We start from the raw sequence: 139,783 nt of genomic DNA, 5'->3' as shown, positions 1-139,783 counted from the left end.
ATGCACCCTGGAGGTCAGAGGTCAGAGGTCAGGCGCAGGAGTGTGGGTCTAGAGGTCCTGGGAGGTGAGTTAATTGGGAGAGGTATATGTTTTTGTTTTTTTTTTTCTTTCTACCCTGAAGGGAAAACTCAGTAAACCAAGGGATCCTAGTATGTGGCCTCCTTTCCTGCAGTGGGATGAGGTGGGACTTTGTAAAGGTTCTGAGTGAGGTGGGGCGTGTTCAAGAGGGGAGGCCACACCTCTGGAGCCAGGCTCCTTTATCCCATCATTCTCCAGTGCCTGTTTTGACTTTGTGGTGTCAGAGAAAACACCAGACCCAGGGGTTTGTGAAGATGGAATGGGAAGCCAGCCAGGAGAGGAGGCGGAGGCTGGACCCAGCTTCTTGGTGGCTGTTGAGATGAGAAGCTCAGGGTCTGTGGCTGAGAAACAGAAGGCGACAGGGTAGGCCCAGTGTAGGAGCCTTGGACTCGGGCCTTGTGCTGTTTAGCTTTTTGTCAGTTTGATGCAAGCTAGGGTCGTCTGAGAAGAAAGAGTCTCAACCAGGGAATTACCTCCATCAGACTGGCCTGTTGGCAAATCGGGGTGGGGGCATTTTCTGGATTGATTTAGAAGGGCCGGCCCACTGTGATCAGGGCCATCCCTAGACCGGTGGTCCCAGGGTATATAAGAAAGTAGTGGCACAGGCCAGAAGGAGCAAGCCCGCAAGTAGCATTCTTCCCTGGCCTTTGCTTCGTTCCTGCCTCCAGGTTCCTGTTTGAACTCCTGCCCTGACTTTCCTTCACGATGCACTGCAAGCTCCAGGTGGAAATAAACCCTCTCCTCTCTGTTGTGGTCACTGTTCTGTTGCTGTGAAGAGACACCATGACCAAGGCAACTATTTTAAGAGAAAATATTTAATTGGGAGTTTGCTTACAGTCTACTGTCATCATGGTAAGGAATGTAGAGGCAGGCAGGCAGGTGCTGGAGCAGTAGCTGAGAGCTACATCCTGATCTAAGCAAAGAGAGAGAGAGACTCTGGGCTTGATGTCCAAAAGCCCACTCCCAGTGAAGTACTTCCTCCAGCAAGGCCACATCTCCTGATCCTTCTAATCCTTTCAAACAGTGCCACTCCCCGGTGAGTAAGCATTCAAATATGAGCCTGTGGGGGTCGTTCTTATTCAAACCAGCACACTCCCCAAGTTGCTTTTGGTCATGGTATATATCACAGCAATAGGAAGCAAATTAAGACAGGCCCCTTAGGCAGGAGTTGGCCTTAGGCGATGCCTAGACAGTGTGTGCAGAGTAGCACAACCTGCTTAGGATGCAGATACCTTACTGAGGCTTCCCTGGGCATCTGAAGTTGCACTTGGATTGCTGGCCTCTTGGTTTAGCTCTTGGGGCCTAAGTGTCCAGTCTGATGGGACAGGGAGATTTATTACTCTTGGAGTTCCCAAAGTGCCTGGGCTGGTTCTGAACTTGGAGAAGAGGTCTAGTTAAATCTGTGAGTGAAAGAAAACTTGGGAGACATATTAGAGGTGTTAGAATAACAAGTCATACATGCAGAAGCAGAGGCCCTGAGGGCCCCTGGAAAGCCACACTAGGGTCTCAGGACTGGGCCCATCTGTTGTCCTAGGTTGTGGATTTCCAGCTTTCCCCCCACCCCTCATATCTTGACTGGGCACTTAAAATAATCCAGGATCCCAGCTTTTGGACTCCCGAGAAGGTAGAGTGGGCTCCAGCATAAGGCGGAGATGTGTAGAACTCAAAAAAAAAAAAAAAAGGGGGGGGATTGGGAAGAAAACAGAGAAGAGAGACAGTAGGTCCCCTTCCACACACAGAGTATGGCAGTGTGAGGTGTCCTCTTTTCCATTCAGGTATGTTGTGTAGCTACAGTCTTTTATTGGACTTGATCACTGTTGTGGTCCTGATGCAAGGTCTTTCTGAGATCGGACCCACTCACATCCCCTTATTCAGGGAGTGGGGAGACCCGGGGTGTACTGCTGCTGACAGTGTTCACAAGCCTTCAGGGGATCCTCACAGGTCCCTCCCCACTGGAAGGTTAACTGGGGGAGGGGGTGCTCTTTGGTGGGGTAGCTGCCATCCGACGTCCTGCCGCCGCCGCCGCCGCCGCCGCCGCCGCCCATTGAGACTGTCCCGTGGTGCATCTTTTTGCGAGTTGTCCGTTTGGCAGGTGTGACTCTTGGCAGGTATCATTGCCAGGAGGACTTCTCACTGGTGCACCTGAGTCATGCACGATCTCGTAAGTGACCATAGTGATTGCATTGGTTCACCAAGCTGGATGGCGTGGAGTCCTTTGGCACCTTCTCTCTGTGGGGAGAATAGATGTCTCTTTACATTTCTCCAGGGAAAGTCATGTGACGAAGCATGGTGGCATTCAGATTGTGAAAAACTAAACACTTTTGAACTGTACAACTTGGTGGCATTTAGTGCATTCACAGTGGCGTGCATCTACCCTCTTTCCCGGTCAGGACACTCTACTCCTCAAAAGGGGAACCCCATGCCCATTGGCAGTCCCCATTCTCCTCCAGCCCCTTGGCAACAGTGAGTGGGCTTTGTGTTTCCATAGTCACCTATTCTGGACATTTTCTGTAAACAGAATCCCATAATGTGTGACCTTTCGTCTGGCTTTCTCGTCACTCAGCATCATGTTCTTAGCGCCCGCCAGGTTGTACATATGTCAGCGCCTTACTCCTTTTTTCCGGTAATCGAATGCACACAGTGTAAAATCCATCACTTAGACCATTTTAAGTGTAGTTTAAAGCCTTAAGTACACTCAGGTGGCTGTGCGGCCATCCCCACCATCCATCCACAGGACTCCTTCATCTTCCCATGCTGGAACATTTCTCCTCCCTCCTCCTCAGCCCCTGGTAACCATGCTTCTACTTCCTGCTTTTATGGATTTGATTTCTGTACGGATGTCATATTGATGGCATCATACCTCACTTTGGGACTGGCCTTTTTCACTTGGTGTCATGGCCTCAGGGTCACTTAGAATATGTGCCAGAATTGTCTGCCTTTTTAGGGGTGGACAACATTGTATAGATAGGCCACATTTTGTTTGGTTGTTTCTGGGTCAGGGAGGTTTTGGCTTTGTTTTACTTCTAGTTAAAAAATGATACTGGAGCCGGGCGGTGGTGGCGCACGCCTTTAATCCCAGCACTCGGGAGGCAGAGCCAGGCGGATCTCTGTGAGTTCGAGGCCAGCCTGGGCTACCAAGTGAGTCCCAGGAAAGGCACAAAGCTACACAGAGAAACCCTGTCTCAAAAAACCCCCAAAAAAAAAAAAATGATACTGGACCAGCCAGCTGAGAGCCAGAGGTGGGGTGGCCTTTGATAATCACACCTCCCTGTGCCTTGGCTTCTGTCTCCACCTCTGGGGATGCTGGGCAGGCGATGGTCTGTGAGGGTGGCTTTGTACATGCACAATCCTGGTTGGGTGTGTACTGTATTTTCATGTTACAGGTATGAATGTTGGTAGGTCTCAGTCTCGCTATCAGGGCATTCTGGAGGGGCTCACCTGTGACTTGGACCTGTGAAGGCTCCTTCCCTTATGAAAACCTGGAGCAGGTGCAGAAATAGGCAGGTGTCCTGGACTTCAGTGGCCTGAGTTCTCATTTATTGCCACCAGATACTGGTAGGGAACAGAGGGGGCACATAGCCGCTGGGTTACTGTCCTTGGGTACTCCAGGAAAGGTAGCCAAGAGAATGACATGACATCACCAGCCTCCAGGGTAGCTCAGTGAGAACAGGAAGTAAGTCTGGAATTCACAAAGTCACACTTGCTTTCATTACCCTAATTAACTTTCCATATGCCTGAGGAGCAAGTGACTTGGGGAGTCCATTATCAGTGGCCAGTGAGGCCAGTTGTGTTTCCCATTCGTGATTAAGGATATGTAATGATTAACTCAGACCACGAAGAATGGCTGGTTGTATTCACCATGCTCTACTGGAGAATTTTAAGGCTGTTTATAGTTTTATATACACAGTCATGCTAGGAATCCATGTTAGAGACTGCAGAGAAGAGGAGAGGGAGGGAGGGAGGTTCTGTCCAAGGTCACACGGATGGAGTTGTGGGTTGAGACTGAGGGAGGAGGTGTCCAAGAGAGGAGAGCAAGTGGCCTTTCTTTAGTCCTAGGCTACATTTTTATCTATTTTCCTAGTTTTAAAAGCTTCTATGGCTGGAGAGATGGCTTAGTGGTTAAGAGCATCAATTATCAGCATCCACATCAGGCACAACTGCCTGTAAGTCCAGCCGCAGCAGGAGGACCTGCCATCTCTGGCCTCCTGCGCACCTACACTTACATGCATATACCCACCCACAGAGGACACACAATTAAAATAAATCCAAGTAGTATATGTTCCTGGTAAATTAGCAAAGACTATTTAAAAGTCAGATAGTTTTACCAAGTCTGTCACTAGATGAAACGTGTGTATTCACAGAGTGGACATGTGATATAGGAGAGCACAGATTAATCTTGAGGTCATTATGCTAAGTGAAGCAAGTGAGCCGCACGAAGTACTGCATGATTCCAGCAAGGCAAGGTACTGAGAGGCCAGGCTGGGAGAACCAGAGTGGGATGGTGGATGCAGGTGGGGGGCTGGATAGAGGCTGGAGTTTGGGGTCATAACAAGCAGAAGGCTTTGATGACATGGAACCTGAGGTCTGTAACATATCACACATGTGAAAATCAAGGGGGACAGAGCCCGTGTGAAGTAGTCTCCCTCTGAGAATTTTTTCCAATCACTTAAAACAGGCTTTAATTGGGCTGGAGAGAGGACTCAGCAGTAAGAGCACTGGCTGCTCTTCCAGAGGACCCAGGTTCGGTTCCCAGCACCCACGTGGTGGCTCACAGCCACCTGTAACTCCAGCCGCAGGGGGTCTGATGCCCTCTTCTGGCCTCTTAGTGCACCAGGCATGTACATAGTGCAGGCATACATTTAGGCAAAACACTCATACACATGAGGTATAATTAAAGCTTAATAAACAAAATGGCTTTAAATAACCAATGAGCTTTAGAATACATAAGTGGAAAGTGGTATTCCCTGGTTATGAACATTAAAAAAACCCAGAACTTTCCTTCCCCACAGTGCTGAGGATGGGGAAGGGCACCTATCATGCTAGGCCAGCACTGGACTGCTGAGCCTTATGGCCCCGTTTGTTTTTCAGTGACCCCCAAAGCTGTTTGTTGGCTTGCTGGTGCGTTCCTGCCACTTGCAAAGGTTCTCCGCTCTTCCCAGGCCTCTCTGGCCTCTGGAGTCTCCTGTGTGTGTGAAGTGCTGGCTGACACCACACAGACAGATGCTTCATGGGGAATATCTGCTCACTGAGGTGTCCAGGCTAGCCCACTATCACAACATACCCGCTTTCAGTCCCGCCGAGCACGGTACCATGTGCTTTTTGTGGCGTTTGCTCTACGCTACGTCCTCACTTTACCACACAGCTGCCATTTGAAGTCAGCCTATTGTAGGGAAGAGAATGTGGAGGCCAAGGAACAGGCAGTGTCCTCGAGTTCAGTGCCTGCTGATCTCAGATGCTGGCCACCTGGCGCTGAGCTCGGCCCTGACCTACTGCTTTGGACAGCTTACCACCTCATGCACCCATTTTGGGGCTGGACAGATCCGGAGTTACTTACTAAGTAGCCTGCTGGGCTTCCTCGGTGGGATCTGATCTGAGCACTGTGTGAGCTGTGTCGGGTGGGAAGCCCGTCAGGGTGTCGCTGGGGAGAGAGTGTGTTCCTTGTCAAGGCTGAGAGGAGCTCTTCAGCTGGCCTGCAGGGAAGGGGAGTGTGCCTGCCCCAGAGCAGGAATGCTGGTGACTGCAGGCCTTCTGGGGCCACCCACACAGAGCCCGTTAGCTCAGGACCTGGCCTGGGCTGCTTTCCTGGACCAGCTGCGTGTGCTGTCACCCTTCTAATGGCCCAGGGGCCTCTCTCGTTGAGATCTTGGTCCCCAAGCCTTTCAGAGTCCCACGCAGCTGGAACTGGACGGACAGGGCTTTCATCAGGTAGAGGTTCTATTTTTAGCCCCTCTGCCTGTGCCACTGTCACTATGGAGATAGCAGCTCATGGCCCACGAGGATGCATGCCTCCACTAGCAGTGAGGAAAGGGGTCCTGCTTCCTTCCGGGGGCTTCTCAGTTAGCATGACTTGGTCAGCATGAGCATCCTCCCCCCGCCCCCCCCCCCCCCCCCCGTCTCTGTCTGTCTGTCTGTCTGGCTCGCGCTCGCTCTCTCTCTCTCTCTCTCTCTCTCTCTCGCACTTGCACACCACAGAGGCAGGCACAGGGTGATAGAGAAATAGCAGCAGGGCTGTCTCTGGGGTGTGGCCCTGTGTGGAGACAGTGCCCACAGCTTTCTCTTTTATTGGCTGGACTGGTCCTGAAGAGTGGGGACCCCATTTGAAGGGTACTGTCTGAATTTGGGGGTTGCTTTACCTCTTTAGACCTTCATGCATTCACAATAAGGATCCATACACTACCTGCTTGGATCTGGTGACGTGATTGGGAAAACTGAGTTTATGGTGAGAGATGAGCGTCATGTGGCTCTGTGTATGTGTGTGTGTGTGTGTGTGTGTACGTGTGTGTGAGCATGTGTGTATGTGTGAGCATGTATGTGAGCATGTGTGTGTGAGCATGTGTGTGTACATATGTGTGAGCATGTGTGTGAGCATGTGTATGTGTACAATGTGTGAGCATGTGTGTGAGCATGTGTGTATACAGTGTGTGAGCATGTGTGTGAGCATGTGTGTGTACGTGCGTGTGAGCATGTGTGTATGTGTGAGCATGTATGTGAGCGTGTGTGAGCATGTGTGTGAGCATGTGTGTGTGTACAATGTGTGAGCATGTGTGTGAGCGTGTGTGTGCAATGTGTGAGCGTGTGTGTACAGTGTGTGAGCATGTGTGTGAGCATGTGTGTGTATGTACAATGTGTGAGCATGTATGTGTGTACATATGTGTGAGCATGTGTGTGAGCATGTGTGTGTGTGTTGCTAAGGTTGTCCTCGGGAGAACATCTAGATTCCCCTACTCCTTGTTTTTCTTTTCTTTTGTTTTCTCCATTTGAAGGCAGAGAAGAAAAGGTTGAAGAGAAAATATTCTAGTCCTTTTCATGCTTATCGTAAAAGGTAATGCAGGAAGGAGGGAACAGCCCCATCCTATAGACTTTGTGACAAGACTCAAGAGTCAGTCACAGCCCTGCTCCAGGGGGATGTGACACTTGCCACAGCTCCTTTCCCACAGTGGGAATAACTGAAGCTCAGAGACGTTAAAATATTGTCCAGAGTCACACAGCCAGTGAGCACTAAAGCAGGAACCTGAGATGAATCCTCCTGACTACACCAACATTGTCCTGTGCTGAGTGGTTACCGGTCTAAAGTGGATACCTGGCCACCGTGGGCCATGGAGCCACATCCTGTGGGTTGTATCTGTGCAGAGTCTTGGGCTTGTCTATGACCTTAAACCTTTAAAACTAAAGTAAAACAAGTGTTAGAGAGGATGTGGAGGAGGTGGTGGGATGTGAAATGCTGCAGCAGCTGTGGAGAGCAGTCCAGCAGCCCCTCAGATAGTTATCTGCAGAGTTACCACATGACCAGTGGGTCCACGGCATAGGCTGTCCTCGAGAGGAGTGAAAGCGGAGGCCGCAGCAGGTTTCTCTGGTGTTCCCAGCAGGACCGTAGGTCACAGCCGAAAGGTAGAACAGCTCGGACTTCCAGCACCAGATAAACAGAACGTGATCTGTGCAGACAGTGGAGCATTTAGCCATAAAAAGGAATGAAGCGTTAACACACCACACAGGGATGAAGCTTTGAAAGGCTTTGCTAAGAAGACAGCCACACGAGGTCAATACCGTGTGACGCCATTCACCATCAGCCCCCAGACTAGCGATGGAAAGGAGAATGGTTAGCAGGGGTCGGTGTGGAGGGAAGCTGGGAACTGTTGTTCAGTGGGATGATGGGATGTTCTGGAACAGCAGCCGGGGCTGCACAACTCTGCTGGCACGAAAGGCCGATGGACTGTAAACTTGATGAAACGGTGAAAGAGAGGAGGAAAACAAATAGAAATCTGAAGCTTGTGGGCTTGGCACAGATAGTCTTCGAATCTCCGCTGCTTGTAGGGCTAGATGGCGCCTCAGTGTGTCTATGGAGGCATGGGGACAGTGTTCACATCTGTGGCCTGCCTGAGACCTCCTGCACAGCAGGGCCCCAGGTCCTTCTGCAAGGGCAGTCCTGGCAGTTAACAGCCTCATGCACGTGTGAACAACATCTGTCTCTGTGGAGCACTTCTGCACCTGACATTGGGCATGTCCTTTTATGGCTCTCCTTTGCTCTCTGCAAGTGGAAAGATAAATACCTTTTCAAAGAGCAGATGCCAGCTGCCCACGGTCCCTGCCTGGGTCCCCAGCTGCAGAGTGGGTGGGAGATAGCACTGCTGGGGGCACAGGATGCTGGCTAGGACACTGGATGTGGGTGATGTAGACAGCTTGAGGAAACTTGCTGCAGACCTTCTGGGGGACCTTGCTGCAGACCTTCTGGGGGACCTTGCTGCAGACCTTCTGGGGGACCTTGCTGCAGACCTTCTAGGGGACCTTGCTGCAGACCTTCTGGGGGACCTTGCTGCAGACCTTCTGGGGAACCTTGCTGCAGACCTTCTGGGGGACCTTGAGTGGGTCTTGTGTTCCGTCAGAACCCTTGTGTTCTCTCCTGCCTCTGGCTGGGCCTAAGGCTTCAAGGAGCAAGTGTGGGAGTACTCAGGTGGGCCTAGCCAGGCCACCACCTTTCTGTGAGTGATCACAGTCGACTGAGTCTTCTTTTCTCATCAGGACCTCAAGTACAGGGAAGACAAGACTAGCAGCAGGGAGAGGGGTCCCCACTATCTGTGGAACCAGACTCTCTGTCCCTTAGAGCCCCTAAAGGGCAAACTACAGAGGGTAATCTCTCTTGTGTCTTTTTGTTAGCATCTCAGAATATCATAACTAAGTACGAAGAGTTGGGTGACTTCCAACACCCAGAGTCTATTCCACACAGTCCAAATGCTGGTTGAGCTGTGCCCTTCTTGAAGCTGCTGGGAGGATCAGCCCCAGGCCTCCTCCTAGCTGCCGCTGATGGCTGATGGCTGATGGCCCTTGCAGGCTCGTGGCTACACTGTGTCTTGTCATCACATGGCTTGTTTCCTTCATGCCATTCTTCTTTCATCGTTTTGAGCTTTATTTATTTATTGTCCATACATGTGTGCATATGCATGCATCTTCCACGGCACACAAGTGGAGGTCAGATAACAACTTATGGGGGTTATGGGGGTTGCTTCTTCTCGTCCTGGGGATCAAGCCCAGGTCATCAATTTTGGTGCAAGTCCCTTTCCTGCTAAGCCATCTTGCCAGCTCAAAAGCTAGTTTCCTTTTTCACTTTTTGGCAGTACTGGGGTTGGACCTAGGACTCGTGCATGTTAGGCATTGTTCTACAAGTAGGGTAAGACCGAGCCCTGGGACTGTTTTCTTATGGGGACTAAATCCAGTCACATTTGATTAGGACCCGCCCTACTTCACTGTGACCCTGCCTTAGCTAATTATATCTTCAAAGACCCTGTGTCCAAAGCAGTGTTTCTGAGAAGTACATGAACTCGGGGGTAACACTACTCAACTCTGTAGTTGTTAGGTGAACGACCAAGTGAGCGTGAACAGACATCCTTGCCCAGCTGTTTATGTGTGCTTAAGCAGGGCCATCTCTCCTGACCTAGGTGTAAGGTGGGGTGGTTCCAAGATCTCCCCTTTTCTCTCTTCCCCTCTGCTCTGAACCTAGAATAATGACCACCTTCAGACTCAGCCCCTTTTCTAAGGAGGAGCCCCGGTACTCATCTCAGGGTTCATGACTTGTGGGGTGTTCTTTTCCTTTCTGCTCATGACCTCCAAGCCTTACTGGTTTCTTTTCCCTTCCCCTTGGAGCAGAGAGGGAGATCGAAATGGCTCTGGACAGCTCAGCTCCCTCTTGGAACCTCAGCATCAGCCTACAAATGGAGTCTGACTGGCTGCTGCCCACCCTCTCCTCCTGTTTGTAATTATTTCCAGTTTTCCAGCTGAGAAAACTGTAGACAAGAAGTATGCCTTGGGGCCTGTGAGACTGGACTCCAATCCAGAGGCTGTCATTCTTGCCTCTTTGCCCAATTCTTGGTGCCACCTCCTGCAGGAAACCCTCTGTGACTAGCTTGATATGTGTGTAGGGTCCTCACTGTGCCCTGTGTGTGGTACATCGCCTCACAAGGGCGGGCTGGCTGTCCCCCTGGTGTGCAGGCATGTGCACGCTTGTGTGCCTGCCTGCTGTGATCCCCTGCCCTGCGTTCTGCTCGCTCTCTGACACAGGCAGGAGCTCTGCCTCTCTTCCCATGTCTCCATGTTCCCCGAGTAGAGAGTCCAGCCCGGGACTGGTTACAGCCTCGTAAACGTAAAAGATGATTAAACACTAGGTGACCTGTGAAAAATAAGGGGAGCCGGGTACCAAAACCACAAAGGTGATTTGGGTAAGGCATTTGATGAAGTTTATGTTTTTTATTCTGAAAGACAGAAACTGAGGGGCAGATGAAGCCTTCTAAGTGATAACATCAACCGTCAGTGCTCACTCAACCTTATGAACTAGCCAGACACTCTGGTGCAGATTCCAAAGCAGGCCCGAGGAGCCCGCCGCTCCTGGGCATTGCAGCAAGACAGGCAGGGTCCCAGGACCAAGTGCAGCTAGATGTCTGTGAATGTCATTTCAAGGCCAACGTCCTTCTCTTTGTTATTTCAGGGCAGACACTCTTCTCTCTTTAGTCACTAGTCTAGATTCAAGCAATACAGTGGTCTGGAACAGAGAAGTACACATAACCCTGAGAAAGGCGGTTTTAAAAATTAATTAAAAATTAATGTTTTGAGTTTTCTAAAGTAGATGAACTGGAAAACGACCAGCAGTACAGTAGCCAGACAATATGGCGGCCAGTCAGAAGATAAGTAAACAACTGTCATCATCTTCCAATGTGTCAGCGGAAACTGGTTGGTGGACTTGGTGGGGAAGAGTCCTCTGACACCTGCTTGCTTGGGTGTCAGGTGATGGGGGCCCCATTTTCCAGTTCATAAGCGTGACACTCAGGCAGTTCAGGCAGCTGCCTCCCTGGGACCCAGCATCTCAGGCACAGAGGGGCAGTGATGTGCAGGGTAGGTATATTGCAGAGTGCTCCAGATCGCCCCATGGAGTTGTTCTGATGAGTCTCCCAGAAAGTTCCGGAACATATTTGTGCACCATTAAGTCATTACAGAAGCCAGATGTCCATTATCTCAGTCCCGGATGATGAATGCAATTCTGGGAAAGATAAACCATGCTGTATCCCAGAGTGGGTCTCAGAATGTCCCACTGGCTTTGAGGTCCCTGCCTTGGCATCCTAATGTTACTCTGTAGACGCAAAGTTGTACTGCATCTCCAGGAGAGCCAGGTGAGAGGGGCAGGTAAATTACTACCTCCTGCCAGGAAGCAGAGCTCAGCTGCTGCCCCGGCACCGTCGGCATGAGAGCACCTTGCCAGGCGGCCCATCACGTTTCTTAACTATTTTCCTTATCTTTCTCAAAAGCATTTCTTGCCCGTCTTTTAATACGTAGGGACCACTGGAGGTAGTTCAGTCGATGGCCGAATCATGTGACTGAAGGAAGCTATGGGATGATAGCTAATGTTCCCTCGTCACAGGCTAGGCTGACTCTGAGCACAGATGAGTGATGAGTGTATGTCCTCCAGGGCTCTCAGGTTGCTGCCCTTGGGACCCCATACTTCCTTTCTCAATGGCCTTGCCTCCTCCCTAGTTCTTTTCTTTGGTTTTATGATTTCTCACTTCTACTTTATTTCATCAGAGGAGGCTTGTTGCCACCCCAGGGCACTAGTATGATTGCCTTAAGACTGAGGTCTTGTGTCATAGCTTTTCTCCAGATCCTTATGGTGACTAGCTAGTCAGCCTCGGCCTAGGAGAGGCTGCTGCCATCCTGCATGGCCAGCCTGTGAGTAGGACAGAGTTGGAGGTGACCATGCAGGAGTTCTCCAACTAGGCATTCAGTCATCCCCGGAGAGTCCAGAATTGAGTCAGCTCATGGGGCAGTTTGGTGGTTGTCTTAGTTCGATTTTTTGAGTCTTTTGGATCATTGAATGAGGTTCGCAGAATTAGTTCACAGTTGTTCCAAAAATGTATTTTAAAGTTATTTGAACCACTCATTATTTTCTGTGCGTGTTGCCCCTGCCCCATTCCCTCACCTTCCCTGCCTTCCTCCTCCTCCTTTCCTCCTCCCAGATGGGAGGTGGGGCTTGAGACAGGGTTTCCTGTAGCTCAGGCTGGCCTTAAACTTGTTATGTAGCCTAGCCTGGTCTTCAGCTCTTGATCTTCCTGCCTCCACCTTCCAACTGGGATTGCATGTGTGTGCCACCACAGCCAGATGTGTTCTGCTGTTTCAAAACAATCATCAGACCCTGTAAAGGTCGATTCACTGCACCTTCGGTGGTATGCATCACCTTTAATATCCTGAATCTTATTCGAGCCTCAGAATCACCCAGTTTTGTAACCTTCTCTAACAACTCAGGATTTAAAGAGTCTTCTACTTGGCGCACACCTTTAATCCCAGCACTCGGGAGGCAGAGACAGGTGGATCTCTGTGAGTTCAAGGCCAGCCTGGGCTACAGAGTGAGTTCCAGGAAAGACGCAAAACTACACAGAGAAACCCTGTATTGAAAAACCAAAAAAAAAAAAAAAAGTTTTCTACTATCTGAAGAACACGATTTCTCCAATGTTTTTCTTTGCTGTTCATTAATCATTTACTCCCTGATTCATTTTCAAAAAACATATGGCAAAACATTGAAAAAATGGTGCATGGCACATGACTAAAGATAAATTTGATTATGTCTGTGATTTATGGAATGAAAACATACTCTGTAGAAACAATAAAATAGTCAGGAAGGCCTGATGTGTTTTTTTTTTCTAAAATTCCTTGGATAAACAATGTGTTTTATACTTGACAGCAACTTGAGTCTGCATGCAAATGCCAGACTTCCTGCCACTCTTGTCTCCAAATGTCTTAGTTTTCCTCTCCAGGGACAATGATAGGTCTGTGTGTGTGTGTGTGTGTGTGTGTGTGTGTGTGTGTGTGTAAAACTGTGTATGTTTTTTGTGTATGTTTATGTGTATATGTGTGTGTCTATGTTTATTTATTTATTTATTTATTTATTTATTTATTTATTTATTTGTTTTTCGAGACAGGGTTTTTCTGTGTAGCTTTGCGCCTTTCCTGGATCTCGCTCTGTAGACCAGGCTGGCCTCGAACTCACAAAGATCCGCCTGGCTCTGCCTCCCGAGTGCTGGGATTAAAGGTGTGCGCCACCACCTCCCGGCTTTGTTTTTTTTTTTTTTTTTTTTTTTTTTTTGGTGTGTCTGTGTTTATGAGTGGGTGTATGTGTGTGTGTTGATGTGTTTGTATATATGTATGTGTGTTTGTGAGTACTTATCGTGTGTGTATGTGTATGTATGAATGCTTATATGGGTATATCTGTGTTTGTATGTTTGACTGTGTTTACACGTTGTGTGTGTGTGTATGTATATCTGTATGTTCATGTGTGAATATGTATGTGTGTTCTTTCCACGACATTCTCTGCATGTATCAGTATATGTTGTTTTGAAGAACAGAAACAGCTGGCCACTGTTCCTCACTGCATTTTGAACTTACTGCAGTGTAAGGTGCCGAGGGACTCCTGTTGGTAGACTTAGCATTGCCAGATTCCTCAAATGACCGGCTTTGTGTTCTGCAGATGGGCCCTGCTGGGGATGGGTGTTGGTGGAGTTCAGGGTGGTGCCAGAAGGCGGGAAGCAAGGGTCCTGCACTAGGGTGCTGGCTCTCACCCTGTCAGCTGTGGGACGCAGTTCCAGAGGCTGCATGGCCGAATCAGTGGGGTGTTTGCCTTCTGCTGGGGACCATTGTGGCTGGATTGCTCCCACAAAAGCAGTGTAAATCAGCAACGCAGCATATGGCATGTGAATATGAGGGGTTGGTTTGTAACCTCAAAACCCCCAGGCGAGGGAAATGAAGACCTGGGACAAGTCTTGGCTGAAAGGCTTGTCCCACCTCAGAAGGCAGGCTGTAGTCAGCAGGCAAAAACTGCCCTGTCTGTTAGGACCATGTGCACAACAGAGAAGACTTCGATGCTCAGGAGTCTTGTCTTCAGACCAGCCTGGAAGCTTCCTTCCCAATAGGAGGAGGGAGGGGCTTCCTTGGCCTTGCTTCTCTTCTGTCAGTTTGTCCGTCACAGGGTATCTAAGGAACATAACTGAAGCTCTCTGGGTCCCCAGTGGTCTGGCCTGATAGAAGTTTTCTTTCAGGAAAACATGTTTACATGTTTAGGGGGAGTCCATATGTACCCATAAGCTTGGCTTGCACAGACCTGTAAAACATGGTAAAGGCTGCAGTTCACAGAAGGGGTTGGGGCCAGGGTGGATGGTTTGTGAGGTTCAATGAGGACAGAGTTCGGGTTGGAGGATGAAGACACTCCCGAGTGGAGGCTGGTGGCACAATGCGATGTTGCACAACATGATAGATAAACTTAGTGTCACTGCACTGTGTGCTCGCAAATGGCCAATGCACTGAACGTCCCATCTGTGTAAACCACACGCGAGAGCCCTGGCTCACCAGCCTGCCTCTTGGAGCGAAGGACAGGAAGAAATAGAAAAGGCGAGTCTAAAGAGGAGGCACAGAGAGCCGTCTCAGCTTGGCCCACCTTGATGGGTGAGAGCTTGGCCAGCCCTGGAGCTCACTCACTCCCTGGGGTCTGGTTTGGGAGCTACAGAGGAGTCAGTGATACCAGAGCCAAGGAAGGAGCCCCAGAAAGAGGGTAGTTGGGCCAGCTGGCCCTCGGTGGCTTGAAGTCCTGTGCCCTAACAGGGAAGTAAGCTGCCTAATTCTACAGTATCTGCAGGTGTGGCTCCAGTGTGGCACAGTGAAGCTCCTAGTGACCTGGGTATAGTCCTCCTCATGATTTTCCTGTTTTCTGAGGGGCTCGGATAACATTTGTAAAGAGAACATTTGCCTGGCTCTTCGGGATGCAGCTGGGCAGAGCAGGTGTCTGTTTGGAACCTCACTGTGGCTTAGAGCAGCTGCTCATGGGTAGTCCCTTCCGCTGGGCTCAAGGTTCCAAGCTGCGGGAGAAGCTTCTTGGAGATACGTTGGCCCAGCTCTGCTGAGGTGTCAGGTGTTCAGTGACAGTCCTTATCCACACTGTACTTGTTCTCAGGGGACAGTGCCACTCAGCCTCAGTGCTGTGCCATAGTCAGCTGTTACTCATTCAGGATGGACAGGAACTGTCCCAGATGTGAACAGGACTCTACACCTCTGGCAAGGGCTCTGACTTCGGTCATGGTCCTCTGTCCACAGGGGAGGTTTGTGGGCCCCATCCACTGCAAAGAGAAAAGCATAGGGAAGACCAATGACCTTCCCTGGGGTGTTTGGACACAGAGAGACCCCTGGCCTGAGTTAGCTCATCCCAGCACCCAGGAAGTAGTTAGAACAATATGGTCATTTTATAGCCAAAACAGATTCCAGGAAGCTGGTACCACCCAACCTGTACAGCCCACCCCTGGGGTGGGAGGGCGGTCAGAGCTGTGAGACCACAGTACGTTTATTTTCTGGTCTCACAACACTCCTGTCGGGAATGTTTGTTCCTTTATTTTTTTTTTTATTTTTTTATTTTTTTTTTTGGTTTTTCGAGACAGGGTTTCTCTGTGTAGCTTTGTGCCTTTCCTGGAACTCACTTGGTAGCCCAGGCTGGCCTCGAACTCACAGAGATCCGCCTGGCTCTGCCTCCCGAGTGCTAGGATTAAAGGCGTCGCCACCACCGCCCGGCTTGTTCCTTTATTTTTGAGACAGGATCTTGTTCTATTCCAGGCTAGCCTGGAACTTGAGATCTTCTTGCCTCAGCCTCTGGAGTGCTGGGAATACAAGCCTGAGCCACCGTGCCTGGGGCTTATTTTATGATATTCTATGGAGACTATTATTATTGTGGATGTTCTGAAATGAGTAAGCTTTCCATGTTTCGAGAATGACTTAAAGACTCTGCCCACTGTTTCCTGGCTGCCCTGAAGAACAGAACCAGCTCTAGAGAAGACCTCTCCCTTCAAACAGCAATTTCCTTCAGCCTCTTTGTTTGGTTCTGTTTGAGACGGTGCCTCACTACAGAGCTTAGGTGGCTGTCGGAGCTCACTGTGCAGTCCTGGCTTTGACTCCGTTCTGTCTCAGCCTCCCAAGTGCTGGGACTGCGGTGGGATACCATCACATCCAGCTTCGTGGGGGTCACTTGAGGTTGTAGGTAGACCACGTTCTGCTTTGGGCTCTGATGTGAAGAAGCACGGCCAGGCCTTCCCTGCTAGAATACCCCAGGGAAGCCCATGCCAGTAACTGAGGTAAACCCCGGCTGGCCGCGTGGGGCATGGACAGGCAGCTCCCCTTGACTCACCAGCTGTCAGGGAGATAACATGACTTGCCACATTCCCGGGGCAATGTGATCAGCACTGACAGCCTCCTCATGTGGGTGGCAAGCATGTGCTTCTCATTAAGAAAATTGCTACTTTAGAACAGGCTCGGAAAAGAACTTTTTTGCCTTTACTAAAATTAAGAAAATAATAATAAAACAACCCACCCAACACCCTAAACTTAAAAAGAAAAAAGAAAAAAAAAAAAACTTGACGTCAACCCAGAAAAACAAAAAATCTCTACAGGTCCAGTATGGAGTTGGAACTCGGCAGAGACATGGACAGAGCGAAGAAGAAATTCTCACTGGGCAAGGCTAACGCCACCACCCTCCACTTGCTATAAAGCCTGAGCCATGTTGGAGAGTGACAGAAACTGCTTTCAGATAGACAACTGAGTTGATTTGCCTGAGACTTCCCAGCCGTGCCCTGCAGTCATTTGTGGCTGGCCACATGAGGCCTGGTTCGGAACACTTGACTACCGAAGAGACCCCCAACTAGAACTTGACTGTCGTGAATGCTGAGCTCAGTCACGTCAGGGGTGGAAGCCACCTTCCTGGGGCCCTGCTCCCAAGCCACAGGTGACTGAGGTTGGCTGTGTGCGTGAGCCACAGAGACATAAGTAGGAGATGGCCTCTCTGGTTCTCGGTGGAAGAGAGAGCAGTGGGCTGCCATTTCAGTCTGACAATACTTTACACATCCAGTAGCCAGATGGTCCACACAACCCGTCAGTGGTGTGGTATGTAAATATTTCCCATCATTACCACAGTGCCGCCGTGTTGACACTAGCGAGGACGAAGAATAACGTTGAGAAGCTCCTGGCAGCCAGGCAGACCCCAGGCAGGCCTGCAAAGCCACCTCTGACACCATGCAGGCGTCAGGCTATTCCTCCCCAGGTCCTCAGGCCCCAAGAGGCACCCTGTCCCCTCAGCTCTTCACCAGCACAGGGTTCCAGCTTGCAAGAACTCCATTGCTCCAGCTCTTTCTTCTTCATTTTTGTGTTTACCAAGAAGCACAGAGCTTTCCCCTTCATTCACTGGTTACAGATTGCCCTCATCTGGGATTCTTGGTGTAGATGCTTGTTTCTGTCTCATGTGGTAAACACAAGCTATAAGGGTTTTGGAACCAGGTAGTAGTGAATATCATGGATAAAGCTCCTATCATGTGCTTATAGTATGATTACCACATGTCCAGTTGTTCTGTGTCAGATCTCCCTGGATTATCAACATAGATATTATCAACAATCAACCTCCTAGGCTTATTTGCTTTTCAGAATAAAGGTTCATGTGGGGAGTGGAGGGTGGGATGGGCGGCTCACTATGTAGCTTATACTGGTTTCAAGTTTGCCGTTCCCTTACTTCACTCTCTCAGCTAGCATTCCAGGCCTCCATCCCCATGCCCAGCTTTATCATCATTTCTGTTTATCATTGAATTGGATGCTGGTTTCCATGCAGCGAATTAAGGACCTGTGATTCTCTCACATTGTTTTGCCATCCCCGGGGCTCCGTTGGTGTCCTCTGGAGCTGTCTGTCAGTCAGCTGGCTGGTTAGTTGGGGCTGGAAAGGGAGACTGTGCAGTACTGTGCACGCTCTGATCCCATGGTCTCACCTGGAGTCGGCTTGGGGCTTGGTCCTGCATCCACACTCCCTTCCGTTAGAACTGTGGACTGTGGGATGTTGGGGCTGTGTGGGGATGCTTTTTAGAGAGCATTTAGGTCACAGTCACACTGAGAAGAAGATGAAACTGAGTCTCAGACAGTAGAGCTGACTGACACACAATCTCCAGCTGCCACTCTGGTCTCAGCCCCACACAGGATCACCTGTTATATATAGGAAGTCCCACCAGTGTTACTCTCCAACTGTGTTCAAGTCCCAGCTCTGGACCATGCAATACATGACAAGGAAGAGCTGGAGCTAGTGGATGGCGTGGCTGCTCCACCGGGTCCTTAGAGAAGCTCTCAGCTTCAGCACAGCTACAGGACCTCAGCACCCACCCCACCGGGATGCCGAGAGTGGAAAGTCATTCTCTTCCCAAGCCTCACTGAGACACTGGCTGCTCTTAGTGACTCATGTGTTTGAAGAGGACAAGAGGCCCTCCCTAGTCTCCCGTTAGGAGCAGCAGTTTCTGCAAACGCCTCAGCTACACCACAGTTGTCTGTTGCTGCTGCCTAATAGTGGCCCCAGACTCTCGTGGGTTAGCCTCTCACGGGTTTGCTTCTGAGGTGGTGACCTGGGCAGGACCTGGTGACAGCAACACCGCTGTTCACAGCGTCAGCTGCAACAGCTTGACTTGGGCTGGAGGCCCCACTTCCAAGCCAGCCCAGCGCCAGTGACGGAGACCATGTTAGTGCTTGCCAGCACCAGCAGGGCCTCCCTGCATGTGTCCACTTACCATGCCTCGGCCAGGCTGCTCCCAGCTGGGTGACCTCCGGGGAGCTGGTTTCCCCAGAGCACACACTCTGGGCTGCCTCTTCTAGACCCTTCTTCTTTTCTTACTTTTTCCATTGTGGTAGTATATACGAAACATGCAATTGAGCATTTAACTATTCTAAAATGTGTAGAGCTGGCGCGTGCCTTCAATCCCAGCACTCAGGAGGCAGAGGCAGGCAGATCTCTGTGAGTTTGAGCCTAGCCTGGCCTACAGAGCTAGTTCCAGAGCAGCTAGGGCTGTTACACAGGGAAACCCTATTTCAAAAAACCAGAACGAAACAACAACAACTGTTCTAAAGTGTGCAAATGTGTGGCATTGAAGTATATCGTTATTATTGGGCACCCATTCACCCATGGAACGGTCTCACGTGAAACTGAAACTCAGTGATCACATCTGTCTGTCTGTCTGTCTCCTCCTTTTAGCCTCTAGACCCCCATTCTGCTCTCCCTCTCTCTCTGTCTGACCACTAGCTGTCTCTTACAATGGATGACGTTTAGTCTCTTGTGACCAGCTTAATTCACTTGGCAGAACGTTTACAGGGATTGTGGACCGTATCTGAGTTCCCTCCTTTTCTACAGCGGATGTGCACTGTCCTGATGACCACGTTGTGCTTATCTGGACCTCCCTCCTTGGATACTGGGGCTCCTCCCACCTTCTGGCTGTTGAACAGAGTGCTGCCGTGAATCTGGGTAGACACACACTTGTTTGCATACCTGCCTTCAGTTCTTAGCCAGGCTGCCCAAGATGGAGGTTCAAACCTGGCACAGCGTCACTTCCAACCTACTCCGTTGGTTACACCAGGTCAAAGGACCCTTCAAAGGAAGGGGACACCACACGGCCCTGGCTTCCTGAAGGCCATAAAAGTTGCAGCCTGTCATTACCGCTCTGGGGAAGGTCTTTGCAGACCTATTCCCGAGCCGGCCCCTCTGGCTGACGCCTCTGGAGCACAGATTCCCCTAGGCAGGCTCTCGGAGACAGGGTCCTGGTGGATCGGGTCAGGCCATCCCCAGTGGTTCCTCTTGGAGAAGGCCGCAGTCTCCCACTGCCACTGTTTGGTGTTGCTGAAGGCTGTGCCTCTCATTACATAATCTGTTATTCTGTGCTGCACCAGGCCCTGGTTACTTGTCAGAAGTTTCTAAAAGCCAGCTGAATCAGCTCCAGGCAACTGGGGTGCTGCCTCTCCCTCATAGTATTAGTCACTCTGTGCTTAGCTAAATTTAACTTTTTATCATCCAAATGATATTTTTGTGGGCTTGGGATTTTACATAATGCTACCAACTGCTGCAGGCTAAGAATTTCTCTTTTTCTGCTGTGTGTTCGTGTGTGTGTGTGTGTGTGTGTGTGTGTGTGTACACTGAGTTTTTCCCCCCATGAACTCTTGCACTCTCAAGGAAACATTGCTGGGCCCTGTCTCCTGGGCTCTGCTTTCCCGGCTCCTGGGATCATGCTTCAGCTCTGCGCTCGCCATCCACCAGTTGGGAGGAGGGGAGCTCCTCATGGCGTCGTCCCAGTGGCCCCACTCATGCACTTGAGGGCTCTCCACTCTGAAAGTCTGGAGAGTCCCCGCTGTCTGCAGCACGCCGGGCCTGAGAAAGAGCAGCTCCACTCGGGAGCGGTGTGGTGGGTGAGCACATACAGAAGCTGAAGCTGCCGGGGCCAAGGCAGTGAGATGTTCAGCCAACCTGCCCAGACATGGGGTCCCAGAGGCGCTCTCTTCCTGGTCTCCGGTGGGGACACAGTGAAAGGCCAGGAACTAGTCTCCGGAAGAACACAGAGACTCAGCTCTCAAAAGAGAGCTGTGGCATGGTGGCACCCACCTTTAATCCCAGCACTCAGGAGGTAGAAGCAGGATGATCTCTGTGAGTTCATGGCTAGCCTCAGCTACATAATGAGTTCGAAGCCAGCCAGAGTTACATAGTGAGACCCTTATCTCAAGGGTGGGGAAGAAAAGCAGAGCTGGAATGGGATGTGGGGAACTGGGCATACAGCTCAGCCCCTGACTGTCTGAGTCCCCATGCCCAGATGTGGCTGTGTGGTGGGCCCTCACCTCAGGGTCTGGTGTATGCCCATGTGTCTATGAAGTAGTGAAGGCGGCAGTGGTCTGGGCCCAGGACAGGGCTAAGTGGTTGCTCTCAGACTCGTTCTCATAGATGTGCCAAGTCTGTACTGGTGTCCATTCTCTCAGATAAGAAAACCGAGTCCCAGAGAGTCTCAGTGGCTCACTAGGCCTCAGAGTCTGTGTCGAGCCTGACTTCAGAGCCCATCTGTCCGCAGTCCGCCCCCAGAGAGCATCGTGGTCCCATTGCTGCTTCTAGGCTGAGTCCCCACGTGGGTCTCATACTTAGTCCTGTGGACAGACTATCCCTGGCCTGATTTGGTCACACAGTTCCTCCCAGACACTCTGGGTAGAGGAAGGAGGTTCTGGCTGCAGGACCAAGAGAGGAACTCGTCTCACTCAGTACCCAGGCTGTCTGTTGAGTTTTGATAGTTGTCAAAATGCAGATGTATTTTTCCCTGGTGTACGTGAAGTGGCTGACATTGACCTGGGGATGTAGCCCAGTGGTGAGCATTTGCCTAGCATGCATGAGGCCCTCGGTCTACTACCCAGGGCAGCAACAAACAAGCAAACTAAATTATATATTTTATTTAAAGACTGAGGAAGATCGAAAACATGTCCCCATAAAAACTCGTCCATAAGCATTCCCAGCAGCTTCTTCATAACTGTCAGCACTGTCCAGATGTCAAATGCCAGATGAACAGAAGCAAAACTGCGTTCTTTCCATTCAGCAGAATGTTGCTCAGTTATAAGAAGGAATGAAGTAAGCTGGGAATATGGTTCAGAGGCAGAGAGCTTGCCTGGCATTTGTGAGACTTGGAGTTCAGTCACCGGCACTGCAAAAAAAAATTACATTAAAAATTAAGACATTAAAAACAGGAATAGCATACTGCCACTTACTGTGATTGCTGAAAACACAACCCTAGGCAGAGAAGCCAGACGTGAAAGGGCCGTGCACTGTATGACTGCACTGATGCGAAATGTCGAAAATAGGCAAATCTACAGAGACAGAAAGCAAATTAGTGGTCCCCAGGGGCTGCAAAGGAAGAGAGACTGAGAAGCGACTGTCATGAGTGCTGGGTTTCTTTGAAGAGTGAAAAAAATGTTATAGACTAAGACAGCGTGATGGCTGCACACCCTTGTAAGTGGACCAATAAGCACTAACGATAATAACTGTGCTTTTAAAGGGTGAGCTTCATGGCATTGTAGGGTATATGTAAATTTTGAAAAATTGGTGACCTTGCTTCTCCACGGCCCTGGACAGTTTGCTTTGGAGCCACCTGCCTCAGTCTCCATGTCAACGGGGGTGGAGACAGCGGGGCTGGTGGCTTCAGTCTCACTACCCACCCGTACTTGTTTCCAGCCGGGGCCGCCGGCTTGAGGCATGCGGACGTCTGGGCAAGGGAGTGCCTTGGCGCCCCACCAATCCGGTATGCTTTAAGTGTTTGTTTGACATTTATTTAGTGGGGATGAGGAGAGACTGATATTCTATTAATGGAAACCATGTAGAGAAGCAGATCCGCGTACCGGTTCACTTCCACCAACTGAAACAGCACCAGGGATCTGAAAACTTTTCAGGAAAGTGATTCCAGCTCTTGCTGCTCTTGTCTCTCGAGCGGGTTTGGTGTGGTTTCCTTTTTCTCTCTCCTGCAATTCTCAACATCTTTGAGGGGCATTCTGGAGGTTCAAGTTTAGCACAAGGTAGCAAAGTATTTTCTTCTTGCTCCTAGGAATAGCAGCACACGCTGTATTATCTAAGTGTAGACCCCAGCTCCTGGGGTCATGGCTAACGACATGGAGCAGGCTTGCAACAGATTTCAGCAAGGGGGATGCTTCACTTCTCCCTGTGTGTGTTCCAGGTCGTTGAAGGGAACTTGGGTTGACCAGTGATGTATTTTTGTTTCATTCTAACAGGCTTTGTGCACCTGTCCTGAGCTCTGAGACCTGCTGCTACTTAACCTGGTGCTGCATGCATCTCAGATCTGAGGCGGGTTTGGTCTGGGGCATAAGTCCCCACAGCTCCCTCTTTGCTTTTTTTTTTTTTTTTGTCCCGGAGTCTTCCTTCCCCTAGCCTCTGCAGACGTGATTCCGCTGGGTGTGAGTCACCGTTGACCTTTTTCACCCATGGGGAGGCTCGTCCTGCAGAATGGAGAGGCTTGCCTGACAAAACTGGCTCTAACCACTAACCAAGGTGTTACCATGGCAAACCCTCTTCCCTCCTCAGTTTCCCTTACCTCGAATGTGGGGACACTAAATGATGACCTCATAGCTGTTGAGAAGTGTGGCAGGCAGAGAAAGCTAAGAATCAGGATGGTCCAGTTGTGTGGAGCTGGGGGAGCTGCAGCACCAGGTGTGTGTACAGTGAACTGGGCAGCCTGAGCAGCTGCCACTACCGGGCTGTGGGGAACCTGGGACGCGGCGCTGGCTCCGGGGTCAGGGAAGTAGAAGGATGTGTGCATGAGCGCAAGAGGCAGAGGCAGGACCGCCGAGGAGCCTGGGTCTGAAGGCCAGCCCCCAGAAGTTGCTTGCTCCCTCACCACGGTGTTCCCTGGGGTGTAGGATGGGCAGTGTGGGTGGTGTGTGAAGAGCCGCCGTTCCCTGCAGCCACACCTCCCACTGCTGTGCATCACTAGCTCTCTGCACATCCCCATTCCCTCTTCCTCTCCTCTGCCTTGGCTGGCTGTGTGGCTTACCGGCAGTTGATCACTTTGTCATCCTGGTCCTCCATTGAGCGTCCCTTGGGTTTCACGCTTACCTCTGTCAAGACTGCTTTGATGGGACCCGTGGCTTACTGGCTCTGGTGCCTGACATCAGCCTTTGAACTAGGACTGTCCTGGACTTGGTCATTGGTCCCTGAAATATTCTCGTGTCTGTAACCTGCCTGGAACTGGAGGGAAGGTCATTGGAGGGCCTCTTGGACAGCTGCCTGTTCGTAGATAGGTACAGGCGCAGGGAAGAGGGACTCCTAAATGTGTGACTGATGAGGACTGGTGTTGAGCTGTGGACCTGGGCATTCTCAGGCTCCTGTGGCAGCCTTGGCCTGAGCGGTGGCTTCCTTGGGGCTTGGGGGTAGTCTGTTGTCTGTAAGACCAGCTGGACCTGGGACTCTCTAAAATCCAGTTCTCTCTCTGTCAGCCCGCTCTGTGAGCTTGCTCTGGCCTCTGGGTACTCAGTAGAGATGGGCATCTGTTCCTAATGTGTCTTAGGGTCTTAGAGGCTTACTGCAAGGCTGGAGGCCACCTGCATCTTCCAACCAAGTGTCCAGCCAAGTGTCTCCCGACTCCTTCCTGCTTTGCCTAGTTTTCCAGCTGTCCCTTCCCCACCCCCACCCTGTGGCCTGATGACCCAATCCTAACAGGGTCCTGAGTAAAACCCTGAGGCTGGAAGCCAAGAGTTCTGGTCGTCTGTGAGACGGCAGCTGTGTGCTGACGCACCAGTCCTCACTCCCTGTGCAGTTTTCCTAACTGGACAGTGTGGAGGTAGAGCCATCACTGGTTCTGAGCTAGGCCTTCCTCCCCGAATGCATTCATCAGGATTTGTAAAATGGATACCTCCCTGTCATACACAGCCCTTTGGCGCTCTTGCTCCACCAAGGCTTTGGGCCTGATGTTGCTCAGGCTGAGGCTGGCTCTGCAACTTTCCCTGTTGATCGGTATAGAGTAATGAGGAGCTCAGGTGACTCATGTCTTCTACCTTTGGGTTTCTCCCTGCAGGATGCTGGCACATGTCCTGGTCCCGACTCCCTTCTGTGGACAAACTGATCGTTCCTCCTGTGTGGAGACATCGACAGAGCTGCTCAGATCCACAGGTAAAGACTGACTACCTGCACAGTGGCCCCGCCTTCCTGCCCAGCCTTGAAAGTTGGAGGGCTGTTGGAGCCTTTGCCGCCGTAGGCAGGAGTTTTGACTTGAAGGTGACTTCTTCCTTGGGGACCCCAGGGGCCCTCTGACCTCTTCAAAGAGCCAAGGCTGGGTTGCTTGCTCACCCTGTTGCCCACAAGCTGCAGCAGTGACCCAGAAACTGGCCTCCATGTGTTTTCTTAGGGTTTGTGCCTTGGAACCCGCTCTGCTTCTTGTGCATGTTGTCTCCACGTCTCCTCTGGCCTGCTGTTTTACGTGGAGGCTTCTATGGATAGAATAGGTGGCAAAGCGACTTTCCCTTTCCTCCCTAAATTCCCTCGGACTCTGCTTTCTGGACGCTTCTCAGCTTTCCAGATGCGGTGTCTGGGCCTTTGGGTTCTGCCCTGACTTGCTCTTGGTCCCTTCCCTCAGGGCTCCTTCCTCACTAGGAAGCTCCGGGGCACAGGGCTGCCTGGGCTGCCTCTGGCTTCTGCTTGCAGGCTGGCACCAAGAGCTGTTCTTTTCTCTAATTGCTCATTTTCTTCACTTGCCAAGAAAAGGCCTCCAAGTGCTAAGGAGAGAGCTGCTGTGTTATGGGTTTTTGTTGTTTTTTGTTTTGTTTTACTTCACGTTCCAAGGTGTCTCTGCACAGGAGGGTATGGAAATAGCGACATCAGCATGCTCAGCCCCAGCTCACGGCTTCTGTGGGGGGTCAGGTCTGCGCCCCATGATTGGACATGTGCTCCAACATTAGTCAGGGTCCCCAGAGAACCCTCCCCTGCAGGGCCTGAACATTGTTGTCACCTCTTGGTGCTCAGAGGGACCCTGCCCCTGCTTTGGCTTGGGGCCTCCACTTCCTGTTTCCTTTCTCACAGGAAGGGGCTCTTTCCTGCTTAGCAGCTGCCATCAGTGAGCTTGCAGAGGTGATGGCCTCACAGCCCGCCTACCCAAGGTTCTCAGTGACTTCCCTGCGTCACTCCCGTATCCTGCAAACATTTATCAAATGCTCGGTAGACATTAGGTGTGGTGTGCGTGTTGTGCCTGCCTGTAAACGCCGAAGAGGGGGTACTATTCCGGGGGCCAGGGGTGCAGCGTGAACAAAGCAGACAGAGGCCCCCATGTGAGCAGTTATATCCTGGTGCGTTCTGTGTGTGCCAGTGTCCTGAAGTCCCCTCTCCCCACTCTGCTCGCCAGCTTCCCCTCTTCCCTCCCGAGCCCATTCAAGTCCTTCCGTGTAAGCCCCCAACCATACTGACCCATCCTTCCTTTTCATACTGTCCCGGCTCACCGCCGTACCTCTGATAAGGTTATTGTCACTGTGTGTGCCTGTGTGCTGTCAGTCTGAGGGCCCTTTGATGGGTGAGACTTTGTACCTCTCTTGGTGCCTCAGCTTGTCCTGCAAACAACAGGCCGAATGGCACAATCGTGTTTGCTCGCTGCGGGCCTCTGAGCTGCCCTGGAAGTTCGTAGTAACATGATGGGCACAGAGCTCTGAGCAGAAGGCAAGTCTCTGAGTGGCGAGCAGCGCTGTCGGGGTGACTGAGAACAGGAATGCTCCCCTGCCCTCCTCTGCCAGGGTGAGGAAGGAAAGGGCCCAAGAGTTTATTTTTAGAGAAGTTTCTTTCTCCAAAGGAACACCAAGCTCTTTTCTTCCAGAAGGGTGGTGGGCTCCAGGGCGCGGCAGGAGGACTGGCTTGTTTCCAGGCAACCTGGCATCTTCTTCCTTTGCCTGGCCCAGAGGCAGGGGCATCAGAGAGTCTGCCCCAAAGAGGGTCCCAGCCGGGGAGAGCATTTACCCTCAGCAAGCTGAACACACTTCATTCTGAGTGACGTCCTAGGGCTCTCAGCCTTGCCTGCACCTCCGCGTCCTTGAGGCTGGAGTGCAGGCCTTCTTGGCTTCCTTCCGACTTCCTGGGGTCGGCTCAGGGAGGGGGACTTCCTGCCATTGTCTGTGTGACAGGCCTCTGGAAGGTCACTGTCTCCTCCAGAGGAAGAGGGCCTGTGTAGGGTCTCAGAGCACAGGAGTAATGGACATCGACTCTGGGTGTCTGCCCACCTCCCTTACCTTTTCCCGACCTGAGCTGAAGCCAGGACCTAGGTGGCTGTGTCACCTGGGCAGCTGAGCCTCTGAGCCACAGTTTCTTATCTCTCTTTGTGATCAGCCTTGTCCCCATGTGAAAAAGTTGGCCAGTTTATTCCCTTGGGTCCAGGCCACATCACAGCCCGGACCAGGAAAGGACAAAATGGGAAGGGCCTAATGACATGACATGGGGTACAGGCAGCACCCCGAGGTCCCTGAGAGGCAAACGCTTGTGCTCAGCTCTCTGCTTTGCCCACAGTGCTGGTGGGAGAGCCGGGTGAGATCCGGTGGTCGGGCCAGGCTGGAGCCATCTCTGCACTTGGTGCCTGCTGCCTTGTCCTGTCTGTATTCTTGTGGCCTGATGGACCGCTTTGACTCACGTCCACCAGTACACAGGACTCGGACTTTGCCACAAACCTCCAAGGACTCACTGTCTGCCTGCAGGCCTCCCCTCCCCTGGCATGCAGTCCCCTGAGGACAGTCTTTCCATCCGGGCAGCGAGTCTGACTGGCGTTCTCTCCGCTGCTCAGGATCACCTGATGAAGCATGCTTTGTGTGAGCCAGCTACTGTTACTGAGGTAATCCAGCTATCACGAGAAAAGGTTTGGGCTGACTGATGATTTTAGAGGCTCTGGTCCCTGACTGGTTGTTCCTGTTGCTTTTAGGCCTATGCTAGGTCTTACATCATGGCGCTGTACGTGGCAAAGCAGAGCTCTTCCCTCAAGACCGGGAATGAAAGTCAGGAGAAGAGCAATGGGGTGGGGTCTTTTTTTTTTTTTTTTTTTTTCCCAGAGCTGAGGACCGAACCCAGGGCCTTGCACTTGCTAGGCAAGCACTCTACCACTGAGCTAAATCCCCAGCCCCGGGGTGGGGTCTTTTTTCCCCTTTGAAGGCAAGTTCCCAGTGTTCTCAGACCTCCCAGTAGACCCTACCTCTCAAACATATCTAACGTCTCTCAATTGTAATACAATAGTACAGTCATTCAGGATGTTCAACAAACTGGACAGTAAGGCCTGAGAATACAGCTTAGTGGTAGAGCTTTTGTGCCTGGCATTGCCTGGTGTGCGTGAGGCCTTGTACTGTCAGAGGTGGGGAGAGGGAAGGAGGGGAGAGGGGGACTCTGAGAGAGAATGTCTGGGACTGACTGGGAAATGGTGGGGGAGGGAAGAGGTCACAGAGGGAAGAGGGCGTGGCCTTATAGGTTGGTGTTAAGGCCTTGACCTTGACTTTGATGTGAAGCCGTGAAAGCGTTTGGACAGTTGAGGACCAGGATCAGTGGCTGCTGTGTTGTGAACCGGCTGGAGGGGGAGGGAAGAAGCAGGAAGAGCATGAGGATGCTGCGGTGATGGGAGGTGTGGGTGCTTGGACCTAGGAGTGGCTGGTGAACTCCAGGTCTGTCTTCAAGTAGACCTGGAAGGACTCTTGGAGGCTTTAATCCACATTTAAAAGAGGGTTCTTGTAGCCTTGGAGGACCCAGGAGACCTTCTGACCTGACTTTTGATGTAACCTGTGGGGAAACTGAAGCCCAGTAAAGGAAGTTTCATGTCCAAAGTCAAGCTGGTTAGTGACAGAGCCAAGAGTTGGGAGTTTGGAATCTACGTCCAGTCGTTTGCAGCTGAGCTGGGTGGTTCCCTGGAGAAGGCCTGTGCGGCCATATGAGCCACAGGCGAAAGGGCCGGCCCCACACTGCTACAGCTGAGCAGTGGGGTCTGGTAGTGCCGGCCTCACCGTGGGTGGCGGGCGTCCTCTGCTATGGACAGGGCCCGAGGCTTTACACGCTGAAGGCTCTTGGCACTCCAGGCCTTCGGCAGCTCTCTCTGGGCTGTTGCCCAAGATTCTGGCTCTAGCTGAATTGCACTGCCTGTGATAGCTGAGGCCCTGGGCAAATCAAAGCCAAAGCTCACGGTGTTCTTCATTCAGCTTTTACTGAGCTGCTGCTGAGGGAAGGGCAGAGGCCAGGGAGAGACCTTCCTACCCTCCAGGAGCTGACGGGTCAGCCAAAGTGTGTGTGGTAGAGGTGGGGCAAAATGTTCACGTTTGAGGCAAGTTCAAGACTGGCCAAAGTCAGGGGATCCTTGATCTAAGGAATGAAACAGCCTCCCTATCCCCCAAACACACCAGTGTGCACTGCCAGAGCTCACGTCTGCCATGGTCTCCTCTTCAGTCTTTGCCTTCACCTGTTGTAATAATCGAGAATGGTTACTACCTGCTGTGTCACCGAGAATGGACATCACTTACAGCCAGGAGGACCTGCTGTACTCCTGACACCATTACTCTTCTGTGTCTCCTTGCTGTTTCTTTGGAAGGGGCTGTGGCTGGTCACTGTGTTTCTAATGACAACCTTTACAATGCTCTCTAGCTGGTGGATAGAAGAGGTCTGTGCTATGCCCTGGGTCCAAAAAATAGGACCTGGGTGTCCTAGACCTGAGCAGGGGGCCACCTGGAGAAGATAGAGGAGGTCTTGTTTCTGTTCTCTTGAGGAGGTGTGAGTCTGTAGGCCAGAGTGGAAGCAGGCATGCAGTTTGATTTTCCTTTGTAGTGTTTAACTCAGCCTGTTCCGTTCGCCGTGCACAGACAGTTGAGGAGCAGCAGCATGGAGATTGCTGCCCTTGGCTGCTTTACAGACTGCCTCTGGCACCTGCCCTTTGCTCTGGTGAGGAGCCTGGCAGTCACAGGACATGGCTAAGAACATGGCACCACAGGCAGAGCAACAGGGCCAGGTTCCTGGTGTCGGGGGGGGGCGGCCAGACTCCAGGCATCTGTGTACAGAAGCTTCTGGAGAGCTTGCTGGCACCTCTCAAGGATGGAGGGTGAGGGCAGAAAAGCAACCAGAGACACTTCGTGCCCTGAAAACGTAGCCAAGAGGCTGAGCAGAGTGGCCTGGTAACTGCACTCAGGAGGCTGAACTGAGAGGATTTCAAGTTCAGTGCCAACATGTCCAAGCAAAGCAAAATAAAACTCCAGCAAACAAAACCAAAGGACCGTGGGACTGTGAAGACACACCTCTAGCTCCCTCTGCATCCTCCTCTAGGCTGCAGCCCCCCCCCCCCCCCTACAGCCTCCTCCTGTGCTGGCCTGCAGCATCTGACTTGCTCAGCCTAGAGGCCCTCTGCCGTTTCTGCTGGGACTCTCCAGTGTAGACTGGTGCTCTAGGCCCCCTGTGCCTGGGACCCAAGGCTGGGTGCTGTTCCCCACATTGTGAGAGCTGCAGGACTTACCCTTCTCTTGGCTGTTGTCTGCCTATGAAAAGCGGGTTGCCGATTTACCCCTGGGTTGAGGAGTGGCCTCAGTAGGGCAGTCGTTAGGCCAGCACGAATTAAATGTGCCCCATGCAGAGAAGCCAGGGCTGTGTTGTGTGGGGCTCAGGGGGAGCCATCCTCTCCTCTGTCCGGAGAATGCTTCCCGCAGGGTCTGAGCTCCCCTAGATCCTGTTCTCCTTCCTAAACACTGCTCTCTCCACTTGTCATTCTGAGGACAGATGACCTGGGGAGATGGGTCACTGCAGAGGAGTTCATTAAAGCACGAGTCAGAGAGTGCACTGGGGACCTGCTGCGTCACCAGCCACCCAGGACTGGCCTATCAGATGTCCCCTCAAGGCACATCTGATGTCACAGGTGTCCTTTTAAAAACTTTCATTTTTTAGTAGCTTACAAAGGAATGGCTTTCAATAGGTACTTCATTTGGTTGATTCTCCCTTTCCCTGACTCCCCCTTCAGCTCCCTACCCTTCCTTCTCATCTGCCCTTTGACCCCAGCATTCTTCCCTTCCACTGGAAATAATAGACTTGAAGGGGGGTCAACGGGGGGGGGGGACACGATGGATGAGGTGGGGGGGACACGATGGATGAGGTGGGGGGGACACGATGGATGAGGTGGGGGGGGACACGATGGATGAGGTGGGGGGACACGATGGATGAGGTGGGGGGGACACGATGGATGAGGTGGGGGGCACAGGTGCAGATTTGAACAGCTAGGAAGGACCCCCGTGGACAGTTCAGACTCGAGAAGGATGACAGCATAGGGAGCAAGAACACTGGCCCGGAGCCAGCGCGGTCAGGCCTTCGGCAAGCGCACGGCTAAGAGCCTTCCTTCACGTGTGCAAACTGCCTGAAACACCTTGGGCAGGTCCCCTCAGGTCTCTGTGCCTCACTTTCCCCATCAGTGAGAAGAGGCAGTATCAGGGCTTATGTAAGTCTCTGTGAGGGTTGAGCAGGTAAGCGTCTGTGGAGTCCTGGGACCAAACTGCACATGTCAGCTGCTGTGATTGTTCCAGGCCCTGCCTGCTGGTGCTCTTTACAGAGCTGGCCTTTTAGGAGTGGCCTTTTCCCCTCTCCTTTCTTCCTTCCTTCCTTCCTTCCTTCCTTCCTTCCTTCCTTCCTTCCTTCCTTCCTTCCTCTGTCTGTCCCTCCCTCCCTCCCTTCCTTCCTTCCTTTTGGCAAGGTCTCACCATGTAGCTCTGACTGGACTGGAATTCTTTATGTAGATCAGGCTGGCCTTGAACTCACAGAGATCTTCCTGCCTCTGCCTTCCATATAGAAAGTTTTTCAAGACAGGGTTTCTCTGTGTAGCTTTGGAGCCTGTCCTGGAACTTGCTCTGTAGATCAAGCTGGACTTGAACTCACAGAGATCCGCCTGCCTCTGCCTCCTGAGTGCTGGGATCAAAGGTGTGCGCCACCACTGCCTGGCTTATATTTCTTTAAAGGAAAAAAGAAAATAAGAAAAACAAAGAAAGAAAGAAAAAAGCCTCCTGGGAAGCCCCAGCACTATAGGTATGGCCGCCAGCCTATTAGCAGGAAGGTGGGTCTCCTCCCTTGCTGCTGGCTCTGTTGACATGTCCCAGCAGAGCAGCAGCTTCCCAACCTAGCAGTGAGCAGGCTGGCAAGGCATTGAGAGATCACCCAGATCTGCCTCTGTCCTGGGCACCACCCTGGTGTGTTGTTGTTGTTGTATAATGACAGCTGTAGGTGAACATCAGGATTGGAATTAGTTCATGCTCTCATCTGGCCGGGCAGTGGGACCCAATGAGGTGGAAGAATAGTCCTTCTGGGCTGGAGGGACAGATGTAGACTAGAGCTTGTGATTCATGGCTGGAGAGGCCAGTAGTGCAGCTGGAGCAGAAAGAAGACAGCAGTTAGCTGCCTAACGGGGAAGATCTCCTAGAAGAGGGAACAAGTCAGCTGGGTTTTGAAGAGTGCAGACGAGTTTCCTGGGAGAGAAGGAAAACGCAGACAGAATAGCACAAATCACTGCCTTTAGTCCTCAAAGTTCTTGTTGTGCTTGGAGTTTCAGGAAATGCCAGGTTGCTAAGTATAAGCTTAGAGGGTGCAGGACCAAGGCTGGGCACCCAACGCAGGGTGCAGGACCGAGGCTGGGCACCCAATGCAGGGTGCAGGACCGAGGCTGGGCCCCCAGCGCAGGGTGCAGGACCAAGGCTGGGCCCCCAGCGCAGGGTGCAGGACAGAGGCTGGGCACCCAGCGCAGGTGTCAGTAGAGACTTTGACACCATGGGATTCAAGGAACTCACTGTCCTTGTGGCATCTCTGTGGCCCTTGTGTACTTGCTACCAGAAGGAAGGAGTCTCACTCCTCCATCCACATGTTTCTGACCTTACCCTGGCTCTCCGCTGTGATGGAGCCCTGCTGACCCCGTGCCCTGCCTGTACTTCAGCCCCTGGTTATGGTTCCAGCATACCCCTGAAGCTCCTCTTGGCCTGTTCCAGGCCTCTCTAGCACCCAGAGCCCAGTTTCTCAGAGAGCACGGTAGACCAGCCCTCTCTCCCCAGGGAAGGACAGCATTTGTATGGGACCCCAGAGTATTACTTTTCTGGAAGAGCCCAGAATACAGTGCCATTAGGCCTTCAAAATGCTGAGCCTTACCCACCATGCCATTGGTGATGGAGCAGGGCCTTGTCTCCAAACTGAAGGTTCAGTCCTTTGGACACTTTATTTCCAACTGGGAGGGCCTTGGCTCGACACTGAGGTTCGAGAAGAGGAGCAGGGGTCCTTAGTGCTCTGGCTAGCAGGACTGTCCGTGCATCTTCTTTCCACTCTAGGTTAAAAGGTGTTGGGTATATAAGAAGCAGGTCTCATCCCCCCCCCTCCCCCAGGCACATGCAGGTTGGATTTGAGGGTCAAGCAGGAGGGCTGTTCCCCGGGGTGGCAATGACCTGCTTTCCGTGAGCCCGGACCCGCTGCCTTAGTTCTCCTCTCCTTTCTGAGCTGGAAGGTCTGCTCCGATTAGCACGCTGACGTCAAGAAAGCGTGTCACCTTCGCTCTCCCCTCAGCCTGGCAGCTGTGATGTATCAGTTCGGACGTGTCCCCTGCCTCACTACAGAGGGCTAAGGCCAGCAGGGGAAGAGGGATTATGTTGTTCCCATCTGTCTGTAACTGTCTGCCCGGCCCCATCCAGCTGTTCCCCATCCCCTACTGCCAAGAGGCAGATGTTGGGGTGAGGTCAGCCTGGGATCTGGGGACCTGCCCATCAGCTTCACGTGAATGTCTTCAAGGCTATTTCTGGCCTTGCCATTATCCCAACGGCTTCAAGTGATAAATATAGACACAGATTGAAAAGCCCCAGTGGCAGGCAGGCAGGCAGGCAGGCAGCATTGGGGGAGCGTGTGGACGGGGGCTCAGCTCTAAATAAGTCTGCTGGAACACCTCCCCAACCATGCCACCACTGCTGCTGCCAGGCCAGCAGGCTTGCATGTTGTGCACTCAGAGAGATCCACTCCCTCCCCAGCTCCCTGCCTGAGCACACTTGTTCCTGTGGGGTACAGGAGGGAGGTTCTGCTAAGGAGAGGGAAGGAAAAGCGTGCTGTATGTTGGGGGCTGCAGACAGCAGGGGGACTGCTAAGGTCTTCTTCAGCACTAAGTGACCATTGTAGAGGGAAAGGGCAAGTGATCCGGCAGGAGGGTCCTGGGGACGGCTGCATGGCTGGGAAATAGGTTATGCTAAGGCTGGTGGCCGGTCCTGCAGCCTGCAGTTCTGTCAGTTTCTCGTGGTGTAGCAGAGCTGGAAAGGAAGAGGCCGGCCTGGAGGATCGCAGGGCCCTGGGCAGTGCTCCTGCTGGAGGCTCTGCGTACCTCATCTGGTGTTTTTCTTCTCATTTTACCCTTCCCTGATCCACCCTCTTAGTGAGAGCGCCGCTTTGTTTATCTCGGCCCACCCCCACTCCCATGTTCTCACTGCCAGACCCCAGGCCAGCTCACCAGGTGGCCCTCATTTGGACGGAGCTCACACAGGCAGGAATTCCAGCTGTTCCCCGACCTGTGGCTATGCCCTCCCCGCCCCAGCCCCCCATGCCTGTCTCCATCTTCCTGCCTTTCTTGGCATCCAGTGGTTCCTCTCCTTGTGCCTTCCCTTCCCTGTCTTTCCTCCTCCGCCGCCTCCTCTCAGCCAGAAGCAATTACCTGGGGCTGCTGGATGGGGAGTTGTGCCGCACTCAGGGATGCTTCACTTCTTGTGGAAAAGATAAAAGTCGGTAAGCTGACAAGGACCCTGGGAACTCACCATGAAGAAAGTACCATGGCCATGCAGTCCCCAGTCATGGGAAGTGGCACCCTGGGAGCCCCCTCTGTGGCCTCATTTAACAAGGGCTGAGCATTGGAGCATGCAGGCTGGGCCTGGCGAGAAGTGGCATGTATTAGTACTGTATAAATAAATGATGCCCTGGGTGTCCTTACAGATTGCAGGTGAAGAGTAGGCTGTCTTGTCTGAGAGTGGCTTGGAGGGAAGCCCTGTGCTGTAGGGCTTCAGGGGACAAAGGACAGCCCAGGACCGCTCTGGCCCGTTGAGTGGGTAGCACGTGCATGGACTCGCTGCTTAGTCCTAAGTGTGCGCCCTGCGCGCTCAGTCTTCCTGCCAGGATGAACCAGCCTGGCTCTTGGTTTCAAGGCACTCTTGAGCCACAGGAGGGGACAGTTATATGCTTTTATGATGCCCAGGCGAATGACAGCACACTCTGTGGGAGCTGGGGCTTCTGCTCCTGTGCTGACATCTGAAGTGGGCCACAGAGAAGGCTGTTTGCTGAACACAGATGTGGGGTTGGGTATGCAAGGGAAGGCCTCCTCGGTGGAGGGGATGGCTGAGGGAGGCACTGGGGGGGGGAGCGTGTCTGTCATAGACAGCCTGGAATTCTGGCTGTGACGCCTGATCAGGACTGTGCTGGGGGAAGCTGGACGGAGGGCAAAACCGAGTGGAGCCTTGTGCATGGTGAAGTTTAGATGTCACCTGAGAATGCAGGAGAACATTAGGGGCTTTTACTAGAGGAATGCCAGGGCCTGGTGGTGTTAGAAGTTTCATTTGACTTGGTGTGAGTGACAGGTTGGAGGTGGGGGGGGTCAGACTGGTGACATTACAGTGTCTTACTTTGTTGAGTACCTGGAAGGTTTTTCTTTCCTCTTCCTTGTTTCTTTTCATGGGGGGCTGTAAAATTGGGGTGTGTGCTCATGGGTGCATGCCCGAGAGACAGTTGTTTGTACAGATGGCAGTGCTGAGCCGCCATGAGCTGAAGCATTCAGGGGCTGTGACAAGCATAGAGCCGTCGGTTCTAATTGGCTTAGTTGTCCTCTTCAGGGGTGACTTTGTCCAGCAAGGCTGGCCCAGGCCAGCAGCCGGGCCTACAGCAGAGATAACCAGTCCCCCAGGGACTGGCCTGTGGCTCCCTTGACAAGCTCCCGATCTCAGAGTTGCACAGACTGCTCCTAACACAGCCTTTGAAGTCCTGCCTGCCTACTGGATCCATTCACCCCTGTGGTGATGCAGAACCCAGAACTTCAGCCTCCAAAGAAAAGTGAATGAAGAAAGCATGCTATGTGAGGAACAGATAAACACATCTTCTCAGGGACCACAGAGCCCTGAGTGCAGACCAGACCACAGTCTCATGATGTAAATACTGTCGTGTGTGTGGTTTTGCCAGTGTGGACTGCTAAATAGGGCGATGAGAGGAGACTGGGGTTGGCCATAGTCGGAGGCTGAGGACAGAGGCGGGGTTTGTGAAGGGCTGGTGGATGAGGAATCAGCAGCTTTGCTCTTCCTACGCAGACCCACTATCCAGCCCTTCTGGACTCTTCTCAGATGGGGAAGCTCATCCCAGGACGGGGAGGGCCACACACCAGGCGCCCACAGGGAACCTAGGCCGCCCTGGCACCTGTGACCTGTTCTCTCCCTGAGCAGGGAGGTGGGAAGCTCACGAAGTTGCTGGGGTGTGGAGGAACCCCAGAGGCTTTCTGGAGTCCTCTCTGTCTTGCTCCATCTTCTTCCTAGCCAGCGGTCAGGTCATGCAGTCCATGCTACAGCTCACTGTACAGTCCTGGCTTCCTTATCAAGCTGGCTCTTTCTACTTGTGCCTCTGGCTGAGCTGTGGGCTGCATGTAAATGTTTGCTGGAGGTCCTGAGTTTCAGTCTGAGAGAAGGCCACTCTGTGCCCTTGGGCAGTCTGGCACTGTCCCTCTTAAGCTTCCGCTGGTCGTCCTGTAAAATGGGAATCCTAAAATATCACCCACCTGGTGTGAGTGCAGGAAGGCTGTGACTGGTCCCTGCCTGGCTAGGTCTCTTTCCCTGGGCTATGGTAGAACAGCTAAGAAGAATGGGAACAGGTCTGGGCAGAGGTCAGGATCCAGCCAGTCGACCTCGAGCAGGCCACTCCAGGCAGTTTCCTGGTTGGCACCAGTGCCTGAGCACACCGCACACAGTCCGAGCCACCTTCTGAGTGGATGGCCGCTGCTCCATTCCTCCCTCACTGGGCACCCAGGGTCAGCATGGTGCTGGCACCATAAGGTTGGGGAGACTGCAAAACCTTCCTTCTGTTTCTTTTTCCTGTCCTTCCTTTAGCCTGACCCCCTGCCGGCCCAGTTTTAAGGCTAGAGCTGGGGGGAACTTGTTCTAGGCTGGAACAGTTCTGGATGAAGTGGGGACACATCTCCTGCAGGCTGCCATCCTCCTCCTCAGCCGTCTAGAAGCTGGCTGGCCTGTGGACTCCAGGGCCCTGGCCTGGGCTTTGACAGAGTTCTTCTGTCTGGCCAGTGCAGATGGAGGGTGGTGATTTACAGTGCTGTGAGGGGGAAGAACTCTTTCAATTATCAGCTTCCACAATTCCTTGCTTTATGGCCAGAGTTGAAGGCAGCTGTTTGGATAATGTCTCCAGAGCACTTAAGCTGGGTTTCCTGGGCCAGAGAAGACAATCGAGACCTTAGTGTCCTGACATGTCAGTCAGACGCACCAGATCTCAAGCTTTGGGGGCAAACACAGGCCTTGGCCAGCTGCCCTTCAGGCATACCTAAGGACACAGGGCCCCAGACTGGGGCCAGTCAGGGTTGCCTCCCCTGGGAAACTTCCTCTGAGCTTTCTGAGCCCAGGTCACCACCTCGAAGTCTGGTTACCCCAGGATGGATGGGCTTCAAACCAGACAAGTTCTTCTGGAAAGCACTGCCTAGTTCTCCTGGCCAGGCTGGCAGTCCACAACAGAAGGCTGGGGACCCCAGGATGTGGTAGAAATGGCTCTATAGCCCCCCTCCTTTCCACACTGGGCCAGCCCAGTAGTCTCTTGCTCAAATGACTGGAGAAGAGGGCCTTTGTCTCTGAGTTGAGAGGCTGGTCACAGGAAAGCAGGTAGGACTGACGGCCTCTGGCCAGAGCATTCAGGCAGTGTCAGCTCAGTCTAGGCCTGCTGGCTCTGTGTCATCTTGCACTCTGTCTCCCACTGGCCCTGCCTCCCCAGCTGCTAAAACTCTCGGGTGTCCTGTGCTGGTCGTAAGTGGGGACAGGAGATAGCTGTGTCTGACGAGCACTGATAAATAACTGTCCGAGTCATGTCTCTGCTCGGTTGGTTGTTTGTCCTTGCTGCTTCTTCGCAGAGACAAGAGTCAGCCCTGTCCATTGGCAATCCAGCTGTATGCAGGCTAGGAGAGATCAAATATATGGGGGCGGGGCGGCTGTCACACTTCTGTGGACCACATTCTGTCTGCTGGGTCTCTGGGCTCCATCTGGATCATTCCACAAAACTGACATCTCGGTGTTCTCCAGCCCAGCCCCAGCCCCAGGTGGGTGCTTCTGCGAGGGTGATGTGAGCTGCTTCACCAAGGGCAAGAGGAGAGAAGGTATGTGGGAGTGGAGGGTCTCTACCCAGAGTCACCTTCAGTGGTTGCCCTGAACTCGTAGACGGTTGTCTAGGGTTAGTTTGTTAATTCCTAAGTTTAAAAATAAGCATTCTAAATTAAATATTTATTTAAAATAAATATTTAAAAATATTGAGATACAGTCACATACCATTCAATCTATCCATTTACAGTGCTGATCCAGGTATTGTTTAAAATGTTCTGAATTGTGTAACTATCATCACAGTCAACTTAAAAACATTTCCATCACCTCACAAATCCCCCATTTCTCTTCAGACCCTCTTCCCCGGGCAACTGCTGATCTGTGTCTGTCTCCCTCGGCTTGCCGGTCCTGGATGTTGCATTGAGATAGAATCCTGTCGTCTTGACCTCTTTCTCTGGCGTCTGTCACTGAACATGATGCTTTCATGTTTATCCTTGTAGCATGGATCAGTACATCATTGCTTATTTATGGCTGAGTCATATTCCATCGTATGATCAAACTGCATTTGGTGGCCAGTGAGTCTTTTAAAGGATGACATCTTAATACAGTTCTGAGTTAGTGAGGGAACAGGGGTAGGGGGTGGAGTGATAAGGGGGTGGGGAGAGGGGGTGGGGTGGGGACACTGGTGAGGAATGTGACAGAAGCAGCTTCCCAGAGGCCCTCGGGGATCAAATTAGAGGCTGAGCCTGGACACTATGTCCGACATCCTTTCTTACACAGCTGGTTGTCAGGGAACACTGATGAGGCCTGTAAGGATGTGGTCTCTCAGGTTGCCTGGAGGGTCTCATTTTCTCTTCCAAGACACAGGGAGATCATGCTGGTAGTGAGGACAGGCCTTATCCAAGGCAGACACACCTAGCTGTGCCTGAGGAGGCCACAGCAGGAGGTGGGAGCCCTGGAGCCCCTTCAGTTTCTCCTTGGTGGAGGCCCTGCTCTGAGGAGCAGATCGGAGGCCTGGAGGAGCCTTGCAGGCAGATCCGGAAATTGAACCAAGATTAGAACCAGTGTGATTGATAACAGCCTAGGGATTAGAGGAAGGGCAGGTAAATATTTGTTTAATCTTGCTCTGATTGTCTGTCTTTTCAAACAGTGACTGCTAACCATGTTTACTCCCTGTAGCAGTGCTTTCTGGAGAGTGGGGTCCTTTTTATTCAAAGGAAGAGCCCCCTTCCTGCTAGTTCTGAGGTCCAGAGGTACCGTAGGGGTCTCAGACATAGCCCTCACCTTCAAGGAGTGACCTAGCCGTATCACCCGCCATACAAGCTGAGTGCTGTCAAGGGGGCTACTCCCCCTTCCCCGGAACCCCTCAGCCTCCAAAGCAGAGTGAAAGAACAAGGAAGTCAGAGGAATGCCTCAAGGATGGCTCTCCCAGGCTTGTGCCTCACGGAGCTGTCACTTGCAACATTGAGTTCCCCTTGCAATCCATCCCCTCACAAGATGAGTGAGAGAAGAGGACACTGCTGTGTACATGGCCTCACAGGCTGTAGGTGGACAGCATAGCTTAACTCTCCAAGGTCGTGGAGCAGCCCAAATGGTGGCTTGTCTTCTGTGAGAAACTTCAGGCCCAGTAGCCAGGCTCCTGTGGCCTGGGGACAATAGGAAGGTGCATTCCTGCATGAGTCAGCATGGCCCACCTAGTGCTTGCTTTGCATGAGGCATGTCTGTGTTCCAGTCTCAAGAGCTTGAGCTGGCTCCCTGGGTGAACGGCGGCGTGCCAACTTCGGTCTCATCGACCTCAGCCGACTCTCACCACGCAAGGGAAGAGTTACTTGTACCCCGAACCATTGAGCTCTGGATGGAGGAGTTAGATGTATAGATCCGGCTGCTTCTTTCTTCCCGTAAGTGGTTAAGGACAAAGTGGGGAGAATGGAGAAGCCCTCGCTGCACTCTCCTGTGAGACCAGGCGGCTCTGGCAGCTGGCAGGGCCAATGCATCTGTCACCTGGGTACTGTCCCTCGGAGCAGCTGTAAATTGCACACCCCATGAGGTGGCACCTACTGCCGCAGGTCACTCAGGCACCTCAAGCAGGTGGCCTCCTAATGAAGTGGCTCAGGACAGGGACCCTGCTGTGAAGCCAGGCACCTCTGCAGGGGGTGGGGTGGTCGGATAGAGAGGGGAGATGCTCCTGGCTGTTTCTGTAAGGCCACCCGCAGCTGGGCAGCCAGGCCATGGCAGCAGGGGGATGACTATGAGTGAGCCAAGCCCTGGCTGCTTCTCAGCCACCTGTGTGCTATATGCTTATGGCCATCTCACCACCTAGCTCACTGCTAAGTCTGCCCAAGGAAGCTGGGCAGGGTCCAACAGGAGTCTTTGACAGTCATGGAGGATGGGGGTAAATTAAGACACTTAGTTGCTGATTCTTTTAAAAAATATTTATTGTATGCTTGTATGTGTGTGTGTGGGGGGGAGTACACAGTCCATGGCACATGTATGGAGTCAGTTCTCTCCTATCATATGGACCAAGGGATCACACTCAGGCCTTCAGGCTTAGTGGCAAGCGCCTTAACTACTGAGCCATCTTGTTGGCCCTGAACTGCTGGTTCTTGAGGAGCAGTCCTGTAACATGGCTGTATTGCTGGCCAGGCCTCCGGCTCCCTTTGGAGACTAAGTTGCCCAGAGGATTGTCATTGGGAACTAGCCCGCAGGACCAGACATTGCTGGCCTTTAATGGCCAGTGGGACTCAGGCCGTTACCTTCTCTGAGCTCCGTGTCTGTGTCTGTAAATAGAGATAAAATGCCTGCCTTCAAGGGCTGCCTGGAAGATGAAAGGAGACAGGTAGAATCAAAGGTTGGAGCATGGTGTGGCCATGCAGGTGGCCTCCAGGATCCTGCCTCCTGCCTCCATGGTCATACCCGTATGTTGTCCCCTCCTACATCGAGGGGCTGACCTGTGTGTCCAGTAGGGTGTTGCAAGTGATACAATGTCACTTTCAAGACAAAGTTATAAAAGACAGAGTCGCCTCTACTGTTCTTTCTCTTGCATCATTGATTGGTTCCTGGAAAGCTGTTGCCTTGTGGGGACTTCTGGGAAGCTCTCTGGAAAGTTCTGGAATTACGGTGAGATGCAGAGGTAGACCTCTGGTCATCAGCCTGCACCTAATGTCAGTCACATGAGTGGGTTCTTCAGAAGGGGCTCTTGTGGGCAAGCTTTCAGATGACCATAGCCCCTGCCCTGGTCAACTTTTGATTGTGACTGCCTGAGTGACCCAGAGCACAGCCACCAGCCAAGCCACTCTGGGTTTCTTAACAGAAGGAGTGTAAGGTAGTGAATGGCTATTGTCTGAACCATCATTTGGGCGTGGGTGCTGTTTCACACAGCCATAAGACCTTGTACTGGTACCGTGCCTACCAGCTCCCTTTCTCCTGGGCTGAGGTATCTTTGTTTCCAGGACAAAACTCTTTTATCTACTGACGCAAAGGTGCCTCTTGGCGGCTCTGATGTGAATCTACAGGTCTTGATGGCCATAGCAGAGCCATAAAGAGCCATGTTTTGCTATATCCATGGTCTGGAAGGTCCCAGCTATGCCCCTGCCTCATGGAACCAGCAGCTTTTGGTGTGTACCCGAGGGCTGATGAGGCCGTGAAGGACTCAGCCTAGTCCTAGAGCAGTGATGACAGGGACGTCTCGGGCTTGTCTGAAGAGTGGCTGTAATCGGGGGTGAAGCAGGGATGTCTGGACCTTTGTGAATGTGGAGGGGAAGATCTGTCCTCTCCGCTCCTGCGTTCTTCTCCCTCTTCCTCAGCTTGGCCTATAGGCTGCTTGAGATGCTTCCTTTTCTCTCACTTGGTTCTCCAGCCCCCAGCAGGAGGAAGAAGGACTTCAAATCGAGCTTCATAAAGAAGTAGACAGCTAGATAGATGTGCCCTTCTAGGTGCCCCTCAGCCTCGCTGGGGAGGAGGCGTGACTTCTGTTGGTCACCTTCTTGCTCACAGGAGGAGCCTGAGAAAGACAAACTCGTGTTCTCAGCTTCCCCAAGGCCCTGCCACCCGCACTCACTGCACGTGTTTGAGGGTGGCTTAGACCCAGCCAGCCGAGGCACTGTGGCCCATGTGCCCACAGCAGCAGCTCGCGAAGGCTTCTCTTATGTGTTGACTGCCTCGAGGCTTTCATATATGCTGTACATTTTCCTAACCATGTCTGAATACCTGCTGTGTTTTCAGACATCAGGGATACCAGGATAAAGGAGATGGAATTCCTGTTTTGTTTTTTAATTAGCCAGAAATGGACATATAAACAATTCGTCCAACAGTGGCTGACATTTGTGGAATCCTCACTTTGTGCTTTAGTGATCACGGTGATGGAAAGTGTTGGGCGAGGGAGACGAAGTGGGAGAAGACAGGCCGGATGGAGAGGGACATTTCTGGAGAAGGCAACCTTGTCACAGAAGAGACACTGCTTACGAGTCCTTGGGGGACCCAAGTTCTCACTGCTGTGCTTCACGCCTGTCCTACTTTAGGGCTTGCTCCAAGGGCATCTTGTTTATGAAGTGTGCCTGTTCCTGTCCTCTTCAGCACTGAGTAACCGTTCCCCTGAGTTTTCAGAGGTTTGTTAGAATCACTGGTAAAACTTCTCAGGCTTGGTGCCTTTTTGAGGGTGATGGTGGCGGGGAAATCTTAGCTTATCATGTAAATTCTTTGGCGTGTGCTTATTGAAGCTCTGTATTTCTCTTTCCCCAGAAGCACCTGCCACTCCCACCTTCACCCTACTTCAGTCCACCTCCTAAAGCCACCAGCCAACCTTTTAGATGCTCCTGGTGTGTTAGGTGTATTTTGAGCACTGGGGATTGATCAGGAAGCCGCATGAAATCCCTCCCTAAAATACACTTTAATCATTATGGTGGTTTGAATGACAAAGGCCCCCGTGGGCTCAAATATCTGAATATTTGGTCCCTAGTTGGTAGAACTATTTTTGGAAGGATTAGAAGGTGTGGACTTGTTGGAGGGGGATGTGTCACTGCAGGTGCCAGGCTCAGTGTCTCTGTCTGTCTCTGTCTCTCTGTCTCCAACTTGTGGATAAGATGTAAGCTCTCAGCTACTGCTCCAGCACCACTCGGGCCTGCTTACTGCCATCGTCCCGCCGTGCTCATCCCCACCGTGCTCATCATGGACTCACCTCTGAAACTATAAGCGAGCCCCAGTTCAGTGCTTCCTGCTAGAGGTTGCCTTGGTCGCGGTGTCCCTTCACAGCAATAGAACAGTGACTGAGACACCGGTGTAAATGCAGGAGGAAAGCCAGGAAAGGAAGGAAGCAGAGAGGGGTTTTAGACGGGGTGGTTGGAAAGGGCATCTCGGGAAGAAAGTTGTGTGATCGTCAGAAATCAGCAGCAGCAGGGGCAATGGTCCTGGGGAAGAAGTATGCTTAGCAAGTTTGAGAAACATTGAGACTGGAACAGAGCAAGAGAGGAAAGGCTATAGGAAGTGAAGAGAGAGGCAGAGTGCCATCCTGGGGGACTCAGGTCATGGTGAAGACTTGGGATGTGATTCTAGGTGTGAAGGGAGTCCTGGGAGGCTTTTGAGACAGTGGCATCATTTCCTATATATCTACATCTTAACTTGCTCACCGTGGGCCCCTAGAGCAAGAGGGTTAGCAGGACCCACTTAGAAGTTCTGTTTGTAGCAGCCTGTGAGTCACTAGCTGGGAGTTTTCTAGGTGTTTCTAGGGGCTTGCTTGGAGGGTAACCTAGCACCATCCCACCAAGTTGGAAGCAGCTTCCCTTCTGCTGTGCACATAGAATCTTCTACCTGTGTTGAAGACCCCCATGTCTCTGGGTCGCCGGGGTCTTTGAAGACCTCATAAGCCAGAGGTGTGGAGATCTTCCCTCAGCACCTAATCCTGGCTCTGAGGGAGTCAACTGTATTCTATGTTAACCTAAGCAGCTAGCCTAGGGGAATGCAGTATGGAGCTCTCAGTCCTGACCCTGGGGAGACTCAAGATGCACCAGGCCTGTCCCGCCATCCTGTGGGGTTCCCAGGAGACGTGCACTGAGACCTCTCCCTAAGGCTTCCTGAGGTCCATGCAATCCCCATGTCAGAGCTGGGGAAGCAGTTGGGTTCAGCCTCTGCCTGCTCCAGGCTCCCCTGTACCTGCTCCCTGCCTTGCTTCTCTTGACATACACTATGGAACAACGTTGACCAGCTTGAGCCTGGAGGAGTGGAGCAGAGTTTGAATCCAGCTTCATCACCTGTGTGACCTGGGGACAAATTACTAACCTCTGTGGTATTTGGTTTCCCCACATGTAAAATGTAGAGCAAGGATCAAATCAGTTCATCTGCGTGTTGTGAGCCTTAGTCGTATGGCCCAGGGTGGTCCCTGCCCATGGCCAGCCTTGAGTGATTAGTGTTACATGGTGGCCTTCTTGAGCTTTCTGGGATGGCTGCCCTGATCCTCTTAAGAAGAACATTCCTGCATGATGGGGAGATTATGGTCATAATCCATTTGTCTTTACCATTTATGACTTGACTAGGGCCCTGCCATATGCTAAACACTATTTGTGCGTCATTTATGTAGTCTGTGAAAAAGCCTAGGAGCTATGCACTATGAACTCCCCAACAGTACAGAAGAAAACCCAAGCCTCAGAGGGATGAGGGAACTTGCCAAGGCCCTCTAGCTGGTTAAGTATGGTGCCAGCCCTTGGCAGTCAGCTCTGAACGGCTTCCCTCCAGCCAGGAAGAGCCACGGGGCTGGGTGCTTGTCATGGGCAGGCTGGGTTCTCTGGGACTCCTTGCTCATGGTGCCCCCTCCCTGGCCCCAGTGGCCTTCCCTGCCTCTCTCCGACTGTAGATGGTCAGAGAGGAGCTCTCTGTAAAAACACAAATAAACAAAAGAAGCAAATTATGTAACATCTGGGGCAGTGCGTTCCAGAGAGAGGAGATGGCCAGTGCAAAGGCCCCTTGGTCCCTCCCTGAGAAGATGTCCCCTGGGCCTTCATAGCCCCTGCCTGCCCTCTGGCATTTGGCATGTCATAAGCTCTCAGAGAAACAGGAAACCTTGGCCCGGTGACACTGGGCACCACAAGGAGCCCAGTAAGCGAGGGTCCTGCAGCAGTCACCATGGAGTAGCTGGCCACTCTGTGTTTCCAAATGGCATGGAGAAGTTGCCTTCTGCTGTCTTGTGTTTTCACAAGACATTTTTACACATATTGTAAACTTTTCCATGCTAGCCATTTGTAAACACATACGTCAGGCGCACGGACTGCATTCACTATGCTGTGTGGCATTACTCTGCCTATTTTCAGAATATTTCTATCTTTCCAGCAGATACTCTACCCATTACTAAATGCTGTACCTTCCCATACTGTACTGTCTGTGGATGTCCCTCTGCTGGACAAGCCGCGTGAGTGGCTCATAGGACATGTAGCCTTTTGAGTTTGGCACCAGGTCTTCTGGGCCCATCCACGTTGTTGGAGTCGACACTTTAAGATGGGCAGGGTGTGTGCCGTGTCACTGAGTGCTGCCATCGGTACAATAGGTGGCAGTAACTCACCCTGTCCCTGCTTGGGCTCCTCAGCTCCGGGTTCTAGATAGGAACCCCTAGAAACCCACGCTCCATGCTCCCACAGCTATGCCTACTCCGTAGCATCCTAGGGTGTGTGCTTATGTGCTTCTCCCCTCTGCCTTGCTTCCCATCTGTGAAACAGAAAGAGTTCTCCGTGGCTTGAGTCAGCCAAAGGCCAGCCCTGTGTGCCAGTGTGAGGGTGGGAAGGGGAAGGCTGGTGGTGAGTCTTACACTGTGATTGTCTTATTTATTAAAAATTAATTGAGGGGCCTTGATGCATCCGGACTTGAGAGAAGCTGACAGGTCATGTGGTCTCTGAAAGCACAGGGCTGGTAATCCATTTTAAAAAACATTTTCTTCTTCTTTTTAATTTAATGGAGGAAATCATTAGCTGGGAGATTGGTAGCACTGATTTATTTCTGTTTTTTGGCGGGGGGAGCAGGAGAGAAAATCGCTTCTAATTGCTGCTTGTTCTAGAAATACGCCAGCCAGACATTCCCATCAGCTGGGACTGATGGGTGGAGGTAGGGGATTGCATCACGGCTTCTTCCCTTCAGACCCCAGGAGTGGCCAGGGGCTCTCCGGGTGCGGGTGGGTGGGCCCGACGTCAGCAGCAGATCTTCACAACAGTAGCAAAGCTGTTCCTGGTGCACAGGTCCCTCAAGTGAGCCTGAGCGGAGTGCATTGTGTAATGCTGGGGGGCGGTTCCCCCAGATAGCTCATGTTCAAGACTTCATTCCCAGGGAAACAGGAGCAGGACCCCCCATCTGGGAAAAAGGACTACGTGCCTCCTCTGGGGCTTCATCCGGTTCCAAGGGGAGGCAACTGGGTTCACCCTAAAAATAACCAAAGATGCAAACAGCCACAGAGTGCGAATGTTTTTCATATCTGTGGGCCAGATCCTTTAAAGGTACAGCTGTTTTCCCACTGTCACAGTATGCTCGTTCCTCCTAGAGCAGAGAGTGACCCTGAGGTGACCTGGGCTTTATAGGATCCCCATCTTCTAGCACCTCAAGTTGAGGTCTGCCTGGGCTGCTGCATGGATGCCTCCTCCCCTGGAGCACCACACACCTGGTGGAGGATGAGTCACCTGTGACTCTCACAGGCCCTGGGAACCCATCACAAGGCAAGGGTACAGGCTGACCAAGTATGGCCACATCGTGAAGCCTCCTGGATACGAAGGTGGGGTCCTCCTGACTTCAGTTTACAAGTCCGTCCAGCTCAGAAAAAACATGGTCCAAGTAGTTTTCAGACAGAGAGGATGGCTATAAATAGCTAGGCAGGCTGTGGAAAAGGTGAGAGGCAAATTGCCACCAAGGTTGTGGGCCCAGCTGCGGAGCAGGGCTGGAGGTCTAGCCCTCAGCCCACCCTGCTGTTGCCCTGGCCTCGGCAGGCTCTGCTCCTTGGTGAGATGTGTGCTCCAGGCACTTCCTGGCCTCCACTCTCTTCTCTGCCGCACCCTGTACTGGTGGCTGCTGCCCGAGGCTCCTAGAAACCTTCACATTGCAGCTGAGAGTCCTGCGTGGTGGCACCAGACTTCAATCCTGGCACTCAGGAGGCAGAGACAAGAGTTCTAGGCCAGCCAGGGCTACGTGGCGAGACCCTGTTTCAGAAACAGAACAAGTAAACATTGTAATTAGGAATTTTTAGTTCTCTAGAAAATTCTCCCTGGATATGCCACATCTGAGAAGAATACCCTAAAGGGACTAAACCATATGAGAAAAGCCATTGTGAAATTTTGGGGAGAGTCCCGCCACCCTGAATATGGCCACACCTTAGGGGTGGTGGGCTTGGGCTTCAGGACAAATGGCTACATCATTGGGTAGGACCAGGAATTAAGTCTGCATATAACTCTGGGCCTGGCACAGACCTGTAAAACGAGGTACTAACTCTGCAGTTTCTCCATCTATCTGTCTGTAATTCATTCAGCCATCCAGCCAGCCATCTGTTTCCCATTCACCTGTCTGTCCATTCATTCATCCGTCTGCCTGTGTACTCACCCATTATTCATCCGTTCAGAACACTTGCTCAGTGCCTGTTGGTACCAGGTAGTCTTTTTGTTGGCTTGGTTGGTTGGTTGTTTTTGTTTTTGTTTTGTTGTTGTTGTTTTTCGAGACAGGGTTTCTCTGTGTAGCCCTGGCTATCCTGGAACTCACTCTGTAGACCAGGCTGGCCTCAAACTCACAGAGATTCCCCTGTCTCTGCCTCCCAAGTGCTGGGATTAAAGGTGTGCGCCACCACCACCTGGCTGTGTACCAGGTATTCCTACACACATACCCTGCGATACAACAGTGAATACAACCGTCCTAGAAACCTCCATTCCAGCAAGTGAGACAGACAATTGCTTCTTTTTTTTTTTTTTTTTTTTTGGTTTTTCGAGACAGGGTTTCTCTGCGTAGCTTTGCGCCTTTCCTGGAACTCACTTGGTAGCCCAGGCTGGCCTCGAACTCACAGAGATCCGCCTGGCTCTGCCTCCTGAGTGCTGGGATTAAAGGCATGCGCCACCACCGCCCGGCCCTTTTTTTTTGATTTTTCAAGACAGGGTTTCTCTGTGTAGCTTTGCGCCTTTCCTGGAACTCACTTGGTAGTCCAGGCTGGCCTCGAACTCACAGAGATCCACCTGGCTCTGCCTCCCGAGTGCTGGGATTAAAGGCGTGCGCCACGACAATTGCTTCTTTTATTCGGTTGGTTTTGGTCTTTCGAGACAGGATTTCTCTATGTAGCCCTGGAGGTGCTGGAGCTTGATCTGTAGACCAGGCTGGCTTCAAACTAACAGAGATCTGCCTGCTAGATTAAACTCCAAGTTCTGAGAACAAAAGCATGTGCTACCCCACCCAGCATGACAGACCGTTGTGGAAAGGAGCATGCCGCAGCATGGGTGGACTGCTGAGGGAAAGAAGTCAAGCATGGAAGGACAGTGGGTAATTCCATGCTGTAATGACGCTACCAAGTGGCACTGGAGTCAGAGCCGTAGAGACAGAAGGCAACCGGAGGGTACCAGAGTGGGCTGGGGAGGGGAGTTCGTGTTTAGGAGATGAAAGGCCGTGGAGATGGTGGTGAGGGCTGCAGAGCCGTGCTAATGCTCTTAACACCACTGGACCGAGCGTCGCAAGCTATCGGGGTAACAAACGTAACGTTTGCCACCACTGGAAAAGAAAACCAGCAAGGAGTACATCGGATGTTAGAGGAGGGCTGATGTATGAAGAAGTGAGAGGACCAAGGGACTGCCAGGACAGGAGTCAGGGTTAACTGAGTAAGTGGTCAGAAGGCCCGAAGGGAATGGACCTGAGCAGACGCTAGCAAGAGGAGACTGTGTGAGTGCAAATGCCCTGGGGAAGAGGCGGACCCCAGTCTGGACAACAGGGATAAAGCAGGGGGGGGCCACTTGGGATTTTGAGATGTGGGAGGCAAGGTGTCCCTACAGGTTTGTGGTGGGTCCCCTGGGCCTTCGGCTACAGGAGCGTGGGAAGCTGGGAGGCAAGGAAGAGCTTTGCAGGAAGGGCACAGGCCTGTCCTCAGCAACAGGCCTGCCAGCTCAAGACAGGACAACAGGAGCCTGAGAGCTTGACAGTCGCCCCTCCGTGTCTGAAGGCATTGGTTCTACCAGAGTGTGCCATTGCCTTGTGTAGAAGGCAGAGTAAGTACTGCATAGGACCTGGGCATGTCCTCCTGTGCACCTAACTTACTCTCTAGGTTATTCGTAGTGCCGAACACTCTGTAGAGCCATGTGAGGAACTTTCACACTGCACCTTCCCACAAAGACCCCCCCCCCCCCCACACACACACACACCCCGTTCAGGGGTTAACGGCAGCGAAGACATCTGCACGTGCTCAGTACAGTGCTTCTTCCTCATTTCATTCTGTGGTCAGTTGCCTGTGGATGTGGAAACCCAGAGATTGAAGCTAGCTGTGCTCATGGCGATGTTTAAAGTTGCCCCATGAGTCTTCATGGCCACCGTACTGTCATCTCACATGGTACGTTCCAGTGACTGGGGACAGGAGAGCAATGGTGTACTCCTGTTTCTCATCTTTGCTGTCTGGACTTGGGGACAAATAGCTCTTTGCCTGGCCAGCACTGGAGGTCCCAGGAGAGTGAGCTTGTGCAACTATCCATGCCAGGGCGGCCGTGGGCCTGGATCAGCCTTGCTGGCTGAGCCTGGGAAAGTCATTTCACCTTCTGAGTGTGTCCTCATGCATCTGCAGAGGGAGAAGGCAGTATCAGCGTGTGGTCTGGGATCACGTGAGATCACCTATACACCAGAAGAGCAGCTGTGTGGGGGGGATGGTGTCCCTGAGCCCCTGACCCTCAGCCTAGCGTGACAAGGTTGCACTCTCTGCATAACCACCCAGGGTTCTGCTCCTGCATGGAGATGGTAGGCAAGTTCCAATCCCACAGCCCCTGCTCAAACATTCCGGGGATGACCTCAGGAGTTGCTGGGGGAGACAGGGAAGGGAGTGGTTCTAGAACAGGGCAGAGAGGAGGGTCCAGGTCTGAGGTTCAGAGACTCTTGTCATTATGGCGTCTGAGGAGCCGGCTCCCCAGCTGCTATCTGTTTGGTTCCCTGAGAGCCCCACCACATACCCACTGTCCTTCTAGATAGGCCCTGGTCCAGGCTGCAGACAGAAGCCTCCCCACGCCCAGACAGCTGAGGTAAGTAGAGAGAGGAAGGGGAAAGATGAGGTCGAGGAGCTAGACCATTTGTTTCTTCTGCCCTTACAGCTGGCCTGTCCCTGGCAATCGCCACAGCTCCATGTGAACCTTCAATTTCAGTTGTAAACAAAAGTGAAACAAAATGGAAGATTCCATTTCCCACTGACACTAGCCACATTTTGAGTCTCAGTGGCCACCTAGGCCTGTGGGGTAGCAACAGCTGCCCTGGCTGGTGGAGGAAGTGTGGCCATCCTCATGGAGAGTTCCATTGGGCAGCACTGGCCTTGTCTCTGAAGCAGCCCCATGAGATAGAGACCTGAGAGCCTAAAGAGGGGAGTGCCGGTGGTGCTGGGACCTGGCTTCATCTGTCAGAGGTATGGAGTGGGGCACTTGTGAGTCCTCCTGCCCAGCTGGCCCCTTCCCTGGGACGGAGGCCACTGAGGCCACTTGGAGTCTTCTGCCCTCGTCCCCACGTCAGACATGGGTGAGCTTTGCTGATTGGAAAGTCAAGCGACTAAACATCCAGTTTAGGGTCTCTGGGGCCTTGTAGCTTAGAGACTAAATGCCTAGAACCCTTCCTTGGGTTCTGAGGGGAAGAATAAGAGGATAACCCAAGTGTAGAAATAATCCACATGGCCGTCCTGTGGTGAGTAAGTGTGTAGAGTGAGCTCTGTCTGATCGATAGACTACTACTCTGCCATGAAGGAATGAAGGAATGAAGGAATGAAGGAATGGACTGTATAGGTCACGATGCTGTGTGGACTCTGAGAACCTGATGGGAAGGAAAGAAGGCAGTCCAGAAGGGTTCATGTGTATGAAACACCGAGAGCAAGCCTGTTTGTGGACAGTAGAGTAGTGCTGGTCAGGGACTAGAGAGAAGCAGTAATGGAGTGGCTCTCCCGTGTGAGCCTTTCAGGTGATGCAGATGTTGCAGCTAGATAGGGTGGTGGGTGTACCGCACTGTGCATAGACTTCATCCACTCCAGTGTGTGCTCTGCATGGGTGAAAATGGTAAATTTGGTGCTGTATTTTACACTGGGAAAGTGAGAGGAAACAGTCGAAATCTGGGTAGTGAATATACGTATGTGCTCCTTATAACATGTTTCTGACTTATTCATATGCAGGGACATTTTCATAACAAATTGTTGTGTGTGGGGAGGCTAGGAAGAAAAGACATGTTTCCTTGGCTACAGGCTTCAGAGGCAAGGTTGGGTACGGTAGCCCTCAGATGTCCCCCAGGAGCAGCAGGCCTGGGGGGCCCTGCCGTTGGCTCCAGGCTCTGTCCTGAGGTTTGCCAGCCAAGTGCACAGGGGAGGCAGGGCACTGGATGCTGCCCCCATGCTTCCACCTCGAGCAGGAAGGGACACAGCATCCGCTGCCTCAGCCTTCCATACGTCTGCCGGCATCACGGTGCCCCAGAAGAGCAGCTTGGTATTGAAAATGCTCTTGTCTCGGTTTGTACCAAGGAAATGAAAGCACCGAGATGTGACCAGACTGGCAATGGCCCCGTGAGCTCCAAAGGGAGAAGCAGACTCCAGCCCAGGCTCCTGCGCTCCCCCAGCACCTCCGCAGCACAAAGCCTGCCTGCATGCGTGCATGGATGCCTGCATGAGGCTGGGGCCAAAGCCAACCCTCCAGTGGGGTTTGCACAGTAGTTGCAAGGTTGGCAGTGTGCAGGCGGGAGATGCAGCCCAGCGTAGGCCTGGTCCAGGGTGCCCATGATCTGGTCCCTTCTCTAACCAGCAGGTGCCCAGCAGCCTCCCATCTTGGCTTCCTGCCTGGGTGGCTCTGGGCCACAGAAGCCTTCCTGTGGGTGGGCATCCCCTCCTTCCTGAGGGTGGGAAACTATGACTCAGGGTTTGGTGGCTGAGTTTTAGAAACAGGAGGCAAGGAGAAGCAGTGCTTCTAAAGAGCCTGGGGAGGGGACCGGGTCTCTGTTCCCGGGACTTTGACCTTGGGTTCTGAATGAGCAGTCTGAGGTCAGAGGCGTGAAGAGGCAGGTCCAGGGTCCCAGCTGAAGATCGATGAGCAAGCCTAAGAGAAGGAAAGCTTTCTGCGCCCCCCTCTTCCTCGGGGTGGCTGTAGTGGAGGGCTGTTTTCACCCACCGTCCAGCCGTGCCCCACCCCGCCTTGGTGCACAGGCCGAGGCCTGTTTGGGGAGGTTGCCACAGCAGAACTGTGGGATTGGCTCTGCTGACGCCTTCCCCTGGCATATGGCTCCTCCGCCCGCCTTGAGCTCTGCCAGCGGCTCCCCTTTCTCCATGGCAACTTAGCTCAGTGGTCCCAGTGGAGGAGAGAGAATCAATTCTCCCTCCTTCCCGCCCTCCCGCTCCACTCCCCACCCCTTCCTCTCCCGCTTGCCTTCCTCTTTGCCTGGCTGTCCCTCCTGGTGGCTCCTCACGCAGCCAGCCAGGGGACGGTGCTGCCACTTGCAGCCATGAGCTGCCTGTAGCGCTCCAGACTGGGGGCGGCTCTCAGAGACCTGCACATGGGCAGCCAGCAGAGTCTACAGGATGGGGCTGCTGAACGGGGCCCCAGCCAGCTCCTGCTGCGTGAGGCTCCAGCCCTGGTACTTTGTGCCCCCTCCCTTACCTCACATTGGCTTCCTGAAAGGTAATTTTCTGCTTCTTCTTGCACATGTCTCAGCCTTAGGCTAGGTTTATTAGCGAGGAAGGCTCCATCTGGTCAAGGGTCTGTTTGCTTTCTCTTCGAAAAGCTGGGATAGAGGGAGAGCTGCAGGGACAGGCCTGTCCTGTCCTGTCCGAGCACTGCCTGCTGGAGCAGAGTTAGGGTGCACAGCTCCTCTCCCGAGTAGCCCAGCTCGTGTCTTCCTCTGGGGGCCGGGGCCGGTGTGGCACTGCACTTCCAGTTTTGCCTGTGATTGCCAGAGCACGAATAGGCTGCTTTCCTAGAGCGTGGTCGCCCCAAGGAAAGGAGGAAATTTAGAGCCGCTCACGTGCCCCCCAGTGGGCAGAGCTCTGGCTACAGGCTGCCTGGCTTTCTGACTGACTAGTCCTTAATCCTCTGAAAACGGGCACTCAGCGTGGGGATGTTTTGTCCCTCCACCAAGATTTCAAGAGGATGATGTCAACAGACTCATCTCCCAGCTGGCTTCAGGTGGACTGGTCCTGCAGGTGTGTCCCGTGTCCATCTTCCGACACCCCTATTGGCTTGGGACTGCCACTCAGGACAGCTGGTTCCGGATGGGGTTCTAAGAACGGCGGGTGAGCCTCGCCATCTCCTCTCACCCTGGCATGGATTCAGAGAGGGAGTTGGTGATGTTGACCCCTCCAAAGCCCAGCCCGGGGGCCAGGCAGCTCCCCCATTGCCGCTCCTTCCTTCCTGTGCAGCTGGCAGTGGAAAAAAGAGTCCTCGGTTGTCAACAAGAACATCTCCTGTGTCGATGGAAAGTGAGGGCCGGAGAGACCGGATTTAGCACCCCGTTCTTAGAAGCTACAGGCTTGAATGGTGTCTGTGTGTAAGCCCTGTCTGATCTTTAAATAGAAAAACGCACACCAAGTAGCCCTGTCTGACTCATGGGGAGCATCAAACTTTGGTGTGGTATCAGGGAATCCGTTTCCAACTCGGAAAGAGGTGCACAGCTCAGGGGCTGCCTGCAGAGGGGTTGGGCCCTTCGGGTCTGGACCTGAGTTGTCGGGATAGGAGGCTACGGGTGAGCTATACCTTCGCTCTCCCAGCAACTAGAGGATAGTAGACTCAAGATCGTGTTGATAAGTCAGGCCGTGGCCACCTGGTTGTGCTCTGTTTTTGATTCCACATTCTCCCTGACAGACTGCTTTAATACTGGCATCAGAACCTCGACAGCAGCTCACGGCCTGTGTAGCTCTGTGGTGGGGTGTATCTCCCCCATGACCCCTTTCTTTAAAACTGCGTGAGAGCCGCCGCAGACTCTGTGTTCCTGGTGCTTCCTTCTGAGCAGTAAAACAGCCCTGATGGGCAGGGCAAGGAGTCTGTGAGTCTGCAGACACAGCAGAGCTTCCAGGCTCTGCACTCACCAAGGCCCTCCTGGCATCTGGTGCTGTACAGGCCTCTTAATGGCATTACCCATGTCTGGGTTTGTTGGCTGGCTGTGAATTCTGATGGGTTTACGAGCTGATGATGCTGGGGAGGCCGTGCGCTGGTTTTGTTTTGTTTGTCTAAGAACGGAAAATATGATGTGACACGTAAGGCAAGCAAGCCCCTTTCTCATCTCTGCTCTTAGCTTCTGTGGGAGGCTGGTCCAGTACTGCCACCGCCACTGCTGCTGTCACAGCAAGGTCCCTCTGTCCTGGAGTCTTTCATGCTCCCCCAGGACCAGACAAGCACCCATTCAGATCATTCCCTCGGCAAACCCAGAAAGGACAGCCAGAGCTGAGCTCAGGAGGAGAGGCAGGCTCCACCTCCAACTGCTTGTATCCCAGGTGGACCCTGAGAGCCGCCCTCCAGCCCTGCCTCCTCCCACCCAAGTCCTTGCTTAGTGGATGCTCTCAAGTGTAATTGTGATTGCAAGATTGCACATAGTGCTGACTTACTTGAAAGCATCTTGGGGAGCTGCAGAGGGTGTGAGAGCAGCTTGGAGAGGTGGGAACCCTGGCTGCCGATGGCTTCAGCCAGCAAGAGTGTGGAAGGCTCATTCCAGGAAAAGTGGAATAATCACCGTATTGGCTGGCTTTCAGGCGGTGAGTGGTTCTTTCTTCTTTAATTTGACAGGAGCGCCGGGATTCAGGGAAGGGATGGCGGGAAGCTGGGGAGCCTGTGGCTCACACAGACCTCGTGAAGCCCTGACGCTGTAAGGAGAAAGTGTGATTCATTTCTCCCATGCTAGGTTGACCACCCAGGCTGTGCCCAGGCAAGACAGGCAGCCCTACCCCTGGCGAGAGTCCTGGGGCTCGGGACAGCGTCTGTCTGGAGGCTGAACCTCTGTCCCCTCCTAGAGCACCCTGTCTTCAGCTCTTAAAAAGTCTCTTGGGGGCTATTAACTGAATGACCCCAACTGTGCAGGAAGAAGGAAGCTCCTGAGTTAAACACATCCCTGTGCTCTTGTGATTTCCTTGGACACACACATACATATGCATGCACACATGCTCACATCCTTGTGCACTTACGCACATGTCTACATGCATGCACACATGCAACACTCGTTCAGCTTGTTCCTGCATTTGCACACACATGTGTATGCATGTATGTGCATATCACACAAACACATGTGTCCCTTCTGCTAGCAGGAGCTCATATATCTGTTGACATTCTGCTCATGCTCGCATGATCTTAGTAACTGTTCCCAGCATCACACGGTTGTTCCTGTCCTCCTTTCTTGTCAGCCCACTGTCTCACCTGAGTGAGGCAGATTGTCCGTGTCCACCCCTCTTCTGTCCCTCTCTCCAGGGGGTTACAGAGATCGGCATGTTCTTCTGCAAGAGAAGCATGCGGATGCTCACTGACTGAAGGGTGTCAGAGAGAGACTGATAAGCTTAGGATGTGCTGAGACCAAGCCTCCGTGAGTGGTGTGTATGTACGAGTGTCTGATATGTGTGCATATGTAATGTATGTGCATCTGAGAGTGCATTGCATGTGTGGTTTGTGATGCTTGTATAAATGTGAGGCATGTGCTTGCCTATGTGTTTTTTTGTGTGTAACTGTGCATATAGGTGTGTAGCCTGTGAAACATTTACATTATGTGTGGATGTAGATGTGTGGGCACATACATTTATTTGTGTGCATATATGTGTGGTGTGTGTGTGTGTGTGTGTGTGTGTGTGTGTGTAGTACCTGTGATGTGAATGATTGGGGCTGTGTGCATGTGTATATTTGGTATTTGTATGACCGTGGTATGTTATGTGGAGGTATGTGCATATGTGTGGTATGTTCCTGTATAATTTGTGGCATGTGTAGTGTGTTGTGTGCTTGCATGTGAGCTATGTTCAAGGTGTGTGTGTGTAGTATGTCCATTGTATTTGTAGTATATGTGTAATATGTGTATCTACAGGGCTCTGAAAGTGTGTTGTTTGTGGTGTTGTGTGTGTGAAAGTGAGGGTACAAATGTACACATCTGTGGAATATATGTGGTTTGTTATATGTGAGGATGTATATAAATATTATATATGTGATATGTGTTATGTATGTATGTGGGTATTGGTGTTCTGTTTATGTGAATGGTGTACTGATGTGTATATGTGTGATATGCTATGGATGGTGTGTTTGTGTATGCACTGGGATATGTGCAAGCATGTGTGTGTGTGCTCATACATGTGTAGTGTTCTGTGAGCATGTGGATATTTGTGTGGTGATTCATGTATGTGTGCTTGTGGGGTGTTTGTGTGTTATATGTAATACGTGTGTGTGTTTTCTGTGTGTGCGTGTGTGTCTGTGTGTACATCTACATTGCTCATTTTTGGATGTCTGGGCACCCTGGCTTCCTATCCCTTTTCCATTTACTGGCTCAGTTTCCAGAGAAGCTCTGGGCAGATGTTTTTGTGTTGACTGTCCTGGAGTCTTCCCGACCGGTGCCTGGGTACCTTCAGCATTCCATCTCATCAGATGCTGTACAGACACTCCATTTTACATGCTCACAAGCATCTCGGGGTTTGAGCAGCCTGCGCCATGAAGATAGAGCCAGAACTCAGCTCTCTGGACTAACTCGTTCATCACTCACGTGTACAGCTGCTCTGTGTGGCAGGCCCATGGCTGCAGGTGAAGACCAGACCTGACTCTTGCCTTGGGAGGAAGCCTGCAGGGGGTCAGCTAAGCAAGCAGAGGGGCCCCCAAGAAGGCAGTGCTTGTCCCACTGGCCCCCCTTCCCTCCGCCCCAGCTGTCTGAGGAGGAGGCTTGGGAGTGACAGTGGGAGGAAGCCCTGGGCTCAGCCCACCCTCTCACTCATGGCCCCTTCCCAGTTCAAGATTCAGCTATGAAGCAGAGACTACAGCACACCCCGACCCCTGCCCCCCACCCCACCGCTTTGATTCTGCTATAGACTCAGTACGATTCTCCTTTAGAAGTTATCCCTCAGTCTGGAAGACTGTCTGCATTCTGTTTCCCTTATACTAGGGTCTTAGATATCGGTGGCTTCTGTGGTAGGAGAGGCTGTGTTCATCACGGGACCTGTGCCTCAGTTTCCTGTCTGTAACAGGGAGATACCACTGTCTGCTTCACACGCCTGACATTCAGGACAGATGTGAAGTGCTTGGAAATGGACAGTGTGTATCGGCAGTGGTGGAGGTGGTTGGGCTGCTGTAGACAGACCATTGCAGTCGCATCTCTAATGGGCCAGGACAGATAACACACCCATTGAGACCTACACATGGGGAGAGGGCCCAGACATAAAGGAGACCGTGCAAAAGGCGAGTAATCAGCAATTCTTGGTAGAAACATGGCAGTTCTTGTTTTCGTTTTATAGTTTTTCTGAAAATTGGAGATTATGAGAAAATACATTTTTTTAAGCCATAGACACGTGAGGTTGATAGAATACGGGGTAACACACAAGTGTTCTTACCCTAAAGAATCCTTCAGAAGTGAAATGAAATAAAAAGGCTGCATGGAGGTGGCCATGCAGCCCTGGGATGAGGTGAGGGAGCCATGGAGGACAGAGACTGTATCTTCTAGGTTACCAGCCTGAGGCAGTTTCCCCTAAACAGGGTTGGGGTCCAGGGTCTGGGCTCAGGAGTCAGGCTCCGTTGCCCAGAGTGGCCCTTCCACGTGCTAGGTGAGAGAAGGCTGGGTCTTACACTGTTGTCAGGACTGGGTGCTGGTTTTTTGTTGGCTTGTTTACTTTGTTTTTTGGGGGTCCAACATGCAGTAGTGGGTTCCCCTGTAAGGTGGGCTTTGTTTTCCACCTTTCACATAGGTGTCCCACCTCAGAGTCTTGACAGCTGTTAAAGCGAGTACCAGCCACAGCTCAGGAGTCTGGAGTCCTGCTCTGTTCCATGGGAACTTCTCTGAGCTGCTACTGTCCGTTGACAAAACCAGGCTTGGTGGCAATGAATGAACTGTGCAAAATGCCGGGGTCGGGAATGTTGGGAGAGGAAGGGAAAGGGATACCAGCTTAGCTCTGTCAGTAAGCCACTACCCATTCCTTGCCTCAGTTTTCCCACCTCGTTGCCATAGCAACCACATCCTTCACTAGTTCCGAAAGCAAGTCCGAAGGCCCTGGCCTTGTCCCTGCTCTGCCATCAGCAGCCTGTTCATGAGGTCCTGGGGATTCCCTTGGCCTCTGAGAGCCTGTGTCCTGGTTTGTACACTGGGGTTAGTATCCTTGCAAGCCTGCAGAGGACAAAAGGCATACCATTTCTGCAGCACACTTTCCTCCGTGGTAGTGCCCTTGTAAAGGACCTCACAGCTTTCTAGGTGTGGGGACACCCCGGATGGCAGCCTATGTCTGTGAGCAGCCTTTGTCAAGGGCTGCTCGGGCAGGGAGTAGGGATTAGTTAATTTTTAAAACATTCTTGCAGCCGGGTGGTGATGGCACACGCTTTTAAGCCCAGCACTCAGGAGGCAGAGTCAGGCAGATCTCTGTGAGTTTGAGGCTAGCCTGGTCTACAGAGCCAGTTCTGGGAAAGGCACAAAGCTACCCAGAGAAACCCTGTCTCTAAAAACCGGAAAAAAAAAAAAATCTTGCTACCTTGTTTCATTTGCTGGGGGTGTGTGATGTGCTGCTAGGTGCTGAAGTCCTATCCGCAGGACTGGGAAAGGACCTTCCTCAGACAGTAGGAAGTGCAGAGTGGCAGCCACACAGACCCAGGTTCGAGTCCTAGCTGTGTGACTCGTGGGATCTACTGAATTCCATTGTACCTTAGCTTCTTGATGTGTAGAACGAGGCAGTTGTCCCCACTGTCCCTCATTCTGTTTGCAACTCCAGGTCTCTACTGATCATCAGAGGAGTACAGGAACAGGCTATAACTTCTCAGGGCCTACCTCCAAATGTCCATTCTGTATCAAAGTTTGCCCTAGTATAGAGGCCAGGCCAGGCCCTCCAAACGATCTGTACTTCACCAATACAGACTCCAGTGTATTCCCTAGACCAGGCTTGCCTTGGGGTGAGCATTGGTGCTCACCTGCCCTCAGGTCTGACTGTCCCTCCATCTCAGGATCCAGGGAGCAGCTCTGTGTCTCCCTGCTGGAGCTCAGGTGTAGCCACAGTGCAAAGAAGTCTTCACAGGCCCAGAGAAGAAGCAGAGGCCAGTAGTCACACTGAGTCCCTGGCTAGCAGCCTGGGCTTAGAGCAGAAGAGTGGCTTTTCTGTCCCCGCTCTGCTACCCACAGCCCTCTGTCTTTACACTGCAGAGTTCAATCTGCTCCTGCCTGTTGCTCCATGGCTCCCAGGTCAGGCATGTTAGAGGGAGAAACCAACACAGAGACCCGAGAAGCTTTTCCCAAGTCACATGAAGTCACAGCTGGGGATACTTGTGATGTGTAGGTTGGGAAGATCCTTAGAGGACATATTGCCGCCTAGCCCTCAGAGATGCCCCTCAGTAGCTAGCCTGGGCTGAAGAACCAGCTGGTCGCCTTGAGATGATATAGATGGGCTCAGACCTAGGCTCCTCCAGGTCCTCCTCAGCAGGAGCCTGGCCTTGTGGGAGCCGTTCCTGCCCAGGTTAGGAAGCCCCCACCAAGTTAGGTCTCCTCCCGCAGGTAGCTCTGCTTCCAGCCTCAGCACAGAAGTGGATTCCTTTAGTTGCCCCCCTAGGGCTCCAAGAGGCCTCTGCAGGGACAGACCTCTCTGGCTGCCCATACCCACGCAGGTGCCCTGAGAACACTAACAGCTAGAAGTGACCGCGGTGCTGCTGGCTGTCCACCCTGGGCCTTTGGGTGTGGCCCAGCACAAACTCAGCCTCAGGCCACTGTTTGATGTCACCCTGTCTGTAGCCTGGCAGCATTCAGGGGCTCTCCAGTAGACTATGCTAGGGCAGGAACAAGACGCGACTGTCTCTCCCCGACCCCCGTCTCTGTGGGGAGGAAGTGAGCGGAGCTCCCAGAATCCACCTGTCTACCTCATCTTGGAGACTCATCTGCTCTCCAGGCTCCCTCCGCTGCTCGTGTCCCCTGTAGTCCCCTGGCTGGGTCTCACACTTTGGGCTCCTCGGGCTTGGTGCCATCTGTCCACTGCGTGATGTCCAGTGTGCAGGCTGGAGCCTCTCTGCCACCTTGCCCTGTGCCTGGCCTGCTGTCAGCTTACTCTTACTGAGGCCTATGACATGGTTGGGGCAGATAGCCAGAATCTGTTCCGTATGGATCCTAAGAGTTGAGTGACCTTCCCAAGGCCAGAGAACTCTTCAGGAACAGGGTTTGGAATTAAAATCATTTTCCTAACCAGTATTTACTGGGCACCTTAGTTTGTTGAGCAATCGCTCTGGCTAAACCCTGGGGAACCACTTTGAATAAGGCTCAGGGCCTGACTCAAAGGCAAACCCGTGGCCAAAGGGTAGGCCAGAGCAAAGTTGGCACATGGTGCCGAGGGACCAGGATAGGGTAAGGAAGTGTGCTCCCTGGACAGAGAGACCAGCATGGAGGACTCCAGGCCATGGGGACAGTGGCCAGGCAACCTTTCCAGGCCTGTCCTGCCTCTGCTGTCTCTCTGTACATGAGAGAGTCGGTCCAGCCCCTTGCTGTCAGTTCCCAGGGGTTTCTCCATCACCTCAGGTCGCTGAGCCTCCCTTGGAGGTGTGATTCCAGGAGCATGGCACAGGCAAGAGTGAACTTTCTTAAAATTACATTTATTTGGTTGTTTGCACGGAGGTGGAGGGCGTGAGTGTGCTCCAGTGCACCTGTGGAGGTTCAAGGTCGAACTGGGATTGTTAGGCCTGGTTGCCGAACCATCTCACCAGCCCACTAGCTATTTCTAAAGTCTCGTGGCTGCACTCTGGTCTGAGCAACGCTAGGCTCGGCTCTCTTGCCACCTTCTGAGCCCTGCCCCATACCACCAACCTTACGGCCGCCCTGAAAACCCAGCAAACCCATGGGACTGGGAGAGGGGAGAGGGGAGAGGGAAAGGGCTTGCCTTGCTACAGCATCTGCCAGAGAAACCCCTGCTAGAGCTTCCAGAAGCCTTGACTACTGCCTTCCCTGATTCTGAGCGTTCTTAACTGGAAGCAGATTGAGAGCCAAGGGGGAGGCTGGGAAGTCCTGTATGTCTTGGGCTGCATATGACGCTTACCTTTCTCCCTGAGTTAGGTCTGAAAGCTATCTGCATAGGGTTGGTGCACATCAAGATTTCTGGCAATGTCTGGCCTGACCTGCAAACACAAGGTCCTACAAAAGGCCAGGATGGGAAGCGGGGAGGGTGCAGAGGCTGGACGTCGGTCAGCGTGCTGTGGACTGAGTGGCCAATTCCCCTTGAGTGTCTCAGCAGCCTGAACACAGACTGACTTCTCATTAGCATGAGAAGGCTCCGTAAGTGCCCCAAGTTAATTGGACCACAGCCCTGGTAACAACCCAGCAACAGGCTGGCACAGCCCTGCCTAAGTGCTGAGGTTGCTCTCACAGATAGAGCAGCAGTGGTCTTTTCTCCCAGTGCACTCGGAGCAGAAAGACTGCCTGGTAGACATGGGGAAGCCTGGGGGTATGTTGTCTCTCCAGGCCAGAAGCCCAAGGCACTAACTGGCCATGACACAGTGCTGAAGCTGCTACCTTATTTCAGCGCTGCTCTAGCCAACCTCTGATGGCTCTGATACGCAGCCTCCCAGCTTCTCCCCACTTCTGGTGTTTCCGGGACATCCTCGGCTTGTGGCTACATGTCCCCACTGTCTCCATCTTCACATGGCCTCCACCTCTGTGACTCCATCTTCTTTCCCTTCCTCCAAAGACAGCCATTGTTAGTTAGATTTTGAGCCCACTCTAAATCAGTATGATCTTATTAGAAAATCGTCCTGATTCATTATTTGCAAACACCCCATTTCCAAATAAGGTTCCATTCTGACATCCACGTAGATGGGAACTTGGGGCGGTGGGGGAACGTTACTCCTGTTATACCCAGCGGGCAGAATGTCCCCCAAAGGACAAGCAGCTGTACTGGCTAAGAAACAACAGCCTGGTAGCTGGTCCTAGGAGAAAGAGCAGGTGCTTCTGGCAGCTTCCGGTCCCATCACTAGCTAAGTTAATTTGCCTCTGAGAATAGAATGAGAGACCAGGAGAGGGTGTGCCTTTCAGTACTCTGTCAAGTTGTCCCCCAAAGAAGGACCCAAGGGGACTCTAAAGTGCTGGTGAGAACCAGGCTTGAGTTCCAAGGAGGCAAAGTGCTGAGCATATGAGCTTTCTTGTAATACCTTAGGGGGTGGTGAGCAGCCCGTCCCTGGAGGTGACTGAGCACCGCTTGCAGGGTAGGCTGTGGAGAGGGGCCTCCCATCTGTCAAGCTCTGTCTGTGCTCCTCCTGGAGGTTGAAGCCCCACCTGACGGCTGAGGGATGAGGCCAGGGACTCGTAAGACCATCGAAGATAACAGTGATGGCGGCAGAGCCAGCCTCAGATCCTGAGGGCCTCCCTGCAAGCCTGGCCCAGGCTCTGCTCCTGGCTCATCCGTGGGTTTACGGGGTGGGAAGCCCGACCACAACTGTCCAGTGCCCAAGGCATTAACAACCACAGGCCCTGTGTGCTGGGCCTCTCCTGCCCCGTTTGGAAGTGCTGCCTGCTGTCCAGCCCCCCTCAGAAGCTATTCCCGCTCTGGCTGGCTGATGCTAGCCTCGAATGTAGCTCTGATATCCTGAGCTGCTGCTGGCCCTCAGTGGACTTGTCGCCCGATATCAGTACATTTGTCGTGTGCAAGAGCCCAGGCCTGTCTTAGATGAGGAACACCATACACCTCGTGGCATCAGGAGGGAGGACGCTGTCCATATATTCTCCCATGGGCTGTGCTAGGTTGGGGAGGAGCCAGCTACAACTCAGGGTTCATCTGTGTTGTAGCCTGTGACAGAATTTCTTCCTGTTTAAAACCGAGTCGTATTTTCTTGCATGGATAGACATCTCTTTACTCACCTATCAGTAGACATTTGGGCTGTTCTCACCTGCCTGTTTCTTAATCCAACCCTGGAGTTTTAGAGAGCCTGGTAAGAAAAGTACAGAGCTGGATGTCTGGCAGGGCTAGTCAGACCTCCAAGCCCCCCTTAGCTCCAGTGTAAAGACTTCATTCTAGAGAGTTCTACCTATCCGAGCCTCTCTTAGCCTGTGTCTTTGCTGCCCGGGGCCAGTTTCTCATCCAGGACATAGTACACAACATGCTGAGAACCTCAGTCCTGTTGGAGTCCGCTGCCAGGCCTCACACCCACTTGCTGAGAGACCTCAGGCATGTCCCTTCCCTCCCCAAGTCCTTTCCTCTCATCTGTCAAAGACATAATCATCTGTGACAGTTTGTGGCAGCTTCTCACACAGATGCAAAGCCTGGCCTTGGATCTCTCTCCTCCGCTGCCAGACCCTTCCCAATTCTGTCATTGCAGCTGTTACTGCACCTCTGTTCTGGGTGGGACACTGTCCTCCACCCCTGGAGCCTAAGAGCAGCAGCAGCTTTTGCTCAGCTGAGCACGGCTGTGTCCTCTGTGACAGTCTCGCTGGGGTGAGGACTCCCTGTTCCTTTCTCTTCCGATTCCCTGGATGCAGGGTAGCCCCTTGGGCTAGTTCTCACAGGCTGGTTGGGCAGATGCTGTGGTCATCACTGTGGTCACACAAGAATGGGCAAGTACTTTGTTCCACTGTACAAGGACTTCAGCTGCCCTGGGCAGCTTGGGCCTGTAAGGCAAGGACTCTAGATGGGCTGCCCACAAAGGTGGCCCTGATCAGGCAGGGTCCTGATAGGTGACCAGGGCACTTGAGGACAGAAGTGGACAGCAGGTAATAGTTAACCTTAGACATGTGCCTACTACCTCCTGTGACATCCTAACAGTGTTTATTCTCCTAGTTCTGGGACTGACGTCCCTGCATGCACGTAGGAGCCCTAGAACAATTCAGTGACTTTCTGAAAGACAGAGCTTGGGGCTGGGCATGTAGCTTAGTGGTAGAGTGCTTGCCTAGCATATACTAAGGTCCTGGGTTCCATTGCCAGGAAAGTATACACACACACACACACACACACACACACACACACACACACACACACACAGAGCTTGCCTTTGAACTTAGATCTGTTTGACTCCAGTCTTTGCCATAATGCTTTGTGACCTTCAACTCAGTTTTTGTTTGCTTTTTTTTCCTACTGCACAACCCCCTTTTTTTCAAGGTGGGAGTGACTGTGCTCCCCCACCTCCCCCGACTTTCCCCCGTTCCTGCTGTTCTGTTCCGGGCTGTTCAGCGCCTCTTCACCTCCCACCCTGTTGACACAGGGCTGTTGCTGGGCTGGTTTTGTTTTTGACCCAGTCAGCCTGGCAGGGAAGTGGCAGGCTGTGTGCAGAGCTTCCCAGAATAGCCCCCGGCTCCCCGCCAAAGACAGAGGAGCCAGACTGTGTGCGATGGGCTTGGACCAGTTGGGAGATGACTCAGTTCTCTGTACCCCAGCCACCCCCTCTCCTTCTTGTCCTCCCCCTTTGCTCCCCTGCCCTGATACGCCCACCAGGCCGGGTCACTGGGTGCTCCTCAACACCTGTGACCTGGAGTGCTCAAGAGGACGCTGTGGCCCTTGGCATCAGGGTGTTAGCTGGAATGGCATTGCTGTTTCTTGGTGCGCACAACGGAGAGTTCTAACCCTTCCTTGTCACTGACTTGTTCGAGGACCTTAGCCACGTCTGTCATTTCCATGGCTTCAGTTGCAGTAGGAAAGGTACCTTCCCAATGGTTTAAAACGTGGCTGGAGGTGTGAGTGAGGTAGCAGGGGAGCTGGCGATGACACAGAGTGACCAATTAGTAACAAAACCAATGAGTTACTTCAGCCTTGACTGCTTAGAGCAGCGGTTCTCAACCTCCCTAACACTGCGACCCTTTAATACACCTTCTTGAGAGCTACATACTGGGTACTCAACACCGTCCCTGTTTATTTCTCCTGGTCCCCTCTGTGAGACATCCGGTTTATAAACACAGCCAGTAAGGATCAAACTCTTAAGTAACCTGCTCCAGACCAATGGGGGGTGGAGTTATGACTAGAACCTCCCTCCTGACTTCAAAGCCTGCATCTGTCATGGATACCATGTCTCCTCATCAAAGAGAAGCCTTCAGTGCACTTTCTGCGCTCTTCCCTCCAACCCCTGAGCTCCTCTTGAAAGAGCATCTAAAAGGTCACAACTGCACTAAGGACGGACCCACAAAGGTTCCTGTTTAGAGAGATTCCCCTGGGATATAGAGGCATTTCTGGATGGAAGGGGCCACCCATGTAAGCTCCTCTGTTGTGTTGTACGTGTCAACAGTTTCACACAACAGTGAGCAGATGTTTGAGAGACACCGCCACGAAGCCCTGAAGCTTCATGTTCTCTTTCCCAGACCCCCAACTCCCCACCAAAGCCTCGTGTAGCCTGTAATGATTGATGCCAGCAGAGACGTGGCTCCTCCAGACAAGCCCAGCTCCCCAGGCCAGCCGGCTCTGGGGCTGCCCCACCGAGAGCTGAGCCATGCCCGCTGCTCCATCCCCTGTTCTGTACAGAGACTAGAAAGCTGTGCTCTGCTGGCCCCAGCCATTCTTTATACTGCCTCTCGTCACTGAACAGGTGACTGTAGTAGGATGTTGCCCAGGTTTTATGCCAGAACTGGGCTCTCCTTCCCTGTCTGTCCCTCTGCACCCAGCCTTCCCCCACCCCGTGTGTGTGTGTGTGTGTGTGTGTGTGTGTGTGTGTGTGTGTGTGTGCGCGCCTGTGCCTTTATGTGTGACTAATGTCCTTGGACTGTCTCCCAAAGCCCAAGGGTCTGGTGAGTTTCAAGGGCAAGACATACATAACCTTACTCAGAACCATGTGGGTTGCAGGATGAGCCAAGCCTGATGTACAGTTGGCTCACGACATACAGAGAGGACGTTGACATGCACACCCACAATGCCTTACTCTCTACCCCCAAATACAGCAAGCGAGCGAGCTCTGAAAACCAAGTGCTTTGTCATAGCTCATTTGGCAGCAGAGTCCCGCGTGAACTGGGGTGAGCTATTTATAGTCCATGTGAAGCTATTTATAGCCGTTATATATCCTATACTCGTGAGTTCACTGCAGAAATTTCAATGTATTCGATTATTGAAAGCTGTGGAAACGTGCTACCTGTCTGACATTCAGGAAGCTGAAATCAATCCCACACGCATTTGCCCCAGGGGTGAGCGTTCGGTGACTTTTTTACTGGTTGTAAAAAGTACCTGCCACAGTGTTGCTCTACTGTGATTTTTGGAGCTCAGGAGATAATGCCAGGCATGGTGGTCTTGCCCCCACCTCCAGCCTCACAGCATCCATCAGTGTCCAGCAGTAAGATGTTTTTAGTATCACTTGGGTGGTAGGAACACACATCTTTTTTTTTTTTTTTTTGGCCAGGCCTGGTATAAGAAGCTCTTCTCACTTACACTGGATACACACACACACACACACACACACACACACACACACACACACACACACACTGGCTGTATTACCTGCCTTCTCTCTCCAAAAGGTTCTGAGTCTTTGGTATCTTGTCTCTATACAGGAAGGTGAAAAGGGATGGCTGGGCCTTAAACTCTCTCCCACTATACTGCCTCTGGGGAGTCTTGGGCACAAGGCAGCTTGTATCCCTGGATTTGCAGTCGGAGCACACTGAAATTGGGGTGGAGAGCGAGGGCTTGGGACCGTGCAGACCCAGCTGCTTCCCTTGGGGCAAGGGAAGCCAGCCTTGGCTGCTGCTGGGGACCACCGCCTTCCCCACCCCCCAACATGCCTGTACTTCCTCAGAGCATCCCTTTAGCACCAACTCAGCAGATCATGAGGAGGGGACCCCAGAGAGGTCAGGGGTCTTGAGTGACATTCCTGGGAAGAGTGAGTCAGGTCCTGACTGAGAAGATGCCCTCTGCAGCTGAGACATCATCCATTCGATCACGTTACAGGGCTTAGAGCAGGGCCTCACTGCTGTGGCTCCCAGGCCTAGCATTTAGCCACAGTGGCAGGAAGTCCACTTTAGGGTGGCGTTGGGGGACATGGTAAATCTCCTGGCCTGGTCCCTGGCAGCCATGAAACTGCCTGAATTGTGTGATCTCGCTTGGCCTTGGCCTACCTGAAAGGAAGGATTGTGGAGCACTCGTTCATGGACACTTAGAAAAGGCCAGAGCATGCCCACCATGCATGAGCAGCCCCGAGAGAAGGAGCACAGTGATTGAGGGGCACGTGGAGACCACCTGCCAGTCTGTGCTGCCGCCGCCGCAGGGTCCTAGGCTCCCTCCCCAGATCCTGGACAGGCACACCTACTGCTCACCCCAGCCCTCAGGTTCCTGCCTCTGTTCTTGTTTCTCCTTCTCCCATACCAGCAGATGGCCACCCTTCCTCCTCCAACGCAGCCTGGCTGGCTTGTCCCTCAGCTAGCATGGTGGGGCTTCCCAAGGGGGTCCTGCAAACTCAGGTGTGTGATCACCATCAGTGTCCTGGCCTCAGTGAGCCCTAGGGTGCCTGGCAGCTTGGGCAAGTAACCAGCACCAGAAGCCATTGTCTGAGGCATCAGGAACAGGTTCCCCCACATCCTGTGTGCCTTTCCTGGTGGGAGGGTATCAAGAGGAGGCTATCTAGAGAGAGCCCGACAGGAAGGAGACCCACAGCATCTGTTGAAAGGGTTTGATCTGGGTGGAACAGAGGATCCTATAGCCCACTCCAGCCTCAAAGTGGTCCAGGAACATGGCATCTGAGCTAAGTCTACTGATGTGAGATTAATTTACAAATAGGCATGCAGAGTGGAACGATGTGTACACAGGAGCCTGCTGTTCCCACAAAGCTGCATCAAGATGTCACCAAGCCCGGTGTTATTTTAGTCCCAATTATTGTATCTGTTTAGCACCCAGTCTGCATTGTGCCACATACAATGGGTAGCCCAAAGTTGGCAGAGTTTGAGGCCTCCTGGACTGGTGACTTCTTTGAAGTGGTTCCAGGTCCTAGAGCAATTTCCTAGATTTGTAGAAAGTGACCACGTTTCACAGATGGTGGCATGTGTCCAACACATGGTACATCAGGTTGCCCTACATGTGCACTCTACCCACAGACAGATGTGGTGTCTTTTCCAGAACCAGATTCACCAGATCTTATAGGAGGACAGGGTAGAGGATTTCAGAATGACACAGGGGAAAGCCATGTAACTAATTGTGAAATTTGTAAGCAGGTTTTTTTTTTTTTTTTTTTTTTTGGCCTTGGGGTAGAATGAATTGTGTCTTTCTGTCCATTAAGAGGAACAGGTTTGCTTAGCAATCAGATAACGTGAAGAGGCTCCAAAGATGTGTCATCCTAGATTAGTCAGGCATTGTCATTGTGAGTAACAGAGATCCCATCTGAGCGGGCTCAGGTGAAAGGGAACTGATCAGAATGCTCTTGTGGCCACGGGAGTGCGTCCAGTTTCCACCATGGCAGGAGTCCAGGGGCCTCCCGGACTGCAGGGATGTGGCTGCCTACAGCTTCACGACTTGGGCTGCCATCGAGGGACTGGCTCATGTTCCCTTTGACCCCCACTTTAAAAACAAAAATGTCGCTGAGAAGTTCAAAGTGGGCTGAGATCGTGGCTGTGTGGAGGCCAGGCCGCTGCCTTTGCTCTTCGTTAAGATCCAGTCCCTTTCTCTGACAGAGCGTGTGCTGCCCCACCCCATGTCCACCCAGAACAGAAACCAGGAGAGACACTGAAGGATGGAGTGAAGCCCTCAGCTGGAGTGTTGAGAGCGGATGGCAGCAGGTCAGGGGTCAACAGTCCGACCCCAAAGCCATTTATCCAGAGACAAGTAAGACTAAGAACTCAGCTTTCAGTGCAAGAAACCCAAAAAACAATCCATCCAAAGACTCATTAAAAATAAGGTCACATAACTGAGTTATACTCATCAGTAGTTCAAAAACCAGTCTTCAATAAGACTGATAAAAATTCAAGACTTTGAAAGTCTGATTTAAAACAAAACCACCAACAACAGACACAAGACAGAAAGACTGATGAGAAAAAGGATATAATGGAAGAGGAAAGAATATTCATGTGACTTTTGTCAAAAAGTCAGGAAAACCTAAGTGAAGTATATGATTTGACTTGATTTGACTCTTTTAGAGAGCCTCCCTACACAGTCCAGACTATGTGCAAAAACACAGGCATTTGCAGCCATACCCAGCCATGAAATGTATGACTTTCTAAGTAAATTTAAATGACCCAAGTTGGCTCATTAGAAAGAAAAATATGCTCCAAGAAAGAGTAAATTTTTCTAACTTTCAAGAAGTAGTGAATTCTTGTATGAGATTAATTATTTTTAAGCCTGCAAAAAGATGTTAGAGCTTTTCTTATAGGAACCATGGAACCAAAAGTCAGAGAAGAATAACTCGGTAACTCAACAAAAATAAAACTAAGTAAGATGGTAGCAAGTTTAATTCAGCTAAATATTATAAGAGTAATATACACAAATAAGATTATCCCAAGAATGGAAGGAAGATTCAGTGTTAGAAAATGTTTTCAGGGGCAGAAGAGATGGTTCAGCGGTTAAGAGACTTATTCTTGCAGAGGACCCAGGTTCAGTTCTCAGCACCCACATGGTGGCTCATAACCATTCGTAACTCCAGGTCCAGGGTAGCCAACACCTTCCTCTTACCCCTGTGGGCACCAGGCACACCGCTGATGCACAGTCATACATGCAGACAAAACACTCAAGCACATAAAATAAAATTTTTTGAAGATCTAAAAAAAATTTTTTTAAAGGAAGTATTTTCATCTTTGGCTGGGGAGATGGTTCAGTGGGTAAACCACACACATGTAAACAATCAATAAAGTAAAAAAAAAAAATTAAGAAACTTGTCTTAAAGGAGGCCATGTAAAGACATGGGCACAGATACAGAGACCATGCCCTGTGACAGGAGAGGCAGAGTCAAGATTCCTGTGGCTGCACAGCCACCATGAGTTAGGAGGGAGGTGCAAACAGAGTCTCTCTCGGAGCTCCCAAAAGGCACTGGCCTTACTGACATTTCGGTTTTATTCTGGCCCCCAAAACTATGAGAGGAGACGCTGACAGTACTTGAAGCCACCCAGATTCGGGAGGGAGAGCAGAGTGGAAGAGTGACTTGGAATTTAGTGATCTCATGGCAGGTGACAGGCAGAGAGAAGTTCTCTCTAGAGAAACAGACTCTTGTGCCTGGTGTCGAAGAAGTCCTGCAACAACTTCTATAGAAAACAAGTAGTTCTGTGCAGGGAGTGTGACTCAGCGGGATTGTGCCTGGCTGGCACGCACGAGACCCTAGGATGGATTCCGACACCACAGTGACGCAGGGAACAAGACAAAGAAAAAGGCAGGAGATGAGTGCCAGGAGCTAGGACCAGCATGACTGACTTTTGGCAGAGACAGGCCCTGGGCGTCCTCCGATCTGCAGCTGAAGCATACACATTCTGTAAAGCAGCTGCGCTCGGCACGTTTCCGTGAGCAGGAGGCAAAGTTGAAGACCAGCGCGGGGCTAAGAGGCTCTGAGGATGGTGAAGCCATCTGAGACAGAACCAGACAGAAGTCCGTAACCGCAGCCCTTGCTGGGGAAAGAGAGGGCTGATGTGTGGAAGCAGACTGTGAAGGCAGCCTGTGGGGTGCCACACAGCATAAGGATGGCACGGGGGTGGGGGTGGGGGGGGGAGATGGACGACACAGGGATGCATTGAAGAAGAGTCCAGGGAGAGAAGTGGGAGCCAGCTCTGTAAAGAGGGCTGATACTTAGGTCTCCAGGGTCCTCAGCTTAGAGGAAGGACCAGCCTGACCCCTTGAAATGACAAAAAAAAAATAATAATAATAAAATAGATGATAAGGGCTTTGCTATGACTCCTCCCCACTTCCTCATCTCTTCCTGCCTGAGGTTCCTAAAACCCAAGCAACCATCCAACTAGGACAAGGTATTGGGCTGGGAGACCGGGGTTTGGGGGAGCTTTGACCACATCACCCTGCATCTGGCGGGCCCTTTCCCTGCACAGCCTAACTCAAAGCACTTGAGTCTGCCCTCACGGGGGTTTCCAGGTTTGACCAGTGGTTTTGTTTTTCCTCCTTCGTGTTTGCTTTCCTCTCTGGATAGGGAGGGCATCCATCATCAACTGGAGGGTTTTATGGGGGCTATGAAAGGAAGCTGATAGCTCTGTAAAGAAGAGCCAGTTACCTGGGAAACTTTCCAAGCCTGTTGTGTTCCTGGCAGCCCTGGGAGGCCTCGGGGAAAGGCCACAGTACTCACAGTAAGACAGAGCACGACCTAGGTACAAGTGTTCAGACTCGGGAATGTGCCTGTTCTGCCCTGCCCTAGGGACCAAGAGACAGCCCTCAGAGATGGGCATTTGGGCACCATTGTTAATGACCTGTGACACCCTGGACTCTTGTGAACTCAAGAATACAATTGGTTAGGCCTGGATCGCTGGCCAGGAACCAAATATTGTACCGTTCTGTTCTGGGATGCCCTGGGCTACCCTCTTCCTATCTTGTCCTGATTGGAGTGTTTTGTGTACCTGTCATGACTGGATTTCACTAGGTCCAAGCAGGCCGTTCCCAATCCACCCCATTGGAAGGGAGCCGAGAAGCCGCCTGTCCCCTCACCACCACAAAGGCCTCCAGCTGCTGTCTGTGTTGTTCATGCCCCTGCATGCCCCCTGGAGAGGCAAGTCTGGCCCCATGAGACGTCTGAGTCACAGATGCTGTCACAAAACAGGGACATGGCAGGCAGGGAGGCTGCACTATTCTTAGAGACACTTACAGTTGCTCTAAGAACCGCTAACAGAGCAGCTCAGATTAACACTTCTCCTGTTCAGGAGCACGGTCTGCCTGGAGGGGGAGCAGAGAGCGTTTGCCAGCCTGCCTTTCTGAGGTACCTACTACGTGCTGCCTGGGGCCTACTGCAGAAAGAACGAGCCCCACAGATCGGCTGCCAGTCAGCCTGGAGAGCTGTGAGGGGTAGAGAGGAGCCAAGAGCAAACAAGTCGTTTCAGAGCTGTTCAGGTTCAGAGGAGGCTCCAGGAGGGGTCAGGTGGAAGCCAGAGCCACTCAGAAGAGGGGTAAGATGAGTGTGGCATTTGGACTGGGACCCAAGTGATGACAAGGAACAGATGTGCCCAGGCTCTGGGGACAGCAGCAGTTCAGCAGCAGTGAGAGGGAGTTGTGTATCCAAGAAAGGCAGCAGCTGGGGGCGGCAGTGCCGAGGTGGAGTTGTGGCTTGTAGGTGGGCAGGCAGGGCTGGGGCTGCAGGGACTCTCGGGGAGGTAAATTAGATGCAGAGCTGCTGGAGCACTGACAGGATCCTGCCCACAGGACAGGAAGCAGTGGCTGGGCTTGCCCAAGGCCTGGGGAGGGTGGAAGAATTAGGGTCTTGGCACCCTTTTGTTGTGGGACCTTTCACAGCTCTCTCTAGTGTGGCCTTCAACAGAGCTGTGGATTGTCGTTGTAGCAAAATATGCAAGTTCAAAGTGCTTCCTGGTCTAGTTCTGTATAGTTCTGCCCAGTTCTGCAGCTTTAAGAGCAACCCTACACATAGCCGGGCGGTGGTGGCGCACACCTTTAATCCCAGCACTTGGGAGGCAGAGGCAGGCGGATCTCTGTGAGTTCGAGGCCAGCCTGGTCTACAAAGCAAGTTCCAGGACAGCCAGGGCTACACAGAGAAACCCTGTCTGGGGTGGGGGACATAACCATACAGTGTGAACCATCATCACCAGCTACCTCCAGAGCATCCCACCTCGAAGCTGAAGCAAGGTCTATTAACCAGCCCTACTGCCATCTGACTTCCCATCTCTAGATGGAACTGCTCCAGCCAGCACGGAGAAATGGAATCACCCATCTTTGGGGGAGTGGTCTTTTCATTTCATCCATGTCAACAGCTTTAGTACTTCCATTTTTAGGGCTGTATAATATTTTCCACCAGCTTTTGATGACATATGTGCTACTTGTCTTCCAGCGGCTAGAGGCTCCCTGAGTACTCTTGTCTTGGTCCCCAGGACCTCAGTGTCCATCCCAGAACCTGGCTCCTGGTGGCTGCCTGGGTTTGCTAGGAGTGTGAAGTTGAGACTGGCCGGGGTTGAGTTTTCTTAGATGAGTTTGGGGAGTTGTGTTGAGGCTAGAGGGAAGAGACCATGTTTGCTAGACAATGGAGCTTTGGCCTCTAGACTGACCCGGGGAATACATGAGACATTCCCAGGCCTCTGTCTGGGGAACAGAGCTGAATAGAGGGGCCTGTGTTTAGAAAGGGACACCACCTCTTTCTTCCTTCTTGGCCTACTCTTTCAATTAATTTCAAAGGTTAGCATACACATGATGGGTTTTGTTATGGTATTTAATATAGGCGTTTCATTCTACTTTATTACCCAGCCTTCTCCCACAACTCTCCCTGCCCCTCCTGCCCTGCCTCCCGAGTTGGTTCCCCTTCCTCCCCCTGCCAGCCTTGGTTTCTAACATAATTAATGTCATTCAATACATAACAAAACCCCCAAGTAGCCCCTCTCTGATGGAATTTAATTAACTCTGCTTCAGCCGAGAGGTGTGCACCCCCTACAAAGTCAACCGAAAGAAAATGAGGCCAATAATCTAAGTGACACATCTTTGGGGAAAGCCTTCACGCCGCTCTGTTCCCTCCTGCATAAGCAGATGAGAGCCACCCCCATTCAGCCTCCAGTAAGCATCACCAGCTCTCAGTATACACTGTTCAGTTCTGGTGGCCTTGATTCCTTCCTGCCATGGAGACACCCTTGCCTTTTACGTCTGGAAAAGCAGGAGTATAAAAAGCTAAGAGCTATTTATGAATCATGTAGTGTTATCAATACTTGAGGTATAGGTTTATACAAATGGAGGCCCATTATGAAGGTGATGGTTCAATTCTCAAGCTGCTCTCGTGGCTGGGAAGTAAGATGCACCTGACTTTCCACTTACTAAGAGACTGCGAGTGAGGTGCCTCAGAGACACAAAGCGGCAGTCTCCTCCGTTATAAACCGGGGCCATTGCCACCAAGTGCAGCATTGTTCAGCTGTAAAAAAGGAATGGAGCCCTGATATGATACAGCATGAGGCTTGGACACAAGGCCAAGAGCAAGAAGCCAGACTCAACAGGCCATGTCCTGTATGATTCCAGGTATGGAATGGGTCCTGGATACACAGATCCGTGCAGACAGAAAGCAGATTAGTGGAGGCCGTGGAGGGGGTGGGATGGGCTATGTCAACGGGGAGGGACTGCTAAGGACTACAGGGTTTCTTTATGAGCACAGAAAATGTTTTGGAATTAAATAGTGATGGTTAGTGTGATGGTTGCACAGCCCTGAATACGTTAACAACCCACTTCAGAGGCTAAACTGCAGGGCGTGTGAGTTCTATGCCCACAACAGGAGTAAATCCATGGGGTGGTACCTCTGACTCAGGGTAGTGGGGAGGATGAATTGATAGAGCCTGAGCATGGAAAATGGTCTGTAAATCGAGAGCTAAGGTTTTCATGATGTGCAGCTCCAGGATGGGACGGTTGCGTGGGGTTCAGTGGGGCCACAGTGCCTGCTTGAGGGTCCCAGGTGGGACTTGCGTGGGGTTCACTGGGGCCACAGTGCCTGCTTGAGGGTCCCAGGTGGCGCCCAGGAGAGCGGTGTCAGCCACACTGCGCTTTCTCTTCTATTTCCTTCACAGAACTGTGAAGAACTGAGGGCAGGTGGGGGCTGAAGACTAGTCTAACCCTTAGTCATGCTGAGTACTCTAGACTCCAACCTCTAGAGTCTGTCTTGAAGAAACATTCCATTGATTGCAGTTGGGGAGCACTGAGCAGCTTAGAATAAACGGGTTGCAGTGCTCCTCCATGATGCCCAGGGGCAGCTGGGCCTGCACCTGCTAGCCGTGGGAATCGGAGCCTCAGGGTTGTGTGCCTTTGTAAGCAGGGACGGTTTAAGGACAGGGATTGGAACCCCGTTCCTGGACTCCCTAGACTGAGATGAGCCCCGCAGAGCTGCTTGCAGACCTCACACACTTGCTGGTTTGGGAACAGAAAGAGAATTAGAACTTGCAGCTGGCAGGCCCCCGAATGAGTCAGAGAACTTGGTGCGGAATCTTACACCCAGAGGACTCCAGCGAAGGCTCATTGGTGGGTGTGTTGGCCAAGGGAGTGGGAAAACATTGTTCAGAGACAGAAATACAGTCATGGGTTGGAACCATCTGACTGCAAGCTCCAGGGCCTTAAATGCAGCAGTTAACGAAAGGTGGGTTCTACTACAGATCCCCACCTCTAGACACAGGGAGGCCACCGAGGCCCTTGGTCAGTGCAGTGTGAGTGGAATGGGGAGGGGTGGTATGCCACAGTGAGTTGGAAGAGACAGTGGGGTAGCAAGTGTTACCGATCTTCAGGGGGACTTGTTCACCTCGGCTATCAGAGGAATGGGACGGGACCAAGGAGGTCATAGTTAGAGGGATGGGGCTGGGGCTTTATTTTTGCAGTTACAGTAGTTGTTCACGTTTGACGGCTGATAGAGGTGAGGGCATCTCCAGCAGATGCCAGGGCTTGGGAAGCGCTGCAGAGAAGGTCCTGAATGACAAGAGGACATGGGACCTGTCGCCCATGTCAGCCTTCAGGTAGGAACAGAGGTATCCCACCTGTTTTCATGATGGTGGGCTTGGAGCAGTGGGGTTGCTCCAGTTTGATGGAGGGGCTTGGAGGACATAAAGAAGACGTACAGAATCCAAAGTGGGAAGTGGGGAAACTTGCTCAGTGTAGTGGGATCCCAGGAGCTGGCCCCTCCTGAGGTGTCACTTCAAACTCTTGAGCAAGGCTGGCCCGAGAAGTGTGGGCCTGCAGTGGTGAGTGGCTGCTGCTCAGCTCTAGCTGGCAGCATCACAGCGGGTCACAGGTCCTGGTGCCAGTCAGCTGGCTGGGATCACTGTAGAGTTTCCCCCAAGGCACCCTGGAGTGTTCAGCATGCTTAGTCTTTTGGCATAAACGTAGCCCAACTGTAATTTGTCAGTCCTTTGGCTCAAGGCAGCCCGGGCAGTAAAGGAACATCCAACAGCTGCCAGCTAAGGAGTCCTGCCCCACCCCGCCATGTCTGTGCTGATCTATGGTAGAATGAGTGTTTACATTACAGACTTAAAGAACCTAGCAGTAAGAGTATTTTTGTTTGTTTTTGTTTTTTAAAAATTGTTTTATTTTTGTTGGTTTTGGTTTTTTGGAGACATTATGTCTCTGTGTAGCCTCAACTGTTCTGGATCTCACTCTGTACACCAGGCTGGCCTGGAACTCACAGAGATCCACATGTCTCTGCCTACCAAGTACTGGGATTACAGGCGTGCACCACCACTGCCCAGCTCAGTAAGACTATTTTAAATAGATTTTAACAGTGCCGAGTCCCCTCATGATCTCACCATCACAGGGTTCATGCCTGTTTGGGAGTAGAAGATCCCTAGAATCCCACCTGTGCCTCTTAGGAACGCTGGCATTTGGGGACTTCTCAATAGCTTGAGTTTTGCCAGGCGGTGGTGGTGCATGCCTTTAATCCCAGCACTCGAGAGGCAGAAGCAGGTTGATCTCTGTGAGTTCGAGGCTATCCTGGTCTACAGAGTGAGTTCCAGTACAGCCAGGACTGTTACACAGAGAAATCCTGTCTTGGGGAGAAAAAAAAAAAGCTTCAGTTTCTCTTAAGGGTTGATGGAACTGAGGGAGGCTTTGAGATAGGGCCTGCAGCCCAATAAACTTCCTGCAAATGCTCCCCACTCCTCCTCACCCTGGAGGTGCTCCTGTCTCAGGGATCCTCCCTCCTGAAAGCTCAGGAGCTAGGGACTCCTGTCCCTTAAAGATAGGCCCATTTCTCAGGCAAGCAGGCTCCCTGAGGCTGGAGGATGCCAGCCTGCTGCTCCTGAAGTAGTGGTGCCTCAGGGAAGAGACAGCACTAAGAAAGAAGGACTCTTAAGCAAGCCCCAGGTTCCCTCTGGTCACAGCCTAGCCTGCAGAGGTATTTTGGCCATGCTCACTGTTCAGTGGCAGCACCAACCCCAGAGGCCCAGTGGCAATGGTTGCTATGAGCAGCAGAGTCTCCAGCAGACTGGGTGGGGTAGCTTCAGCTAGTGCCAGGCCTGGAGTCTGGGATTTAGTGTCATATTCTCACACACAGGCCTCCTCTGCCCTTGTCATCCTAGCTGGGGCTGCAGCACTGGCAGCCACTCCAGGAACTGGGAGTGATAAAGACGGGACTTCCCTAGCCCGGGGCTGGTCTTAAGCAGGATGCCTCCTTCTGAAGTGTTCGGTTCCCAGTACCTGCTGCTGTCCTGGGAGTGAGCTGTCATAACTGAAATGCCCTGCAGAGCTCCACACCACAGTGATGCCCCCAGAGTGCCTGCTGGGCCATGGGGTCTGGTGATGAGTCCTGCAGTGGCTTGGCAGTCACCCCAGTGTGGCACCCCAGGTGCATGGCGGTGAGATTTAGGGCCCTCTGCGGAACTTCAGGTAAGTGCACAGTACGCAGAGCCTTGGGGCTGGGCCCCTCCCTTCGTTATCCATAGTAACAGAGTCGTGTGCTGCTTGGAGGGCTGGAGGACACTGGGGCAGTGAGGGGTAGTGGCTACGACCCTGGCTCCTGCCCAGGATGGCTGAACAGCTAGAGGAGGGGGGCCCAAAGCCAGGATCAGCCTCTGCAATCCATCGTGACCCAGCAACCTCAGTCTCTCCTTTACAGACCAGGGCCCGACTTCTTCTTAGCTCAGGCACACTTTCCTCAAGAGAAGCCTCAGGGCTGAAGTGTAGCTCAGTGGTAGGATGCCTGCCTGGTATGGATGAGACTCTGGGTACAGTCTTAGGTATCGAGAGAGTGAGGGGCAGGACTTAGGGGCTCTGGAGTGATGTGCCCTCTCCTCCTAAGGCTGATCACATACACCCAGAGAAGCATTACCCAAGGCATTCCATACCCAGGGGCTGGCTTTCAGTTCTGCCCCACGGTGGCCCTTTAGTCACTCTTTGGTCACTAGACACAGATGGACAAAGTTAGCAAGTTGCTCTTATGCTCTTTAGCTCCTGCTTGGGGAGCAGGGGTTTGGGAAACAGAGAAATAGTAGGATTCCCTAGAACAGGAGGCCATGGGACTAGCAGGTTCCTACGCGCGCGCACACACACACACACACACACACACACACACACACACACACACACACACAAGTGAGTCTCAGGCCCCCCATGCGGTTCCCTGTCTCCCTCTAAGCTGCCAAAGTCAAGGCTCCTGCTGACCCTTCTTCGAGCAGCTTCCAGACTTAATAACCAGAACGCAGCTGAATTGCCTTTGGATGGGTTCCATCGTCTGGGTCTGCTCAGCCTCACTCCTGACTCCCATTTGTGACGTCAATCCCCAGCTAATCCCGGAAAAACAGATTAAGTTCTGTAAACTTGATTCTCCCGCCTTCCCTCTTGCTCAGGGTGTCTCGAGGACCTGTGTCTCCCTTCCCTTGGAGCCAAACCCTAATAATCCTCCATAAGCTCCCACGTATGCCTTCGGCTGGCAGGCTCTACCTACGGAGCTTGGCTCTGCCCTTCCCCTGCAAAGGCTCATTCATTGGGGAAGATTTTTGGGCTACCAGCCTAGGAGCCCAGCCAGGTTTTCTGCATTATTGTGAGAGGCTGGGACCTTGATTTCTAGGGTGACATCCAGCACACTTCCCCTCTGCCTGGTCCCTGACCTGGAAGCAGCTCATACACTGCACTCTGTCTAGGGCTCCACACTGCGGCTTCCATGGCCTCCCGGGATACCACACCAAGTGGCCCCACTCTGACATGCTTTGACCCTGTTGGACCATCAAGGACACTGAAGAATTTGGGGATGGACTCCTTTCTAGAGTCCTGAAAGCAAGGTCTGGAACCCGAAGGTGTCTTGCCTGAACGGTTCTGTGAGGTCTGTGCATGCAGAGGCATGCAGAGGCTGGTCTGGTTCCCCCTAAGAGGCCGCTGGAAACCTCCATTTTTCATCTTGCCTCTTGCTGTCCCAGGCCTCAAAAGCCACCCTGTGGCCAGCGGGAACTATAATTTTGTCTATGCTGTCACAGCTCCAGCAGGGATGAGACAAAGTGAGTCTGTCTCATGCCCAGGCGGCTGGACTGGGTGTCATGAGGTCGCCTGAGTTAGGGTTTGACTGAGGTGAGGGCAGAGACAGCAGACACAAGTCCTGTTCCTTCTGCACACGGGGTGCTCTCTGGCCTCAGGCTCAGCAGGAACAAAACCAGAGGGGCTGCTTGGCCAGATAAGGGCAATAATATTCATCAGCCAGACCAAGAGAGCCATGTGTGTGTGTCCAGCCCGCCGGCAAAGCACCTGTGGCAGGGCACTCCTCCTTCAGGCCTCAGCCTCAGGGTCCAAGGTAGTAGGTTAGTGTCTGCTGCTGGGGGTGTCTTCCCAGCCAGGGATGGCCATCTGCTGTGACATGCCGTCTGGACCCTCATAGGCCTTTACCAGCGGGTTGAGTCGTTGTGACGGCGGGTTGAGACTTGCTGTGCTATGTCACGCTTCATCCACAGGACCCCCCAAAAGCTGTTCTCACCCCTATTTGTAGAAGATACAACAAAAGGTCAAAGCAGTAGGTAATTGGCCCAGAGTGAGTCACAGCCAAGAAGGGCAGGTGTGGCCAGTGACCTTCATCTCTGCCCATTTGCACACACACACACAGCTCCAACTCTGCTGTCCAACACCAAGTCATGTAGGAAAGTGCAAGTACAAGGTACCCCAAAGGGAGTAGTTCCCTCACCAGCACCCCGCAGTCGTGCGTAGAGACAGATCTGTGCTAAAGTAAGAATGATGGGCTGTTGTTGTTTTTGTTTCAAGTTTTTAAATGCTTTTTGAACTGAAAATCAGGGCTGGCGTATGACTCAGTAACGGAGCACCTGCCTGGCATGTGCAAGCACATAAAAAAAATCAAATTTATGTTATCAGTTTTATTTTAGCATACATATAACCTCACATATCTAAGATATACTTGAATTTAACCCAAGACACATCTGTATTAGTCAGGGTTCTCTAGAGGAACAGAACTGATAGAATGAATCTATCTATATTAAAAAGGGATTATTTACTGGAGTGGCTTACAGGCTGTGGTCCAGATATTCCAACAATGCTTGTCTCCCAAGGGAAAAGCCAAGAATCCTATAGTTGTTCAGTCCTTGAGGCTGAGTGTCTCAGCTGGTCTTCAGTAGACTCCAGGATCCCAAAGAAGTAGACTCTAATGCCAGTGAAGGGATGCCTCAGCAGCAGGATGGATGAACTTGACAGCCAGAGTGAGAGCAAGCAGGCAAAAGAACCAAAAGCTTCCTTCTCCCATGTCCTTTTACATGGTCTGCCCCCAGAAGATGTGGTACCTATTTAGGGAGTATTTTCTGACCTCAAACGACCCAGATTTAGGGTGAGTCTTCCCACCTCAGATGATCCAATCAAGAAAAACCTTCAGGGATGTGCCCCGCTGCTTGGGCTTTAGTTGATTCAGGTTGACAACCACAATTAGCCATCACATTATTTGCATATGTCTAAAATAAAATGGAAAAGAATTGCTCAACTTCAGAAAAACATTTTCTCCATTGTGCTAACAGTCCCCAAAAGGCTAAAGGAAAAAGGCTTTTTAAAAGTAGCTTTATTGAAATGCAATTCAAACACCCATTTCATTCATGCATTTAAAATGTGCAACTCAGTGTTCTTCGTATATTATATTTTTGAACTTCTAAATTATGATAGAGGATATGTAACATAAAAGTTTCCATTTTAGGCCGGGTGGTGGTGGCGCACGCCTTTAATCCCAACACTAGGAGGCAGAGGCAGGCGGATCTTTGTGAGTTCAAGGCCAGCCTGGTCTACGGAGCGAGATCCAGGAAAGGCGCAAAGCTACACAGAGAAACCCTGTCTCGAAAAAACAAAACCAAAACAAAACAAAACAAAAAAAGGAGAGAGAGAGAGAAAGAGAAGTTTCCTTTTTTTTTTCCTTTTTTTCCGGAGCTGAGGACCGAACCCAGGGCCTTGCACTTGCTAGGCAAGCGCTCTGCCACTGAGCTAAATCCCCAACCCCGAAAAGTTTCCATTTTAAAGGGCTAGGCTATAGCTCTGTGGTAGAATGCTTGCTTAGCAGGCACAGGCCCTAGGTTCCCGTCTACAGCCTTGAAGAGAAAGAAAAATTTGCTATTTTAACTGCCCTTCAGCATTCCACTCCGTGGTATTAAGAGCATCCCCAGTGTCCTGCACCATCGCCGCTGCCTCTTTCAAAGTATATTCTTTACCTAGATGAAAACTCTGACCCTTAAGCTATGACTCCCAGTCCTCTGTCCCTCAGTGCTCAGCGGTCTCTAATTCTATTTTTTTTTTTTTTTTTTTTTTTTTTGGTTTTTCGAGACAGGGTTTCTCTGTGTAGCTTTGCGCCTTTCCTGGAACTCACTTGGTAGCCCAGGCTGGCCTCGAACTCACAGAGATCCGCCTGGCTCTGCCTCCCGAGTGCTGGGATTAAAGGCGTGCGCCACCACCGCCCGGCGTCTAATTCTATTTTTAAAACAGTTTTACTTCCACATTAAAATTAAGTGGAAAATACAGAGTCTGATAAGATTCCCCCCTTCTGCCTTCCTACACCAAAGTGGTCCTTGCAAATATCTCTTATTGTGAGTATGTGCATGATATATGTATGGTGTGGGGATGGGCATGTGTGCCTCAGCGCATGTGTGAAGACCAGAGGGCAGGTTGGTAGAGTCAGTTATCTCCTGCTTTTACTGGCCATCAGGCTTGCGTCATTATGCAGCACATGGATAACCAACTGAGCAGTCTTGCCCCCGCAAAGTAGTCCTTTTGTTAGAGCTGGTGAGCTGACGTGTATTCACAGAGTCCACAGCCTGTAATCTTTTTGAAGGTTTATTTTCATTATTTTTAAGTGTGTGTGTGTGTGTGTGTGTGTGTGTAAATACGTGTACTTGTGCACACGTGCACTCATGCACAGCTGCTCACAGAGGCCAGAACACCCCCTGAAGCTGGAGTTACAGGCTGTTGTAAGCTGTCTGATATAGGTACTAGGAACCAACCTCAGGTCCTCTGTAAGAGAATCAGGTGTTCTTAACCACTGAGCCCTTGGTTGGATATTCTGTGGGTTTGGATAAGTATATAATGGCACATTCACCACATCATATGAAGCAGTTTAACTGTCCTAAAACCCTCTGTGTTTGACTATTCATCCTACATTAATTTCTTTATGTAATGAACCCACTTCCTGCTGTGAAAGTTGAGGCACTTACATTTCTACGCCCAGTTTTTGTTAATTGTATTATTATGCATTGTTGATGTTTTCATATACTTTAGGAACCATAATTGCCAAAGTTGCAAAACTAGTTTGTTTACATCTTGATTTTGCATGGGTGAATTTACCATGATTTATCTTTTGGCTTGTTGGGTTTTAATACCAGATAATATTTTCAAAGATGATGTTATCCATGTCTAAGCCTCTAAATTCATATTTCAGAGTATTTGCTGATCACACCTAAATGGCTGTTTAGCTGGGTGTAACATTCTGGTTCCCAAGTTCTGCCTCTTAGCGCTCTGCAGATATGACTGCAGAGGCTTCTAAAATTGTCTTGTTATGAAGTCTGATTCTCCCCAGCCCGTCTCTCCCTACCTCCTCCTTATACTTCTTTCTCTCTATCCCTTGAGGTCAGTGAGTTCTTCAGAATGTATCTTGCTATTATTTCCCCCCTAGAATATAGAATATGATCTAATCTGTAGGGTTAGGCCTTAATTTAATTTATTTATTATCTTGTTGCATTAAAGAAATTTGGAGGGCTACAGAGAAGACTCAGTGGGTAAAGTGCTGTGCAGGCATGAGGACCTGAGTTCGGATTCTCCAGTCCCAGCCCAAAAGCCAGATGTAACTGCATGCGACTGTATCTTAGTGCTGGGGAAGGGGATGGAGACTCTGAGGGCTCACTGTTCAGCCACTATAACCAAAACAGTGAGCTCCAGGTTCCATGAGATACACTGTCTCAAAACATAAGATGGAAGGCAATAGAGGAAGACCTGAGCTCCACATGTGCGCACCACAGTGCACGGGAAACTGGAACTGTTGAAGAAGGAAGTTTTCTGTGACCTGTCTCAGTACTTAGGTCCTGTTCTGCCCGGGGGCACTCCAGGGAATGTGTGTTAGTGTCTCTGATGCTCACACAGCTGCCGTTTCGTCGTACTGGTCTCTGGTTTACTTGGGTGAGTTCCTCAAATCCACCGGCAGCGTCTCTAGTTGTTGGTGTTATGTTTTGCCTGCTTAGCCGTGAATTCATGTGCCTTTTAAAACTGAGCCGTGTCTTTTCTTCCCCGTTCCCCTGAGCTCAGCTAGCTTACTCTCCGTCTCGTTATTATTGAAGACTGTCTCACTGTGTCTCATGTGCTCACTTAAGCAGCACATACACTAAGTTTCTGCGCTTCTTTCCTCTCTCCCTCCCAGCGGCTTGTCCTAGGGGCCTCAATCTCGGCAAACAATGTGAAGGTTTGCGGTTAGATTCCACAGGGAATGACAGACTGGTCTCCGGTCACATTGTCACTCGGAACTGAGTCCTCTCTCTTGCTGTTGGCCACTGTGCACTTGGTGGTGACAGTACTGGGCTGTTTGTCCCTTCCCGCTGTCTGAGTCTCCGCCTGCCTACCTGCTTGCCTCCGTAGTTCCTTGCAAGCAGAGTACAGTCCCTGTACTGCACACAGCCTGAGTGGAGGTGCAGTCTTGGCCTTCATCATCTGACAGTGCTCAGAATGCTCCTATGACTAAGTTTCGCTCACAGCCCAGCTCCACCTGCCTTAGAGTCCGGACTGTGTCTCTGTCCCGGGCTTACATGTGGAAGGGTGGACACGTCTGCGTGGTTACAGCTCACCTGGTAGCTTGTCTTTGGAGTGTCATTATGTACTTGTTCTAGGCGTGTCCTCCCAGAGCCTCTGAAAGCCGAGAGACTAGCGGTGTCTTCGGGCTGGCCTGGCTCTAAGATTTCATCCCTGGACATCTTTGAGGGGCTGAGACCTTGAAGGGATATGCATTGTCTAGCCTGCAAATCCTGCTTTGACACTAGACTGGAATCCTGCAGTCTTGCCTGGTGGGCCAAGACGCCAGAAGAACAGGTGGTCTGCTGTGCAAGTGACTAGTTAAGAGCCGGAAAGGGTAGTCAGCTTCCACTGCCTGCTGTCTAGAGAGTGTGTCTGAGTTCTGTGATTGAAATGACAAAACAAGACTTACTCAGGGCCACTGTATAACCCTAGTGCCATGAGGGAACACACTGGTTCTGAGAACCCCACAGGTCTGAGATCACCTGTGTCTCCAAGCCTTGACTTCTCTCTGGCCAGCAGATGTGGGTTCAGCTTCATAGGTTATGTAAAGAGATGGACTCTGATTGGTTGAAAGGATCTTAATGAATGTGGGAACTTGAGTCGGTGCCCCCCATGAGCTTTGCATTAATGGTCCTGCCTTCTGCGAAGAAGTCACTTGAGGCTGATACAGGCCAGCTCTGGCCCATCTCCAGGGCTCTCCTAAGTGTTGTGAAAGGTTTCTTTCTAGCCTGTTGGCTTATCTGAGGGCTTCTTAGCCACTGGAGACCACGTGTACTGTAGAGTCATGGTGATGTTTATGTACAGATTGGTACCTGAGCTACTCTCCCACTTAACCAGCTCTGGTCACCATGAAACCTGACTGCCATCCCTAGTGTGAGCCTGTCCCACCCTCCTCACCTGTGAAACCTGTGCTCAGCCCCTGTTTCACAGTAGTGAACCTCTCAGGCAATCATCAATGCTTGTTCAGGGAACAGGCTGACCCTGTATTTCCTGGAGACTGTTGATGGGAGAGTTCACACAGCCTCTTACTTGGTCCTTCCAGTAGCTCTTGTATTGCTTAGCAAACAGGGAAAATCAGGCCAGAGAGGCTAGGAATTCGCTCCAGGTCACTGTTGCCTTGAGAAGGTTGAGAGGAGAATTCTAGCCTCAGGTCTGGACCTCGGCTTTTCTGTTAGCACGTCCACCAGACTTTGCAGAAACTGACTCTCCTGTCCTCTGTGTCTCTCTGTCTCTCAAGGGTCCTCAGTGAATTCTGTCATGGTTATTTAAGGAATCTTGCCTAGAAAGTCCCCACAAGCACGCAGTTCCCTGCCGCCGGGAAGGCGTGGACTCCAAGATGATCATAAAGGAATACCGGATTCCCCTGCCAATGACCGTGGAGGAATACCGCATCGCCCAGCTGTACATGATACAGGTGAGTCCAGAGAGATGGCTGGACCAGGTTAAGTTGGGTGGACCCCAGCCTGCACTACTGGGTACTGCCCAGGGAAACGGACTGCTGCTAGTGTCTGTGAAGTACTACTGCACCTTGGCACGCTGGGTTCTCGTGGGATCAGATTATCTTGCCACCACTGTATTCCCCACACCCATAGTATATTACATAGGATATCTCACTCTTTGCATTTACCACCCATCACCTTGCACAGCTGTTATTTCAGGTCTCAGCCCAGGCTGCTGTCACAACGAATCCTGTCCTTTGGCTCAACCATCAGGGACTCTTCCTTGCTGCTTGGAGGCTGCTTCCCAGATCAAGGGTGGGCAGGGTGGGTTTCTGGTGAGGATCATCTTCCTGAGTTTCACATGTCCTCACATGCAGTGGGCATGCGACAGTAATCGTCTTCTACTGATAAGTATGTTAACCCCACTCTTAGGACCTCATATAAGATGTTCCCAGATGCACAGCCTCCACAGATTATCGCACTGGGAGTTGGAGCTTCATTGTAGGAACCTGAGGAGACACGTTTGGTCCCAACCCCTCATTTAAGACAAGGTCATGTGAGGCAGGCGAGGCTAATAAGCTGTGTAGGAGCACAGGGCCTGGCTCCTGGCTCCCAGAGTCTGACAGGAGAATGGGGTGTATGACCGGTTTAGTCCTATCCAATCCAGGAACCACCCCTGGACTCTCTCCTCAGTTGAGAGCACAGACCCCAAGCCCTACTGTTCATTCCACATACTTCCAGCCTAGATGGCAGACCTGCCCACTGCCCACTGCTGGGTACTGACTGAGTCCTTGCTCTGCAGAGCTTTCTGTCCCTGCTTTACAGCTACCCTTCTCCCTCACCAACCCTGGAGATTTTCCTCCATGCCAAGGGCCCAGAGCCTCTGCCCTGATTGTCATCTCTTGGCTTGGCTCTGGCTTTTCTAGATAGATTGGACCTCTCGTTCCTGTTACCCACTGGGTCCTGTACCTGACTGGCTTCTCAGTGTACAGACCTCCGGTCATTGCATTACCCTGAGTCCTCAGTATGGAAGGCCGAGGGCAGGCCACGGCCTGCAGGGCTTCCGCCTCCTACCTGGGTTGGTTGTTTGTTTTTACTTTTCAAGACAGGGTTTCTCTTTGTAGCAGCCCTAGAACAGTCCTAGAACTCGCCTTGTAGACCAGGCTGGCCTCAAGCTCACAGAGATCTGTCTGCCTCTGCCTCTGCCTCCCGAGTGCTGGGATTAAAGGTGTGCGCCACCATGCCTGGCTTTTCCCAGCTGGTTTCTGATGGGCTTGTACCTTCGGCCCAGAGGCTCAGTACCTGTCTAAGAGGAGCTTGAAGCCACTGGAGTTCAGCCAGCTCGCACAGGAGTGCTTCGGCTGGGAAAAGAGCAGGAAGTGCCCCCAGCCTCTCTGGGGGACTGTTTGCTCTGAGCTGCTTCAGAAGCGCTACTCAATTCCCTCTTGAACCACTTACCCCTTAATTATTTCTAGAGAGTGGGGAGAGGAAGAGCTTAAATCAGGCCCCAGCTCTGAGCACTCTGGAAATAACTCAGTCTGTTCAAGGACCAGACTCATCTGCCGATGCTGCCGTTCGTCCTGCGGCTTCTCGGTTCCCTTTTCAGCAGTGATCCACGGCCTTGGAAGGACAGCCCCCCTGGCTTCCTGGGTTGGACATTCAGGGTCCAGCAGCATGACCTCAGCCACTGGAGTGCCACAGTCATGGAGTCATTGTTCCTCAGCCCCTCCAAACGCCTCATTTCCCAGCATCAGCCCTGATGCTTCCAGTCAGTTTAACTGTGAAGTGACCCACATCATCTGTGTGATACTCAGATCTGTATCCGGACTACACAGTCCATTGGGCCCGTTTGTGCAATGTCTTTTGGTGACCGTTGATCTGCTAGCTGGGACTGTAGTAAGTAGAAGCGTCTCCTACCTTGTAGGTCATGTGTGTCTACACCCTCACAAGTGCCCTTCTCTGCTGCCGTGAGCTTCCGGTGTCCCTCCCTACATCTCTTCCAGTGAGCAAGTGTGTGCACAAAAGATAGAATGGTGAACAAGCCCGATGTTGCCAGGGGAGGTGTTTCCGGGCCAAGTGCTAACTGTCGTGTCCAGAGGGAGGCTGAGGAGCATGGTTAGCGTATACGTGTGTATGCTAACATGTGTGTATATGTGTGTGCGTCTACATAACCTGCACAGTCTCACTCCAGTCCCCATCACCTTGAGAGGCCCATAGAGGTATGATATATCTCCCTGTAAGCTTTCATGGCCAGTGTAGCCCCTTTAAAACTGGGTTCCCTGTGAGAGGACCCCACACTCTGCCCAAATAACTAAGGTTGTCTTCCAGCCTTTCCTCGTGCCCCACTGTGGCAGGAAGGCAGGGAGAGTTGAGTCTCTGAGTGGCAAGGGCAGTGCCACCCGTTTTAAGCAGCAATACCATAGTTCCATCTTGACAGCAGGCACCCCAGAGCCAGTATATGCAGCTTGTCCAGAGGTTGAGATGTGATCTGTTTCCAGACAATAGCACAGCTAAGAATCTTGCTCTGTAGGAGGAAGTGTAGACTGTCCCAGATGAACCCGGCTCTGGGGAACAAGTGAGTCTCCCTGGGTCTCACTGACTGTTTGTTTTTGTTTTTTTGTTATTGTTGCTGTTGTTTTGTGTGTGTGTGTTTTTTTTTTTTGAGACAGGGTTTTTCTGTGTATCCCTGGATGTCCTGGAACCTGCTCTGTAGATCAGGCTGGCCTCAAACTCAGAGATTGGCCTGCCTCTGCTTCCTGAGTGCTAGGATTAAAGGCATGCGCCACCATGCCTGGCCCCTCTATTTCTTATATAAGCTGGTTTCTTAAACAGTATTGCCATGGAAGGGCTCTCAAAAATAACTTTCCTGTTTGCAGATGGGAAAAATGAGCCAAGTTTGGAACTTAGCTCCCCTAGCTCCCAGGGGGCCTGTCTGGTTCTCGAAGGCTTTGGGGCTTCTGGTGGGGTCAGGAGGAATCCACTCCCAGCCCCAGAGATGGGGGAGTCCATGGCAGGCAGGAGCACACGAGCCAGTGGGGGAAGACAGAGTCCTACTCATCCAGAGCAGGGAGGGAGGCACCTGAGGAGGCCTGCTTTGCCCACCCCTTATCCGGTAGCCTTCTCCCAGATACTCCTAGTTGGAAGTGGTGTGTGCTGTGGCCAACAGGCCTGAGGACAGAGCATGTAGTTCAGCAAGAGGCCAGCTCAGGCAATCCAGATGTGGGGGCGGGAACCTGGGTGCTGTGTCCTTCCTGTCCCTGAGACACTCACCGACAGCCAGATTTCTATCACTGGAGGCCCTGCTCCTCTCATGTAACCAATAGATCATTTCTATACCCAGCGTTCTCTGCTGCTACAGGACCTATGGGTGCCTCTTTCCTAGCTCCTGCCCCTGTCTGCTTCTCTGCCCACTCCCTCTGCTCCTGCCATGGGCTTTGTCTTCTGTGCCTCAGAACCCAGCGTTCCTGGGGGCCCTGCGACTGAACGTATGTCACAGTCACAGGATGTACCTGGATGTGTACACAGCTCCCTGTGTGTCAGTCATGACACAGTAACACGGCGTTTTGTCCCACCTGTGTGACATGTACCAAAGGAAAGCCAGGCAGGACTGGTAAGGGCTAAGAAATGGGAGACAGGTCTAGGTACACCCCAGGCAAATGCGGTGGGAGGCAGCATGTTCCATGCAGAGCCTTTGGAGACAGCTGATTGAATAGCAAGGAGGCTCATCTGGCAGCAGCTGGAACAAGTTGTGGAAAAGACCAAGCTGATGAGTCAGAGCTATTCCCCTGCCTGAGCAAGTTCTGTATCTGCGGAGTAGGCTAGTGGAAATCACTGCACTATTCATGCTGTCCTCTAGGGGGTGCTAAGCAAGACCTTGCTGTCTGGAGAAGGGGGGGGGGGCTGATGGACTTGGTCAGTACCCTGGACAGCTCTGAGAGCAGCTTCTGGGGAGGGGTTTCTCATTTTGCCGCCTTCCTTCGGTGGGCCCATGGAAGTTGGGTGGCTGTTTGCCAACCCCAAGGCTCCAAGGGTGGGCAGCACTACACTCTGTTTAGGAATGGTCATGGGCAAGGATGTGGGAGTGGCTTCCTGTGTGGGCAAAGCATAGGGAAGCTGAGGAGAGCTTGTATGGCTAAGCCACAGCTACGTGAGGGCATGTTGCTCCCTTCATACTGTGAGGGCTGGCTTAACTGGGGGACACCACCTCCAGAGTGCCTGGTGATTGTGAGGACTAGATCCCATTGATTATCGATTCATTTGGCCAGCCTTTGTTTAATGTCTACTGATGGAGGTGCCCTAATGCTGTGTGGGGTTGCTGCATAGATACCAGCTCTTTATGCCCTGAAGTCTCCATCCCCATCCCCTGGGTGACTACAACCATCCACAGCCCTCAGCTGGTAATGGCAGCAGCCTGGGTGCCCTACACCTGAAGTGCATCACCTGCTCTAGTCCCCACAGTGACCTGCAGCCCTGGTAATGGTCTTCCTCTTCACAAGTGAGGCAGCCCAGAGATATCAGAGAGCTTGTCCAGGGGAGAACAGCTGATCCCAGGAAGCCAGTCCTTGTCTGGAGGTGCGGCTGGCTGCCTTTCTGCACTTGGAGCACTGAGGTCTCCTAGTCTGCCACATCTCTTCCTTCTCTGAAGTCATGGCTTTAGGGATTAGAGCAGGATGCCTTCACCCACGCGTCCCTTACACACTCACACTCCACCCCCAGGACTCAAATACTCATGTAACTTGAGGGCATACTGTAGGTGGTAAGGCCAGGATGGTATGACCTGCCCATGGAGTCACCACCCCTGGGGAAAGGCCTGTGGGGCTGTGCAGGAGACACAAGGACCATTCCAGGAGGCAAGGGATCAACAGTCAGAGTTGTTACTCTGACAGACAGGCTGAAGGCTAACCACAGGAGGTCATCAAGATAACTACCTAGCTAGTTGAGTAGTGCCTGGCCCTAGTTCATATTCACACACAGCCTCAAGAGTATGACCTCTTCTAGGCCTGGGTCTGTGTGTGTATAATTAGTTACAACTTTTGAGATAAGGTCATCTTGGATATAGGACCTACCCCAGGTTGACTGACTGTTGTCCCTATAAGAAGAGGAAGGGACACAGTCACTCAGGGAGGAGACAAGCAGGAGACTGAGTCATGGCCAGTAGCTGGAATACTGAGAAGAGTGATAGCCCAAAGCAGGACTTATATAGTCTAGCTGGGTTCTGAAGAGAACACTCAGATGGCATCCTGGAGGAGACCATTGTACATGCCCATGTATTCCTGTGTACACATGGCCTCTGCCAGCACCACTTCAGGCATGGATGCCCTCACTCTTACAGGCCCACCCAATAGGAGGGGATGCTTGTGTGGTTCCTGAGATTCGTGCTATCCGCAGCTTCTTCCTCTCTGTCTCCATACTGTCCCAAGTGCCTGTAGTCTGGGAGTCAGCTGTCACCTTGAGTGAGCCGCAGCTGGTACCCTGTGACTCAGTTTCCTCACTTATGGATGTGGAGTGCCCCATTCTGTATGTGAGGTACAGACTGAGATAGGTGTCTGCTCAGGTTTGACATTCCCTCTGGGGCTCCTCCTCTCCCTGGCTCTTTCCTTGCCCACAGCGTGTACATCTCAGCCTAGTGTGATCCGTGAGTGGCCCTATCTGATGCCTTACTGGTCCAGATCAAGCCCAGCTTTTCTCTGTCCCATGTCCTTACCACCATGTGACAGCATCAATGACTAAGCCAGAACATCACCTCTCTCTCCCCGGGGCCTCCACGCCTGTACCCTCAGTCCTTTCTCAGAAACACCTGAGAGCTATCTGGACTTTGGAGCCTTGCAGACCGTACCCCCTACTTACAAGCTAGACTTCACTGTCTTCCGGAGGCAGACAGGGACCAGCTGTCCTCAGAGGCCGAAGCTTTTGTGACGGTAAAGCTTTTCCTGGCAATGCGACTTCTCACTGGCTTGCATATCTCTGGGTTTCTCTTCACTTTTTAAAAAAATTACATTTATTTGGGCCAGGCATGGTGGCACATGTCTTTAATCCCAGCACTTGGGAAGCAGAGGCAGGCAGATCTCTGTGAGTTCAAGGCCAGCCTAGTCTACATAATGAGCCAGGACTACACAGAGATCCTCTCTCTCTCAAGAAAAAGTATTTTCCTTTTGGGGGCGGGCAGGGCAGGGAGGCATGTGTTCCATGGCACGTGTGTGGAGGTCAGAGGGCAACTTCCAGGGGTCAGTTCTGCCTTGTCCCGTGTGGTTCCTAGGGATTGAACTCAGTGGCCAGGCTTGGTGGCAGGCGCCTATCCACTGAGCAGTCTTGCTGGAACTCTCTTTGCTTTTTTGTTTTGGTGGTAGGTATTTTCAGAGAGATTTAATTTTTTTTTTTTTGAATAGCCCAGGCTAAACTGGAATTCATCATCTCCCTGCTTCTGCTAGAATTACAGGCATGAGCACCATGCCCAGCTGCTCTTCGCTGTTTTAATTTTAATTTTTCGACAGTTTTATATATGTACATAATGAATTTTAGTTGTCTTCACCTCTTGCTATTGCACGGTCTCATCTCTGCTCCGTCCCGCTGAATCCCAACAAGGCCCCACCTCCATTCATGTCTTTCTGTGTGCCTGGGGCCCAGTGAGTTTGACTAGGGTTGCTTGCGTGAGCATGGGTGGGAAATTACTTACGGGCATGGGCAGCTTACCAATGGCAGCACCACTGAGGGAAGTGGCAGCTGACAGCCCCTCCCAAGCCACCATTAACTGCCAAAGGCCCCCTGAGGCCTCCCCAGCCTTGTACAACTTTGTGAGTAACTATGGCTGCGATGAGTTCCTGAACACAATGACGCTGTTGTGTCCAGGAGACAACTTTTTGCAACACACCTCCCCATCTTCAGGCTTCTACATTCTTTCTGTCCCCAGTTCCACAGTGCTCCGTGAGCCTTGGATGGGGTGCGGTATATATTCCATTTAGAGCAAGCACATCAACCATCAGTCTTGACTTTTAATTCAAGAATCTGCACATATAGAAAGTGCATAGGTCATCAGCACCACTGTGGTGGGCTCACGGCAAATGAATACACCCTTGTAATCAGCGCCAGGTCTGGGAACAGCGTTTCCTTAGCCCCCAGCAAACCTATGTGTCCCGAGGACCGCACAAGTCCTGAGCAGTTTCTTCACATGCAGAGTTACCTAGGTAACATGCAGTGTTACCTATTTTTCTCCCCCTGTTATTTTGAGACGGGGTCTCTCCACAGTACTGGGGTCACAGTCATGCGTGCAGCCACACATGGCTGTCCATGGCCTCCGGGGTTCTGAACTCAGATCCTCATACTTGCACAGTACGCACTCTTACCCATGGAGCCGTCTCCCCAGTCCAGTGGACCCTTTCTTCAGCTGGTGGTCAGATGGACGGACCGTTTCCACCTTCTGGCTGTTGGGAGTAATGTGGCATTCAAGTACAAGGTTTTGTGTGAGAGAGGGAGGTATGAGATTCCAGCTTGCTTTTGTTGTTGTTGTTGTTGTTTTCAGATGTCTGGGGTCTCTGGTAGGAACATATAAATTGTAGCATCCATTTGCTCTTCCTAAAAAAAAAAAAAAAAAAAAAAAAAAAAAAAAAAAAAGACACTAGAATTTTGCTGGCGATGGCAGGTCCTGTGGGCTTCTTTGGGGATGATTGTTGTCTTAACAGAACTTAGTCTTCTAACCTATGAAGGAAGGACATTTTCCAGTTGTGCAGGTCTTTAATTTCTTTTGGGTCTGTGCTCTTGGTGTACAAGTTTTCACCTGTGTTTAAATGTATTCTTGTTTGTTCTTGCAAATGCTGTTGTAAATGCATCCAGTTTCCTTTTTGTGTTCTTCAGCTTACTGTGTTGATTTTGTGTTCCAAAGCTTTGCTGAATTCATTTAATTAAGCCTAAGAGATTTAAGGAGAATTCTTTAGAGTTTTCTATATAAAGATTATGTCTTCAACAAACTAAAATGATTTACTTTTTTGTTTCCAGTTTGGATGCCTCTTATTATTTCTTTTTATTGCCTAATTATTGTGGCTGGAACAAACAGTACAAAACTGAGCAGAAGCAGGAAAGGAGGCATTCAACACTGGTGTGAGGGGACATACTTGTAATCCCAGTAGGAGGCTGAGTCAGGGGAAATGCAAATCAGGACCATCCTGGGCTACACAGTGACCTTGTCTCAAAAAGAAAAGGGAGAGAGAGAGAGAGAGAGAGAGAGAGAGAGAGAGAGAGAGAGAGAGAGCGAGCGAGCGCGCAGATGTGGCAGTGCTCACCTTTAACCCCAGCACTCAGGAGGGAGAGTTAGGGGATCAAGTGAGTTCAAGTTTAAGGCCAGCCTGGTCTACATAGGAAGTTCAGGTCAGCCAGAGACCCTGTCTCAAAGACAGGGAGGAAGAAGAGGAAGGGGGGGAAAGTGGGCATCTTGGGAATGCTCAGTCCTAGGATAGAAAGGAGTCAAAACAGATGTTTTGTGCTTTCAATACTTGGACTTAAAGAGGAAATCCAGGACTCTGTTCACTTCCATTAGGAGGCTTGGGGCTCATAGAGCCACAGTGTAGATTTAGGAGGCTGGGGTGTCCTGAAATGACACAGAAAGAGCCAGCCCCAAGGCCACAGACCTTTCCTGTTCTCAGTCCTCTGAGCCTCTTCTCATCAACATGTTTTTCCCCCGTAGAAGAAAAGTCGCAATGAGACCCATGGACAAGGCAGTGGTGTGGAGATCCTGGAGAATCGGCCCTACACGGATGGTCCTGGTGGCTCTGGGCAGTATACCCACAAGGTGTATCATGTGGGCATGCACATCCCCGGCTGGTTCCGCTCCATCTTGCCCAAGGCAGCTTTGCGGGTGGTGGAGGAGTCCTGGAACGCCTACCCCTACACCCGAACCAGGTGTGCCTGCTTCTGCCTCCTCAGCATGCCATCTGCTAGGGGAACTCCTTAGCATGTGTCCAGGTACTCTCCCGGCAGGCTCAACCCCTGCACCCCTAAAAACATCAAACTCTGCCTCACACATGTTCCCTAGTGGTTCACAGGTGGCCATAGGCAGGAAGGGGACAGATGCCCCTGTGTGCCTGCCTCCCAGAAATGCCAATGGAGGTCATGAGAGCAGGGATCCAACAAGGGCCGGCATCTGGGAAAGGTCAGGGAAGGAACATTCACTAAGTTCCCATGCGCAGTGACAGCCTGCGGGGAAGAAGTGTGAGCTGAAGGTAGACCAGATGGTCCAAGGTCTCCCAGCCCTGAAACTCTCAGCTTCTGTAGTGGTGTTTAATACATCCTACGGTAAGCAAGGCTTTTCTCAGAACCCCAGCAGAGATTCTTCTCTCTTTCCTCTCAGTGCTAGCTCTCACTGAGCAAGGGCCTTTAGCCTTGCAGGGCTTCCTCCCCACAAATCCCGTACCTGGAAAACGCTGAGAGCTAGTTTTGGATTTCAGAGAGCTCTTCTCTATCCCAGAGAGGAGCTGTTCTGTTGTCAGAGTGGGCTTCTTGCTGGTGTCATGTGCCAGGAGTGTCTGCCCAGATCCACTGACTCCATAGCACACTGCCACTGTGGCTCTGCATGTATTCCCACCACACCACACTCACGTGGATGACAGATGTGAGGCTGCTAGAAGCTACCAAGGGAGTTCAACAACTCTCATCCCCATCTTTCTCTCCCCCAAGCTAGTCTGGCTACTCTTAGGACAAGATGGTGTTATAGGAAAAAGACGTGACTGTCACACCCTGCTATCTTAGTTACATTTCTACTGCTGTGAATAGACACCATGACCAAGGCAATTTATAGAAAGCTTATTGGGGCCTGCAGTTCAGAGGATGAGTCCATGACCATCACGGCAGGGAGCATGGGAGCAGGCAGGCAGCTGTGGTGCTGGAGCAGTAGCTGAGCGCTCACACCTTCTTCACAAGCATGAAGCAGGGAGAGACAGAGCACTATCTGGGAATGGCATGCACTTTTGAAACCTCAAAGCCCACCCCCAGTGACACACCTCCTCCAGCCAGGCCACACCTCCTAATCCTTCCCAAATAGTTCCATCAACTAGGGACCAAGTATATGAGCATGTGGGGGCCATCCTCATTCAGTCGACCACACCACCTGTCCACCTTACTTTCTTTCCAGTGTGGCCCAGCAGGCTGCTAGCTAGTCACAGCCCCTCCAGAGTCTGGTCCTGATGGATCTTCTTTCTCTCAGGTTCACCTGTCCCTTTGTGGAGAAGTTCTCCATTGACATTGAAACCTTTTATAAGACTGATACTGGGGAAAACAATAATGTGTTCAGTCTGACTCCTGTGGAAAAGAACCAGCTGATAACAGGTGAGCACGAAGCCTGAAGCCCAGTGGGCAGCATTCCCGCCCCAGGCCCTCCTCGCCTGATCTCATCCTGAGAGTAGGTTAGATTCTTAGGTGGGGTGTCAGGGGACAGAGTGAGGCAGGGCAGGCTTCCATGTCCTTGGTGTGCATGCCAAGTCTGTCAGCTTTCTCCTCCCTGTAAGTGTGCGTGTGTACTCTTGGGGCGCTGTCCGGCTAAAAGCCATTTGTGAACCCTCTGCCTAGGGTGGGCTGGCCCGTATTACGGCATCTGTGACTGGAGCAATGGTGGCCTTTGCTCCTTTGCTCACCGGCTGATGTGACTGTGCAGGAAACTGTCTCCATTTGTTAAGCTTATTTTGTTTTAGACAGTGTCTCATTAGGTAATCCTGACTGGCCTCGAACTCACAGAGATCTGACTGCCTCTGCCTCCCAAGTGCTGGGATTAAAAGTATACACCACCATGCCCGGCTAAATCTTTTTTTTTTTTTTTTTTTTTTTTGGTTTTTCAAGACAGGGTTTCTCTGTGTAGTTTTGCGCCTTTCCTGGGACTCACTTGGTAGCCCAGGCTGGCCTCGAACTCACAGAGATCCGCCTGGCTCTGCCTCCCGAGTGCTGGGATTAAAGGCGTGTGCCACCACCGCCTGGCCAAAATTCCCCAATTCTTAAACATTGATACAATATTTAACAAAATGTCAAACAAAACACATCTGAGGGCCTAACACAGTTCTGCAGCCTCTTCTGGAGGGTAATCTCTGGCCCAGGTCTACTTGCTTAGGCACTATCCAGGAGCCTAGTCTAGTGAGAAGGGACCATTGCCTCCTGATTCTACGTCACCTCCACAGTAGTCCCTTGCCCTCAGCAGGCATCCCAGGGGTTCCCCAAGATCCCAACCCAGTCCAGCACCAGTGCTACGTGGGCCATCTGAGCCTCCCAGTTCTACTCCTGTGGCCAAAATGCCACCCTACTCTGGAAAGATTTCTCACCCTGGTCTGCCCTTCCCTACCCCATATTCTTCATGGGAATTTTCTTTCCATGGTCTCCTTGGCTCACTGGCTCATTTACCTCCACACATGGACCATGGTGTCAAGCTGACTTCACAAGAGTTACAAGAACCAGGCCAGGTAGTACAGGCTGAGATGAGGCCACCTGGACAACTTAGTATATGACCTTGTCTTAAAATAAAAAGTAAAGATAGGGTTGGTGATGTAGCTCAGTAATAGAGCATTTATCTAGCATGTGTGAGGCCTTAGGGTCAATCCCAGTGTTACACACACACACTAAAGGCAACAGGAAAGGCTCTGGGCTGGCAGTCAGGGAGTTACCAGAAACCTCATCCTACACACACACACACACACACACACACACACACACACACACACACACACACACGGCATCATACACGATGAGTCCTGGAAAGGGTGGATAGACTTGGGGCAGACATGACCACTTACAGGGTGTCCCCATAGACATCATCGACATCGTCAAGGATCCTGTACCTCCCAATGAGTATAAGACAGAAGAAGACCCCAAGATATTCCAGTCAGTCAAGACTCGCCGGGGGCCGCTGTCTGACAACTGGATCCAGGAGTACAAGAAGCGGCTCCTCCCCATCATGTGCGCCTACAAGCTCTGCAAGGTGGAGTTCCGATACTGGGGCATGCAGTCCAAGATAGAGAGATTCATCCATGACACAGGTGAGTGTGTGCAGGGGTGGGGTGTGCCTGCCTGTCTGCCTCCATGCTCCATGTGCTGTGATTGTGTACTTACACTTTACTCCTAAAAGATGACCCTGTATTAAGTTAGGGTTCCCTAGAAAAATGGAACTGATATATAGAGAGAGAGAACAAACTGTCTCCTGATGAAAAGTCCAAGAATCCAGTAGTTAGTTGTTTGGTCCATGAGGCTGGATGTCTCACCTGCTCTTCAGTATACACTGGACTCGAGAAAAAGTAGGTTCTAATATCAGTGAAGAACTAGACTTACCAGTGACAGTGAGGACAAGCAGGAAAGGAGCAAAAGCTTCCTTCTTCTATGCCCTTTATATAGGCTGCCACCAGAAGGTGTGGCCCCAGTTTAGGGTGGGTCTTCCTACCTCAAACAATCCAATCAATAACAGTCTCTCACAGATGGGCCCAACTGCTTGGACTTTAGTTAATTACAGGTGTAGTCATGTTGAGAACCAAGAACAGCCACCACAGACCCCAAAGCCTGTGCCCGGCTCCTTTCCCCACTCTTGTCTGGGCCATCCCTGACCGGTGTGCCTGATGTCCATGCACAGCCCCGTGCATTGCCCAGACGTTCCTGACCTGGCTGGTATCTGATAGTGTAGCCTGAACCCCACTCAAGCCAGAAGCCTCTGTAGACAGCCCCCCTTCTGCCACTGGGGCCTCTGGCTCCCATGCTTTTCTTTCCTCTACCTGAGGAGGTCCAGACCCTAGCTAGTCCATAGCTCTGCCTCTTCACAGGCTGGAAGTTCCAGATGGCAGAGTGGCTCAGATACAGTGCCCTTCACACCCACATGGCCTTCCCAGAGCAGGTGTCCGAGAAACAGGTGGACCAACAGATGTCTGGGAGCTCTCAGCCAAGGGATGCTGTCCAAGGCTCCTCTTCTCTTCCCTTGGAGCCCTAGACTCATGACCCCACAGGAACATCTAGGAAGACACCACAAACAAGGGAGATGGACTTTAGGCACGAAGAGAGGCGCACCATTGACAACATGCTCCACCCTTGTGACATTGACTCATGATTACCCATGATGGGGGCACTGTTGCCCTGTTTATAGAGGATGAAACAAAGCCCTCCCCACACATAAACTGAACCCAGAACAGACACTGACCTGCCAGTGGAGGTTCACCAGACAGCCCCATTCAGTACGGATGCTAGAGCTTGTGGAAGGAAGGCGTCCGTGCCTTCAGCAGCACGCTAGGCTCTGAGTAGGGGGGCCTCCCACCTGGAAGGGAGGGATGATGTGTATACAACAGCCTTGATGGTGCTGTACAGCATGGGAGAGTTTCACCAGCTCATCTCCTGCTCCTTTTCCAGCAGGCTCCTACGGTGCCCATGCCCGTTCAGGAAGGGGGCAGGAGAAGGGTGGGACACACCCCTCCAGTCTGTCTGACCCATGCTAGCTGAGACTGACCCAGGCAACCTCCTTACGACCTTCCCACATCCCTGCCTCTGAGACCTCAGGCCAGGAGGACAGGCTTGGAGAGGCAGCCTGGATATTAGTCAACCTGCCCACGCCACTGGGCCTTCCGTCCTGTTTGTAGTCTGACCCTTCTAAAACGGGAGCACAGGCCTCACCTCACGGGCAGCATGAGAGCTAAGAGGACTGTGGGCTACCCTGGCCCTTTCCTGTCTCCAGCCTTGCTGACTTGTCCTACCCTTTAGTCTGCCCCATATGACCCACGTGGGGCTCCTGGGCCTGGAGACCGTGCTTCCCAGGCTCTGTGAGACCCATGCCCTCCCCTGTCCCCATGTAACCCCTGAGATTCTGGCAAAACCCTAAGGAGCCAGCTTCCCAAATGTAGCTCTCTCTTCAGAAAGAAGGGTGAGGATTCGGTCGTTAGGACAGCTGTGACATGCAGTCCCCACACTGCCATAGCAGCCATCAGCGTTGCCTCTCTGAGTCCCACTGTCCTCATCTGGGACGTGGGTGTCATGGTAGCAGTTCTGCAGAGCTGCTTTGGGGTGGGTCTTGAGGTGCGGAGCTGCAGACAGACGTGACCCAGCCCTGTGTGAGCACTGTGGACATCAGTGTGCTGACAAGTGTTCTGGAAGAAGGAACTCCCAAAACTTAATCTGCCCCCTTTGTGCCTGACCTTCCCTCCCAGCCAGCCCACGAGGAAGCCTTTCCCTGTTGGGTTGGAGTAGACTGTGGGCCCAGGAAAGGAAACTGAGACTCGCTAGTATTGTATCTGAGCCCGCCCTCAGGTGTAAACAATGGATACCGTCAGCCCTGGCTGAAGGAGCACACCATCCCGCTCCATGGGTGAGCAGAAGTCTCCAGAGCTGGCCTCTCGGAATGCCTGTGAATCAGGAAAGGAAGCATGGGGCATGAGAGGGAGGGGGGGGAAAGCCTGAAGCCGTGCCAGAGCTGAGCCTCTTGGAAGGCTGCTCAGACTTCTCTAAGAAAGCAGAGGATGCGTGCCCTGAGAACCAGCCATCACTCCTCTCAAGGACGTCCCCTGGAAAAACTCATGTACATGTCAGAATGTTCAGAGCCACAAAACAGAAAAATTAGCTGGGCAGTGGTGGCACACAATTTTAATCCCAGCGCTCGGGAGGCAGAGGCAGGTGAATCTCCTTGAGTTCAAGGCCAGCCTGGTCTACAGAGTGAGTTCTAGGACAGCCAGGGCTACACAGAGAAATCTTGTCTCGAAAACCAAAGAAAAAGAGAAAAAAGAAAAAGAAAAATTATACGTATAAGTCAAAGATCCACTAGCAGGAAAAGGACTAAATAAAACAGTGTTTCAAATGCATCAATGCCGTGCCGCAGCAAACCCCACACCCAGAGCCACGTAAGAGTGTGAGACTCAGCCAGAGAAGCATATGGCAGAAAACACACAGCACAGCACATACATGTAAATATCACCAGCCAGACCATTCCAACACGCTGTAGGAAACACATCTGCACACTCAACCCAGAAACAGCAACCAACAAACACAAAACCTTGTGCTTTTAGGTAGAGAGGAGTTTTTGAAGAACCCCACACTACGTTCCTTTGCTGGGTGGTGTCCTTGTGCTTTTAGGTAGAGAGGAGTTTTTGAAGAACCCCGACACTACGTTCCTTTGCTGGGTGGTGTGGACATTGATGTTTTACTTCCATTTGTGTGTCTCTGTATGTGTGTCTGTGTGTGTGTGTCTGTTCTGTGTGTGTCTGGTGTCTGTGTGTGCGCGCATGTATGGGAATGTACATGTGCGTGCAGATAACCTGTGGAGGCCAAATGAGGGTATTGGATCTCTCGGAGCCAGAGTTACAGGTGGTCATCAGCAGCCTGATAAGGGTGCTGGGAACTGAACGCTGATCTTTTGGAAGAGCAGCCAGTGCTGTTGAGGTCAGAGGACATCCTTCCCTCTCCAGTGTGGGTTCCAGGGACTGAACTCCACTGTCGAGTGTCTGACCCACTGGGCTTTCTCACTCCCCGTCCCTGTTTTGGGTGTTTGGTTTGTGGTTGTTGTTTGTTTGTTTTTTGTTTTGTTTTGTTTTGAAGTGGGGTCTCATGTGACTCAAGTTTGCCTCTAACTCACCATTAGCCAAGGACGTCTTTATGACCTTGAACTCCTGCCTCCATGTCCCACGTGCTAGGATTGCTGTGGCACTGCATCCAGCCTTTTTTTTCTTTTCTTTTCTTTTCTTTTTTTAAAGAAAGATCAGGGCTGGGGAGCTGGCTCAGTGAGTAAAGTGCTTGCCACCAAACCGTGAGGACCTGAGGTTTGATCTCACATAAACCAACCATAGTGTATGCCTATAGTCCACGTGCTGGGGGCGCAGAGACAGAAGAATTCCTGGCACTTGCTGGCACCCAGTCTAGCCAGATCAGCAAATTCGAGGTTCAATGAGGGGTCCTGCTTCAAAACAATAAGGTGGAACACCAGTAGAGGAAAGAGACCCAGTGTTGACTTCAGGCTTTCATACACACACACACAGGCACAACACAGAGAGAGAGAGAGAGAGAGAGAGAGAGAGAGAGAGAGAGAGAGAGAGAGAGAGAGAGAGAGAGAGAGAGAATCTGACCCCTTTTAAAATCTGATCCTCTGTGGGAAATTCAACAGGAGACTCTTGGGAAGTACAGGACACTTCTCCCTGGGGCATGAAGCCCCTCCAGTGAGCTGTGGCTTCTGGCCAGAGCTTCTACTTAACAAGCCCTGCCCTGTAAGTGAGCCCCCCAGGTCATCTGGGAGCCAGTTCTCTAGGTTGGCAATAGAAGAACTGAGACACAGATGAGCAGTGACCCTAGCTGACCTACAGCTGTGCACAGGGCACACAGCCTCTGCCGTAAGCCCACCTCTGTCCTCTGGCTCTGTGCACAGGGCACACGGCCTCTGCCGTAAGCCCACCTCTGTCCTCTGGCTCTGTGCAGGCCTGCGGCGGGTCATGGTGCGGGCTCACCGGCAGGCCTGGTGCTGGCAGGATGAGTGGTATGGGCTGAGCATGGAGAACATCCGAGAACTGGAAAGAGAAGTACAGCTCATGCTGTCCCGAAAGATGGCCCAGTTTGCAGAGGATGGAGGAGCATCGGAGCTCTGCAAGGAGAGCACTGTTCAGGAGCAGGCATCCGGAGCACCCTGTGAACCCAGCAGCAGCAATGGGGAGTCCCGGGGGCGGGGCCTGAAGAAGCAGTGGTCCACCTCCTCCAAGTCCTCAAGGTCCTCCAAGCGGGGAGGTGAGTTGGGGTTCCTGCCTTTTGATTCAAGGCCCACCTTCAGTTTCCAGGGTGGACATGCCCCTGCTGTGTCCTTGTAGCTCTGGCTCTTTTCTCTGGACATAGTGGAGCTAACTCCGTGGAGTCTTTCACATTCTAATTGGTACCAGGTGGGGCTTCACCATGAAGTGAAGCTGCCTCTTCCAAGCAGCACCCCCAGACTTACCTGTAAGCCCCAGACAGTCTGTGACTGTGGAACTCTGGGGAGTGATTGTGGGCAGGCCCCCCGTGAGAGGAGACAGCTTCAAGGTATCAGATCCTGGACGACAACGTGAAGCAAGGTCTCCCCTGTGCAGCCAGCACGCTCCTGTGACGTGCCTTCCTAGCCCAGTGCGCCTGGCCCTAGGCTGACGGCACTGGAATGCGATGAGCCGATACCTCAGTCTTCCGTCCCTTCCTGTTGCCCTCTTTGTCAGCTCTGCTGTGGCCACATTTCAGGGCTCCTCTGAGCTCACATCCTGAGCTCTCCCTGGACAAGGCAGCGGAGTGCTCCTCACCTTGAAAGGGCCGGACAGTTCTCCCCAGGTGGGCCCTAGCCATCAGCCCCTAGTTTCTTAACCTCTGTCTATAGTGAACTTTTCTGATGATGCCCACTTAGCCCTCCAAGTTGCCACCACAACTCCCTGCCTGCTGTGACCGGCTCAACAGAGCCTTCCTCTGCAGGCCAGACTGTCACCTGAGGGTTTGCCTTGCAGCCAGCCCCTCCCGACATAGCATCTCAGAGTGGAGAATGCAGAGCATCGCCAGGGACTCGGATGAGGGCTCGGAAGAAGAGTTCTTTGATGCCCAAGGTAGGCGGGCAGCTCCTACAGCCTGGGGTGGCTCCTTGGGCCAGATGCAAAGAATTGTTAAAGGTGTGAAGCCCCTGTCACTGGACTGTCCCTGGGACGTGTACCTACACTGTCACAGGGGACAGCCTCGGGCTTGGGGGTAGAACACAGAATGAGATGAGGTCACTGGGAAGCCACCTCACCTGAGTCTAGGGACTTAATTTTAAGTCGGGACTCGGCATAGGAGGAGGGAGGGTGCCATTCTCTTGAACAGGAATAGGTAGGTTCTATCTACCCATACCTACCTACATAGCTATATGTATGTATACCTACATAGCCATACCTACCCCTACCTCATAAATGACACACAGTTCTACCAAAGCCTTCCCCAGATTAATTTATCTCCATTAAAAAGTATGACTTACAGCATCCTCAAGTTTTGTGCTTGCTTTATTGTGTGCTGTTGCTTTCCTTCATTAAATTAATGCAAATTAATATGCATCTAATGTAGACACTTTAGAAAAAGCAATAAGCCGAAATTAGATGAACTTCCCATTTTCCCACTAATGGCAAAATAAGCTCCGTGGGCACACAGCCAATTGCTCACCTGTGCCGGAAATGCAAGCACTGTCTCGCTCGCTCGCTCGCTCGCTCGCTCACGTGGGACCAACCACAAAGATGCTTTCAAAGAAGTCAGAAGGGCCAGCGGGCAGGCCCAGAAAGAAAGATGGATCCAGCTGCATGCCGCAGCCCAGCCAGCTCCAGAGCGTGACAGAAGTCAGAACAATGGGAACATGTCCACAGCTGAACAGCAAGGCCCTCTTGTTCGCCACCATAGCTTGGAGGAGCAGAGGAGCTGCTCACATGTGGCATCTAATGACCTGGCTAGCCATACCTACAGGGAGAGGACTTGGGGAGTCAGTGTCCAATAAAAAAAGGAGATGCTTGGCTTGTCCTGGTGTTAGACAACCTAGAAAAGGGTCACAGGGGCTCTTGAGCAACCTCTGCACTTGACAAGAATGGAGGAGGGTGTCTGGTACCCACCCCTCCCAGATGGCTCTTTATCCTTGAAAGAGGAAAAATACCTAGTGTTAAAAAGACAGTAGGGAAAAGGCACTGATGGCAGGCTTCTCAGATCCTGCCCAGGAACCCATCCTCAGCCCAAGGACGAGAAGGCCAGCATGCGCCTGAGCCCGGGCAGCTGCCCGGCTGGCCCTGGGAGCAGTTCTGGACAAGCAGAAATGAGAGTCCAGTCCTAGGTGACCTGTTCAGAGCGGCGTCCTCACTGAGCTGTGTCTTTCTGGACATTAAACAGCATCAGTTGTGAACAGATAAACAAAGGCTAGGGTAGATGCGCAAAGGGAAGGAGACACCACCATACCTATCTGTGGGCAGACAAACCTCAACAGCATGGAGCTGTGAGGACAGTCACACACAGAGACCACATAGTGTAGGACTGTGTCCACTGAAAATGTCCAGGATAGGCAAAGGCCTGGAGGAGAACTCATTCTGCTGTGGTGCCTGACTACCTGTGCTCCAGCATGGAGTTTCTATTCGAGGTGAAGAGACTATTTTGGAATTAGATAGCAGTGATGTCCGCACAGCATAATGAATATACTAAATGCCACTTTAAAATGGTGTGAGTAGGGGATTTTATGTGATGGGGAAAGAAGGTTAAGTGGTCTGTCGCTGTTTGGCTGTCCTGTTAAGACAGAGAGGGAGAAGACAGAGTTGGGAACACTGAGCTTGTGGGCTCCGGGAACACGGGAAGTCCAGTGCATCCTCAGTCCCCACTGAAGTCCTCCTTTCTCCCCCAGAGGACCCGTACAAAGAGGAAGGATTCCCCAAGGACATCACTAAGTGGAACTCCAATGACCTCATGGACAAAATGGAGAATCCAGAGCCTGAGGACCAACAGGGTAAGGAGCCCGGGGAGAGGGTGTGAGGGTGCAGTCCATTCCTGTCTTACCCAGTTCTCACACAGTGGTGGGACCCAGGGGCTTGGGGGACTCCTGGGCCAGGGCTCCCTTTTGGCTACCAGGTATCCATAGCACCAGCAGTTAGTGTGGCTTCTGTGTTACAGACGGTCTATACCACCAGACTGACCCTGAGTTCAGGGTGGCCTCCAGCGTGGAGCAGCTGAACATCATCGAGGTGGGTGCACTGGACACTAGGAGACTAAGGCTGTGGGGAGGGGGCTGAGGGCTGAGTGCGGGGTACCAGGCAGAGCTCTCCAGAGCCTTACATCCACACCTAGCCAGACACTCACCAGAGAGGCCTGGGGTCCCTTCCCTTGCCACATTTCTGTGGAGACACCAGCTAGTCCCACCTCTGTGATGTTCACGAGAACCAGGGACAGCAGACAGCCTCCAAGAAAACCTTCAGCAAGCTCCTCCTTTGGGGAAGTGAAATGAGAACCTTGTAAATTCCAGAAAAAAACTAACTCCTTCAGCATGCTCCCATCCCTGCTGTGGCATTGGAAGAGAAAAGGAACCAAGGAAAGGAAGCTAAAGCCACCTAGGCAGAAGTGATGGGGCTGTGGCCCTTGGGGTCAGGCAGAACTCCATGTGTCCAATAAAGCCATCTTCATGAGCCTGTGTCCGCTCTGGGGGTTCTTTGCGGAGCTCGCGCCCCTTCTTCCTGCAGGCCGTCAGAGCTGTTTGAACTGGGGCAGGAGGCCAGGCCGGGCCAGGGCTGTTCCATGCCGTGGTCACAATCATGCCCTGGTCTGTTCCCAGGCCGCCCAAGGTTGAGATAGCACCTCCATGGGAACTCTGCTCTCCCTGGAGGGAGGGCCTGGGAGAGGCAGGCCCACCTCTTCCCCTTCTGGGGTCTTCTCCTTTGAGGTCTGAGGTGGAGGTACACTTTTCTAGAGGGGGTAGTAGGTGAAGGGAACGACTGTCAGTTGCTGCTGAATGTTAGCAAACAACAAAGCAAGCAGAGGGCCTTCCGACTCAGCGCACACAGCTCTGACTGTCCCAGGAGAGGGCCGGAGCCTGAGGCTCAGGATCTGCCTTGGGATGTGCATTTGGAGGAGCCCAGCACTGACTCTGGGGCACTGCCATCCACAGTCAGACCCTTCTGCCCATACTGGTCCCCAAACCGGAACCTTCCTTCATGGAAACACTGGCTGGGGGTTGCCCTGACTCTCCATAGCTGGCTTCACTACCCTTGTGAGCTCTGTTCCCACTGGAGTTCAGGGCAAGGGGAGTTCCTCTTTTAGCCTGGATGTGAAGAAAGCTGTCTCTGTGCTGGTAGGGGTCCATGAAGGGTAGTCAGTGAGGAGTCCCCCCAGATAAGTGCACAGGGGATAACCTTAACACCCCACCAGCCCAATCTCAACCACCCTTGGGTAACAAGGCACAGCTGGACTGCACCCCTTTATCCAGGAGCTGACAGGCTGCTATAGATACTTCTCCATAACATTGTGCTTGCTGTAGTGGAGAAGCCCCTGAACTTGATCCTGATGGGAGTGGCCACCATCCCCTCTGCCCGGCCAGCCTGTCCGGGGCTGTCCCTGTATGTGCAGTGGTTTGTACCCCAGCCTCTGAAGGAGAGCAAGCCCCAGATGGGCATCTCTTCCACTTTCTCTCTTCCCCACCTGCCCCCACACCCCTGGACATAACATGGTGTAACAGATAGAAACCAGTGGTTGTTCTCAGACATGTCCCTGGAACTCAGTGGGCATTCAGGGAGAGGCCTCTGGGGACAGGGGCCGGCAGCCTGGGCTGCCAGGAGAACTAGCAGGAGCTTCGGGTGCTGATGAGCCATATGACCAGTACTTGGGCCTCTCCAGCCTACTACCTTGTCTATGAAAGGAGTAGCTCTGTACCACTGTGCACCCCTGTGCAGAGCTGTGCATTATCCAGGGCCTCACTCGGGCTTCGTAGCAGGCCTGGCCAGTAGGGAGGTTCCTGACTTGGTCCTCCTTTCCTGCTGCCGTGTGCGAGCACCTTGCCTCTGCCAGGATCCCTCTGCTCTTGAGGACCTTGGTCCTGGATTCCAGAAGTAACGGGGCTCTGGGCTGAGTGACAGTAGAGGACCTCAGAGCTAGATGACTTCGCTAGCCTTGGCCACTCCTAGTGACCTCTGTGCTCTGGGCCAGTGTGGCCTGACTGTTTGGGCCAAGTCTGAGGTATACCTAAAAGCAGACATGCAGCAAATATCCAGAGACCTGGGTTGCCCAAGCAGAAGCTGCTGCCTAAGACCAAGAGGAAGGTAGAACTGGTGGTTTCTCCAGAAGATACCCTTCCTTGAGTTGCTGTGACTCTGGTCAGGCTATACCACCTCCTCCAGTCTCTGGTCCTTGCAGAGGTCCAAGAGAATGGCTGAGGCAGTAAATCCAGACCCCATAACCAGATAACAAAAAACCAGCTCCCTCAGGCTGGGGATTTAGCCCAGAAGTAGAATGTTTACCCATCACATATGTATGAGGTCCTAAATTCAATTCCCAACACCACAGAAACAAAAAACTAGGGTACCTGGGGCCTGGCAAGAAATTCATGCCCACCACTGCCCATGCAGGATGAGGTGAGCCAGCCACTAGCCACGCCACCCTCCAAGATTCACGTGCTGCTGCTGGTGCTGCATGGAGGCACCATCCTGGACACTGGAGCTGGGGACCCCAGCTCCAAGCAGGGCGACACCAATACTATCACCAATGTGTTCGACACCGTCATGCGTGTGCACTACCCCAGCGCCCTAGGCCACCTAGCCATCCGCCTGGTACCCTGCCCACCCATCTGTGCTGAAGCCTTCGCCCTTGTCTCCAAGTGAGTGGCATGTGCCTGCCAACACCCATCATGCCCCCCAGGGAGAAGCAGCCACAAGTTGCCCCCACCTCTGGCCCTGAGCATTACGTGACTCCCCAGAGTTAGGTCCTCTGTCCAGACTTCCTTTTCCCAGCATCCATCCCCCTCAGCCTGGAGGCAGTGGAGCCTGTGCAGACAGATTAGTTCAGATCGCAGGACCACAATCTCCAGGCCGAGTCCGTGTTCAGTTCTGTAGAGTGGCCTGCCTTGGGATATGAGTCTACTCAATGGCCCTGGCCCTCAGAGCCTGCTCGAGGCCTCCCTGGGAGCGTCTCCATGAGTACTTTGGGGCAGTAAGCCATTTGGCCTGCTTTCCAGATCAGGGAAGGGCCTTTGGGTCAATCTGAGTTTACCTGCCCTCTGCTGACCCAGCCCCTCCCCCCAGCCTCAGCCCCTACGGCCACGATGAGGGCTGTCTGTCTAGCAGCCAGGATCACATCCCCCTGGCTGCCCTGCCCCTGCTGGCCACCTCTTCACCCCAGTACCAGGAGGCAGTTGCTACAGTGATTCAGAGGGCCAACCTGGCCTATGGAGACTTCATCAGGTCCCAGGAAGGTGTGACCTTCAGTGGACAGGTGAGTGGTGGCAGGGAGTTGGGAAAGACCTCTTGAGGTGTGGGCTAGCCAGAGGACCAGGATGCAGGGAGTGGGGGATGCTTTTCCCAATTAGCAGCCCAGCAAGCAAGGTGAAGACTCAGGCCTCTGCCATTTTGCCTCCAGGTCTGCCTGATTGGAGACTGTGTTGGGGGCATCCTGGCATTCGATGCCTTATGCTACAGTGGCCAGCCAGTGTCCGAGAGTCAAAGCAGCAGCCGCCGGGGCAGTGTGGTCAGCATGCAGGTATCTGAGCAGGCACAGAGGGTGGGCCATCCGTGGCTCCCAAACCTCCACTAAGGCCTGTCTGCTGTCTCTGATAGTCCATGGAGACTGGCTACCTGTCCTGCTGTAGGCCACCAAGCCATCAGATGGCCTGTGTTGTGTCCCACAAGCAGCGTGCCCAGCCAGAACCCTGAGGAACTGACTTGGACACCACAATCCATGCTCTATCCATTCTATCCATCCAACAATGTCCAAACCCATGAGGCCCAGCAAGAGTTCCCCTCCGGAGCAACAGACGAGAGGGCTAGGAGAGACATGGAGAGATATGCCCTGGGTCTCAGACTAAGTAAAGGAAAATACCCAAGGCAGGTCAACAGCAGCCCGAAAGAGCTGAAAGTGTGCCTCAGTATCCCCCAGGAGACAGATGGGAAGGACAGAGGTTACTGGTGTGGGTGAGCACAGGTAGCAGGCTAGAGCTTGGGGTCTGGAGAACCGTTGCAATGTCTTAGGGCCCAGGAGAGCACATGGCTTCACACACCGGGTCTACATTGCATGGAACAGCTCTGGTCCTAGGAAGTGAGATAGGCACCCTGTTCTCCTCTTTGTCTGACCCTGATGTCTTCCTGCTGTAGACTGGCCATCACCTGGGAGAGATCACTGAGTGCCCAGCCAGTCCTGGAGTGAAGGCCGCTAGGACTTAGCCAGTAGTGAGGGGCGGTGGGAGACAAGACTTCCCCCTCTGGTTGGGTGAGAAGCCTGCAGCTGGGCAGTGACCCGCAGGGCCTGGAGTCAGAGGGAGGGGCTCAGAGAACACTGAAGAAGGGCCTAGGCTGGGGACCACCTGGCAGTGAGCCTCCATGGCCATTCCAGGACGCTGACCTGCTGTCCCCGGGCATCCTGGTGAATGCAGCACACTGCTCCGGTGGCGGTGGCGGTGGCGGTGGCGGAGGCGGAGGCTCCAGCCTGGAGAGTAGTCGGCACCTGAGCCGCAGCAACATTGACATCCCCCGCAGCAATGGCACCGAGGACCCCAGAAGGCAGCTGCCCCGCAAGAGGAGTGATTCGTCCACCTATGAGCTGGACACCATCCAGCAGCACCAGGCCTTTCTGTCCAGGTACGGTTTGGGGTACTACTTAGAAGAAGGAAGGCCCGGCATGGAGAAACCAGGGTGCTCCTTCACCAGTCCACATGGACATGTGTGGGGTATATGGGTATTCCTGTTTGGAACACTTCCCAGCTCACCGGTGCTGTGGTCCTGTACACAACAAGGGCCACCCTCAGCCACTGGAAACACCGTGTCCTGAGGATGGGCATGAGGTGGAGTCGGGCAGCATGATCCCGTCAGGGGCATCTCGAAGGCAGTAGGCTTCCCTGGAGAGGTTCTGACCCACTGTCACTAGGGGTGCTCCAGCAGGCAACCCTGCACTCAGGACAGCGCAGGGCTCAGTCCCTGGGGGTCCATGGGACCCAGCCTGACCCTGGTGAAGCTGCCCCCGGGTGACCTGCACATCCCCACTGCAGCCTCCATGCCAGCGTGCTGAGGAACGAGACCAGCTCCCGCCGCTCAAGCAGTTCCACGATGCTGGACGGTGCCGGAGCCCTGGGCAAGTTTGACTTCGAGATCGCCGACCTCTTCCTCTTCGGGTGCCCACTGGGGCTAGTCCTAGCCTTGAGGAAAACAGTCATCCCCTCCCTGGACGGTGAGAGGCCTACAGGGATAGGACAGGCTACATGAACTGACAGGGGCCTCCATGGGCCAGTCGCCAGGCCTTGGTCACAGGCCAGGCCTTTCAACATCTCTGCCCATCAAGGGCCACTGCCCTTCCCTGCCTCTCCAGCAGCTCAGTCACCAGCCCATCCCCTGAACCTACCGCTTCATACCTCTCTAAGGTCCCCTGAAGCAGAGGGGACGCACAGCAGGTTTGGGGGGGTCAGATCAAACAGATCCAGTCTCACTCAGAGAAGTCTCACAGATTCTCACACACATGCAAAGACTGTTCTGTGGGATCCCCTGCCACCCTGAGGAAGGATAAGGAGAAACTTTTACACATGCTAGTGTGAAAAGACCAAGTTCAGAAAGCTTAATGTGTGCTCCTGTGGGTGTGGATTAGAAGGGAGGTGCCTGATTCCCAGGGGAGGCACCTGCTGGACGCTCAAGCCTTCCTCACAGCGCCAGGCTGCAGCCTAGGAATGGGCATGCACTGGGAGGGTGGGGGGTGACTTCAGCCTGTGTGCCTGTGACACCCAGCTGAAGATGCACGTGGAGCCCCGCAGGGGATCCTGGCCTGGAAGGAGCCCTCCACTCTGCTGCCCAACACGTCCTCTCGGTGACAAACTGAGGTTCTTACTGGTGTCACTATCATTTTTCTAACTAAAAAAATTGGAACTGGGCATGATGGCACATACTTATAATCCCAGCCCCTGGGAGGCCGAGGCAGGAAGAGTTGAAGTTCAGTATGAGCAGGGGCTACATAGTGAGACCCTGTCTCAAAAAAAATTATCTTTATTAATAAAGGGACAATGATCCACACAGATCCCAAACTGATTAAAAAACACACACACATGGCAAAGTCAGGGGGCCCCGGACCCCCACCCACTACCCAAAGTCTCCTTTCTCTGCGCCCTCCACTCCCAGTTTTCCAGCTGCGGCCAGCCTGTCAGCAAGTGTACAACCTCTTCCACCCTGCGGACCCTTCAGCCTCCCGCCTAGAACCCCTGCTGGAGCGGCGCTTCCACACCCTGCCACCCTTCAGCATCCCCCGATACCAGCGCTACCCGCTGGGGGATGGCTGCTCCACACTGCTGGGTGAGGCTCCCCAGGACAGGAGGATGGGGGGAACTATAAACTGCTGTGGTATAGCCCCCAACACACTGCGGGTCTTCCCAAAGGGAAGCAGCACCAGACGCCTGTCCCCAGCGGACATCTGTTCCAAGTAAACACTTGAGGAGGTGCAGATGTAACCATGCTTCCTGGTCCCTGTGGGGCAAGAGGGACTTGTGCCTATCAAAGCCTGCCAAGGGGTTCCCAGCAACAGCCGGGGCCATATTCCCTTCCCTACTGCCTAGGGCCTCCAACCCAACGGGGAAGGAGTTACAGGCCTTCTGCAAGCTTGAGACGTTGTAGACTGGGCCCGTTGTGGTAGGCAGCTGGCCCAGAGATGGCCGGGAGTGTGGGAGGGAAGGGCCCCACCCCCTTGCTCCAGTGTGCATCCCGGCGTCTTGTCGTCGTGTCCTGGTCCTCGCGGAGCCCTGTTTGTGTCAGCACATGTGCAGACGGTCCACTTGAGTGTCTGTTCTTGTCCTCTCTGCTCTCTTCCCGTCTGCCTCCAGTCGAGACCGTGCAGAGAAACCCAGAGTTGGTCTTGGAGGGCGGCCCCCTGGCCCCTCTCCCCCACGGGGACAGCTTCCTGGAGACCAGTGTCCCCGTTCCCGCGCTCACCTGGCAGGATGGGCCCCGCCCGAGCCTGGGCTGTGCTGAGTGTGTGTACCCCCACTCCTGGTGACTGCTGTCTGCTTGGCTGCTGTCCCTTGGTCCTCCACCCCCTCATGCCCTCTCTGGCCACTCAGAGTCAGTGTGACCTTGAGAGCAAGGGCATGGCCATGGGAAGTTAGTCTTGGTGCCTTTTCTGTACATAGTGAGCAGAAGCGGAGGCTACCCTAATGCAAAGTGGTCACAGCTTCCCAGAGATGGGCAGGCCCTTCTGATACGTCATCCAGACTGGTTCCTCCAGCTGAGCCCTGTTCTGTCCTGCCTGCAACCTGGGCCCTAGCCTATGTGTGAGGGCCACTCTGGGGTCTGCTGCCTTCCCAGTCCTCAGCCTACACACAGCATCCCTGGGAAGCTGCCCAAGGCCCCTGCCCAAAGTAATGCTAATAACCTGTGGGCTAGTCCAGGCTGGCCCAAGAGGGCAACTGTAGAGCCAGATGTGGGGAGGAAGTGGCCAAGGAGGGCAGGAACCCATGCCTGCCTCCCTCCCCCATGTCTGTGTCCATCTGTCCACCCTTCTCTACCCAGCCCTCCCCCTCCCTGCCTCAGCTCAGACCCTTGGCTCTCAAGGCCCTAAACCAGCTGCACCCTGGTGCACGCCGGACTGGCAAGCTGGCCTCTCCCTCCCATTGCCGGGAGACCTAGGGTCAGGCAGCGCTGCTCTTACCTGGACCTTTGTCCCTGCCCCCCACAGCGGATGCACTCCAGACCCACAACACAGTCTTCCAAGAGCACGCCGCCCCCTCGTCGCCTGGCACAGCCCCTACCAGCCGTGGTTTCCGCAGGGCCAGTGAGATCAGCATTGCCAGTCAGGTGTCGGGCATGGCCGAGAACTGCACAGCATCCAGCATTGCCCAGAGTGAGTGCCATCCCGGGGGAGAGGGCGGGCGATAGCGGAGGCTCGCTGGCAGGAAGTGGGTGCCGAGCCCCTGCAGAGCCAGGGTACTTTACACCACAGTGGCTGGTCAGCAGGGCCAGCCTGTGGTGACCTCACCGGGAGGGCGGAGATGAGGCTTTAGAGGCTGTGGTCGGAGCAGCTGGGCCGAGGCTGGGGCTGCTGGGGTTTCGGAGGCTCCAGCTTTCCTAAGGGTCTTCCCATGGACCCTGGCGCTCTCCTCAAATCCTCTCTGCTCTGCTACCAATGTAGGGGCCCCTGGTGTGTATGTGTGTGTGTGTGTGTGTGTGTGTGTGGCTGAACCATTCCCCTGTTCTTGCTTCTCAGAGGGTTCCTCGTCGCTCAGCCACACCCCCAGCGTCAGGCGCCTATCCTTGCTCGCCCTGCCCCCCCCATCCCCTACCACCCAGGGTCCCCGTGCCAGGGCAAGGCAGGTGAGCCCCAACCTGGAGAGGTTCCCCTGCCTCCCTGACTTGGACATCGGAGAAGGTACCCCAACCATGGCTCTCTCCCCTCTAACCCAAGATCACTCACTGTTGCCAAGCATGTCTCGCGAGCTCACTGCTAGGCCATCTGCCAGCTCCTGCTGAGGCTAACAGGGAACACAGCCTTGGCTGGGGAGGATGCAGGGCTCGAGCTGCCTGGGGATCCTGTCTCTCAGCCACGGGTAGAACTCAGAGAGCTAGGCCTCATAAAACAGGCACCACCAGATGGGCACCTGTGTGCAGCCACCAGGCCCGGCATGCCCCATGCTATTTCTCCCTTGAGGGAGGACACTCGGGTCCCTCTCCCTGGAAGGCCCTGGGCCTCACCACTCACCCTTCCCGCTCTGCAGCAGGCAAGACACTGGGAAGACAGTGAGCCTTGCCGGGAGGTTGCAGAATTGCCAAACCAAGGTCTCTCTGTGCCTCCTTTCACATGACCAAGCCTGGGAGCAGTAAGAATGTAGAGAGAGGGCCTGGGCAGGGTCCAGGGTGGGGGCTCTTCTCGGTCACCAACTGCATTGGGACAGCTCATCCTGCTCCAGAAATCCTCGTGCTCCTCAGCACTGCCACAGGGCTCTACTCTGGCACAAGGCTGCCCGTGGGCACTTTCTGCGCACACCGCTTGCCGTCACTAGCCTAGGGAGAAACCCTGCTTTGACTGCACCTGGAGGGAGGGCTAGGCGGAGATGAAGGGGCCTGAGTGCCAGGTGACCCACTGGGTCTCTGTCCCGGAGGCCAGCGGTGCAATCACAACCCTTCCTCCTGGCTTCCTCCCGGCTTCCTCCCGGCAGTCGCTGCCAAGTGGTGGGGCCAGAAGCGGATCGACTATGCCCTGTACTGCCCCGATGCCCTCACGGCCTTCCCCACAGTGGCCCTGCCCCACCTCTTCCACGCCAGCTACTGGGAGTCCACCGATGTAGTCTCCTTTCTGCTGAGACAGGTACCTACTGCCCAGACACAGCTGGGCCTTCCACTGGGGGGCCTGGCGCCCACAGAGTGCGGGGTGGGACAAATGCACATTCTCAGCAAAGATAGGAACCGGCTGGGCTCAGGAGTCAGAGACAAGATTAGAGCCCTACAGACCCTGCCAGATGCCCATTGCCAGCTCCTGGAGATGCTGGGCCTTTCCCAGAGCAGCCCCCAAGCGTGAGCCTGCCCCACAGCCTACCTCTGTTCCCCAGGTCATGCGGCATGACAGCTCCAGCATCCTGGAGCTGGATGGCAAGGAGGTGTCAGTATTCACGCCTTCACAGCCCAGAGAGAAGTGGCAGCGTAAGAGGACCCACGTGAAGCTGCGGGTGAGGGTCTCCGGGTGCCCGGGCCCTACACTCGTCACCCCGTTCAGTCCTATGCAATCAGAAGCTACATCACATTACTGTGAGCCATCCCATCTGATGAGGAGGAGTGAGGTAGGAGCTGGGAGGGAGAAAGCGGAGCAAGGTTGGCTCCCTCTCCTCCTGGCCTGGCCAGGTCGATGGCTGGACCACAGCATGGGCTGCCTAGTTCAGAACCCAAGCTCCGCTCCCAGACCCACTCACAGAGGTGTGAGCTGAGCCCAGAAGACCCCAGCCGCTCTCCGTTCCCCCTCCTCACCTCACCTCACCCCGCCCCCCCAGAATGTGACAGCCAACCACCGGATCAATGATGCAGTTGCCAATGAGGACGGCCCACAGATCGTGACAGGCCGGTTCATGTACGGGCCCTTGGACATGGTCACCCTGACTGGGGAGAAGGTGAGGACACAGTGCCTGGGCAGTAGGTCCATTCTCCTGGCCAGGGTGCAGGGACTGAGGCTAGGCCATGGCCAACTTGTAACCAGCCTGCCCGGGTTCCAGGTGGATGTGCACATCATGATGCAGCCGCCCTCAGGTGAGTGGCTGTACCTGGACACCCTGGTGACCAACAGCAGTGGGCGGGTCTCCTACACCATTCCAGAGACACACCGCCTGGGGGTGGGCGTCTACCCCGTCAAGATGGTGGTCAGGTATGTGCCTCTGGTGGGGGTGGGAGCAAAGGGGTGGGGGTGGGGGGCACTCTGGCTGGTTCTGATGAGCTGTCCCCGGCGACCAGGGGAGACCACACATTTGCCGACAGCTACATCACCGTGCTCCCCAAGGGCACAGAGTTTGTGGTCTTCAGTATCGATGGCTCCTTTGCCGCCAGTGTGTCCATCATGGGCAGTGACCCCAAGGTGCGCGCCGGGGCTGTGGACGTGGTGCGGTGAGTGGCCCCTAGGGGCCTGGGTGTGCCTCGGAAGGTGGGTGGACTGCAGGCCGAGTCGGGGAGGAGACTGCACACAGCACAGCCTCAGGACCTGAGCCGGTGCCTCCACGGTCTGGTGTGCCCTCCCGCTGCTGGCACACCTGATGCCAGTCCAGTCCCAAGGACGCCTCCTGTGAGAGTACCTAGGACACCTGCCCCTCCTCACCACTGTTGTAGCCCTGGCCGAGCTCTATTTTCTTCTTTCTCTGTGTGGTGCTAAGCACTGGACCTTCACTCATCCAGGACAAGTATAAGCACTCTACCACAAGCGACACTCCAACTCTTTCCACTTTTTGAGATAGGGTCTCACTAAACTGCCCAGGCTGCCTTGAGTTTGCCATCCTCCTGCCTCGGCCTTATGAGTCTCTGGGATTACCATCAGGGCAGTGGGCACCACAAGGCCCAGCTGAAGATGTGCTTTGCCGTGGCCCAGATTAGCTCTAGCTGGGCAGGCGAGAGGGAGGGAGGGAGGCGGGCAGCCGCGGGACACCACGCCTGCCCCTTGCCTCCGCAGACACTGGCAGGACCTGGGCTACCTCATCATCTACGTGACTGGCCGGCCCGACATGCAGAAGCAGCGGGTGGTGGCGTGGCTGGCCCAGCACAACTTCCCCCACGGCGTGGTGTCCTTCTGTGATGGCCTGGTGCACGACCCGCTGCGGCACAAGGCCAACTTCCTGAAGCTGCTCATCTCTGAGGTGGGGCCTGGGAGGACTGGGAAGAGGAGGGGAGGGCTAGAAGGCCCAGCTGGTGCCCATGGTTGTCTCGTCCACAGTTACACCTGCGCGCGCATGCGGCCTACGGCTCCACAAAGGATGTGGCCGTCTACAACTCCATCAGCCTGTCTCCCATGCACATCTACATTGTCGGCCGGCCCACCAAGAAGCTGCAACAGCAGTGCCAGGTGAGGGGGGCATACTGGAGGGGGCTCACTGGAGGGGGCTCACTGGAGGGTGCACTGAAGGGGCACTGGAGGGGGCACACTGGAGGGCGCACTGGAGGGGCACACTGGAGGGGCACACTGGAGGGGGCACTGAAGGGGCGCACTGGAGGGCGCACACTGGAGGGGGCACACTGAAGGGGGCACACTGGAGGGGGCACACTGGAGGGCGCACACACACTGGCAAAGCAGGGAGCCAGGCTGCTTCACAACACACCCCATCACTCCCTACAGTTCATCACGGACGGCTATGCAGCCCACCTGGCCCAGCTCAAGTACAATCATCGGGCGCGTCCAGCCCGAAACACGGCCACGCGCATGGCCTTGCGCAAGGGCAGCTTTGGCCTACCTGGCCAGGGCGACTTCCTGCGCTCCCGGAACCACCTGCTCCGCACCATCTCGGCCCAGCCCAGCGGGCCCAGCCATCGGCACGATCGGACACAGAACCAGATGGACAGTGAGCAGCGGGGCCAGCGCAGCATGAGTGTGGCGGCCAGCTGCTGGGGCCGTGCCATGACAGGCCGGCTGGAACCAGGGGCAGCCGCAGGACCCAAGTAGGACACCGTTAGGAGGCGCTGTGGTCTCCATGGTGCTAGGCCAGGGCACCGGCCCCACTGGGAGGCCTGGCCTGGGCACACGTAGGTGGCTGGGGACAAGCACAGACATGGCCTGAGAGCTTGTCCCAGGGCCCTTGGAAGACATGGCCATGCCAACACAGTCCTCCCAGCCTTGCCTCATGCCCTAGGCTCTGAGGAGCCCAGCTGGTCATGGGTGCTGGCAGGATGTCCAGCCCATGATGGAAGAGGAACCAGGATGGGCCACCCAGTCCAGCCCGAGAGGCATTCCTGGACATCTTGCCCTGTGTTGATCTCTCAGCCTCCTGGTGCCAGGCGTGGGTCTAAGCCCAGCCTGCCACCTCCTTGTCCACTGGCACCCCTTCCCATTTGGTAGCAGCTCCAGCGGGGTCCAGCCTGCTTTCTTGTTGACTCCGGTTCTCAACTGTCCAACCTCACTGGTTTCGCACTGGTCTTTGAGAGTGGAGACCCGTTACCATCTCTCCTCTGGCTCCAGACATGTCGACATGCATGAAACCCAGTATCTGCTGATCCAGGGCCTGTCACCACACAGAATATTCCAGTGTGGCCAATCTTCACACAAGCAGGAGAGAAAGGCTATATCTTAATTTCTGCCACCTGCCTGGCCTGCCTGCTCCGCGGCAGCCCCACGGCAGCCCCACACTGCTGCCCACCCATCCACCTGCCCCACCCAGAGCTCAGTGCAGTCACAGGACTGGGGTCACTCCAGGCCGTGAGCACAGCACAGGTGTGAGGCGAGCAAAGTGCGCAGCCGGCTCCTGGTAACCCACTTGGGCAGCTGGGCCTGCAGAAGGCCGGCCTCCACCTCCACCTCCCGGCCTGCCATGGGCTGGGCCCCACGCCATGGCTGCTGCCCACCGCGTTTCTACGCCTTTCTACTTCTCCATCTGGTTTCTATAAGGTTTTTTTAACAGGCGATCCTCGGCTGCTTCCTTTTCTTAACTCGATGTCAGCGCAGCCTGCTACATTAGGAACACCCAGCACTGTGACAGGGTCCCACTCAGTCTGGCCTGTGGGCCCTGCACCTGGTCCACTCGGCAAGGTGTGGGCTTCTCGCCTCACCTGACCCACAATTCCACCGACTTCCTACTCTGGGGCGGGTGGAGCTCTTAGGATTTCTTAATGCCATTCCGTTTGATGTCTACTCCAAGAAGCCACCGCTTGCTTGTCAGCGTAAGGGCAGACAGCCATTTTATTTCTCCCCAAACAAGGACAGGTGTCCCACACGCTGGGTCTGAGCCTGCCTCCCCCCCCCCCCCCCCCCCCCCCCCGCAGCACTGAGCACAATTCTGCCCCTTCCCTGCACTGGCTGAGCCCGCCTAGCTCCGGCCAGATGTCCAGCGACGGGGCTCTGTGCCTGAGGAGCTGCCAAGCTGGACTCAGACTCAGGGCCACGTGGCTAGGCTGAGCAGGTATACAGGAGACATGACTTTGCTGTATAGACACGTACACCACAGGGCATATGATGCCCTGCCACGGTGGGCCTAAACAGGAAGAAAGCTATTTATTTTGTGCAGAGAAAAAAAAAAGTCTGCAGAGGTGAGACCTTCATGGCCTCCCCTAAGATGTAGCTCTGTTGTTTCCGGTGTTGTGTATAAAGCAGTGATTACTTTATGGACCAAGATTCCATGGAACTGTCACAGTGAAAGTGCAATATCTGCCCCACCCCGAAGGAAGCTGCTGGTCCGACAATCACTGCCCCACCTGGGGTCCCAGTGGCCAGTGCCTCCTCCCTCAGCCCCACCCCGTCTTGCCTCAGCCATTGGGAGAAGCACCTGGAAGCCTCAGGCCACCTGCAATAAAGGCCAGGGAGGCCCTGGGGTCAGTGGGCTTAGTCTCCCCCGGGCAGCCCCCTGTGGCTCTGAATGCCCCCGCCTGCCCAGCCGCCAGCCATGCCAAGGACAACAGCAATAGTCCCCTGGGGCTCTCCCGGGGCCCTTAGCCATAGATGGTGAGACGGGAGGCCTTCCCCCAAAAACTCGCTCAAGTCTGCTTTCTGCTTCCCGTAAGATCTCCTTTGGCTCATTCTCTTGAGGAAGCCCCACTTTTACGGAAACTAAGAGAGGAAGGTCAAAGTCCCTTAAAAATACCCAAAAATGTTTACAGTGTCAGGTGCTGAGCTGCCGGGCTCAGGCCTGGCCATTTGTAACCAAAGGGTGAGGCAGACCTTGTCGACTGCCCCCCACCCCAGGCCTGTCAGAATAGAAGCCTTAGTCCCTCCCTCCCCATCCACAGTCCCCAGGACTGAGCCTCAATGCCACCCAGCACCAACCACCTGCCTTCTCCCCGATTTCTAAAGAAGGATTCAGCAAAGAACACCCCCCAACCCCTTCTGGTTCTGTGTGAGCTGCCCACCACCCTGCCCTGTTAAACCTTCACATCTCGGCCCTCCCGTGTGTCCTTGTACTATCTGTTTCTCTGGACAATGTGTGAACCACGTCCTGACCCCACCCATGCTGTCCCTGCATCGTCTGGCCTGAGTGTGCTCTCTGTATACCGTGTCACCGTCTGTTACACCAATTAAAGAAGCAGGAGGCTTCCTTCTGGTCTCATTACTGTGGCGGCACCATAGGCATCCTGGTGTGGGTGAGGCAAGATACCCACGGCGGTGACACATGCCACTAACCACTGTGACATTAGCACACACCTGGGAACTGACGGCCCTTCTCATGCACAGACCTGGTGAGGGCGGTTTTGCTGGCCTCTGTTCCCCGGGGGGACACAGCCAACAAACCAGAGCTGGGCCTCCTGCCTGGCCAGGCTCCTGTGCAACAGGACACAGGTGATGGTCTGAGAGCACAGCCTCAGGACCAAGGCTGAGTTTGACTCAGCCAGGGTAAGGTCAGGTCCGGTGCTGGTTGAGTCAGCTGGGTAGTTTTTGCTCACTACCACCAGAGGACATGGCTGCTTTCCCCAATGAGTACACCTCTCTACAAGTCATATGGTAATAGTTCTACCCCTCAGCATAGAACGCAACAAGACAGGCACTCTGACCAAGATCATTTAATATCGACACTCTCCCAGTCTAGTGCTTAGGAGGTCACCCACTGCACCCAGATGCTGGCCTGGGCCAGAGGCCACCCACAGAAGAAAAGGCAACTGGACTCGTCTGTCTCCAAGCCACCAACGGTAGTTCACAGACCTGGGAGACCAAGGCCCTCAGGGAAGCAGGCCTGCTCGCATCTGGAAGGCTAGGCCGTCCCCTCGGGTGGCTTGCTGAGGAAGAAAACGGGATAGAAGCATGAGATACCAAGTGTAGACACAGTGTGGGCACAGCATGGGCAGACAGGCAACACCAACCTTGTTGATCTCTCTGTGTCGTTCTTTGGTTACGATTTCCTCTAAAACTTCACCATCTCCCTTGATAAGCCTGGGGGCGTCAGAGGGCATCAGCTCAGCAAGGACGAGTCTGGGACTCTCATGCCACACAACAGAACCAAAACCACCCAAGGAAAGGGACCCCAAGCCAAGCAGGGGGAGCCTGCTCCCAGTCCCCACTCTGGAGACAGTCCAGATAGGCTGGCTCTCCTTTGTCACAGCAACCATCTGAAAAGCCGCAAGGCCCTTCCAGTCCCGCCACTACTCAAAGGGGCACAGGGGATATCCCCTGGGATGTCACATCACAAGTGACCATTTCCCCATCCTGTCTGACAGAAGTGGCTGCAGTTCCCCACCTCCCGACCGTACTGAGGGCAGGACTAGCTGGATGTGCCTGCTGCTCCACACACCTTGTGCGTCCAGTCTCTGGGTCCACCACCTTGCGAATGACACTCTGCCGAGCATCCCACTCCTCCTTTGTCATGGGCTTCATGGCCTGGATACGAGACTTCTGCTCATCAGTCAGGACTGGAAGGGAAGATGGAGGGGGTGTCAGACCTGGGGAGAGCACCCTCTCCCCACCGCATGCTGGCCCACAGGGTACCTGGGCCATCGTTGTCCTCCCCAGCTGATCTGTGCCACTGATCTAGTGAGGGGCCGGGCGGAGCTTCCGCCGGGTGCACCGCCACTGCCTTCTCCTTGTCCTTCCTCTTCAGCTTCTTCTTCCGTTTCTTCTTCTTCTTCCTCTTCCTATCCTTGGGCTTCCCTCGCTTCTTCCGGCCATCACTGGAGGATGAGGATGATGCAGAGCTGGAAGAACTGGAAGAGGAGGAGGAGGAGCTGGATCTCGCTGTCCTCCGGGCCTTGTGCTTGCTTCTCTCTGTGATGCAGGGAGAAGGTAAGGCCTCTGTCCCCTGCTCTGGCCTGGGGCAGGCTCAGGCCTCTACTCGGGAGGACCCTCCCTCCCAACCGGCTGTCCAAGAGCACATTCGGAACCTTCTTTGGAGTTCTAGAAGTCACTGGGTGCCTGACCACCCCAGGCCCGACCTCAAAGGCCCAGCACATTAAAGCATAAATAAAGCAAACCCTCCACTCAACCGAGCCTCTTTCCCATCCCAGGGACCCGGTCCAGGCTCTACCCCGAACCCCTCGCTCCCTGGGGGCGGCAGGCCCGACAGATGCAAGCCTCCCGCAGTGCAGACGCCACGTCCCAGTGGTCCTCACCCTCAGCACCGGAGGTGCTGCTGGCCTTGTGACCTTGGGATTTGGAGGCTGAGCAGTTCCTCGAGGCCTCCTTATTACTCTTCTTACTTCGTTTCTCTGACCCCCGCCGACCCCGGGACCGACTGCGACTCCTCGAGCGCTTGCGAGAGCCAACGTGAGCCATAGCAAAGCAGGCTAGAGACCGGAAGAGACGCGTTTAACCTGCTCTTGGGCACGTCCGCAGAGTCGATCCAAACTCAGTGCCAACGGGGCCTGGTCCACGGGGCACCGCGTACCCATGCCCGCCCGAGAGCCTCGCTCCCGGGCGACCGCAGCTCCTCCGACTCCGCACCGCAGTCCCTTTAAGCCCCCGCCTCCCGCCCACACGCCTGCGCACTGGACTCTGCGCCGCGGGGGAACTCTTCAGCTTTCCTCAACTGCAAGAGGGCGGCCCGGCTACCCCGAGATGCGTCTCGAGGGCGCCCGGTTCCCACGTCAACCACCAGTCTCCAGCATGCCTCTGCGTGAGAAAACAACGTCCAGTTGGACTTTTCCGGTCCGCTTCCGGGGTGGGTCCGTCCTGGAAGTCCGTCCGGGTGTAGTTTGAGTCCATTGTTGCCTTTAGTTCCGGTCCCTGGTTCAGCTTCTGACAGGCCCACTTCCAACAAAAAGAAGAGATTGGCCTTGCATCTCTGTGTGGGTGGGAGATCGCGGTCCTGAGCCAGCCGAAAGCCCTCGGGCCTCTCACTCTCCTGAAAGCCACCCTCCTGCTGTTTTCCCTGGTTATTCTGCTGGTCCGTCCATTCCACCAGACTGAGAGCTTGGACGGACTGAAGACGGCTGGTGTTTTCAACATCACTCAGTGGTTTAAGTCGCTGCCCATAAGGGATTAAGGAATGAGTCCCTGGCCGTTGGGTGTGGGTGTGCAGCTGAGACTCTGCTCCATCATTTGCAGTAAGAATGGAGGCAGGTGTTTCTGTATCCTGAGTACCTAGAGTTACAACGTAAGTCCCCAGGAATGTGTAACCCCAACAGTGCACAGCTATGTGCACCCTTCATCCAGCCTCCGAACCACCAGCTACAAGCTCTTAAATAACAATAGGAAACAGAGGGCTGTTATAAAGTGCTTTATAAGTGTCAACGCGTCGGGCTGTCACAACGCCCAGGCACAAGCGAGTCCAGAGCCTCACAGCTGGAAGTGCCAGAACAGAGGCTTGAACCCAGAAAGTCTGGATCCCCACTCCCCAGACCAACGAACTCCACTTAAATCCCTGGGAACCTATCCGAGGAGCCACTGACGGAGCTCCCCCACCCGCCCCCAGGCCAGTCAGAGCTCCCCAGGGGTCAGGCTGAGGCTGGACATCTTTGGAAACCACATCCTTCTGGGGCTCCACCCTCGACCCTCAGTACGTCATCTCAATCTAGACTTGTCTTTCAGCGGCTCTGCCCTAAGACAGCACATCTGTCCAAAGAGTGACCCAGAAGTCAGCATGTCCCTATGATCCAATGAGTGTCAAGGCTGCAGAGTTTATTTCTGCTCTCCCCGCCCAAGATGGCAGCTTTCTGCGGCCACAGCACCAACACCGCTGGGTGTACCAGGCTCAAGTCAGTGCACAGACATCTACCATGGCAGGCTCCTCCCGGGTGAAGCCGTCACCGAAGCCCTCATCATCCACCAGCTCTGGCTTCTGGCAGCACATAGGACAGAGGCGGTTCCGAACAGCAGAGGCCCGGAGCCAGACGACAAGGTTCCAGCGCTCTCCGGTACCCAGGGGTCGCGCCCCGTGCAGCTGGCCACCACGGTGCAGGATGCCCTGGCCCACCACATGGTCCACTTCCAGGGGCTCCATCAGGGCTGCAGGTGCCTGCAGATGGTAGGGTTCAGGCTGAAGTCTTAATGACTGCCCGGGGCCAGCAATGGTGGGGCTCACTCACCTGGAAGAGGCCCCCAAAGTATAGGGCACCCCCTGTGAAGGCCTTGCCCAGAGCCACATTGAGGGTGAGCTCAGCGTTGTCGTAGTGGCAGCCCAGCTCCAGGTCCTGGCCCAGCGCATACTTGACCACAAAGGCCCGGTGGCTATCAAGCTGGCCCCCGCCACACTCTGGGTACAGCAGGGCCAGCAGCGGCTGCAGGAAGCGCTCCCGCAAAGGTGTCACCAGAGGCTCGTCTAGGCCTAGCTCGTGCATCAGTATCTAAGAAGGATTCCCAGGAGTCAGCAGGGAGACCTGGGGAGCCTCACCCTGCATCCCCACAATCCTTCGCCAGAGACATTGCTAAGTGCAAGAGCTGTTTGCTTTCATGCTGGTCTCTGGGTTCAGAGCAGGGCGGGTCACCTGCCTGACTGCAGCACCCTAGCTGCCCTCACTCCCTAGGTACACAGGCACGGCCTCACCCACCCCATAGTTGTTCATGGTGTTGGGCCTTCCCTTGGGCATGTCCGACTGCTCAAAATGCTCCAGCTCCTCCAGCAGGGCCTGGCAGAACTCCACCGAGAATACTGGCACCCGGTAGATGCGCTTCTCCTCTGCAGAAGGAGGGGGAGATAGTGGGCCAGGGGCGCCCATTCAACCTCCTCCAGCCTGTTCCCTCTGGACAGTGGGGACAGTGACATACTGCCCCGATCCTAGGTGGATGGTCAATGAATGAAGGAGTGAATGGATGCATGAATGAACAAATGAATGAGTGAACGGGTGCATGAATGAATAAGTGAATGAGTGAATGGATGAATTAATGAATAAATGAGATGCCCTGGCAGACTGGTCCACTGGCCTTCCCAGCTCCTGGGAAGAGACAGACGTAAAGCACCCGCCTCCCATGCTCAAGTATCTCAGGCCACCCCCCCCCCCACTCCCCTACCCCGACCCCCACCTCCACTCCCCGCCCAGTGCTGGCTGGTGATGTGGTCGAAAGACCTCACCTGACACTATCTCCAGCCGCTGGAGAAGGCCCTCAAGGTCAGCACCCGGGGATGCACTATATTCAGCTGCAGCCACAAACTCGGGGGCCAGAGCAGCATCCTGGGACAGAACACAGGGCAGCGGTGGAAAGTTACCCCACCCCCACCCGGGCAGCCTCCTCCTCAGCCAGCCTCCAAGCTCCCAGGCAGGCCGGCCGAGTACCTGCAGTGCCTTGTGGACATCAGGCCTCGCTGGGTGGTAGGAGCTGGCGATGAGGGCCTTTCTGGCAGCTGACTCCTGGCCCAGCCTGCGGCGGCGCCCCACCTCCTGCTCAAGCTGGAGCGGCAAAGGCAGTTAGAAATCGGGGCCACCCACCTCCAGGGGCCCCGGGAAGACCCAAGTGGGGCCCAGGCTGGAAGGCAACTCTCCCTATACTTCTGAACCTGCCAGGGTTCACTGCAGGTGTCAACCGACAGCTAAAAAGGGGGGGTGGGGGGGGTGGCCCCGACTACCCCACTCAACTGTTGAGAACTGTGGACAACCTGGTCTTTCTCAATCTCTCTCCTGGGCCGGGGTCTAGGAGTGGGAGTAAGGGGAAACAGGAACCGGGAAGAGAGGGCAAAGAAGTCCTTCGGAGCCAAGGACTCCTAGAGGAAGGGCTGGCGGGGTGCGTTACCTCCTCCAAGAGTTGCTGGAAGTCCTTGGAAGTGACGCAGCCGCGGCTGCGCAGGAGCTGCGAGCAGAAAGGCCAGTGAGCAGGACCCTGGGACCCGGTCCCTAAACATCTCTGCGCCTCAGCGGCCCCCCCACCCGTGTCACGGAGATGCGAATGGCGGGATCCTCGAGAGGTCCGTGAACACTTGGGTGCAGCGCACTCCGCACGCGTGTTCCCAGCTTACCAGGGAGCGGCCAGGCTGCAGCGCGAGGCCAAGTGTGCACACGCGGGTTTTGCACCTCGGGCAAAGCCGGTCCTGGTGTCCGGGCCCCTCCTGCATTCGCTGCCCTCCCCTCACCCCCCGACCCCGACCCCGACCCCGACCCCGACCCCGACCCCGCTCACCGGGCCGTAGTCACGGCGCAGCTGCTGCTCGTCCCGGAAGCGCAGGTGCAGCCCGTAGCGCGCCACGTACAGGTTCTGAGAGCAGAAGCAGGCGCAGCGGCAGAAGCGCCGCGGAGCGGCCGTCGCCATGGTGAAGCGGCCGCGCCAGCTTCCGTAGCGGCACTTCCGGGTGCGGCGTCTCTTCCCCCCCCCCCCAGCCGGGGGCGTGGCGCTGGGCCACCAAGGGGCCGCGGAAAATTCCCAACTACAGAGAGGGACGAAGACGGGGCAGGACCGGGGTTTAGAACGATGCTTCCCCGGGCGAAGCGGGGGCGTCCCCAGCACAGGGTCCGGACGAGTGGCCCCGCTTTACAGAGGGAGGAGCCGGACGCACGCAGTGCGAGACTCAGAAGCTTTCTTTAATCGCTGCCTTGTCTCCTATGAGGAATTTCTCCTGCGGAGCCGCCAGACGCAGCGCTCAGGGCCGTTAGGGATTCTGAGGTAGGACCGCGGCGCCGTCTGTGCGGCTGAGCTCGGGTGTGGCATTCACCGCTGGTCCCTGCCCTCCTCGTGTCCGTCTCGTCCCCACCCCAGTGTCTCCGCGAAAACACCCGGTTCCGTGTCACATCCCGCGACTCTCCTGTAGCGTGCAGCGTGGGCGGGAAGGTGGGCGCGGTCTGTGGCGGGCACGCCCCTCGCCCTGGTCAAGTTCAAGAGTTAGTGTGGATGTCTCCCGGGGGTTCCTCCCGGACACGCACCGCTGCACACACCGCGGGCACCCCCGAGGAGGTCTGCAGAGCCACGTCGTGCAGGGGTAACCGAGGTGCCCAGAAAAGAAGGAAGCCGCCTGGAACGGGTCAGTGAACCCTCTCCAGAAGTTCAGAATTTGAGAAGTGGCCAGACGTTCAAAAATCAAGAACGGGCGAGCTCCAGCTTCAGTGAACCCTTCCTGAACCCTCCCAGCTTGGAATGGGCATGAGAGGGGCAAAGCCCTTACCCCATCACCCAGCTTCTCAACTCCAACCCCTAGAGCAAACACCACGTTAGGGACCAGCCTGTCAGTGTCCGGCCCACGCATCCAGTCAGGAGCTATGTGGGATCTGAACCCAGGAGTGTGTCCTGGGAGTGCCCTCGGGCCCTCCCACCTCAGGGGTCTCTGAGTGGGGCAACCTGGTGTCGTCTTCTCTTTCAGCTGCTTGGTATGGTTTCACTGATTCTATCTCCGTGAATCCCGATGGGGTCACATACTAGATGCCAGCGTGCATGAACACACGAGCTCGTGCACCCTTGTGTAGCCACATCCTCACACTACCATTAACCTGTTCACACTCACTCACTGGCACACTCCACATCCAGAAGCATCTCCCACTGATGGCAATGCTCTCACATACACTCCCACACGTAGGCATTTGCCCCCACACATCCACATCCCACACAGCACAATCCAGGCAAGCTCAGCCCTGCGCTGCCTGTGACTGTTACAGAAGCTCTGGACCCCAGGAGGAGAGGGTAGCCTTCACAGCCTGTGACTTGGAGCCTGCCCTTCCTCTCCAGCTATGATCACCAGCACCTTTGGAGATCCAAGACTCCCGCTACCAAAGTCCTCATGCCCTCTCTGGAGCCATAGGGAACTATAGATGGCCCTAGGTCTCCGGGCAAAGCTTATGGCAGCTTGAGTGGTTTGCACACTGGCTGCACAGGAGCAGTGAGACTCTCCCCAGTGTGAGTGTGCAAGGCGTGCACGTGAGTGTGGGCCATCGTGTTGAGGGGCAGACAAACTCCGTGCTTGGGCCGCCATAACGAATGACCGTAAACAGATTGGCTCAAAACAGCAGACGTTCTCTCGTGATTCTAGTGGCCAGAAGTTCACAAGTCAAGAACGGACGAGTTCCAGCTTCAGTGAGGGAGTCGAGCAGAACTGTTGTCCTGCAAGGGTCTCAAAAGGTAGGGCGGACTCTGCGTCCTCAAGCTTCGGAGGTGTCCTGCATGGCTGGCCACTTTCCTGACGCTGCAACCCTTTCATAAAGTTCCTCACGTGGTGGTGACCCCCCAACCATAAAATGATTTTCACTGCCGCTTCATAACTGTAATTTTGATACTGTTATGAGTTGTAATGTAAATATTCGTGTTTCCCGGTGGTCTTAGGTGACCCTTGTGAAAGGCGAATTCGACCCTCCAAAGGGGTCACAGTCCACAGGTTGACCTCTGACCTCCACACACACACACAGGCGTACATGTGCATATGCACCTGAACGTGACAAAAGGAGCCACGACTAACATTTTCAATGTTTAGCCTTTACAATTTGCACTCTTGACACAGGAAAGTGAGCGGCAGGGGGCGGGGCAGTTGGACTGGCCCATCCAAGGTCACACAGCTTCCATGTGGTCGATATAGAAGTCTGACATTCCCACGTTGTTCCTAAAGGGACAGCCCAGTCTCCCAACAGCCTACCTCCCTTCAGATGTGAGGTCACTAGGCCACAGGGAGCCCCGCCTCTGCCTCTTGGTCCAGAGAAGAGTAGGACTGGAAGGACCCACTTCCTCTGCAAGGACTGGCCCCCTGACCCTGAACCAGCCTGCCGACAAGCTGTTTAAAGTTTCACACTTGTCCCGATGGCTCCGGAAGCCCCTGCCATCCAGAAGGGGACCTGTGTACTCATCTCCAAGTTAATTATCGTCCTTTCTGCCACTGCCTTCCAGGGTGCCCGGCTCTCCAGGGTGCCCGGCTCTCCAGGGTGCTGCTGCCACACCCCAGCTTCACCTGACTGCATTTCATGGTTTATAGTTTGCAGGGTCAGTAGGGTACGTTTATCCCTTTAGAGTGCCCTTTGCACTACCCACCCATGCAAACAGCGTCCCCATGCCTTTGTCCCCGGTCTGGGCTCAGTCACTAAGGGGACAGCAGCAGAATACTTCCCAGGAAACTCTGAGTCTTATGCACAGTTGGGAAGCACTGGCCGGGGTCTCCTGTGACCACACACACCAATACTTTAATTGTACGCGTGTCTGGGGATGGGCACGTGCACATGCATGTAGGTGCCCCCAGAGCCCAGAAGCGCTGGATCCACGGGAAGCTGGAACTGCAGGTGGGTGAGAGCTGCCAGATGTGGTTGCTGGGAACCACACTCAAGCCGTCTCATTATTACTGTGGGGGTGCACACATCCACACACATGGAGGTCAAAGGACAGCTTTGTGGAGCTGGTTCTCTCTTTACACCTTGACACTGATTCCGAGTCATCAGGCTCTGGAAGCAAGCACTTGACATGACGTCCCTTGAGTCCATTCTTTGAAAGACGTAAGTTCTGTGTCTAGATTCTTCTTTGTGCAAATGGATGGGCAGCTGCTGTCCCTTTACACACCACTGTCTTGCCTTGGTTCTCTTCTCAACGGTGCGTGCTGACTCCGTCTGTGGGTTTATCTCTGGGCTCTCTGTTCTGTTTCCCTGAACTCTTGACTCTCCTGCCAACATTCCCCAATGTCTTGGGGACTGGAATCTTTATAGTAGCTTCTTATTAAATTCCCATTTTAAGATTTATTTATTTTATGTCTACAGATGTCTTGCCTGCATATAGGTCTGTGTACTATGTGCATGCAATGCCCATGGAGGCCAGAAGAAGGTAGTGAGTCCCCTGGAACTGGAGATAGAGACAGTTGTGAGCCGTCATGTGGGTGCTGGGCACCGAACCCAGGTCCTCTTGCAAGAGCAGCCCGTGCTCTTAACCAGTGAGCCATCTCTCCAGCCCTTGGTATTTATTCTTTGATAATTTATAGTGTGCAGAATGTGTCTTGATCGTCTACTCCCAAGACACTGCAGCACGTTCCCCTCCATTCCTTCTATCCCATCTTCTTTCTTTCTTTGTAGCCCACTGAGTCCGGCCAGTGCTCCCTGATGGAAGGACGGACGGACGTCGTTGGCTTGACCTTGTGCAGGTGACCATAGTTACAGTAACTAAGTGCAATGGCCGGGACCTGGCCGGGAGACAGCATCTCGCTTCGTTCCTTCCCATCCTCCTGCTGTTCATTCCTTTCCTCCCTCTTTCACGATACTCCCTGAGCCTTGGTGAGGACGTCGATAAGGATGTGCCGTTTGGGACTCAGCCGTCTCTTACTCTCAGCGTTTGGACCAGTTGTGAGTCTCTGCTGACGGCTGCAGAGAGGAGCTTCTCTGGGCCAGGCCAGGAGCGACACTCGTCTATAAGCGCAAATATTTAGAAGGCAGTTTGACATGCCACGTAGCAAAACCGTAGGCTCCCACTAGGGCCTGTGCCTCCTGAGTTGTGGGCTTTGGGGTGGGTCTACAGTATGTGCTGGCTGGTTTTTATGTCAACTTGACACAAGCTAGAGTCATCGGAGAGGAGGGAGCCTCAGTTGAGAAAATGCCTCCATAAGACTGGTCTGTAGCCGGGCCTATAGGACATTTCCTTAATTAATGATTGATGTGATAGGGCATGATACATTGTGGGTGAGGCCACCCCTGGGCAGGTGGTCCTGGGTGCTATCAGAAAGCAGGCTGAGCAAATCACAAGGTACACCCCAGTAAACAGCACTTATCCATGTCCTGTGCCTCAGTTCCTCCTGCCAGGCTCCTGCCCTGCTTGAGTTCCTGTCCCCAACTTCCCTTGGTGATGGTTTGTTACCTGATGTGTAGGTAAAATAAACCCTCTCCTCCCCAATTTGCTTTTGGTCCTGGTGTTTCATCACAGCAATAGAAACCCTGACTAAGACACACAACCAGGCATGAATTCCATCCCGTGGATCAGGCCTCAGATTCAATGAGAAAGTCGTTGGTTATCCCCGCAACAGCCATCCACTATTGCGCCAGGGAGCGCATCTTGCCTGGCCGGTTGGTACTGTGGCAGTATTATGGCTGGTATTGTGATAGTGTGGCGGTCAGGGTTCACTAGATGATCAGACCATTGATGGCTTTTCTGCCCACTGTGGCCCACTTAGCACCTCCCCATACTATGGAAACTGCCCTGCAGGGAGGAAGTTTGCAGGTCGGCTCCAGCTTGATGTCTCTGTCCTGCAACCAAAGTGTGTTGTGTTTTTAGCGTTAGGGTCTTATTGTAACTTAGTCCTGGTGGACAACCAAGATCAATGGAATATCCTGTGTTGTTTTAAGGGTCTCTGGGACTTCCTGACCAATAACTCATAGGGAGAAGACCCACGACATGACACTGAGGTTTTTATTAACAAAAAACAAAAAACAGCCGGGTGGTGGTGGCGCACGCCTTTTATCCCAGCACTCGGGAGGCAGAGGCAGGCGGATCTCTGTGAGTTTGAGGAGAGCCTGATCTACATACAGAGCAAGATCCAGGACAGGCTGGGCAGTTACACAGAGAAACCCTGTCTCGAAAAAACAGAAAAAAAAAGAAAGAAAGAAAGAAAGAAAGAAAGAAAGAAAGAAAGAAAGAAAGAAAGAAAGAAAGAAAGAAAAACAGTTCTTTGAAGGAGCATTGTTTACTCTCACAGATACCTCTGCTGAGATTCTCTCTCTTTGAATTAGCTTATGAAGTCCTGGGTTTCCATAGGGTTCCCATACAGCCTTAATCATGCTTGGTAAGTTCTTCCTCTCTCACCTATGCCCCGCCCCCCATTCCCGCTTGAACCTTTAACCTACAGCATTCCACCTCATACAAGGCACGTTCTGCTATCCCTTCATCCCTTAAGACCTCTGTCCCACCCCCACCCTCCTGGGCCCTTTCTAGCTTCCTGACCTCTATAAACACCCCACATCAAACACACAAATCTGCACACTCAAAGCCGGGATCCATGTAGGAGAGAGAACATGCAGTATTTGTCTCTCCGGGCCTCGGTGACGTCACTCGGCTAGAACACTTGCCAGTTCTCTCCGTTTTCCTGAGAGTTCCATCACTGCGCTCTTAGAGCTGGCTAAAACGTCACTGTGCAGTATGTGTCACATTGTCGTTATCCACTCCGCAGCTGATGGACATCTAGACTGATTCCTTTCCCTTACCACTGTGACTAGAGCGGCAGTGAACGGGACTATGAAGGTGTCTCCGTGGGAGGCTATGGAGTCCTTTGTGGATCTGCCCAGGACTGGCGTAGGTGGGTCCTATGGTACCTAGTTTTAGATTTTTTTGGGGGGGAAACCTCCACACTGACTTCCTTAGCGGCAACACCAATTTACACTCCCAGAACCAGTGTCTGAGTATCCCCTGTCCCCAGACCCGTGCCAGCATTTGTTGGGACTTGTTTTCCCAGTCACAGTCCTTCTGACTGGGTGACAGGCAACCTCAACATAGTTTAGTTAGTGTTGGTTAACACCCGCTTGCTTCCTAGGACCCTTGCTTGGAGCACCTTTTCCATCCGCTCCCCGGAAGGTAGCACCTCACGTCCTGGTGAGGTATGTTTCTTTGAGGCCGCAAATGGATGGCTGTTTTTTTTTGTTTTGTTTTTTTGTTGTTGTTGTTATTTGTTTGGTTTTTTTTGAGACAGAGTTTCCTGTTTCTGTTACTGTGTTAGGATTTACACAAACAGTATCATTTCATTGCTTGCTTTATTTTATTTTATATATATATATTTGGTTTCTTTACTTTTTTATCAGCTATATTCTATCTGTTGAAGTGTTTGCTGCGTTCAAGAGGGACTTGAATGTGACAGTGTTGTGTATGTGGTTCAGAAAATAATTACTCACTCCAGGAGCTCCGGGTGCCCAGTGTAAGCTTTATTTTATTCCCTGGGTAGGATATTAACTCAGAGAGAAACCACAGCTGTTTAGTTTTCCACTAAGCAAATGTCACAGTCGCCAATTAATCACAGAGGCCTCTTTGACCTCAATAACTATTGGAGGATAAATAACCAAGGACAGTGTGGAATACTCTGTGATTTTAATTAATAAGACTAGGAGTGGGAAGGATAACCCAGGGTAGGTGATGTTAAAGATTAAGTATTAAATAGACTTCGAAAAGAAAAACTCAAGGTGGGGCAAGTGGGGTCCTGTGATGATCCACAGGTTCCAGCGATTGTTAAGGTTATGGAAAGTTATGATTCAGTAGTAAACCAATGAGCCTGGAGAGACGGCCCAACAGTTAAGAGCACTGGTGCTCTTCCACAGGACCCAGGTTTGGTTCCCAGCATCCACATGGCGGCTCACAACTATCTGTAACTCCACTTCCAGGGGATCCAATGCCCTGTTCTGGCCTCGGCGGACATGGGGCCTGCACGTGGTGCACAGATACACACGCAGGCAAAACGCCCATCCTGTAAAATTAAAAAGAAAGAGCTGGCGCTGGAGGGATGGCTCCGAAGTTAAGAGCACTGACTGCTCTTGCAGAAAGATCCAAGTTTTGTTCCCAGCGCCCACATTGGGCCGCTCACAACCACCTGTAACTTCAGCTCAGGAGATCTCATGCTCTCTTCTGGCCTCCTTGGGCACTGTACTTGGGTACACCTCTCTCTCTCTCTCTCTCTCTCTCTCTCTCTCTCTCTCTCTCTCTGTGTGTGTGTGTGTGTGTGTGTGTGTGTGTGTGTGTGTGTGTGAAGGTAGAGGTCGGATGACAACTTGCTTCAGTCCATTTCCCCGCCACCCCACGAGTCCCAAGGACTGAACTCGGCCCCAGGCTTGGAAAGCAGCCTCTGAGACATCTCCATGGCCCCGACAGTTCTTGCTGATGTTTTTCGGTACTATTAGGTACATCAAGGTCCAGAGCCATCCCACTCTCCTGAGAGTGATTCAGCCCTGCTCCCATTAGTGTTTACTGTGCGCCACTGTTGTGTGACACTGTTCCTGGGGAGATGTGACTAAATGTCTACTCAAATGGTCTGCTCACTCCAGACAGGGAACCAAAGTGCAGAAACCACCAAGGTCCAAGGTGGTGAAGCAGTTAGTTTTATTGGGGTTCCTTCCAATGGCTCAAATGACAGAAGTACCAGCTGCATCGCTTAAGCATCCCCCCCCCCCCCAAGCATGGGTGACAGCTCACAAAAGCTTGAGCTCCCTGACAGCCTGCAGGCAGTTCCACAGGTTGGAGTATCCTTTGCAGACAGACCAGCAGGTCTCTGTGTCTTCCAGACAGCTCTGCTGGTCTCAGCCCCTTCTAGGCATCTGAAGGTCTGAGAGTCACTGTAGTCTTTACAGCTGATATTCTCTTGGGGAGGGCAGGACTTAGTATATCTGATCAGTTTCAGGAACTTCCTTAGCAATTTTGAGTTGTTTCCTTCCTGAGCTTAACAGGCTTCCCTGCAGGATGGAGTGTGTCGGCTCCCGGTAAACACCCTGTGTCTTGTTTCTCCATTTGATGGGAATTCTTAAACTGGAGGAAACTGCTATACAACATGTAGGGGCTGTCCTGGCAGGCCTTGCCACATCGGACTCTCCCAGTACTGCAGTGCCTAGCCCACAGTACTCAGTACTTCTCGCACAGTACTGCAGTGCCTAGCCCACAGTGCTCAGAACTTCTCGCACAGTACTGCAGTGGCTAGCCCACGGTGCTCAGTACTTCTCGCACAGTACTGCAGTGGCTAGCCCACGGTGCTCAGTACTTCTCGCACAGTACTGCAGTGCCAAGCCCACGGTGCTCAGTACTTCTCGCACAGTACTGCAGTGCCTAGCCCACGGTGCTCAGTACTTCTCGCACAGTACTGCAGTGCCTAGCCCACGGTGCTCAGTACTTCTCGCACAGTACTGCAGTGGCTAGCCCACGGTGCTCAGTACTTCTCACACAGTACTGCAGTGGCTAGCCCACGGTGCTCAGTACTTCTCGCACAGTACTGCAGTGCCTAGCACACTTTCTCTCCAATATGAAAACGGGCTCAGAGTCATTTCCCTGGGGTCACACAGTGAACAGGATGTGGACCTGGCTGGGTCACTCAAGCATTTAGAACCATCCAAGCAAGACACTCTCTTCAAGAACAAGTATCTGCTCGCCTTTGCTTTTAACACAAGCAAACAATTGCTGAACTTCACTCACTGGATGCGGGTGGTGGAACCAGAAATTCTGCACATGCATGTTTCCTCCCTGATCCTAGTGTTCTGCTGATGGATGGCTGTCTAATTATCAGTCCAGTTCCCTATGGACAGGCATCTCCAACCCCTTGCAATTGTAGCTGTTTGTCAACTGGATCTTAGCTCCTTTCCATGAATCTACCAGTAGAAGGAATTTCTACTGGACCAAACAAAAAACAAAGCAAAACAAAGATAACAGCAACTTTAAATTTTGAATTCCAAATCCCCCTCCCAGGAGATTGTCCTGTGAGACCAGCAGAGGCCATTTTCAATTCAGAAAGCAGTTGAGGTCTCTGCGTGAGAATGGGTGGATGTGGGAAGATCTCTTTGGACCGACCCTAAGCTCACTGCCCACTTAGATCCCACAAATCAAACCACACGGACCCTTTCTATTCCTGGAATGGCCAGACTAAATCCTACCGGATCTACTGAACTTGCAATCTCCTGATCCTAGAATACACCCCCATTCTCTAATGGCTTATGCCTTATCTTTCTCTTGTCCTGGAGGCCTTCCCAGTTAAGGTTGTCCTGAGCCAATGCAACCCCATCACTGGGTTTTTTATTTTGCTTTGTTTTTGCAATACTGGTGCAGGAACCTGGGGCCTCATGAGTGTTAACTAAGCAAGTACCCTGCCACTGAGCAACATTTAATAAGAAGGTTGGTTACATCTACATTTGGCGCCCAACATGGGGCTCGAACCCACGACCCTAGGATTAAGAGTCTCATGCTCTACCGACTGAGCTATATTTTATTTGTATTAAAATGTTATTTGTATGTTAATAAATAAAGTTGCCCAGGGGTCAGAGCTATTAGCAAGCCATAGGAAAGCAGGGCAGTGGTGGCATACGCTTGTAATCCCAGCACTTGGTAGGCAGAGCTGGGTAAGTCTCTGTGTATTCAGGGATACAGCCATTATTGGATACACATGCCTTTAATCTCAATACCAATCATGGAAAACCTGGAGGCCTATACAGACAGGCCATGAGGAGGCAGTCATGTGGTTGGGTTTACAACCAATGAGAAGGCAGGACAGGAACTCTATATAAAGACTTTAACACAGGGGTAGCTCTGGTTTCAGGATAAAGATACCTTTGCCCATACCCAACAGGAAGCAATTTTAAGAATACGATGCCCACATTCCCAAAGAGGTGTGTGGGGTAGGTGGTTTTTTGTTTTTTTTTTTGTCTTTTAATGGGTTTTGGGTCTGGGATAATTTTCATTGATTAGGGGGGTTGGTTACAAGTTGTTGTCAAGGGTTAGGGAAAGGGCTAAGCAAAGAAGATTAGATTTAAGGTTCTTGTTTAAAAAAAAAGAAAAGAAAAATGTAAATACTTTACATTGGATTGGATTGTTTTATATTGTATACAAATTATATATATTGAAATTGATATTGTTAGAAAATGCTATATGTATATTTCTAATCATACTTATACCGTTCATTTAACAATGTAATGCGCCGGGCGGTGGTGGCGCACGCCTTTAATCCCAGCACTCGGGAGGCAGAGCCAGGTGGATCTCTGTGAGTTCGAGGCCAGCTTGGACTACCAAGTGAGTTCCAGGAAAGGCGCAAAGCTACACAGAGAAACCCTGTCTCAAAAAACCAAAAAAAAAAAAAAAAAAAAAAAAAAAACAATGTAATGCAATTTTTTGATCCTTGAATGTTGTTATTACCAACTATTAGGATATAAAGAAATGAAAGTTAGTAGTTAGATATTATAATAGAACTTGTAGTTATATTAGGTATGTTTTCAAGATTGAGTAGATATATTTTAGATAGACAGGTTATCTTCAAACCCTTCAGAGATCTACAGAATATGGCATTTAAAATGTTTTAATAACTTAGAAAATTTTTCTTTTTTGTTATGACTATGAGACATGTCGGCTCCTGTCAGTACCAATCTACTTCAGAGAAAATATGGGCATTGAAAAAACTGCAATTGGAGTTAACTTTCATTGTGGCAAAAGTTAGCCACTGGACAACAAAGTATCCTCGAATCAACTGCTGACAAACAGGACAGACAGGACACGAAACAAAGGACTATTGATTCTTGTCAAAACAAGTGTGGTTATGGCTTTATCAAAAGGCATCTTCTGAGGCCAGGACAATATGGCACCATCCCTGAAGTGGCCTTCGCAATCCGGGAAAGGTACAGTGCCCTTTTCTTCGAAGGCAGCTGAACAGGCAGTGGGCCGATGGCTTCTGATGTGCAATGGAACAGCAGCTGAAACAGTTATTCTTGAAGAGTAATTAAGCTCACACCTCTCAACAGTAGAATGGCATTTAATAGAGGGATGTGGAGAAGAACGGGATGCTGAAATGAAGCCACATACACACATAGCCAAGAAGAATGGACAGCTGAATTCAAAAAACATCAACAATTTCCAGAATTTAAAATCCTGAATCATGACATGACACTAGTGGAATTCAGGTGTTTCTGGTACATGGACTGCGCTCACCCAATGTGAGGTTGAACTGTTGACCTTGTGTACATCCTACTTCACAAATGAGTCTGTCAGATACGCTAAGCCTATAGGCTGAAGATGATGCTCCAACACTGCAGAGAAACCTCAGATGATTGTCCAGGCAGTTGGCTGTTTCTGTCAACTCACAATTTTTTGGAAGTTGCTTGCATATACTTCCTGTTTTTATTTTTTTGTTAGCTAATATTATTCCCTTCTTGGGTCTCTGAGGGAGTTGAAGATTAGTTAGTTATAGTTGAAGATTAATTAGGATAGAAAGTGAATTAGATACAATAGGATAGATAATGGAATTATTTTCTCTGAATTTGTCAAATAAAAATGAACTAGACATTGTTTAGGTATTTATTACTTGTATATATTGTATATAGTTATTGTACTTTTGTATATAGTTTTTCTTATATTAGTTATAAGCTTTTTCTTTTTTTTTCCTTTTTTATTAAAATAGAAAAGGGGAAATATGGTGATATTTTATTCGTATTAAAATGTTATTTGTATGTTAATAAATAAAGTTGCCCGGGGGTCAGAGCTATTAGCAAGCCATAGGAAAGCAGGGCAGTGGTGGCATACGCTTGTAATCCCAGTACTTGGTAGGCAGAGCTGGGTAAGTCTCTGTGTGTTCAGGGATACAGCCATTATTGGACACACATGCCTTTAATCTCAATACCAATCATAGAAAACCTGGAGGCCTATACAGACAGGCTGTGAGGAGGCGGTCATGTGGTTGGGTTTACAACCAATGAGAAGGCAGGACAGGAACTCTATATAAAGACTTTAACACAGGGGTAGCTCTGGTTCGGAGAGGTAGGACCACCGCAGGAGGAAGGGTAAGGTTTTAGCTCTTAGCTCTGACCTCTTGGCTTTCTTCTTTGCATTGGTTCTGTGTTTCTTATTTAATAAGAAGGTTTGTTACATCTACACTGGGTTTTTTATTTTGCTTTGTTTTGCAATACTGGTGCAGGAACCTGGGGCCTCATGAGTGTTAATTAAGCAAGTACCCTGCCACTGAGCAACATGAGCCCTGGTTTCTTATAGCACTTAAAGCTACCTGACATTTTCTTCCGTATTTTCTGGTGGATTTCCTGCTTCCTCTACTCTGTCTGTTTCCCACACTGCAATATTCCTTGTGCCCAGCAATCACTCAGAGCATAGTTCATGTTCAAGTTAGGGTTTCTATTGCTGTGATAAAACACTATGACCAAAAGCTACTTGGGAAGGAGGGATTGCTTCAGGTTACAGCTACAGTCCATCGTGAAGGGAAGTTAGGGCAGGAACTCAAGACAGAAATCTGGAAGCAGGAGCGGAAGCAGAGACCGCAGAGGAGCGCTGCTTACTGGCTCGCTCTCTCCATGGTTTGCTCGGCCTGTTTTTATTACAGCCTCCAGAATCATGTGGCACTGACCACAGTGGGCTGACCACCCATATCAGGAGGCCAGTCTGATGGAGGCAGTTCCTCAGCTGAAGTCCCCAGACGACTCTAGTTTGTGTCAAATTGATGAGATTACCCGGCACTGTCCATAAACTGTTATTCCCCGCAGAATGTGCTCCCTTCTAATACGTACAATCTACTTCTCACATATATTGTCTGGTTCCATCACTAGACCGTGCCTCCAGAAGGGCAGAGATCTTGACTGCGTCCTGTTGGGTCTCACATGTCTTATTTTTCTCAAGAGACAGAGTCTTGCCAGGCGGCGGTGGCGCACACCTTTAATCCCAGCACTCGGGAGGCAGAGCCTGGCGGATCTCTGTGAGTTCGAGGCCAGCCTGGTCTACAGAGCGAGATCCAGGACAGGCACCAAAGCTACACAGAGAAACCGAGAGAGAGAGACAGAGAAAGAGACAGAGAAAGAGACAGAGAAAGAGACAGAGAAAGAGACAGAGAGACAGACAGAGAGACAGACAGAGAGAGAGACAGAGAGAGACAGAGACAGAGAGGGAGGGAGAGTCCTTTTGCCCAGGCTGGCCCTGAGCTCCTCAGCTGAAAAGATTCTCCTTTCTCAGCCTTCCCAGTACCTGGGACTACAGACGCATAAAGCTATGCCCGGCTCTCACATGCTGAGAATGGCAAAGGGTATGTCTGCAGTAGGCGCTTGACAAAGACCTATGGATGGGTGAGTGAAGAAATGAAGCTCATAACCCCACCCTATACCCCAGGGCTGGCAGGGAAAAAAAAAAAACATCAAAGAGTACTTCTGCTGAGTATGCGCCGAGGCCTGGTCCAGGTGCAGACCATCGAGCACCCAGGACCTAAAGCCAGGTACGAGCTGGGTTTGCTGCAGGTGCTGAAGCTGTGAGCTTAGGTCTGGCCCTGTGCGAAGACACCCAACAACCCCTGGCCACAGAAGCCCCACCCCATTTACAGAGGACCCGCCCACTTCCCCTAACGTTCCACCCACCTTGGACGGCCCGCCTACTTCTCCTGAGACTCCACCTCACCAGGAGGGTCCTCCAGCATCTTGCCCCAAGAGCTCCGCCCCATCCCGAAGGCTCCGTCCCCCATCCTCAGGACGTCCCGCCCACTTCCCCCTGGGGCTCCGCCCCATTAGGAGGGCTCTTCCCGCCCATTTCCTCGGAGGTCCCGCCCCGTTCTGGAGACTCCGCCCCGACCCTTTCCTTCTTGAGGACTCCCCTCTCTCCACTTTCCCGAGGCCCCGCCCTGCCCAGG

General features: G+C 52.8%; 3 protein-coding genes and 1 long non-coding RNA gene across 9 annotated transcripts; 2 read left to right on the top strand and 2 right to left on the bottom strand.

Moving 5' to 3' along the window:
• The first annotated feature begins 24,693 nt into the window (after positions 1-24,693).
• Pitpnm2 (phosphatidylinositol transfer protein membrane associated 2) lies at positions 24,694-117,642 on the top strand. Of its 5 annotated transcripts, none has more exons than XM_059249837.1 (26): positions 24,694-24,796; positions 85,212-85,388; positions 94,088-94,302; positions 95,603-95,724; positions 97,188-97,415; positions 101,806-102,108; positions 102,843-102,938; positions 104,735-104,836; positions 105,001-105,071; positions 107,442-107,689; positions 108,114-108,303; positions 108,448-108,567; positions 109,417-109,661; positions 110,069-110,247; positions 111,183-111,353; positions 111,878-112,027; positions 112,729-112,893; positions 113,257-113,418; positions 114,206-114,354; positions 114,596-114,712; positions 115,031-115,147; positions 115,250-115,398; positions 115,485-115,634; positions 116,191-116,374; positions 116,452-116,580; positions 116,851-117,642. In XM_059249837.1, the coding sequence occupies exons 2-26, from the start codon at positions 85,311-85,313 to the stop codon at positions 117,172-117,174; spliced, it is 4,164 nt and encodes a 1,387-aa protein (XP_059105820.1). In that variant the 5' UTR covers positions 24,694-24,796; positions 85,212-85,310; the 3' UTR covers positions 117,175-117,642. The 5 variants fall into 5 exon arrangements, with proteins under 5 accessions (XP_059105820.1, XP_059105822.1, XP_059105823.1 ...); XM_059249838.1 differs by lacking the exon at positions 24,694-24,796 and adding an exon at positions 49,946-50,150; XM_059249839.1 differs by lacking the exon at positions 111,878-112,027.
• Positions 117,643-120,199: 2,557 nt separating this feature from the next.
• On the bottom strand, positions 120,200-121,960 carry Arl6ip4 (ADP ribosylation factor like GTPase 6 interacting protein 4). The gene is made up of 5 exons (XM_059249262.1): positions 121,755-121,960; positions 121,135-121,410; positions 120,941-121,058; positions 120,513-120,582; positions 120,200-120,428 (listed from the first exon to the last, which is right to left on the bottom strand). The coding sequence occupies exons 1-5, from the start codon at positions 121,915-121,917 to the stop codon at positions 120,372-120,374; spliced, it is 684 nt and encodes a 227-aa protein (XP_059105245.1). The 5' UTR covers positions 121,918-121,960; the 3' UTR covers positions 120,200-120,371.
• A 1,280-nt stretch (positions 121,961-123,240) lies between these two features.
• Ogfod2 (2-oxoglutarate and iron dependent oxygenase domain containing 2) lies at positions 123,241-125,839 on the bottom strand. Of its 2 annotated transcripts, XM_059249260.1 has the most exons (7): positions 125,692-125,839; positions 125,308-125,364; positions 124,854-124,967; positions 124,652-124,751; positions 124,131-124,258; positions 123,669-123,926; positions 123,241-123,598 (listed from the first exon to the last, which is right to left on the bottom strand). In XM_059249260.1, the coding sequence occupies exons 1-7, from the start codon at positions 125,818-125,820 to the stop codon at positions 123,335-123,337; spliced, it is 1,050 nt and encodes a 349-aa protein (XP_059105243.1). In that variant the 5' UTR covers positions 125,821-125,839; the 3' UTR covers positions 123,241-123,334. The 2 variants fall into 2 exon arrangements, with proteins under 2 accessions (XP_059105243.1, XP_059105244.1); XM_059249261.1 differs by having other exon boundaries at positions 123,481-123,835.
• A 97-nt stretch (positions 125,840-125,936) lies between these two features.
• On the top strand, positions 125,937-130,344 carry LOC131898148 (uncharacterized). The gene is made up of 2 exons (XR_009375855.1): positions 125,937-127,614; positions 129,534-130,344. It is a non-coding gene; the product is annotated as an uncharacterized LOC131898148 (long non-coding RNA).
• The last annotated feature ends 9,439 nt before the right edge of the window (positions 130,345-139,783 follow it).

The sequence above is a fragment of the Peromyscus eremicus genome, chromosome 23 (genome assembly GCF_949786415.1).
Source record: "Peromyscus eremicus chromosome 23, PerEre_H2_v1, whole genome shotgun sequence".
NCBI classification, from domain to species: Eukaryota; Metazoa; Chordata; class Mammalia; order Rodentia; family Cricetidae; genus Peromyscus; species Peromyscus eremicus.
This window is presented reverse-complemented; position numbering and strand designations above follow the sequence as displayed.

Excerpts from the sequence above, each read along its gene's own strand:
- Pitpnm2 (XM_059249837.1), top strand. The coding sequence starts at position 85,311 with ATGATCATAAAGGAATACCGGATTCCCCTGCCAATGACCGTGGAGGAA. Across the intron at positions 107,690-108,113 it reads GCCTTCGCCCTTGTCTCCAA|CCTCAGCCCCTACGGCCACG; the intron begins GTGAGTGGCATG and ends CCCTCCCCCCAG. Across the intron at positions 113,419-114,205 it reads TGACTTGGACATCGGAGAAG|TCGCTGCCAAGTGGTGGGGC; the intron begins GTACCCCAACCA and ends TCCTCCCGGCAG.
- Arl6ip4 (XM_059249262.1), bottom strand. The coding sequence starts at position 121,917 with ATGGCTCACGTTGGCTCTCGCAAGCGCTCGAGGAGTCGCAGTCGGTCC. Across the intron at positions 121,411-121,754 it reads CAGCACCTCCGGTGCTGAGG|AGAGAAGCAAGCACAAGGCC; the intron begins GTGAGGACCACT and ends CCTGCATCACAG. Across the intron at positions 120,583-120,940 it reads CCAGAGACTGGACGCACAAG|GCTTATCAAGGGAGATGGTG; the intron begins GTGTGTGGAGCA and ends TGACGCCCCCAG.
- Ogfod2 (XM_059249260.1), bottom strand. The coding sequence starts at position 125,820 with ATGGCGACGGCCGCTCCGCGGCGCTTCTGCCGCTGCGCCTGCTTCTGC. Across the intron at positions 124,968-125,307 it reads TCCAGCAACTCTTGGAGGAG|CTTGAGCAGGAGGTGGGGCG; the intron begins GTAACGCACCCC and ends TTGCCGCTCCAG. Across the intron at positions 124,752-124,853 it reads ATGTCCACAAGGCACTGCAG|GATGCTGCTCTGGCCCCCGA; the intron begins GTACTCGGCCGG and ends GTTCTGTCCCAG.